Here is a 144179-nt window from a genome sequence, read left to right as displayed (position 1 = left end):
TACAAATATAATATATTACAAGAGAGGGGCTAGTTATATTTACTTTTTAAAAATGTAATAACTCGTTTCTATATTTTATTATTCACTCGAATGCCATATAGCTATGGGACACGTGAATTGAACAACTTCTAATTAAAAAAAAATTTCCTTTTGTTTTTATTTGATCCACAAGACCACAATGAGCCATATAATGTTGTTGTATTAATTACGTTCATAATTCCATTTACGTTGTTATTTAGTAATGAATAACATAAAAGTTATCTTCGTCGCAATTCGTAAAAATTAATTATGAAAGATCGCGATGCCTGTAATATGTATATAACAGATAACTACATAGGCGTAGACTGCTAATTGAGTTTAAAAATATATTTAACGGAAAATATATAACAACATTATAACTATATGTTTAAGTGTTGTGAGTGTCAAACACTCAAACGAATAAATCGGGAGTGAACAAAACATTAACATTTTCGATCGAAATCCTTTAAGTTGTAAGTACATGCCTAAGTAGTATCTTCATTATATTACGATTTTTCATCCATATATTACACTAGTGCCATATTTTGTTTTCATAATTGTATTCTACACTATTATAGTATTATTATAATAAACACTATATTGTACCTATGAAAAATGAATATTCATTTAAATGAATACCTACACGAATACCCACAAAGTACATGATGGTATTTTAATTTATTTCGTATTCATCCACCGTGTTAATAGATATGTCTTATTATAAACTAAAATATATAGGTCTATACGGTCTGTGCAAATTGTTTTTCGGCCACTTCTCCGGGTTTACTTTGAAAAATGTTTACAGAAAAATGGTGCGTAATAGGGAACGGTATACACACATACATAAGACGCCACAACAAAACCATACATGAAGGAATACGAGTTCAACAAGAGAATAAACTCATACTCCCAATACAATTCTCCCGAGTCAAACATATACGGTTCTACCCCAGTATACCGGTGAAATATGACGACGGAGAAACGCGTGTGCACAGTGCGCGACATACGGCAGTCTAAGCCACTTTCGGACGGCCAACCAATACCGACCACCAAATGGAGTAGTGAGTATAAAATATATGAGCGCACCTACACCTAGTACAGGTGCTCACTTCTTCTCGCCTTCAATCAATACACTTCAAAATAATGACCAAAGAGAGAGAATTACAGAAGTCTACCAGAGCCGAGCAATAATACCGATGTAATTATAGGTGAGCGCCTAGTATAGGTGCTGACTTCTTCTCACCTCCAATCAATACACTTCAAAATAATGACCAAAGAGAGAGAGAATTACAGAAGTCTACCAGAGCCGAGCAATAATACCGATGTAATTATAGGTGCTGACGATCACCATCGTTCCCTAGCACTTGCCGTAGTATCACGCGACTATTGCCAATGAGACATGACGAACACTCATAGTTCTCCAACGACCATAATCCGCCGGTTTGTGTCCAGTTCGCTGACAACGATAATATTATGGGCTAAGTGATTCAATTGGCATAACATTACAACTGTTATACTATGGAAATCTGTGAAGCTATTTAACTGTATACTATCGTGAGGTACTAACCACGAGGTGATTTACATAATCAATCAACATTATAAATGATATACATATACCAAGTTAAGTTTATTATATAATATCATATCAATAAATAACCGAAAAGTCTATTGTGGTTTTCAAAAAAAAAATTATGAATACAAAATATAAATAATTAAAAATTACAGCGTGTACTTGAACACTGTCTATAGGTACTGTAACGAACATAATATAGTTGTCGTCATCCAATATTGAAAAATGTAAACGTATGTCCAAACCACGCACAATCATATTATTAAATTAGATTATACTAATTATTATTGTTATTACGTCAGATAGTTTCTATGAATATAAACAATTTATTTTCTTGTTTTATTTAAACTACACAAATACTGATGGTCGGGAAATTATGTAATGGTGAACTGGGATTCAGTGATCTGGGAATTCACCAAGCCGTCGTCCACCAACGACAACAACCGTACGCGATAAGTAGATTGCCACCGCTTTTTGGGGGTAACATAAACTCACGTAAACCATATTATTATAACCTAACGCGGTGCTACACCTGTCGGTTCACCTAGGGGCTTACACAGTTCCTCCGACAACGGATTGGCCTACCTGCCACCGGAAAGACGGTAACGGAACACACCACCGCAGCGGACGTCACCGACACCCATTTTCGGACTAACTACGCCACCGAGGTTACAAGTCTAACCGCCAGCGCACCCAGACGCGAAGACGAAGAACCTATAACTGCTATCATGTACGTTTTCCGTCCCCTCCCCCACACAGCCACTTATTCGGTGGCCGATGTCGTACCATAAACGCCACTTACCTGAGCGGGCCTGTGGACGACAGATCTCCATCCCAATTATATATTGTTGATAAGTGAAATACATTTCCCTGTAACTCTCATAGGAATCGATCACGCGACCAGGCATGCTCGTGCTGGCCGTCTGCTTAGGCCTAGCCAGCCGGATCCGATCCGCGTTCCCTCTATCGACTACCTACCGTTCCTGTAAATAATCAAGTTACTTCAAATAGAAATGAAACGCAATTAATAATTGAACAAGAAATCCAACCACTTCTATCAATTACTATAGGTGGCTACGCACTCACTGAGTGTGCAACGTCTTACCACTCGGTCACAAAATGTCCCGACTTGACTACCGTTTGTTTCGATTGAATAGTGACCAAAGTTGTTTGTATTGAAAAGTCAAATAACAATTATCTTACACCTATATATGCACTTTGAGGTACAGCGTATAGTAATTTCAAACGATAAAATATTAACGCATTTATTCTGAGTGATAAATAATAAGGAAGCTATTTATTTGAAAACAATTGACTGACATTATGGAGGTATAGTACCTACTATATAGTAAGATGGAATACAAATTGTTGACAAAATTGAACGTCTGTCCGTCCATTATGATACGTATAAACTCTAGTTATTGCCATGATAAAATAATCTCTAATTATGGTCATTATTAATTTATTATTATCTAAATGTCCACGTAAACAAACGATACAAGATATTTATGAAATGTTGACCGTTTACACTCTTGCATTGCATGCAATTATTATATAACTATACCTACTCGAATTCTGCTGGCGACCACCGATTAATTGTGAAATTGACAACCGTATAGCAAATAGTAATAATAACGATTAAATTAGTGCCCAACTATTATTTTAACCTCGTTAACCATGTAGGAAATAAAAATAATATGTAAAAACACGGTCGATATTTATTCGGGTATACCTAGGTATAAACATAAAAATTTATTCAGGTCGTTTCATCAAAATTTTCCTCGGCATCAATTACGTAATTTTCTCATTATTTTTTTTTTTAAACATTTACTCAGAAGATTATACATTTATAATACGTATCAACATTCGACAGGTTACACAGAAATACACAACTGTTATAGGCAATAAATTGCTTGCTAAATGTTCAGTGGAACGCGCAGTGGCGTAGCCCGAATTATCGGGGTGTTAAGTATAAGTTAAACTAAATATTTTAAAGTTTTCCTATATAAATAATACATTTATTAGGGGGGGAAGGTTATTTTTGTGTATGTGTGTGTGTGTGTGTGTGTGGGGGGGGGGGGGGTAAACACTCAAAACCTCCCCATTATTACGCCACTGAAGCCGTGCAAGGTAATTATTACCACCATTAATTTTAAGCTATGTTTTAATATTATTTTGGGTGGTGTAAGAGTGATGAGATTTTATCTATAGCTTATTAAAACAATTATACGTTTTGAAATAATGAGTGTTCAATGATAAAATAACCCATCCAGTATATATTAAGTACCAAAATAAGAATCCAACCATAACTTTTAAACAAAACGATTACACATTTAAAATGTATAAATATTTGCAGCTTCTTTGATTCAATGCTTTTTGTAGTATTGTATTTTAGGTATTAGAAGCAGTAATGAGTATATCGCGTGTTTCAATGAAATTCAATTTTGTTTGAAAAAAATTGTAAGCTTTTGGAACTAATTAATACCACGAAATTAACCACAGATACCCGACCTATTAAAATAGTCACCTTTGTACACCTTTTTAACAGATAACCAAAGGCCGTGACTGAATAAATCTAAAGGTACCTGTTTCTGCAGCAGTACGATAGACAATATATTTTCTAAATACCTTATTATAACTGTCCTAATAGACGCAAAATATATCGTACAAAAGTAAAATACGTGCTTTTCCCGTATACTCTTACCCGGCACGCGAAAATAACTTTAACGTGTCACTTTTCGGTTTTTATTTCACAAACTCGAAACATTTGGGTATTAAGGAGTGTCACAGATAATAATTTAGATATGACATCGTATAATATTATCGCATGTACACCTATCGTTATTCGATTGTACCATCATTCAGTGGTGTTGTTAACTTCAGTGCGTTTTGCGCTTGTATTAGATATATATATATATAATAATACATTAAATAATAGTCTTCAAACTAACCCCTAATGCGGTTAAAACGAGCGGTGTTCGCAGCAGCTGTTATAATATTATTATCGTCGGTTTAATAACATGCCGATATTTAGATTTGTTTCCTTGGCTTCTAAAATATTCTAAACACGCCGCTGCCGGCAGGAGGTCTGCTGCAGCTCTTCGAAACTATGTATTTTGTATTATTTATTTTAATATCATATCATACTATGCAGTTTCTAATACGATTAAAATGCATAATTCATGATTTCTCTGAGATGCTAATTCAGCGTTTAAATATATATATAAAGGCGAAGCCAATATTGTCCAAATACGTTTAACATACTATTATGCGTATGACATTATAATACCATTACATTGTTGACTGTTGTTAAAAAATCGTCTACTCCAATCAATTCGAAGGAAATACTACGTAGGTAGGTGTATTATCTCAATAATTACAATATATTTATGACTGATAATTTCCGTTGTCTGATTCTTTAGTTTTTAGAGCCTATCTTAAAATAATTGTATGGATCATTTTCTGAAATCCAAATAGATACTTAAAGTCTTAGACCAGCTTACATCCCTTGCAGTAATTGGCTCTTGCTAGTTGTCTTCACCTGTTCAGATAACAATGATCTCTGTAGTTCACACACTGACTCCCAGACATCCCAAATATATAATATTATGTACAGGGTTATTCGCTAAGCATGCTCACTCCCATTTTCTCCTTTAATAAATAATTGAGCAACAACCTTTAGTAAAATAAACAACACAAATCGCTATTCGTAATCAAAAGGTAAACGGGGTTGACTCTATTATGGTAACATTAACACTGTTTAAACTTTGAAGTTACTTGTCTGAAAGACAGCTTAAAAAACCCACACATATAATAGACTTTGGATATTTAAGCAAACAAAATTATATATCATTTATGAATATTTTACCAGTGGGGAGACATTGTAAAAAGCGGCTCGTTGAAGCTCTTATCGATTATAGACGATTGGTCTACCACGAAATCCACAACAATATTATTTTACACGATGTAAGTATGTCCGTCCGTCCTGCACCCGGAAAAATTAATTAGATATTGTAAAGTCTGGCCATCGAATACTAAATACTGAAATATCATAAACAATATCAACTTATTTTATTGTTACGTTTAATAAGCGTTTGTCATTTCGATTTAATTATATATTTTAGAAGGCTACAGAATCAAAAATAGAATAGTGTTTTATAATGTAATGTTAATCTACGGTATGTATACAAAAATAAACTGTAGAAGTCTTAAAACCACAAAATCATACTGAATAAGACTGGTAAAATGTTATAATCTTATACATTATGTACAAATCACTTTTATAGTAATTATAAACATTAATTGATAATAATATTGTATGATATTCTGCTTTTCACGCGTAATTTTGAAAATTCCCAAAAAGACATTCTGTGTACTTTTTTTTCTCGAATAAAGACAATTTAATTATATTAAATTCTATAAAGTTTTATTCAACATTTTTTCAACGCAATAACGAATGGTATAATATTATTTGGTATAATATTATTATTAACTAAAAATTATAATATATTTTGTATAGGCAACCATTATTTTTTTACTGTACGTTATATATCCAATAATACTATAGTAGGGGCAAGTAGACAGCTGATTGATTTTACATGGCGTAATTAACTATGCACCATTTATCATTGTTCGTCAATAAATGAAGACTTATAAAAAACCTACTGCATACATAGGAATAATTAAAATTTGCACGAATATTCAAACTAAAAAAAAAAATGTATACATTTTTTTAAACGTAATTTTATCTTTTAGTTATTAATCTACTTAAAAATGGTAATATTACGCAAAGTAAATGTTTTTTGAATAAAACTGTTTGTTAAAAATCGTTTTAATATTATATTCTGAAAGTTTTACGTAGCAAAATATGTATGAAAATATGAAGACTGTATAGTTGTACCCACTCCGGTTTATTAATACTATAATAATTAATCAAAACATTGTGATAATGAATTACATTTTTCTTTTAATAATATGCTGGGTCTTTTGAGTTAAGTATCTATAATTAATAATATAATTAATATAATTATTGATATTAGGATCAACAAAAATTATATTACCGAATTATAATTACTTAGTACCAGTTTACCAGCTATCGAAATGAAAAACTGTATTAAATATTTTTTACTTTCAAGTATTTAAATAATATTTTAAACCCCTCAAAAAACTTTGGTCGGAATTGACTTTTATGAATTTTACGCCGTATCCGCCCTACCTGCAAAGATGATTGGCACCTAGACACTTATACAGTCTGTTTTACTTGTATTTGGCTTAACAGTTTGAACTTTACACTTTTTTGAAAAACAAAAAACACCCGACGGGGCAACTTTCCGATTCGCTGCAGGTTGATTGCACATCCAGGTCCGATTTACATCAGAGACAACCATCAGTGAGCTTTTAAACTTCTCATACAACTTTTCTACATTAAACACACACCATACATGCATACCATACTGGCACCAAATAATTTGGTACCAACGTTAAAAATCCTACTTGAGACACTATAGACACTCACAATATTAGGTATCTAGATGTATTCTCGACCAAGGTGTCTATTCTCGACGAAACATGGTTCACTTACACCAAGGTACAGCAGCAGCGAGTTGTATTAATAGACATGTTATAATGCGCGTTAGTGTGTGCGTGTGTATAACATTGCGAAGTACAGACGCAGTGGTTATTTAGAAATTCTTACCGATATATGTACCCACATATAAACAGAACCTTTAATCCTGTGCGGTGGGTTGTACCGGCAGACCTGGCCGTCCAAAAATGATCGCGTGCTCTAAACCCACACACGCGCGTACCTTTATGGCGGATTAACAACTAAATACTATAGTAATGCTTTCGATCGATAATACGTATATATAATATATAAATGTTAACGTCGTTTTCAAGTACTATTGCCGCCGTTCGCTTTACACGCGTTTATCCATTGTGTGTGGCTTACCCACCGTATTATAATATACTTACGGACGATGTTCGCATCGCTCGTTTTCGAATATAACGAAACAATGATGCAAAAATTGATTTCGCTCTTCATCTCTGTCTCTGTATCTCTGTATCTACCTCTCTCTCTCTCTCTCTCTCTCTGTCCCTCAAAAATCTGTTGTTATTTTATTATAAAATTATAGTGATATTCACGAGTCGAATTAAATTTGACGCTGCAGTATTATTATATTATATCGTGTCACTCCGTTTCCAAGATTTGTATCACGGTCGAAAAAGAGTAGAAGACAAACACAAATACACGATTTAGTCTGTAAAACGATGTTGTTTCAGCGAAAGAATAAAGGTCGTTTGGCAACAAAACATTCTATTACAATGATTTTTTTCAAAAAAAAAAAAAAAATGGGTTTTGTTAGAAAAATATCTTAGTTTTTGCAAGGAACCGTATTGTTTGCTTTCAATTTCGACGTTGAATTGACATTAAACGGAAGTGCTTGTATACATAGCAATCCGTTGCGCAAGTCCAATACCGAGTTGACTTTCGATTATTATTATTATTTCGTACATTATAATGAAAATAATAATAATAACTAAAAACTGAAAAATATGTTATTATTGCTGCAGACTGCAAAACACATATTATCATGGAAACATCACTAAAAAATATGATTTTACATATTTACACTGTCGTTGAAGCTGATGACAACTATAACGTTTCTGATCAAAGAATTTCAGACCTTTAATCTTCGTAGATAAAATAATGTGAACAATATTATGAAATCAAATAAAAATGTATAGGTACCTAGGTATAAATACTATACTAATTACTATATATTATAATATTACTTAATAAGTAACTGATTAATATACAAATGTATAAGGTATAACGTACATAATAATATTTTATATATATATAATAATATGCTTGTAATTATATTTCTTAGGAGAATGTCAGAAATGCAATGTGAGAATGCAATATTTGTTTTCTCAATCTGAAACACATTTGTGATCAGCAGAAGTCAGAACCAACATTACGTTGTTATAGCTTCAGTATTAAATTGAATTGATCTATTATCAAAATTAAATTTGAGAACATTACCTTTTGTTTCGTAGTATCGACGATTCTGCCGAAAAAGCGCCGCCATCGTTTATTAAAGTAGATTAATATATACAAAGTTTACAAAGTTTACAAAGTTTACTGTATTCTCAGCTAGCTGGAACGCTAGTGTGTATGCGTAGCCTCTGGACCACCTGATAGGCTGAGAATGTACAATTATTATTGATTAACAACAACAACTTTGTGTTAGGTATGGTGTACCCTACCTTATCCCCTCACAATTTTTTCCAGTTGGTTAGATCGTTGATGGTGAGTGACGACCGGAGTCCGCCGCCCTGGACTTCACGTTCTGATTTGCCACTTCGTGAGCTAGCCTCAGCCCACCGCTCTCCTGTCCCATACGTTACGATTCCTCTGCCTACCTCGCCCTCGCCTCCTCTTTTTTGAAGGGCAGGATCTCCTCCACCATCTAGTAAAAGATCCTGAACGTCTCCTCTGCATCTTCGAGTACCTTGACTCTCACTGGATGATCCGGTGGTAAGTCTTCGAAGGCTGAAGGGCGGAGGGCGTCCCAGGCACGCGTCGAGATCACTCCAATGCTGCAAGCACTTGAACAGAGTGTAGTTGACGGTGTCGTCGTCGCTGTTGTAGAGATGGAAGTTCGCACTGACAGCCCTGCCCATCCGGACGCAAGTAACGCTGAAAGCAACCGTGGCCAGTCAGTGCTTAGCTCATATAATACGACAGTAGCACCTTCAGGACCGTTCTCCCAAACCACCTTCTAATGTCCGGAATCGCTTGCCGTGTCCACGACGTCTTAGTCGTGCGGAAGTCCATCTCGTTTGCGACTGTCGTCATTTTCTCTTCCCTCTTCATGGCGTTCTCGGAAGGGAAGGGTGAGTCTCTTCTAGGAAGCTCCCCGGGGTGCGACCGAGCCCTTATTATTAGCCTCACCTGGCCGTGGAAGTCAGCTGGAGGCATAGTGGCCAGCCACAGCGAAGCGTCGTCTGATACCGTCCATTTACAAATTAAAACTCATAATACGTGTCTATAGTTTTTAAACATCGTGATTTAAATATAATATTGTAATACAAACATTATTTCCAGCTATTTTAATAAAAATTGTCATACTAAGTAGTCACATTGGTGCAAGTTTTTAAATATAAATAATTTATTGCACATTTATTACAAAAGTAACTTAAATCATAACGGACCGTGTTTAAATATTTAGTTATGACTTACAAACAAATAAAAAAAAAAATATTATTGTAATTAACTAATAACTATTTTAGTTCTCTATTTACGAGTATATAGTAATGTCCTGGTTTTTATACGCAGCACATATAAATATAAAATTAAGTTTATTTAAAAAAAATCAAAACTTAGAATTAGTTACGCTATAAAAAAAGTCCGAACACGAGCTACTTATTAATTATAATTAAAACAACGGATATTCAAAGTTAAAACCAATCACAGTTATACACAAATAAACTATTAAAACTAAACATTATAAGTAGGTAATAAGGTATAGATTACAATATTCAATATCTGGCGAATATATAATTAATATTTTATAATATTAAATATATTTATTGTATATACATTAAATTGGATTTCAAAATTCAAAACCATAATCGTTAATTTGCATAAAATAAATAGTAATCAACCTTCAGCACAGCTCAAAAACGTAAGACCCGCAAATATATAATGTTTGAACATGACATGATTTTTTTACATGAAAGAAATTTGTGTACGTTACCTATGTTCTTAATTACTCCTTATACACATTATTCTAGTTGTTCCGGCCAGTGGAATAATAAGGAATTAGTTCTGGGAGGGGGAGTATTAGTTTTTTAATACTTTAACATTATAAATATTTCAAAACCTATATTATAATATATATTCGTATTATACTTCTTCTTTATCCATAAATGATGTGTCTTAATTTCGATTTAATAATATTTTGGAAAATTAAATACATAATAAGTTCTGTATCAGGGTCATTGAAGTATTATATTGCTAAATAGATATTTAATATGCACAATGCAATCCATATAGTCATATTGCTTACATAACATTATACGGTTATACCTATTTTGAGTATACAAAATATTATAGAATAATATCCGAACAATAGGATAATAAATCTATTATAATTTATAGCGTAATAACTATGGAATCCATTGAATTTAAAATTATGTGTGTTTTTTTTTTAACATAAATACGTTTTTGGACTGGAAATACGTTTTATGTTTCTTACGGATTTTTCGTTAGGAAAAATTGGAATTCTTACGCAAAACCAATTTTTGACAAAATCGATTTTATTTTTTTCTATAGTGTACCTAACTCAAAAAATATTAACTGTGGACACTTAAATAAATTATATATAATTTATATAATCATTTTTCATACATGGTACAATTTTTCAAATATTTCGACATCTTTTAAGATATTTATAGCTATGAGAATTTTTTCGGATTTTGTAAATTTTTTAAAATATTTTGGTCAATCAAAACTTTTTCACTTGTAAAAAAGCTTGACAATTGAATGCAAGGTTTCCCATACATTTTTTGATTAGCAGTTCAAAAATAGATACAAGTGCACAATTATTTTTATGTGCATTTAAAGTTCAAAATTTGCAGAATTCATCAAAATCCCGAACATTTGAAAATTATTTTTCAGTTAGAAATTCATAAAACTTTAAATTTTTTTAGTGAACATTAGAAATTTTAATTTATAATTCCCAACAAGGTTTTATAAAAAAAAATGTACTGGTAAGTAATATTAATTTTTTATGAGCAATTAAATTTATAATTTTTACGATTTGATTATTTACACAAGTATGTTATGATAACATATGGCGTCTCCGTTCAGAATAGTTTTTCTTATACACGTTGATTACATCGAATTCAAATCTAACATATCCATTACAATATACTCGACAACTACTGTACAGCAGAGCGATACCCACTTGTCGTTCTTTACAATTTTAATTTTTTTTTTATCGACTTAGGAGTATGTCCTGTTATTTAAATTTATTGCAATACTTTCATATACTCATAAGTCATAACACACTTAAAAAATTAAATATCGTAGAAAACCAACATACACAGATTATGTTTTTACCTTTAGTATAAGTTCTTACCAATTCACTCAAGACCGATAAAACACATGCGGATAATGTCCTGTTAATGGCATTATTATTATTTACTAGGTAGAATGACGGCCATTGTTAAGTTATTATTTAATTGTAGAGTACATTTTAATAGGTAGATTATATACATCCTACCAACCTAGGTATACAATAATATAATATAATTAATATAACAAATATTAGGTAGGTACTATAAAATGAAATAATAACATATCGATGAAAATCTAATACTCTGGGCCAACTGCGAGTAACGCTGAATAATAATATATTATTTTATAAAATTAACAACGGTGTTTGGTACGCGTTGGTTACCATAGCAGCGAAAGCCGTGACAGACGGACACGTCCTCGGGCATACAAGCAAGGTATACGATGTATACGCGTGGTATGTATTAATATAATTGAAGCCTAAAACATGTATATTTAATGAGGAAACGAACGTTTACACCGTACGATAAAAGGTTTGATTGCAAAAAAGAAAAAAAAATAACAATAATCGTCTGAAAAAAAAGGGTAGTCACGGTTGAGTAGCAGTATAGCGATTACGGTTTAAAACGATCGCGGTAAAAAAAAAAAAAAAATCGCATCTTTAAAACGATTTTTCCCAACGTACACATACTTCATTTTATATCTGCCCCTTTCTATTTTTTTTTTTTTTTCGTAGCTTTTCCATTACAACAATACATTCTATACCTCCTCGCGCTACCGATAAAAACGTGTTAGGTTGTAGGTTATAATTTAATATAGCGATTCAAAACGATTTTCTTTCAATATCTACTGATGCCACAGTACGAGTATAATAGGTGGGTACCTTTAACGCAGCCCAAAACTAAAAATTAGAAATCGGTTGATATACTCATGAATATGAATTAAATATTAATGGAAATTAGAACGGAATAATATTTAAATTTTAAATTCGTGTTTTAAGTTTAAATTTATAATTTTCCAACGCGAGCGAAATAATTTTTAATCTGTTATCATAATCTTATATATTTTCCAGCTTTTAGTTTTAATATTTTAGTTTTTATCGATCAATTCGAAATTCTTTATACGGAAAATAGCCATATCGCAATTACACACATGCCTAAATCACACTATAATATTAAAATATATTCGAACGTAACGCCTTGGATCTACTCCGGGAGGTACAGAGAGAATCGATTGAAAACTGTCCAATAAAAACGTGTACCCATGATGATATTAAAAATAAGTTTCGGCCTAACTTCTTTTGATTTATTGTTGGTTGTTCTGAAATTTGTTGTAATACGATAATAAATAATAATACGGCAGTCGACGACTGCATACATTAATGGTAAATAAAATACAATTCCATCATTATTTATAATTTGATGAAAAATCGCGATAAAAATATCATTTTTCTTAGCGTTGTAATCTCAGTTACTAGCTGTATTCTTTTTAGAAAAAAAAAATATTGGATTACGTGATTTTTATAATATTGACAAAGGGGTCATCGATATTGAAACAAGAGATAAAAGATTTTTTTTAAATATATAACGTTTTCTACTGCGGAAAAATAATAAGAATACAATAAACAAGACCGTGGAAATATTTAAAAAAATATTCCGATCACTCAGATTTCATTTTTTTTTTTTACAAATATATTGTAAACAATAATTGTTATTTCCAAAGGTCCTATTCAGTATTTTTCTTAAACAATTGTGATCTTTTGCTAAAAAAAAACGTACCTATACAAATTAAACTGAATGCATAACAAACACAGTATAGTATAGGTACCTAGTATAACATTACCAATCCGTGTTGAAACATGCTTATAATTATTTCAACAACCCTCTATTATGAACAGATGGTAGATTAGCCTCATAACAAATGAGTATTGTAAAGTATACAATATATTATTAAGCAGCACTTGCATGTAAATAAAAACATATACGACTGTTTAGTACTTAGAAAACCGATATTAGTTACTAGTTACTAATAAATAATAATTATTTTAAAATTGTGTTGGTTCCAAAAGTAAATACAATTTGTTTTCACAAAAAAAAAAAATCATACATACATTTGTTCTACATTTACAAGTTAGTTTCTGTTCGAGAAAAATTTAAAATGAATATAGTTAGATGTAATTTATTAGTAAATGAAGGGTACAGGGAAAAAACCAGAAAAGTCACCTTTTTTTTTATTATTTAATACTTACTGATGTTGGATCAGAAAAAAAAAGATGTTGACTGTACCTATTATTATTATAGTGTGTTAGTATGTAACTTGGTTCGTTATCGATCTTATGAAAAAAAAAAACTATAAAGGTGATACACATGATATTATTTGGGAAGTTAATCGGGACTCTGAACAACAAGAATCGGCCGAAGATTTAAAAATCCATGGCGAGCGCTCATTGTTTTAACCTTAAGAATCGGGAAAAACAGTATAAATATCAAGTCATCGTCTGACCAATAAGTAATGATTCGAAAACGTTGCGATGGACTCGGGAAATCCGTACACAACGCTTTGAACATTTGTACCACAAAAATGGTTGTACAGCAATACGAATATTATTTCATCAACTCGTGAGGTATAGGCAATCACTTAAGCACTCAAGTGCATTGGCCAGCCCTGGGCAAACACCGTTCGGCGAACAAACAAAAGCGGCGGCCGGTGGTTCTGAAGAAGAGGTCCGACGCACTTGAAGTGACCGAGGAAAGAAGATCAGTGGACGTGTCTATACATTATTAGAGACGATATTATACGTATATATATATATATTATTGTCGCTGTTGTTGTTGCTGTTATCCGAGCCGTGATGGCGTTATATCATGAGTGTATGCGAGCGTGTGTCGGATTGCGGAAAAATACGTTTTGTGCCTGTCAAATTCACGCACAACGTTTTCACACGTCTTGTCGAGTGCCCTTCGGCGTGCTCTAGGTTCTCATTCTCGGGAAAACACACACGCATATACGAAAATATGTGCATCGGGAAACATTGAGAGAAAAACATAGAAAACCAAGTTTCCGCTATGGGTCCGACGGACGAGAACAGCTAATACTATTGCAATACTTGTGCAGCGCGGCAGTCCAGTAAACGACATTTGGGCCGAAAAAAAATGTTTACAAACCCCCTTTCGCTGCCCCAACGATATAATTTTCAGCAAATTATACATAGATGCTGTCTCTAGAATGGTCGTTTCTGGAAAATAATGATTTTTACGCGAATACAATCAATATCAAAAAAAAACCTGCTTGTTTGTATTAAAGTTTGAAATGTTGTACGAAATTTGGTTTTTAATCACACACAGCTAAAATTGATGAAAACATTAAACTGTACCGATATCAGTTGTTCCCGAACTTTGCATTCGAGGTGTTCATTTCATGGGTAAAATACGGTACACACGGAAATAAAAAAATGTATTATTTACAATAGTATTGTAATTAGTTTTTGTTAATTTCATTTTGGACTTAATACAAAAATAATTGTTGTCTATTGATTATTGAAATATTAATAATAATAATTGTGTAAAACTGACCATTTATTTAATTATAAAAAATAATGTTTGGACTTTTTGTCCAAATGTATTGATTTTATAATAATATGTTTTTTTTTTTGTCCGCCATCACATTTTGGAACAGTAAAAATGCTTCAATTTTCATCAACATCATTTTATCTGATAGGAAAGTGAATTTATAGTTTGTACTTTAAGGGATCATTATCAAAATATCGAACATTTTCAAATTTATTGTTGTTAAAAAACTATAAAAATATGTTCAATTTTTATATTTAAGAATTGAAAATTTAAAACAAAGATTCTCGTAAATAATTCATTTTTTCAAAAAATCTAAAAATTATAAAAACACAGTTATTGTTTACAGACATTTCAAGTTAAAATTTGGACGAAATTACATATTAAACCAATGAATTACGATTTAAGTTATTTTGATGTAATTTAAAAATATTATCTGTGGGCAAATGAAACTTTTAGAGTATATTATTATATTTTATATACACAATGTACACAATGACATTTTCAAATGTAATTTTTTTAGCAAAAATGAATTTTACCTTCTATGTAGCACTGTAGCCTTTATAGGTACTAATGCCTATACTAGTAAAATTAATTATTTAAATCACAATAATATCATCAAATCGTATACAACGATTTTATATCATTGAATTCAAATTTAACACCATCTATTACTGTGATCCACTTGTAATCTACTGTACATCAGATCGACACCCACTTCCCCGCTTTTTTATTCTACGTTTCCTTGGTATTTACAGCCAAAACCATGGATAAATATGTACCAAAGAAAAGTACCACTGGCTAAAAAGTTTGGATACTGATACGTATACTACATACTACAATATAGTTAGATTTTTAAAAGTCGTACTAAGTGATGTTGATGATAACCTCCTTCATATTTTGATTTAAAAATGGATAAATAATTCGAATTTTAACAGACTAGCAAACATTTGAAAAACTTTAAAATCATATCAATTGTGATTGAAAATATAAAATATGAATGTACCTATACATTTATGGTACTTATATACATGTACTGCACTACTACCATTGTATAAAAATTGTTTCTGTGCAAATGTTTTACATAACCATTTAATTTGGTGGAAAAGTATTGCCTGTCACTTACAAAAGCTACATGTCTACATCAGTCGTAATCATGCTATGTCGAATAAACAGAGGAATTCAAAAATTAATCTCTAGTCATTTATTCACATTAAAATAAAAGATAATAAATATATTTTGTCTAAATAAAAAAGATATATTTTTTTTAAATATAATATTGCAATAAAATAAATAATATAATTTGGTAATAAAAATACAACCTATAATATAACTATGGGCTCAAAAATCAATTATTTTATATAATTTTAGAGAAACCTGCAAATGAATATAGTTGCCACTACACAGGTCCCTCTATGATTGTACCTACTGGCTACCACCTATATGCTATAGCGTTTATGTATTATATACTTTTGTCTACTATACATTACACAGTTTATTATTTTAATGGACTCCGATTTCTATGTAGTGAATATTATGGGTTCTGCGTCATTAAACGAAAAAAATAATTCTCATTTATATGATTTATAAAAAAAAAACGCCCGCGTGTATTAAAATGGTTTCGTATATTATATTCGAGCTTTAAACTTAAATCCGTCCTCGCGAATCGTTCCAGTTAATCCGTTTTAGTATGCTATGGATTTTTTATTTTATTTTTTTTTTATCAGACTAGCTTATAAAAAAAATAGTAGTAATAATGAACAGTCAATTTTAATATTAATTTATTCACTATAATAATAAAAAAATAAAATACTTTCCTTTGGTCGTTGGTTTTAAGGCTTTAAATTAATATTATTATTTTCTAACAAACAAATGAAATATGTGAAAATCTCTAAGATGATACTTGGGCTAAGGCTAACCAATGTCATCGTACTGACCGTTTTATTATATTCGATCACTATACTGTGTACACGGTACTAAGGTAATCGGAGCTTAAAGTGAACATTATAACATCCAGCAGTATACTGCACACCATTTAACTATCTTTTTAAATGTCTAGAATTTTTTATGTCTCTACGGGGTGGATACTGTAATGTCAAAATAATTTTTGAAAGTTGCCCGTACTCTTATGAGTAGGTCAGGACTGAAAGGGGGATATCGCAAGTTAAAAATAACATAGGCATCAGCACGTACCTATATAATATGATGTACATATATATAGCTATATAGGTATACGATACGTCAGCCGGACAGGTGGGAGGGTGATAATATAATATTGTATAGGTACATTATGCATGTATATGATTGATGGACGGTTTCCGTTGGTCTGCGCAATAATTAATTTGTAATTTTTCGGATGTGCATAAAAACGGAATAATTTTTAGTAATAAAAAGATAATATAATATTATAATATACGAGCTATATATACGCCTCTACCCTTCTCCGCGTGCCGTTTATCTCGGCCGACGAGGGGCGGGCGGTGGCGGTCTGACGCACAAAGGGAGCTTTATTGTATTTCTCCCCCAACCAACGGGTTGCACCACATGGGCGCCCCGGTGGGCATATCCGCCGCGTGTTGCGTAACGTGGAACCTCTGACCATAGATAACTAACATTATAATATGTACACTGCAATATACGCATTTCGCTGTTCCTGCGTGTGTGTTACGGGGAACCTATATATACAGCATACACGTGCGTTTCCAGTCCATGTGTTCTGGGGACTTTGTGCGATAACTGAAAATCGCTTATCCGCGTGAAACGCGAGTACCTACCTATATATATAGGTACGACCGTTGTTTACCCGCAGTACACAACGGACGTCGCACAAAAAAGTCACGCACATGCAGAATGATAATTATTTCCATTTTTTTTTTTTTTTTTTTATTATTTCCATTTGGGAGGGCCGGCAAAAATAAATGATAGCCAAACCGCAAAACGATTGATTTAAATAGACACGTAAACTGTCGATACCAACGATCATAATATGACAATATTATAACAATTATTAAAATATAAAACAAAACCATGGAACATACTGATCGATTTTTTACTTTTCATGTTTAAAAAATCGTGTCGTAAAATGCCATAAGAATTGTTTTCATTTATATTTGTTCGTATTGCTTAACGAATACATTTTTTTACTGGTTATCATAACCGTATAAACTTTACTGATAATTTTTTTTATAAATGTCCAAATGTGTTATTTTTGCAATGATAGTGTTTTTCAAAAAAAAAATTCAGACCATTTTTCTGGTTGTGTAATGAATTATCTGACCATCTCGTGCTTACCCGCCGTTATCGGTTGAAATCTGAATGAATGCTGTTAAAATTGAAGCTTGAGTAGATTTAGCATTTATCTAGGTACCTATTTATTATAGTTGATAACACAATTTTATAAGTATGATAGTACATTTATGATTTATATAATAACTATTATATAATATATAAAATATAATAACATAATAATATCTAATGTATGCATGTAATTATAACCCCCCTCCCCCCCCCCCCGATATTATGAAAATCAAAGTATCATAAAACGGCAATGGCATACTAATAGTATAGTAGTAGTACTAACGTTCAAATGGCTTGATAATCAGACAATGTATTTGAACTAAAATAATACTATTTGGATTACTTCGACAGGTATTTATAGTTTATATTATATATTAAATTGTATATGTCATCGAAATTAATAATACATCCATTTTTCAATTAAAATAATTAAATACTTTATCGCCATTTTTTTAAGGGGCCCCAATATTTTCTTTTGCCACGGAGCCCCCAGAATCCAGCACTGCATACAACTGCGGACTGTATCAGGGACAGAATGCACAGTTTAAGTATAGTAAGGCCTTTTATGAGCGAGTATCTTTACGTAGAATGTAGAGCCCTACTTATGTACCATAATTTAAGTCATAAACGCATACCTACAACAATTTAACAATTGTAAGTAGATATTGAAAATAATGGCCTATAATATTATACATGGGGTGTTAGAAGTGAAATACTATATTGATATGTGCACACGTGATTGTAATATTTGAATACTAATATTAATTGGTTATTTTGACAGTTGTATTGTGGTTTATAAAGCCATATTTTATTTTTTTTTATTTTTTTTTTAATTGATGAGTTATGACAAAAAGTCACTGATAGCCTCTCCCATTTATGACACACCAGTTTTGGATCAAATTCATTTTGATTTTTTTTGTTATAATTTAAAAATTATTAATGCTAGCCACTAGAGACTTGCGACTCTCGCCAATTTTTGATAATTAGTAACCACAGGCCGTAGCCATAAGGTATTAAAATAGGATTACATTTTGAAAATAATTTGAGTATTTTTAGGGATTTTATTTGTTTAATTATTCTTTCATAACATATTGCATTTTCAATGAATTTTTATTTGTTTACATTGATTGTTGAAAACTGCCCAATTATTGTATTTTATTTTTTTGGATTGATATATCATGTATATAATATATATATTTAATACATCACCATTAACTTTATGATAATTTAACAAAATCTACAAGTAGGTATACAAATATATAAATAAAGTAAAACTAGCTTTCAGACGTTCCTTCAAGGCACTAGCTCATATAATTAAACTATACTTATACTACCTACTTATAGTTGAAGAAAAGTATAAGTGGCGAAAATATAGATTTTATATTATATTAATCATTATTATTTTTATTATTGAACATATCTAAACAGGCGACTCGTATATTATTTCGTCATTTTTCTAAATATAACATAATAATAAACGTGATCTGATATCTCCGTATAGTTAGCTGCATGATAATATTATACCTATAATTTTCAAACACATCCCACAAATATATATTAGTTGGTGGGTATAGTTGGAAATTGTTGGACTGTACCCGAAGTTTGCAGGACACTGTTCTTATTCGACTAACGCAAACATTTTCGGTACCGTGCTGCCAACGTAATTTAATTACACCAAGAGCGCAACTTTTGGTTGTTCGAGATTTTTTGCGAGCTAACGCTGCAGGTATAGGCACTCCACTACACTTGTTGGACACTGTCGAACTTTTCCGGAAGTTTGCTGCACTCGAGTAAATGCGTAAGTAATACGTTTAAACGTGAAGACGGGTGGAATTTTTTTAAGTTGCGCAGGTATGACGTGATATAGTGAGTGGACCGCCTCGCGGCCTAACCATCGTATTATTATTATTATTATTATTATGTGCATCGCAATAATTTTCAAAACCCATTTCCGACCGGATGATTTCGCGCACGACACGACGTAGGCAATATACATATAGCTCATGTACGTATATTATACTATATACGCGTATATTGCGTGTACGTCATACGCTCTATGTATAACGTGTGTGTGTGTGTGTGTGTGTGTGTGTGTGTGTGTGTGCACCTACGTGTAATCCGTTCTCGATGCACTTCCACCGGCGCACATAACATAACATAATATTATATATTTAGATATAAATATAATATAATAAAGCAGCGTTTCGTGATGTTTTTGTGCTCGTCACGTCCATTATTTCAGCGCGCACAGGAAATCGTCATCGTGTGTGCGCGCGATCGTGTTAGTGCGGTGTACATCAGATTACACCCTCGGTGCACCGCCGAAGCGCAGTGTCGTATTGTCGTGCATCGTCCCCGCTGTTGTATGGCCCCCATCGGATGTGTGGGGTGTAGGTACACCGTATAGCGTTTATGTGTGTGTGCGCATCCTATTTTCTGTTTCATTTTTTTTTTTTTTTTTCGGCTGGGCGGCGTACAGATTTCACGAGTACACACGTCGAAAAAACTAGATAGTGAAAAACATACAACATTGTAGTCTGTCCGTCTTTGCGCCTCACACATATCGTATTATGTACCCGGTATACAAAGCGGTTATGGTATCATAATAATGGTGGATTATTAAATAGGTGCCTATAGCGTCTATAGAGTGTATAGAGTATAGTAGTGCTCGTACTGTTTTCACAGATCATATCGGCCGTGGTGGCGACGCACAAGTCGATGCGGACGTATCCTTATTAACAAAGACGGAGGCGTATTATCATGATACAGGATAAGACTTTTAAAATAAATCACACTTTTTCTTGAATTTTGGAAAAAAAAATGTCTTAAAATGATTTGAAACGATTGTAAAACAATTTATATTTTTAATTTTTAATTTTTTTCCCCTTTTATTTTTAAGTTTTTAAAATTTTGAACCGCAGCATACATTTTTAAATAATCCAAAACGAAATATTTTTCTAAGAATTTCAATATGTAAAAATCGGATTTCCAACAAGCATTTATAATTAGTGTATAACTGGTTATAACTGGTAATTGTCATAATAGTATTTAAGATTTAGATAAGTGGAGTGGAGTGGAATGGCATTAGAATAGAGCTACCCCGAAAAATGTTGTGTAGCTAATCATATCATCTTAACTTTAAACTTAACTTATAACTAACTAATGACTCGATAAAAATTCAATTTTTATGTATTGAAATACTGGGAAAATATTTTGTAATGGATTATGATATTAAAAATGAATACTTTATTTCAAAAAATTCAAAAAAACATATAAAATAGTAAAACAAATAATACTTATTATTAATATTAATACTTTTAAAAATAATAATGGATTCTTACAAATAAAAGAATCGTCTTGCATACGTTGATATTGTAAAAAGTGATTCGCCGAGCATTATCACCCGCATTAGTCATTTTATCATATAATTAGCGATTTATTCAAATTTTGTTTTTATGATTTTTTGTGACTATAATTGACACCATGTCATAATATTTTCAAATAATTATATTTTTATGCTATTCAAGGACTTGAACATACAAGCAACAAGTTTCTATTTTTCAAATGAGAGTTTCTCCTGTCACACTCCTTTAACTACACAGAAAAATCAAAATATTTTTAGACATACGGTATTACAGTTGACTTAAAAAATTCTAAAAATCAGAATAAGTGCATACTTGTTAAAGGATAAAATGGAGGCGGACGTGCTTGGCGAATCAGTCCGTACAGTACCTGCCGCAGCTATATATAGCATTATATTGTACGCGGTACCGTTTGCTCGTCTCGTCCAAAGTATACTCAACATTCATATATTACAATATACTTACAACTTACTATATTATAATATCGGTATAATAATAATATGTGCAATGTGCTGCATAATATATAATATTATTCTATGTTATCCGGCGTGTACCTATAGACGACTATATATGCGCTTGATGTGTCGACGCACACGCATATATTATTACAACTGATTATACGAACGTCTTTCTTTTCACGGATTCCTTTGAGCTCTTATAGGACGACATACGTACATATATATATATAGCAAGGCAGGTATATGTATACAATGGCACCTGAGACGACAATGTTCGTTTGTCGTTTAAACAATCTCAAAATACGAGGACGGAGAAGAAAATAGAAACCGCGTTCGTCATTCGTTCGAAAACCTGGCAGCTGTGTATAGTTTTATTTTTAATTGCTTCGAATGTTTGCCCATGAAATTTGATGATTTTTTTCTTACTCTTACCTATTGTATTGTACCTATACGCCAGCGAGACTGATTTAAATTTAATCAAATACGTTTAAGTGTTTTCGTACATTATGTGTTTAATCAATAGGTAGTACGAGTGGTGTTTATATTTTATGTTTTATTAATTAACAATTTATTTGTCGAATATTTATATAATTTGCTTAAAACGTGGATCGGAAAACACGAGTACAGTACAACAGTTTAAACTCTTACGTCTACGGTATTTGACTATAATAAATTGGATCCTGAAGTAAACCTTGCCTGACCCAGTAGACCATATCACTTTTGAACTTAACGATTAGTTGAAATAAGATTTTTCAGACCTCAACGTCAAATCTAAGGAAGGGAAGTGTTTCAAAATCTGTTTAGCTGTAATATCGAAAAGTTTCAACTATTACGACCATTCAAGTGGAAGTTATTGATCCGTAATATTATGATGCGTAATGACTGATGACGTACTTTAAATTCAAATGTCAAGAGACGATAGTTGATTTTTATAAATAACTTCCTGATACCGCACATAATAATAATCAAATTTTAAAGACCTTATACTTTACAGCTCTATAGACTATTACACGTCATAATATATTCTAAAACTTATTTAAAATATAAACCTTACCAAAAAAGAATTATAAATCAGCCATTTTAGACAATCTTTTAGAATCAATTTTCAATATTCAACCTTATAGTAACTTAGTATCATAAGCACTATGTATCAAAAGATCAAACTTTTCATACTTCTCAGTTCTTAATAATAAATTATAAGTCAGTTTAACATATTATTTAATAATAATCAATTATTTTAATGCAATTCGTTTATTACATATTTCGTTTTTAGATTTATTAATAATTATTCTAAAATGTACATACCTATTATACATTTACCTGTGTTTTTGCATACAATTTTAGAAATGGCTTAATGATATATTTTATACTAGCTTTTATATTTATATACTAGCCCTCGAGTAAAACAATTTGAAAAAACCCTTACAGTTGTGTGATACGTATTATTGATCAAAACTTAAGTATTGTAATGTCAAACAAAAATACAAAATTACAAACCCTGCAACAATCATAGTTTTTAATATTTTTTTAATTTTAAGCATTAAATACTTTATATTCTCCGTTTAATCATAAAATTGTTTGCATCGCATTCACATACAAGTAGTGAAAATTCTATATGTTTACTTATTACGCTATTATGTTGTGTACACCATTAGCCAATACATACCGTTTCCGGAAATATTTGCCGGATATTGGAATCAAACGTTATTTGTTAACGGGTTGTAGTCGTATAAAACGGTAAACTTGTTTTTTTATCCGGAAATTCCATCACGGAGCGTCATTTACCCTATAAAACATCCATCATAATAATATTATCCCATACAACACAATATGCATATTGCATAAGTGCCGTTGCTAAGTTTAAATAATAATAATGACTAAATCATGAAATATTGTTAGTTTTAAAAGTGTTACTTTCGGTTGAAATCGATTGGGTTGCTCAAACAGGGGTTTTTTTGATTTTCGATGGAAATTTTTGTTTATAAATGGTTGCTATTGGTTGATCAGGCGGACAATGTACAAGCTTGCATCAAATCGAATTTTCCATCATTGCCTGCCAAGGTGGCTGAGTTGCACTTACTGCACGTAGACGGATTGCTTACCGGAGTGGATAAGTTGCACTTACTGCAGCGAGTTACAACCAAAAGGAGTTGAACAGCCATCATTTTTTTAAGAGTTTCCATTTTTTTACTGGCAACGAATTGCACGGTATCAGCTAGTATAGAACTCATTGCATAGGTTATACGCCTATTTATATATGAATCGCAGTCATAATATTATTATTTATTAAGTTACAATGATTTAGAACTCGTGTAAATTTATCACATTGTGTTGGTAAAAAAATCAGTTTTTCGCTATTTTATCCTTAGTAAATATTTGTATCCGTTTTTACAATAAATATGAATATTTCTTTCACACACCATTTCGATGATACCAAAAGAATAAAGATATCCTCAGTACAAAACATTTTCGAACATCTCGATATCATTTTAAAATATTATAATTATTTGCGATATCTACTATTTTCCCTTTTTAATTCAAGTGATGAAATAAAATTGTACCGCGTAAGTAGATAAACAAAAATATTGTCAAGAATCTATAGCCGACTGCAGCGGATATGTCTTTCGGTGGAAACGAGTCCGACCACCTGCATACCTCCATTCCGTCATCCGGCACGATTACGCGAGCAGCCAGACGATAATATCATAATATTATACATATTATACATCGGGGCGGGTAGGTTATTCATCGGAAATAATCGTGAAATCAGCCATCGGCGGCAATAATAACACAACACCATCATATTATACCGCGTGTGAATTATTTGTCTTGCGAACCAATCCGTTATTCTGCATAATATTATTGATCGGAGCGAATCTGATGGCGTGTTTTGACGAGGTCGTATACGCATCCATCCTAATAACACCGAGGGCCGAGGCATCCATCAACGGACATGCTAGCTGTGTGAAACTCATTTTTACGCCAGAGATGTATATTGACGTCGATCGATTGTAAAAAGTTTTTTGGGACGTGTCACCCGTACATAAATATTATATAATATATAGTTGCGTACGTGAAATATCGAATATCGGGCAATGCAAATAGCGAATAAAATCATTTCCCCCCCCCCCCCCCCATTAATACAGTTCAATTATTTATTTCTATTCATATATAGACTATAAAGAGTATAAGTACAATGATTATATAGCCGCGGGCATCCAATCAAAGGCTTGATTATATATTACAAGTATAATCTGTATAGAAAAATCGAATATGATTGTTTCAACGGTTAACGTAATTCATCGGTTAATATGATTACAAATGTAATTAATTTCATTGGATTTCGTCGTATTTTATGTGTTGCATATTGATCGAGTGAATCAGAAAGATAAATGTATTGATTTATCCAATCAATGGTATATAATGGAAAACGAGAAATAAATATTAAAATTCACTAGTATTTATTCTACACAACTCTTATATTTTAATTACATTTAAACATTTTTATAAGTAACTTATTTATGATTAAAATATTATTTTCTATCTTATGTACCTATCTACGCTTTTTTCCAGAGTGTGTTTTTATGTTCATATCCAGTAAATATTATTACAGATAAATTAGACTATTATTTACTAGCCCCGTCATTGTCGTCACAGCCGGTTTCTATTACATAAGTATATAATTAGGCATTCGTGAACAGTAGAACATGCTAATACCACAACCTGGTTGTAAAGGCTACCTGGTCACAGATTATACAATTTAATGGCCGTAGCCATTTTCAGCCAATATGGCACTAAGAGTATAATAAAATAAGCTGTTTTAAGTCATATTATTTTAATTTAAAAAAAGTAATTTACCTTTTAATTATTAACAATTATATCTTTATAGTTTTATCGTAATTTTGTCAAATTATGTTTAATACAATTAAAATAAATAGCTACGAAGGCTAAATAAGCTAAATAATATTGGCCAAATAATTTAATATTTTCAGGAAAAAAAACATAATTTTAGTCCAAAAAGATGTTTGGTGAAAATACCAAGAAACTAACGGTTTTTTTTTTGTGAAGGAAATGTCTCATTCAATATATTATATACTAAACAGATATAAGGATACCGATATTTTCTTGGATTTTACGGAATAAATATCTATAAGAGTGGCGTGGGCGTCCAGATTGAATATTCCGTTATTGCGCGACGACTTAAAATTGACTTTGTCGCTGATGAACGTACAGTACAGATTACTCGCCACATATTAAAAACGTACCTGTGCGGCTGCGCTTATGACTGAAATGTATAATATAGTAAACCAATATTGTGCAGTGGACCTATTTCGGTTTTACGTCCGTGCTGCTAATGCTGGAGTTCTACCACCACGAGGCAATAATTAATTCATTGAAGCCATTAGTGTACAATATAATAAGTGCGCAACGTCATGTTTGGACTCGAAGCATAATATTTTGGATATTGGTAAATAGGAATTGGTATATCTGGTTTATACCTGCAACGTTTTGTAATGGTTAATAACCGCCTGTAGAGACTGTAATAACTAATAATATAATATTATATTATGTATCACGAGTGTACCTATATCTCGCGTACGTTTATAAATTCGTATAATATAATATCCATCCTCTGCATGGTAGGTGTATGTAATGAATTTTAAAACTGTCGGAACCTTAAAATATTTCTATATAAATAAGCAGTCAAACGTTTGAAACGCACAGTATATGCGTCTGATTTATGCGAGTATCTAGGTATGACTATTCTTCAAACAATATTATAAAATACTGTTGCTTTCGCTTGAGTGACTATATACTACTTTGAGTTCAGAATTCTACAATGATGCGTGTTATAGTAGCAATTTAAATGTATTTTGTACATTGGATGGGAGGGGGGGGAGGGTCGTTGTTTGTATGAAATAATTTATTTCACTAATATAAAATGAAATACTTTCGTTAAAGCTAGCGAGTGAACGTGTACTTGGAAGTTTACTATATGTAACGAAAGTAAAGAGTTTCCCGGAATTTTTTTTTTTTTAATTTTTGAATGTTATAGTTACGAATAATGTTTAGATCTCAAAAAATTCTTTGTAAATTACATACACACACTTTCCTGTTTGCATAATATTTCACTTGCCCGTCTAATTTAGTACATTTTATATGAATTATTTGTGCTATACATGCAACTTATGGAGGGAGCAAAAGTCGCAAAATCGCTTATCGTAAATTCCAATTACCTACAGCAATATTATATATCTTATTGGGTATTTAGTTATTATAGCCCGTTACCATGTTCTGTGGCGGACACGGTATCGGTGATGGGACTTATTACTTATTAGCTAATAGATAATTTCCATGTGTGATATTTGGAAAACCTGTGTACAGGAATCCATACCGAATCTTGTCTATAAATATAAATTGCGCTGAGAAAATCGACGTTTTTTTTGGAGTTTTTCATGGCCAATGAAATACTATATGTTATGTCTAATAGTAAGTATGATCAATATTGTTAATAACACCACACTTAATATATTGATATATGCTTGAAAAATATTACGGTCGTTTACATTATACCATAGTATTGCAACTTTTTTTTCTTCTTCGCACGCTTGCGGCGAAGATAGAGTTGCAGAATCACGGAATTGTGAGAACTAAAACAAAATTAATGCAATATATATTTAAATTTAAAAAAATAAATGGAATGGTTTTTATGAGTTGATAGTATGGATATTGTTCTTTTAAAGAAAACCTCTAATTATATAGAAAAATATACAATATTATTGTAGTGCAACAATATTAAAAGGGGGTACCTACCCAATGATTAGTTTTTTTTTTTTTAAATTATCGGCAGAATGAATAAAGAGACAGCTGCTGTGTGTTGGCCACTCGTTAATCGCAGCCAGCGTTCTACATGGAGGGGTGATAAAGAGACCATAACCACCCCTCTCAAAAAAAAAATAAATTAATAAAAAAAATACCTCTCGAAATGGCTTTATAAGTATTTAATAAAAATCATAATATGGGGTGTTTTAGTGTTTAAATTATTTGTTAAGGGGAACATTATATTTTTAATATAAATATTACTACCCCTGCTCACATCTATCATATAGAAGAATTCGACATGAACAAAATTATTGATAATTTTACCAATAGAAAATCAAAAAAATATCCTGATAAAAATTTGTTTCTTGTAAAATATGTTATTATAATTATATTAGTATTTAAATATTAGAAAAATAAATACATTAAAATGTATATTGACAACCGACAGCTGCACTAATAATAATGAAAACAATTATGATAATAGAAAAGTAGTGCATCGACGTATCGTTTTGGTCCTATTACGAAATAATATATTAATTTATTAACTGCATTTTGGCGTTGTAAAAGTTTATTTTGAACGTCTATTTACAATGGGTACACGCATTTCATAATTATTATTATCATAATATATTGGCATTTCAAATCATCACAGTATCACACCTGCATACACTGCATTAAATTTTACCGTTGCACTAAAGTTGTATCACACGCGCTCCTGCTGCAGTGATCCAATAAAGAAGAAACGTACAATATTATTATTTATTATCAATGTGATATGTGTTTTTTTTTTTAAATTTAATATGGCATATATTATACGGTTTATATATATATATGGTATAATAAATTGCGTTCGGGAAAAAACAATATAACATTATATTATGTAATATGTGGATTTCGAAATGCGAAGCTTGGAGTAGAGATTATTTCAACACGTATATGAAAAATGTATGAACTGAAAAAATATTTTTCGAAGCTTTATTGCGTTTAGTTTATTCATCTTAAAGCCTAAGGTATAAAACGTTGTGGCTCAGCATTTTATACGCGCATACCTACAGTTTGTTTAGCTGTTTAAAGGAATTGTTTATTCTCGTTAACAGTTTAAACCGGCACTATACCTGGATTCATATTAAAGCAAAAATTGGAAGTTCAGACACGCAAACGCATTACATAAATAAATAAATATTTATTTAATGTAGGTGTACATGCATAGCAGATGAAATTGTATTACGAAGAAAATATAGGAGCTATTTAAATACTGTAGAGAATTACAACATTGCTGATTTATATTTTATAATAATATATGCATGATATGCCATTAAAATGATAATGTTGTGTGGACACAATATTGATTATTGCTAGGAAATACGAATATTACATAATAATGTAATATAATATAATATATAGGTATGAATTCGATATGGTCGATGATAAATACCGTAATAATAGTACCGAGTATGCATACCTACAAAAATGATCAAAGGGAGTATCTGATTTAATATGTCGGATTCAGACGAATCGGACGTTTATTATTATTGATTTGGTATTTTAGGGTGAGCTAATATTATAATATTATCGACAACATTATTACGTGGCGATGCGCTCAGCTATGCTCGAACGTACGGTAGGTAGAGCGGGAAATTATTACGATCTTGACCCTTATTCGGCCCGCCGAACATAATCCGCGAATAACAGGAATTGTTCGGTATCACGGTGTATACGCAAAGGACTTTAGGTTAACGTCCATTATGGGTGGGCACGCCGCGAACTCTGCTGCAAATTCGCGTGGTGCGGTGTCATAACTAAAAGGCCGAGCGCACATTTCCGTGCAAACTCTCACAGGAGGACACTGGTCGGGTAGGTATAGTGTCAATATTATAATATTATCGTGTGTCTGTATTCGATTGTGTTTTATAATTCGAACGCTTCCGTCTAATTTACCGCAACATGAACGTTATTCGTGCGTTTGTTAATTATTTAGTCACTCGTGTGTTCAAACTTCAAACGCCTATATATTATCAGTGAATGATTTGTCTTTTATTATTATTGTTGAGTTGCTGATTCGTGAAAGAAGAACAAACCATCACGATGTAGTCTGTGCGGTTACTGAACACTGAAAAATATTGTTGCTGTCCGCGCATTAGAAAATTCGTTAAAAATATTATGAACATGCAATTATTTGACTATTTTCGTGAACTTCTTTCATTCAAGTTCATAAATAAACTAAACGAAGTATAAACTTGCGCGTTCTTTTGTTAATCCATAGAATTTACTATATATTCTTCAATGTATAATTACTACCTACTGGCTACTGTATAATATACATTACTGGTTAAATGATTTTATTTGAAAAGAATACTTGTGCAATAAGGAAATTAAATGCGAGCGTTAACATTTCAACTTATTTTGGTAAATATTAAAAATATAAATTTAAAGTGTTTGGTTTTTATTATAGTTAAACTTTACAGTCCACATAATTTTCATATTAACCTTAATATTATGAATACATTTTTTTTTTAAAAAAAAGGATATCCAAATATTAGTCATTTCAATTTATAATTTCACTAAACTAATTAATTAAATTTCACTTTTAGTTGTGGAGGAAAAGTACCTTTAATTATATCAACATGCAATTACATCAAATAAACTTAATATATAGAAATGAAACCAAATTATTAAAGATTTTTTTATAGTTATTCTATATTAAAAACAAATTGTTAGTAGGTACCGCACGGTCGAAGTATGCAGGTTATTGCATATTGACTCGGATTGTTATCATCAGAAACAAAATGGCTGCGTAAAGGGATAGCACAAATATACATTTTTCTTATCATCAAAAACACGCTGACAAAAGCTAACAAATTCAAAATTCGCTGCCACTTTTATCATCGAATATAAATTGATCTAGAAGGGGTATAAATTCAATAACCTTGTGTATTTCAACCATGGTATCGGTTGGTACCGATTTGATATTTGTTCCGATAAACCTATACGTTCATATTCGAGCGTATGACGTTTGCAGCAAAATTAACTTACACAAAACGCGGATTTAATTATAATATTGTCGATCGCACGATTTGAACGAACCGGCGAGTCGCACATAGCACAATATTATGTAGGCAAAAATATATTATAGCCGTCATTACACTATGATATCATTACGAACATAATAGTTTGTGTACAGATAAATGAGACGCAGATCATAATATTATTTCAATAATATTATGTATATTATTACAACACTCTATCTATTGTCGCCGATCCGTGCGGGCTGTGTGCTTGTGCAATATTCGTATTGTTATAATATTATATTGCTTGAAATAATAATACACCTATAATACCAGTAAAATATCGCGCCACAATAACGCGACCGATAGAGTCGCGACCATCTAACAAGTCACTGGAGGTCTATGGCATATTATTATGACGTGTACACTGCACATCGAACCACATATGTATATTTTAGTCGTCTGAAACCCACACGCATATTATAATAATAATATAATACTCCCGCGAAATGCACGTGTTCGAAATTACTGCGATGCCGACTACCACCAGCACAGGCCCCGGTGTTCGCTCGCAGCAATAACGAATGCGACAAATTTTAATAACATTTTTTTTTTCTTTTTAAAATATTAATAAAAAAAATTCAAAGTCACGTAAGACAAAAAAAAAAAACCAGTGTTGTCTATATATATACAGACTTTATAACTCGCAGTGTTTCTCTTAATACTAATTCATTCAGTTGTCACGCACTATTAAATATAGGTACTTACATTAGTTTTTGGCAGTATATATTATTATATGTGAATGGCGTGTTAATTTATCTTGTGCACAACAAAATTGTTTTCAAAAAACAAAAGCTTTGTAAACATTATTACATTTCACTACTTCAGACCCGTTTATTTTTAAAATCATTCCTAAAAAACTGATATATATTTAAGGTTTTTATACGCTGCTAAGACGCATTCAATGTCATCTATACATATAGTTTCCCAATCAACAACGTCCGTTGCGCCAGTTATTTGTTGACGGGATTAAATTCGTTCTTTAATTTTTAAAAAAAAACAATACGATTTTTCTACAACTGTTTACGGCTGCGCATTTGTTGGTTGAAAATTAGAATAAATTATATACAGTTTTTGTTTTATGCATCTTAATTCAATGCGACAAAACTGTTGTTCAAACGAAAATGTTCAATATTATTTTACCGTCAATGCAAGCAGCCAAGCTTATAATATTTTCAAAGTAAAAAATATGCATTAATATGTACAGTTTTATTTAAATTTCACCATAAAAGAAAATACCTATATATAAAGCTATCGATGTAAAATAATCGAAAAACACTTCAACAAAAGTAGTTTCTTTTTTTTATTATAATATCAAAAGTTCTATTATTCAGGAAAATAAAATAAAAATTGTATTAAAAAATAGGAAAACTTCAGTTGTGTATCATTCATTATTAAACTAAATGCCTGTTGAGTTTTTGAATAAATCAAGCGTTTATTTATTTGTTTTTCAAATTAAATCGTGTCAGACCAGAAACTTACCTATACTTTTCTATGCACAATTGTAATAAACACGGGCACCTATAAAACAGGTATCACATAAAATTTTATTTTGCGTGAATAGTTTTACGTATCTCTTAAAGAATAATACATAAAATAGGTACTTATATTATTCGTGCGCACGTAATACGCGTGTAATATAGCTAAATATTCAAAGTTATGACAAACTTAGTATGCTTCATATTAGCAGTGTAATGACAAAATGAGTAAATACCAACCAATTTATATTAAAAAAGCACCTAACTTCAAGCCTACTTCGGCTGGATGAGCTTAAATTAAATCATGGTATTCATAGACCTCTATAACTTTAAAATCATTATAATAAAATCAATGGTTTATAAAGAAAGATTACTGACTACGGGTCTAACTTTTTAAGAGATCATTATAATAAATACTTATGCTATAATATATCAGCCAATATAAGAAATTTAATATAACTTCCAATTCGTACTTTCCTTACTATATTTGGTCTCAATTCTAATTATACGCACAACATATTATTAAATCAAAAAATATATACTAAACTAATAAGGAGTTCAACACACAACTTTATATGTTTGTGTATTCATTTATGATTTTTTCAAATAAAATCTTATATCGAACTTATCATGATTCACTATATTATTCATCCATCAATATATATATACACACCAAGAAGATTTTCGTGTGAACGTGTAAACTGATTGTTTACAGCCCTTATAATAGGAGGTTACAATGTCGCAGCAGGGTACAATATTTTTGTTATCTACTTAAAAATATTATTTGATTCAATCATCGGCTCAGACCCATCTTAAGCATCTTCATGTCCACCGAAACAGCGTTGAAAATAATTCATTTTCGATACAATTCAGCGGTGACGTCCTTGGTTATTTTTTAATAAAGTGAAATATATTATTTGGATTGACGTGGTAATCATATAAAATATTCTAAATTTATATTTCACAATTTATACACATTAAAATATTATGTCATATTATTATATTATGCACTAAAAATGATCACACTGCACGCTATATACTTCTACGGTTAATTTACTTAGGTTTGGATAAGCGTATTTTTACACACACGAGATATTATTACAAAAAATAATAAATACTAATAAGAAACAAAATTATCTAACGATAAACTCTATCTATCGTCGTTCTTTGAATAACAATAAAGTATACATATGTAGAAAGTAATAATAAAAAAAATAAAACTGTATGATATACCTAACCAATAAAATGTATCCATCAATATATTTTATGCTGGCAAGTGGCAACCGTTGCGACGAACTAGAAGGCGGACTATAAACTACTAGAATAACGAATACACTTTAATATATAAAATCATATACGGCTGATATACTATATCGTATAGTTTTGACTTCAATATACATCGTATATTATACTATATAGAAACTAAAAAACAAGATATTAGAGATACAGTTATAATAATAACCCATACATTACCACGTATTTACGTCGTGCATATTATTAATCTCACACAGTCGCACATATTATAAATAGACATATTATATTATAGGCATATAAAACTTTGACTGAACTAGGTGTGCTGGGGGTAGAGTTTTGTTCAACGATTGTCGTGCAAACGTCGATGCATAAAAATTGAAATAAAAAAAAAATATCGGCTTGAGAACCATCACTCGTCCCATTATATTGATTTGAATAATTATTAATACAGCGATCGACAAACGGCTGCACTACGACATTAATTATCGCCGAGGTAAAATATAATGTTTTAACCCCTCGACGTATACGACAGCGGAAAGTGTTTATACAGAATTTAGCCGTTAAAATGCGTAATATGTACCGTACCTACCTGTACCTCTATAACAGCATACATACATAATATTATTATAATCCGTAATTGAATGCATAATATTATTATACGGCGGCGGCGGCGGCGCCCGTCGTCGTTTTGTCCCGTACCTGTTTAGCATGCACCGAACAGCACACACCGTAATACCTAATATACAGCGCGGATTGTTTTAATATTATCAACCCATGTGGCATGTGTATATAGTGTATTATTTGTTTGATAATATTCAGGGCGTGTGTTGTGTCATTATTATTATTATTATTATTATAATTAATAATTATACACCCCGGGTGAAAGACCACGACGATATTGGTAGTATAACGTCGACCGTCGACTGCAGTTATAGGTTATAATAACACTTATAAGTATACCTACCTATTTACATACCGAAGACAAAAATCGGCGGGTGGTAGATTACCTTCTCTTTCTACTCAAAAATCATAAAATAATGAGTAAGCACTCTAAAAAATTCAAGCGGTGATTAAAACCAAAAATTACTAGCACGAATTCCGACAAAAGTATATGGTTAAACATGATGGTTTTTCTTTTTTTTCTTTCAGATAAGTGAATATTTATCTTCTAATGAATGCATTTTATTGATTTGTTTAAGGGCGATTCACCAATCATGCTCAATGCTCACCCCCATTTTGTTCCTTTGATAATGAATTTATTATGCATCCGAATTTATAAATACCCCTATAAAGCTATTATTTTCAGATTCTTTAGATATTTTATACTACCTATATACTTAAGGAGTGTCCTGTGGATATTCAAACTTCTGTTTTTCAATTGAGAACACCCTCTTCTACAGTAAATTATTTAGTGTATAACTTTTCTGAAAATGTTGACGTGTCAAAATCAAAAAAAGTCCACGATAATGTTAGAGGGGACTTAGTCGATTTGAACATTTTAGTGATTACTATTAATCATCAACATAAATAATTTACAAAATTTATCCAATTACCAGATCCCATATATTACATAATATATTTTATATTTTTGTAAGCCATTTTTATAGGACTGTCTTATCCATATTATAAACATTTTAATAACTGAGAAACTACCTACAAGTTCAAATTTTAAATTATATTCATCAAAATGTTCAAAATAATTACCCACTAAATAATTTACAGTAAAAAAGGGGGTTCTCGTTAGAAAAACAGAAGTTTGTATCGCCACAGGACACTACTTAAGTACTTAAAAAAATACAAGTATTTGAAAAAATAGTCTTTGTGTATAATTAAAAAATCCAAAAATCAGAATATAAATTAATTAATTATTAAAGGAAAAAAATGGGTAAGTGGGTAATGTTCTGCTGTACATTAGGTGTCTAGAGAGTCATTTTGTAATAGTGTAACGAATGAGTTAAATTTGAATTCGATAATATAAAATCATTGTTCCTTCAAAAAACGACTGTCGAAGCAAGATGGTCTGTCAGCCTATAATATTAATAAGTATATTTTATGATATTATTGTGAATAAAGTAATCTATATTACTAATAGATATTAGTACTACAGTAGGTTAAACTCAATTTTTCCAAAAAAATGCATATAATTGCAGCATAATAATATACTTTAAAAGTTTCATTTACCTTAATTACAACAAAATAACTAAAACCGTTGTTCTTGGTTTTATTATGTAATTTCGTCCAAAGTTTTACTTAAAATATCTGTAAAAAAGAACTATATTACTATATTTTTAGATCTGTCGGTCACAGTATTAAATATTTATGAAAATCCTTGTTTTTAATTTTCAGTTTTTAGCTATAAAAATTGAACATTTTATAATTTTTTTTTCTAAAAAATAATTTAAACATTTTGAGATTTTGATAAATGTTGTCAAAATCTGAACTTAAAATACTTATAACATTTCATGCCTACGGATCTTTAATATTTCTCAACTTATATTATTACTATTTATGGTGAACTTTGTATTACATTTTCAGATATTTCGAACAAATTAAAAAAATTATTTATAAAAAAAAAACTAAAAAAATTGGAAATTTAAAATGTCTTTTTAACATTTTATAATATTGTATAAAAAATCATAATAGACAACAACAACTTATAAAGAACCTTATATTCAATGTTCTAGTTTCTTCAATCAAAGAAAAATTTTTCATCTTTAATCATTAAAAAAATCTAATAAAAATCGAAATTTTCTTATGCCTATAAATAGTTCAAAAAGAGTCGTAATATTTTTCAAATTGTTTGTGCATAGGAAATGCCAATACCTACAGTTTTTCCTTAATTTTTTTTTTTGTTTATTACGCTATTGGAAACTATTGAAATTTTTTTACTTTACCTCTAAAGTACCAACTAGATAAATTTTCCTTCTAGAGAAGATGTTGAAGTAGAAAATTGGAACATTTTTACTGCCCCAGAACGCGATGACAGACACAAAGAAAAATAAACACACACACACACACACACATCTTTGTAAAATCAATACATTCAATCGGAGTCTCAGAATCTAAAATGGGGGTAGGCAAGCTCAGTGAATCACCCTGTATAGAGGTTTAATCTTTGATTGCTTACAAAAACACTGCGCCACTCAACACGCACATTTTTTTTCAGTATTTTTTTTCACGTCTGCTAATTAATAAGCACATAATATAATAATAATAATAATAATAATAATATCAAATGGTAAGATATAATATTAGTATAAATATATTTCAGATGACACCGTAATAGCTAGCTGTAATATTTTAAAATGATTTTAATTTATATTATTCGTAATAACTATACGAGGATTTGTATATTTAAATCAATTACGTAATGTTATAAAATAAACTGCTAGAGTTTCAAATTTAATCGTATTGGTTTTACTCCAATTACAGTGACGTAAGTTTATACGTTTATTACCGTGCTGCTATATAACAATATATAATATAGCAGTTAATTAAGAGCGTTTTGAAACTGTATATCATATACTATCGTAACATTTTATAATTTGATTTATGCGTTTGGTTAGTACAAATAATTCGTATAAGCCAAATATATTTTAATGGTATTTTTAACTTTCTTGTTATACATATACATATATATATATATTATATTTGTATACAACAAACTGTGTGCCCCTTTATATTTGTACTTTTTTTCTATACGATGAACCAACGAAGTTTCCATAGCTTCCCCACGTAAAAAACTCCAAACACCGTGAATATAATTTTTTCAACACATTAGTGTTATGCACATCGTTAAATATTCAAGTCTGCAGCGACGCACGTCAAGCGTTCGATTTATTATTACAATAACGTTTTAATGTTTTTAAAGAAAACACAAAATATAAATTAATTTTCATATACGCTGCATGATGATGTACATCAATACAAGCATAGTATACCCATCCACCAAGAAAACAAGATGCATACCTATGCATTTAGTTATATTTTCAGACTTGTAAAGTATTTGAATTTTGAATATAAGTTCTTTGTTCACTCTTGTATATGAATATACGTTCAATATGAAGTATTCAAATACGTACCTATGGCTATTCTGAACATGTTTTTGACTTTTGTATTCGTGTCAAAAATACTTATATATTACCATGGATAATAATTTTATTAATAACACAATGTTCTAAAAATAATACGTCCCTCAAAATTTTGTTTTTTATATTCATGGGTTAAAAAAACTTGATAAGAAATTAAAACGTTATTATTAAAACTACCTTAAATTAATAATTAAACATAAAAAGATTTGATTTTTACAAGCATTTAAAGTTCAAATTTTTATAAAATTTAAAAATTATTTTGTAGTTAAATTTTTAAAATGTTCAACTTTTATAGCTAAGCATGGTAAATTTAAAACAAGGTTCCACGTAAATACGATATATAATATATATAAATAATAAATTACTTAATTCACAATAATATCATCAATTAATATACTTAGTAATATCATAGGCTGACTGACCGCCTTCGCTCAGAATCGTTATACAATGATAATTATATCATTTAATTCAAATTTAACACCATCGATTACAGTGAACCAATTGTAACCTACTGTACAGCAGAGCTACATTCACTTGCCCGCCTTTTTTAACATAATATTTTTGATATTCAACAAATTATAAGATACACGAAGCCATAGACAATTACAATTATATTGATCATAATATTTAAAAAATAATATTAATTTCCTTTTAACTTTTAAGTGTTCTTTATTTGAATAAATATTCTGAATATGAAACAATACGTTTTCTTTACAAGACTGATGTTTGACTTCCCCTCTTACAGAAAAATAGGTTACCTATGACAAAATTATCAAAATAAGCGAAATGCATCACCAGTAATCACTATTAAAGTAACTACCTAATTTACAATATACTTAATTTTATACCTAGTACCTAAACAATTTATTATTTTAATAATATTTTATTTTATTTACACAATTTTATATCGTTATAAAAGATGAAAGTTTAGTGTTGTTTCCCACCGTAGATCTTTTAATTTTAATTTTCTTCCATTTAAATAGTTTAGACGGTATAAATATTTAAATAATGAATAATTTAACTACTTGGGACAAATACAAGTGTTGTGTCCTTTGAAGGGTTTAGCGTTCAAGCAGTTCAAACATAAATTAGTATAAAACTAAAACATCTGTAATAAAAGTCAAAGAAAACAATATTTTCGGTAATAAATCATACCGTGGCCTGTGGGTGTATTGGTTTTATTTTTTTTATATTAATTACTAAAAATATTATTAGTATATTATTATAAAGTTACTGATAAATATATTAATCTTAAATTAATTTACAATTTAAGCTGAAAGTTGCTAACTTTAATACTTAACCTAAATAAACAAAAAAAAAAAACCTTCATGAATTACAACCTAAAAATATTATTTTATTTAATTCTCAATCATTTATGACCTATATCAGCGTCAACTGGTTTTTTCAGGGTGCAGTTTTGCAATACATGTGCGATGTGTGAAAGACAAAATTAATACAATTCAACTGTCTTTGTGTTGCGTACTTAAACGAATAATATATCGTAAACGACGAAATAACTATTTATTGTATACATAATTAATCTTCTACGTAGAACGGCATATTCTTACTCGTATTAAGACATTTTGTGTGTAATTAATTTGTCAATAAATCGTCGCCACAAGTTTGCGCGAAACGCTTTTTGAACGTATATTTTATTATTTATTTAATACCTACCTATACTTATTTGGTATATCTGCGCAGAGCTTTATCTGATTCGTTTTATTTATTTATTTATTTATTTTTTTTGAAGATATCACGTGCGAAAAAAAACAGAATAAATGACTATACCTAACTATTATTAATGCCCAAGATTTATATAAACTTCTCGCGTCGCAATATATATACACAGAGTGATAATAAATGTTTGTGTTTTTCTTTAAGTATACTTATGAGTTATAAGTTATAAGCACCTACTACTTCAACTAATTTAAAAACATTTTTTATTCTCAAAAACACAAAAATAAACTAAAAAAACTAATTTCTTCCATTAAAAGAACGATCACTTCGTCGTATAGTCTCTATAGAGATATTATGTCGCACAAACAACGGACCTTGTAACTTTACCTATGTGTGATCGTTTGAATTCTACCCGTATGTACCTAACCTATAAATATATTTGCAAATTAATACCACACTATGTTTGTCCCCGACAAAACTATTTTCCTAGAATATATTTTTGAAACTTGATTTCGCAAAATCATAATCATTCAAAGTATTTTTATGTTTGACTAGTTTCAAAATTAAAAAAAAAATAAATGGATTGTTTTTGGGTTTTTTAAAATTTGAGATTGGTAATCGGTATAGGTACCTAATGTGTTTTCATACACAGAGTAAATCGCATATTATTTCAATTGCGTGTTCTGTAAAATAATAATATAGTCGTCCACATACATGATGATATAAATCCTGTGTATACAGCTAATAATACCTGCGTAATAGTAAATGCGTAATAATAATACCTGCACAAAACCCTATGATGACTCGACGATTAGCGTTTATTATCTATAAATCAAAGTATTATACAACTAATAAAATATAAAATTAAAAAATGTATGTCCATAATATTTAAAATTGATTAACTTCAATAAAATATATACGTTCATTGAATTTGTCAATTCCTTCACGGGTCAGTATAAATAATATAATAATAATTTGAAATGTATTTTATAGTTGATATAACAAATATAGCTGAATAAAATGAATTATGGACGACGATTGCATTTTTAATTATGAATGATAAATTTCACCAACAAGTATTTTTTTTTTTTGCAGTTAAATTGTATTTATTTTTACATCAGTAATGGGTACATCATAGTACCTATTCACAAATTCAACGAGTGTGCATATTTTATTAAAATATATCAATATTATATAGATGCAATTTTTAAACATCGGTTAATCGTAGAGGTTTTTTTGCCCGATACACTATACCGATTCGTACAATATTATTTATTAAGTATATATGGTATTGTGTAGAGTGCATAATATACGGACGCTTGTACACCATACATGATATATATATATATTATACCAATATTACCAGATATACCTACAGTAATATTATTTATGAAAGAACGTCGTTCATAATATTATATGCGAGTGCATTGCACGCGTGTTATAATAAACGATTGTTTCGTCTTTTGGATCTGGTCCGAACCCGCCACAAGCAGTAGGTATTCCCCGCAATAGCACTATCATTACACACGGATCCGAGAGACTTTCTGTATAATATAATGTACACGTCTCGAGCATAGATGATATAAGAATGGATAGGACATGCCTATACCAGTTCCATATGGGGCCGTGTGCTTTTGTGGGGGAGAGAGAACGTAAAGAGAGAAAGACGATATGGGGCTTTTTAAGGTTATGTGCAAAACTATTTTATTAAATAATAATGAATAACATGATAGTCAGTTATATTTAGATATTTGTCAGTTTGTATTTTGATTGTTGTGCCACTTGTGCCTGGAAAATTACTCTAAACTTTGTTAAATATTTAAAATATTTAAAATATTAATTATTATTTATCCATTATCATATCAATATTTGCCCCATATAACCTTAAAAATAGTATCACTAAAGTTGCATGTGATATGTTCTTATGTCCTATCCATTCTTATATTATCTATGGTCTCGAGGCCTTTGCGACGTATTGCGAACGCCGAACATCATACAATTGTTATTACGATAAATTCGACGCGAAACGCTGTTGCCGTGTGGAAGTGGTGGAATACACGAACGGCCCGCGCGAATACCTCTGTACGAACCTCTGTCGGGCACATCAAGTCCCTTTGAGTATAATACGTATTGTTTGGCGGGCCAATTATTTCGGCAGCCGACCATAACTCGGGTGCACGCCGCGGATATCGATTCGACAGTGGCATACCATCATACAATATAGCATTCGACATTCGAATCGTACACGCATAGGTACCTACATACAATATCGTGTGCTGTGCGCAGGGGCGGTCAGCGAAGTATCGTAGCGAGTCGGCGAGATAACACGCGGTATTACAGGCATTATATATCAGGGATGGGCAACTCAAAGTAACTAGCGGGCCACTTTCAAGTACTTTAAAATCTAGCGGGCCGCAGTGCATAGGAGAATGCAAAAAAGTCCTTCAAGTTTACTAACATTTATTTTTTATCTTTATTTATTTACATTTACAATTATTATTTAATGTGACACTCGAGGATGAAGTTTTTCAATAGACGGTTTAATAAAATCCACTTCCATTTCTGTAGTTGAAACTCATCTTAGTAAATGTCCCGAGGTTTCATCTGTTAAACGATTTCTTTCCTTCGATTTAATATGTTTTATGTTCGAAAATGTACATTTGCATATGTATGATATAATATATAAACGCAGTTCGTGATGGGCCACACCGCTGCTTATTTGCGCGGGGCGTGTTATATATATAAAAAACTATGTCAAACCTTAAATATTAACATTAGCCATTTTGATAATTTGAAATCGTTCAAAAAATATGTTAAAAATCTTGATCTGTCTATTATATAATTAATATGTTGTTATAATTAATTTTGTTCTTCATACTCTTATCTTTTACTCTGTTTAAAATATTGTATATATATATATACTTTGCTACTTATTAATGCCAACTATCACTAATTTATTATTTATGTATTTATTTTAAGTAATATAATATAAGAACCGCTCCCCCAGCACAAGCTTAGCTTTTAGGGGGTGCTGCGAATAATTATTTTACGTACTTATACAATGTGTCACTTGTTGTTTTTTGCAAAATATTATTATTATTATTATATATAACTTGTGAGGCGTGCACGATTATGACGTTTGCAGTGTACGTCATATAGAGTATAATATGTAGTTTGGAAAAAAGTTCAGAACCGACCGCGAACGCGCGCAGATCGTACTATTATAATATTATACAGGTGATAAACAAAAATGAAAACGGCGAGATTTTCGTAGACGTATTTTCGCAAAACGAAAACCCCGAACCCGTATAATATACGACGGGCGTAAACTGCACGAGGTTTTTTTTTGTTTTCGTTTAGGTTTATGCGTCTAAAAAAACAACACAAAGCTATCCGCCACGGCGCAACAAAAGGGCATGTTTACGACTGTAGATAGGTACCTATACCGTACGCCGTAGGTAACGTTTTATAACCGAAACGCACACGAGGAAACGTTTCGTAACGCATAGCGAACGGCGCCGAGTGGTGTGTACCTGTATCGTAATATCCGCGAGCGAATAACGTATAATACCTACGCATATATTATTATTATGATGTGAGCCCGCGCCGCATTATATATTTTTTTAAATTTCATTTGGTCTTGTAGACGAAATACCTCAATTATTGTTTACGTGTCCGAAATCAAGACCATCGAGTGCACAAAAAAAAAAAAAAAAACCCAAGTGCATATAAATCGAAATGATGGTTTTACTTGTGCATTTTAATTCTTATTTGTTTTTTGCTCATTTCGATCGAGAGCCGGTACGGTTTTTATATCATCGCTCTATCCATCGCTGAATCCAGAGCGGGGACAAAACAACTCGAAAATGGCCATTAATCACCGTGTACTATGAAAGCCTGTTTGGATAATTTTTAAAAGAGCTGACATCCGTGTACACCGGTGCGTATCCGGTAGGTATGAAATTTAATGTGATGCAAAAATTGTCAAATACTAGGTACACCCTAGATAATATATTGCAACATATTATATATATACGTTTGTGTGTGTGTGTGTTTACTCTAGACTATGCTACACAAGTAAAGTCGTTTGTTGTAATCATCGCATATAGATATAAATGTTATAAAAAAAAAAAAAAAAGGAAAAACAAAATTAATTTATAATTTGAATCAAATATTTTCTCCGTCGTTGCGCCCTCATTTAAATATTTAGCAGGCATTTAGGTACACGAATCCCGGCAGGGGGTTAGAATCGAAATAGTTGCGTCGTATAAACGAGAGTGCGATAAATTCAGTAATACAAAATCCTATGTATTATTTTGATTTTAAAATATTGTTATACCATAATGCCGAAAACCCCACGAATAATAACCCGTACAGGTAATGGGATAAATAGTATAAATATGGCATAGCTGTAATAATATACGCCTATCCTGCAAATCTCAACGAATTAGATAATAATATTGTCATTGATCGTTTCGAGACGTTGCGCAAAGTAATCGAATGAAAAACGTCGTTTTGTGTCGTCGTCCTGCGAAGAACGATACATTACAATAAAACAACACCGCGAGCAACGCGTAATTACGGTGATTAATCTAAGCAACAATAATGGTTGTATACATATTATATGAAACCAGTGAAATAATATCGTATATATTATTATCATGAAGTAATTGAATATTTAAAAGCACCACATATTATAATATATTAAAATGTGCCCGCGCGAAAAAAGTAAATAATTTATTTACTTTATGTGTGTGTGTGTGTGTGTGTGTGTAGTGTTAAATGTAAATATATGTATATTATATAATATGTAATATATTTTGCGAAAATGTTGGCCGTGTGATTTGTGTACCTACGGCTGGAGCTCGCTCGTGTGGTTGGGAATTTAATGGACACGGAACGTAAATACACTGACATTAATTGTGGAATTGAATTTATTTCGCGGGAGAAACGAAAAAATAAACCGAACCATATAGCATATTGTAAACATTGATTTTTACGACATCGTCAGTACGCCGATATATGCGCAGTATATGTATATACGTACATTCTATTCCACGTCATTTACCTTTTCAAAATATTCATTCCAAACCGAAGTATACTTAGGGACCCGACCATAGTACCTATACGGTGGCGTGGGACACGGGATTACAATGCGATAAAATTCGGTGAAAATGCCAGTCGATTTTTTTTATAAATATTATATTATAATATACATAATCGGCAGTGCGTACTATTTGCGTCCGAAATTATAATCAGTAAGTGTAAGTAGCTTCCGAATAAAAAAGGTTCAGAGAAAAAGGTACTTATATCATTCTCCTCCCGGACCACTGTGATCCTTTTTTTTTTAAACGTAGTTGCGTCCCTAACCATCGATATAATAATTTAACAAACTAGAATAATACTATAACCATATTTTATATTTCCTATATTTTCTTCTATAATTTCCCAAAAACTCAAAAAGCAAACAAAAATAGTCATGATACACGGCCTACTAGCTATACCTACTAAAATTGGCATTAAAAATATGTTTGGAAAATTGTCATGTAAATGTTGAGTACATACAAAATAATCACATACAAATTTAGTTGCTTATACAGGTTATAGCTAATCATAATCATAATTTAAATAAATAATAATCATAAAAATTGTAATTAAATTATCATAAAAATATGCTATATTGCTGGTTGAAAAAAATAATTATTGTAAGATTATCGACTTTTGATGAGTGTTGGCTATTGAATTTATTACCTGTTTAATTAACCTTTTTTAGGGATGCAAGTAGTATGCAGCTATAATCGAAAGGACATACTGTGCTAATTCGTCACGTATATCTTGGTGAAAACATACTATAATGGAATCCTATACATTATACTTAAATTTAAACTTCAAACACTCATAAAAATGGAAGGTGGATTTTCGCTACCTAATCTTAATTATTTTAATTACAGAAAAAACACATACGAGGAATCTTGAATTAAATTGCATTAAATCAAACCTTAGGTATTTAAATTAAAAATTTCATGCATTTTTAACAACATATTTACACATTTTTAACTTTAAACACGTTTATAAAAACAAAATATTACTTATATCAATGTATATTTTTGATATTTTTTTTTGCTATAAGAACAACTTGTAAGGTACATTGCATTACATTTGCATGACCTCTTACTTACAAATCATATTAATTACGTACATAAATCAAAAAAACATCAAACAATTAAAATATCTATAAATAGCATAACAATTCCAAAGTATATTTTGGAAAAATTATATTAAGTCTAAAAAATGCTGATTTAATATATATTTTGTAAATATTTCTAATCTATACGGTTAAATACATTTTGTCGAACACTGGCTTAGCATAAATATTCCTGTGTTTCCGTAATTTTTAACCACCGCCTCTCTCCATCTCATCGCTAATACAAACTAGATCAATACAAGATAACGAGCAAAACAATTTTAAAATATATTTTTTTCAAAAAATGTTTTAAAAGCATATATCACAGCGCATTATAATATTATTGTTAACGTATATTTTCGTTTGTATATCTATAATATTATCAATATAGCGTATTACATCTGTCTATGCAACACCTACATTGAGGTTATAATTAATATGAGGTGTAATATTGGCAATATTGCCTATCGTACATTGTATGTATTTATTATAATTAAATATCGACTACCAATTTATTACTGTAAGTTATTAAATGAAAAAATACCTTAGTATTTTTAAGCAGCGTGTTTTCTAAACTTGCAGGTAGCGCGCGCTCATGATGACGAGTCGAAAACATGTATTCAGGCAAAATTTTTCTCACCGAACGCTCCTACCAATATTGCAATTTGTAGTTGCATGGTCAAGAATGCGTCTTACTTATTGAGTGTACTTATGAAGCACAAAGAACATAATATTAATAATTATCATACAAAATACGCCATATATACATTTGTATTACGCATAATAACAGCTGATATACGGTTGATTATATGATACGAACGTTTTATTTTTTGCTCATTATTATTCTGTGACGCACGTAATATAAATAATATAATATAGGAATATTATATTTTTATATGTATACAATATAATATAGTATAACAATTTTTACATTCCAAAAAAAAATAAATACATTTTATCATATTTTATCACCACCGGACGCATTCGTCACAGGACATGCGCCATTATTATAATATTATTTGTCTCTTTTTTGCGTACCCACATACGTTACACGCCCATATTATTATTATAATACCTATGTCCTATATGTTTATATATCGGCACCTATATATATTTTGCTATACACATTTAACAAATCATTACGCATAAATTATTTTCTGGTTTGATATCATGGCGGGAGCGAATAATATATAGTGCAATAAATTATATTATTTTGATCGAATGTTTAACACGCGTCGATCCAATTGAAATATTAAACATAAAAACATATTACCTAAATATTAACCGTAGATAGATAAATGATGACGATAGACACACTCAAACTCAAAACACGACCATCTTTATAACAATATATTATTTTATTTTGTCTAAGGCATCAACTGCATAGTTATTAGTCTGTTTTTACTGTAGGGGTACAGTTGCTTAGCTTAGGTCACTGTATTATTTGTCACTAAAACCCGGGTGGTCACCCATCCGGGAACTAGCGGCAACGGCTGAGTTGCGACCGAGGCCAACCACGCATCACACCAGGCCACAATCTACTATTATACTTATATTTTCAATATATTTTACATGCAGGACAAATAACATATTTGTATGCTTAAAAGTTAAAATTATTTTTTAATTGTCATATTAGATACTTTACATCTCTTAAGTTATGTAATTAAAACCAGACTTATTTGAAAGATTTTTTTTACAGTCTACATATTTACTACTGTAGGTTGTAGGTATATTAATATTTCACTTTTTTATTGTAAATCATAAATACTTACATATTTTACCAATTATTTTTAGAATTGTAGTTTTACATTTGGTTTGACTTTAATAATTATTCTTAATTGTTGTTAATATGAATATTCAAAAACCGTTAACGATTATATTTTGTAGTTATATGGTCCAGAGGACTTAGTTCTGCCCCGAAAAATGTTGTGTATTAACTCATATCAATTAATCGATCCTCGAGTGCAGTTAAATAATATTATACAAACCCTATCGGGATTTAATTAAATTGTCCGTATGACCTGCAGTCACTAAACAAAAAATGCCCGTTTCGGAATTTGTTGAATAATATGTTTTGTAACGGTATTCTCAATAAGACTGTTCGTGACACAATAAACACTAACAATTAGTTTTTACCCGATGCTCGAGTCGTTTCTTCTCCGTGGAGGAATCGCAAATAATTTAATACTGTACGCTTTATGATATTATAACATAATATTATATCGTCGTATATGGTAATAAATGATCATAATAATATGTATTCCACGCTGTAATTATTACACGCGCACAATATTATAATAGCATATACATTGCAATATCACACGTTATACGTACCGCGAGTGACATATACTGTTTGTCTTATAATATTTGCTTTAATTGCGCCGAGGACTCCCTTATCTGAGTGTGTATGCCGTTCTTAATTGAGATAGAATAAAAAAATATATTATATTTATTAGTGACAATGTGTACTTTATCACAATTTATGATTGTCTTCCCCTTTTGTACCGAAATGTGCACATGACAAAGCGTACGATATGAGTATAACACACACAATATACTTTCAGTGTATATACATACCTACCTACGCAATGTGTATGGTACCTATATAGTATGTTGTGTGGTGCAAGTGCGGTGTAACCTACACCACAGATGGATTATATTTAAAATATATTATATATATTTTGTCGTTACAACATTATGATATTGACATGATATCACATTCTGTAAAATGTGATGTTCGTTTAGCTATTCCTATACCGTACACACGTTTTCGTCGTTTTTTTTTTTATAAATTCTAGAAAGTTGATCAAGTTGCGCCGTGTACCTGTAGTCGTAGTTTGTAATTATTTGCGGTTTCGTTAAATATCGGTTGACTGTGGTTAAGTTCTGAGAAATCCAATTTGATTTCTCGGTAAAATGATTGCTCGCCATTTACTCGTATTACGCCTTTGACGACCAAAACCTACAACAAGACCTCATCGCAGCAGATCATAATATTATTACATATTATTCCGATATTGTTCTCTATATTATTATATTATATCATTAGTAGGTACATGAACCTATAAGCACAGCCACGCGCATAATATAGTGTCTATACACAAGTTAAATCTGAAATCCCCAATGGTATTGAGTATTATAATATTATTCCCGAATAACATAGCATTTTCAGCTGTGTAGGTATACATATCATAAATTGACATTATTATGACGACGACGACGACTTAAATAGGTACTATTAATCATGTTAACTACCTATACCCGCGTTATTGGATTTGTATAATTTGTTCCGATGATAGTTGAAAGTACAAGACAGCCAGTATAACGTTCCCTATACAAACGTTTAGATTCAAGATAATTCGCTTAAATATTGTTGCGTCTATATTCCAAAAAGAACTGTACAGAAACACCCGACTGAATGATAATGATGTCAAGTATATAATTTAATATCATGTTATTATGTACGTCGATCGTCGAAAAGCTAACCCATTTAATATCCGAAATATTATACTTCGATCCTGAAATAGTTTGTACGTCGCCATGTATTATGTACCTATAATATCTACCTAACAATAATTTTCCCTTTTTTTCGAAACACACGCATAATGCACATTATGCGTGTTTCGATCTAATCTATTCATACAATATATAGACAGCAAAACAAACAATGAGTGTCATAGGGGGATTCGTATGTATACAAAACAAGTTTTTCGGTTTTTCAAACATCGCCGTTTCGTCGGGTCAATCAACCCCACACAATACAATATATGATTTAGAACCAGTTTCCTGAATATTATTATTTATGGTTCATATTTTTAAACATAATATATAACATTCAATTTTGTCATAAAATCTAATGGCCAGAAATATTCATTAGTTGTAACCGTTTTAGACCCTTGAAATTGTGACAACTATATAGCGTTATTTTTTCAAAGTAGATCGAACATCAGACATTATATATTATACTAAACTGTAACCGGTAAATCAATATTATATGCTTGTTTAGGATGTGCTATAGCTAGCGGACCTAATTATAAATCCAATTTAATAAATTTAAAAATATAAATTAAATAGAGGTATTTGGGTACCTACTCACAATTTTGATAAAAAAAAAAAAAAAAAGAATATTTCAATTATTACGCTACAAACCATATTATATATAAATAACATATATTTCGATTCAATTGATTTTAGTTAAACGTTAAAACCTTCGTAGACATTTGAACGTGCTGTATTATGGATTTTTCGGTGTACATTAGTAATAATATAGTAAGTACGCTGTTAATATTATTTTTCAAATACTGTACCTACCTATTCGAAATGACCTCAATCGCCTATGCGTTGTATAGTAATAAAATAATTTCAAATAGGTACATGAACGCTAATGTATATCGTCTACACTAACTTGGTCAATGCACGCAATATGTGACCTTTGTGTGCCCACTGTAGATCATAAGCTATTGTCTACCATTCAAATTACACGTGTTACGACGATGTATCGTCATATTATATTCATTAAACCATTCAAAATGTTTTACGTGCGCGGTATTTCATCACTTGTAAAAAAATATTAAAATCCGTTTGAATTTGAAACAAAATATTTCGTTCCGATAATGGTCGATATTTTTTTTTTTTTTTACATTTCACGATGCAATATTCATTTTTTTCTGTGAAACTTTGTTGGATAATATACATTAATTTATTATTATTTTTTATTTTAACATAATATATATATATATATATATGTGTGTGTGTGTGTGTGTATTTTTTATATACGTACATGTTGAACGAGTACAAATCGTAATAATTACAATATAATTATAGGTTAAAGCTGTTTTCAACCAGCTGGTGTGTGTGTGTGTGTGTGTGTGTAGGTATTATCGTCATTTCAAAGGACGGTAAAAAATCCAATGCCAAATCCCATAGGTTATCTATATTAGGTGTACCTACAACAAATGTATCACATGTCAAAATCATTTCGGAAATATTTTTTGTGAGAATAGTATACAAATGACAAACAAAAAAAACAGTAACCATCCGTGATCTGTAGTTATATCGATTCGAAGGGAGATAATAATAATTAAATAATGTTATAAAAATGTACATTCGTTAATTTTTATACCGTCAAAATACGATTATTATAGCTCCATTTCACTGACATAATAACGAACAGGTCAATATTTTGTTGTATTATTGAGTCAATTCGATGATTATAAAAAAATAAATAAACGTTAATTCATGTCTTCATAACATACCAAGGAGCTGTGTAGATGGAAATTATTTTAAAGGTAAACACTAACTCCCTTAATTAACTAATTCATAACAAAATACAATTTGTAAAAAAAAAAAATCATTTTCAAGTTTTTACTTTTTTGAACAATAATTAAATAGTTTAATTTCTTATATTTCTGAAGCAGATTTTTTTTAAAAAAAATTTAAGTATTTAAAAATTAAATTTCATGCGAGTAATTTATTAATAATTAATTATAGTACAAAGTACTTACCTATTTTACCCAATTTTATGAACTGTGAGGAGTGATACCCAGCAACATGTTAGTTCACTATACCTACTCACTCATATTCATTATTCATACTTAAAATAGGTACCTATGAGTTATAACTTATTAGTAATACTCAGTCGAAATTCGATTTTTATACATGAATGATGAAAACTAATGCACGGAATTCTCACAAAAAATTTTTTGTTTCAAAATTTGAAAAAAAAAAACAGTTATTCAAAAAAAGTAAAAAATGATGTTTAATAATGCATTTAATTGATCTAAAAAAATTAATTATCTGAACATTTATAACTTTCAAAGAGTTGTATGCCTTTAAAAGAATCGCATTATATATTATTTATTACCTCGGAATTACAGTTATTCGGAATGTACGTTTTCTTTCGTCAGAATACAGCCTAAAATGTGATGAAAATTACGTTTCATTTTTAATTTGTGTATGGCAATAAAATAGACTATATAAATAATGCAATCCATTTATTTATATCAAGAGAAATGTCGACGGGTTTTGTAAACATTTGCGTTTAAGTAGTTGCAAAGAAAATATTGGGGTGGTCAAATCAAGAAAACCGAGTAGCGCTTTTAGGAAACATTCTCCGCGAAATGACCGTAATTTATTTATCTTAGAATGTGTACACAAACGGGTGTTGCTCGATCTCTTCGCAATTTTAAATGTTTACCCATAGAACGTATTTTATAATAAATACGAGAGGGCTGCTCAATCGTTTCGCTCGGCCACGCATATACTTTTATTACTATCGTACGTCTATCACAACTGCATGGTAATACTGCAATTTATTCATCACTTTAGTAATTTGTTTTTATAAACAAATTCAAAGCGTACAATACTACAATATTAACGAACTATTCATCTTTCGTCCAATCGGTATTAAGAAGTATATAATATATCTGAATACCTCCTTTGAACAATAATTCAACAATTTTTATGGTGTTTGCATTTATTCAACTATGAGTTTTTCCTGTATAAATGTAGTTACGTTTTTTTTTAAATACATGTACAGTTTTGTATTAATTAAATAAACTAAAAAAAAAATTTATTTGGTTTTGTAGTGGATTTTAAATTATTTGAATGATTCAACCAATCAGAAAACAGCAATAGACGTTAACGCGGTACATCATTACATCATATAAGTATATTTATTTAAGTACAAAGTACCTACCTAGATATACGGCTGATCGAAATAATTAACTATAGCTACTATACTATATAGGATTATAACATATTATAATATTATTATATATAATGTATATCTACACTATAATATTACCTCCCCTGCATATTGACTGGAATTAATTAATCAAAGTTCGTTAGAGGTCTCTATAGAGATTGTAAAGCTTTCAATCGTCCTATTTTATAGCTATTAAATACTTAGTTACAAAAGTAAACACAGGCAATTTAAACCGAAGGGTAAGTTCTAGGCCGCCTTGTCCACGTGAAACCGGGACTACAGGTTTTTGGTTTCAAAAGCAGTTCATGTACCTAAAAATCCTGCAATAGAGCATACATTTAACTTTATTATATATATAAAGTTGTTCATTTCACATAAGTAATGATGTACTATACATCTGTAAACTGTGAAGACCATTGTGCACAATGCATGTATTAGTGTGTAATGTGTATACGATTTGTGTTTTTTTTAATACCGCGCTTTATGCATAAAAGTGTTATCGTTGCCAAATTTCGAATACTGCACTTGGACTGAATTAAAATATATATGAAATAAACCGCATACACCAATAAAATGTAAATATTTTTTAAACGTGTCATGACTTTTTAATACTTAAATAACGTATGTAATTGTATATTTAAACAAATTTTTTTCGTTTGTTTAGTAAAAAATTCTTACAAAAACTGCTCTATGAGTTATAACATCGTGAAATTGTTTAAGGCACCAAATTAATGTGAGTTAGTTAATATATTACTTGAATTTAACAACACAACCATTTATAGTACATACAGCGTGATTCACCAAGTGTGCTAAACCTTTTTTTTCTTTAATAATTCAGTTATTCGAAATCTGATTTTGGAACTTTCAAATATATAGCATATAGGTGCTTAAGTACCATATTTTCAAATTTTGAGATTTTTTTACTACTTAAGGAGTTTCATGTGATAATGCAAATTTCAGTTTTTAAAATAAGTATCTCCCTTATTATTTCTACTGTAAATTTTGAACATGTCAGAATCAAAACTAGAACGAGTAGTTTTCGAGTTTTTTTAACTTCGTATACTAGGCAGTAGGCATAATAGTTCCATGATAATGGGTTCGGAAAGATATGGGGGTGATGAAATTGAAAAATTAATATTAGTCAGTAATCTATCAACATTCATGATTTGTAAGAATGGTTCAAGTATAATAAATGCTAAATCCAATATTGCATCTATTTCGCATATTTTTGCTAAACTATTTTTAAAGATTATTATCGTTAGTATAAAAGTGTTAATACATTTTAAACTACTATTAAACTTAGTAATTTAATAAATGTTAAATTTGGAATTATAAATAGGTTGGTTAAGTAGGTACATCAACATTTTCAAAATAATATCCAACAAATAATTTACAGTAAAAAAACTGGGTTCCTAATTTAATAAAACAGAAGTTTGTAACACCACAGAACACTATCCTTAAGTAATACAAAAAAATTCAAGAATTTGAAAATGCGGTCTTTGAGTATATAATTTGAAAATTCCATAAATCCGAATTTGAATAAATTCATTATTAATAGAAAAATAGGGTGAGTATGCTTGGCGGAATCACTCTGAATATATTTTGTATATACCTAAAAAACTTAACAAGGGAACAAAAGGGCGGCTTATGTGAAAACGATTGAATTTTAACGGGGTAACGCTTATTTCTGCGAAAATCTACTTTCGAACGTTTGTAATATAACGTCGGTATGCGAGTACTATTCTGAGTACGGACACAAAGTCAAACAGGACCGGAAACGCAGTCGAAAAATTTACATTTTAATCCTCACAAATACCCCGGGCTGAATTTAAGAACATTTTATGTAAGCACCAAGTAAATGAACAAGGCGTACTACATTTTTTACTCATAAAAGAGTAAAATTTATTATAAATATAATTTAAATCTAAAAAACAAACAAAATTAGTATTATCATATTATGTATATAATATTTACAAAAAATATTTTTATTTTTAATACTTCCTATATTATATAAGGATTTATTGCTGTATATATTATTTATACGCAATCGTATTATCTATTAACTTGTATTAAAAGCTATAATGTAAAGTAATAGTCAAATTTAACTTGAACTCTTTTAGTTTTAATTTTTAAACAATTTTGTTTGTTGACTCGAACCTATGAGCTACGCTAAATCTTAAAATAATATTATATACTACCATATAGTATTAGGTACTATATTATTTATATTATGCATAACTCGGAATATGTACACCTAAACAATACAAAAATGTTATAGGTATATCACGAGTAGTAATAGCATGGTTGAAATGTAAATTGGAGTTTATTCATTTGGAAAAAAAAAAAGTATTTTTTTTGTATAAAACAGTTTAACTGTGTTCAAAACTTTATGTTATCGACGAAATAAACTATTTAGGTCTGCAGCAGCTATCGTGCTTTTCATAAACAACGTTATACATTTTATTTTTGATTAAAAGTATTTCACTATTGGATACGATTTAAAACAGAATTACATAATATTATTATAGTAGTTAATTTCCAAGTCATGTTCAAAAGCGTAGAATGAAACAAAAAAAAAACAAATAAGCAACAACTGGAATTTTCAACGAAATTTGTTTTGATATTTTGGTGTAACTCAAAAACAAATAATCGTATAGATACATTAAATTTTTACCAAATTTTATATGACCATTTCCAATGATAAAGTTATCAAAATATTTTGACTCTCTTTGAGCTAAGTATTGCCTATTTATTTAGGTAGGTATGAGAAACTTTAAACTTTTTAGTTATTTTTCAATTATTGTCGATATACAATTTTTTTACTCTGTCAAAAAACTTGGAAATTGAGTACAAGGTGCCTTATGAGCTTAAACATTTTTACTACATCGATATTCACCCGTAAATTAACGATTTTCTTATTTCCTTATTGTAATTCAAAAACGAATAACCGTAGATTCTTGATATTTTCACTAAATATTTATTCGTTCATGTTCTGAACACAATGACATTTTAAAAATATTTTCACTCTTTTTAAATTATTTATAGACATTTGATATTTTCCATTTATTTTAGTGCTTTGTTTCTATAAATATCGATAAAAAAAATTGTTCATTTGGTCAAAAAGTTTGAAAATGTATTTCGAGGTTTCTAATAAGTTGCTATTGTAGCGGTCAAAAAATAACAATGATATACATGTTATAAGCATGATGTGTACATTTTATAAGCATTTAAAGTTTTAATTTTCCACAGCAATTTTAGAAATTATATATTATTCATGCATGTAACCTACGTATGCCCTAAAATATTTTACTGATAGTGACTTATTTATACGTGTGCCATTCCGTTTGAGCTTATGTGCTTAATTTTCGTTATGAGTTAAGACAAAAAAGTATTGCAAGACAGTATATTGCAACGTGTTAGCACGGTGTTATAGTGTCTCACGAAAACCGTAAAATTTTTTTAAATGTCATAAATAATTACCAATTATTATTATGATACCTACTCAAACGGTTCTATAATATTGCTAAGTAAAAACAAAATTGTTCGGTCGGTCTTAGAATAATTCAAACGAAACGTTGAATACAAACTCTGTAGACATACAGTGTGTTGAACCAAGTTGTTTAAAATATTGCGTCTAAGACACGACAACCCTGTTGAGATGTATTAATCAAATTCGTGATGACAAACGCTCGGGAAACCCAATTGTTTCGTTGGCTGCTCGTATACAAGCGCGCGTGATGAAATAATAATTGTCACCGTTGCCGGTCGGTGAGCTATTGTACATAATATATTATAGAAACGTAATAACAATAATGATAACAACAACAACGACAACAACTATACAACAATAATAGTAATAATTGGAGCCGTCAAGCCGTGTCGCGGGACGGTGCCATGGCGGCGATGTGGTGAGGTGGATGCACAGTCGGAAAATCCGCGGAAAACGTTTTGTTGACGTTCGTACAGAATAACAAAAACGGCGGTGACACATACGACGGCGCGTTATTGCTATATAGAATATTATGATAATATTATGATATATAGGTATTATACACGGGAATAATACGCGATAATAATAGAAAAAAAAAATGGATAATAATTGTAACATTAATATTTTCACGATAGGTTTAGGTACATACGTCGAGCAAATATCATAAATTATTATTTATTATCTGTATTCCGCGAGACCACAATATTATATAATATTATTATTAATTTAATAAGGTGTACGGCTGCAGGGTACGGAGTTTTAACGTTTAACGTAATCTACCTATGTATATTTTATTTTTCAACTTTGAATTCTCCAGAGCAATACCTTACAAGGATATGCTTAAAGGTCCCTTGGTTTATGAGGTACAGAAGATTTCCCCTCTTACACCGAGACCGTCGTGCGGCTCAAAATTTGCATTAATAGAAACCGTAAGCTTCCACGGGAGCCCGGTATTATAACCTAGGAATTAAAACGAGAAATAGATGAACTCGGCTGCTATAATAGGACGTCCTTAGGGGTTGTTAATATTATATTGTTAATACTATAATATAGTAATATATAGGTACCAATAGTATCTTAATTTATCTTACTTTACCTACAATTTTTATTGTAATACTGTTACTGGTACATAGGTAGTGTTCCGTTCCACACACTGATAATGTATCATCTGCGGTGATTCAAATTGTGAATCATTCAATCACACATCGGTAGGGGCCGATACGTCAATTTTCAAATAATTTTCGGTATATTATATCGTAGAACCGTCGAGATTGTATAAATAAAATCATATAAATCAATACATATTTATCGCAGTCCGACCACGCCGATCGCGAGTCGCATACGACATTATCGGCGGTCAGTTGGAGAGGAGATTAGTCGGTCGGCAACAATGTCGGGCACGCGTGCAAATTATAATATTATAACAATAGATTATTATATGCGTCATATTGTTGTGTAGTATATGTGCATGTGCGTGCGTTTACCACCCGCTCACGCGATGACCACGACCATGGTCGGAAGGGGTTACACGCGCAACATTAATCTAAACCTTTGCGCGCGCGGAAACGGACGCCATGCGTCGGGGTCTCGGGTTTTACGGGATGATGTCTGTCGGCGGCGGTGTATACGGCGCGCTTTGTCGTCGTCGAGGGTTGCGCGCGCGCGCGCCCGCGCCTAAAACGCACAACGTCGTCGGGTGGGCACGCGCGCGCGGCCGCTCTCCCGGTCGGGTTAACGGTGACGGTTGGTGGTTCGGGTGTGCCGGGCGGGGTGGAGTGGACTCCCGTTTTCGCCCGGCCACCACCGTCACCGCCGCTGCCGGCAAGCGGGGGCCGCAAGCAGCCGGAGCAGAGCGTTCCCAGTGGCGGCGGCGGCCGTAACAATAACAATATAAGTGTATAGTATACGTGTACGGCGTGGGCGGCTGTATCGGTTAGGCGACGGGTGGGTGGCGGGGTGTCGGGTGAGGGGCGGTGGTTGGCTCAGTGGGAGGGAAGTGGCGGCGGTGGGCCAGGAGGAGCCCCGTCGCCGCCGGAACAGCTGCACACGCCTGAGGGGAACCGAACGAGGCCTCGTACGCGTACTAAATTTAGACGGCCCCGCCGGAGTAGTTGGACGTGTAACGACGACTACGGCGACGACGACGACGGCGACGACGACGACGACGACGACGGTAACGGCAACGGCGACAGCGACAGCGCGCGCAGTCAGTGACGTTACGGGGATCCCTTCTGGTGCACACACGGTCCGCGGTCCGCTCATTCGCTCCGTCTCGTCGAAATAATAATAATAGTAATAATAAAACACAACGCACCGCGCGCGCCGCTGCACGGTCGGTCACTCTAGCCATATATTATTATTATTTTCGTCACTCACTCGAGCACACGCGCGCCACTGCACCACACGTTGTCACGCGAACATGTCGTCCGGGTGCTAGTCATCATCGCTGTTTGCTCGTTTGTTTGTTTGTTTGTTTGGTTTGTTTTTTTTTTGGAAAAATAAATTCTTCTGTTTTAATTTTTATTTCAAAAGTTTTATCTCGTTACGCAAATTTTTTTTTCATCCCCGATCATTTTTCGCTCGTTTCGTTCGTCCCGATAATTATTACCTAATACGCACTGACGAGCGTCTTTTCACATTACATTATTTCTTCCTCGTGGATAATTATTGTGATTCATAATCAGCGTCAGCTCCTCATAATACCATATACGTACAATAACTTTTGTCGCTGATCGTCATGTTGATGTCTGGTGCAATGACCAATCCGGACACTAGCCTGTTGGGTACGGCCGAGGGTCTGGTCGGTAGTCTGGCCAGCCTGACCGCGGTACCCGGCACCGGCGGCGGCGGTGGCGGTGGCCAGCAAAAGGACACCACGTGGACCAAGCTGTTTGTAGGCGGACTCCCGTACCACACCACCGACAAGTCGCTAAGGGATCACTTCGCGGTGTACGGCGACATCGAAGAGGCCGTCGTCATCACGGACAGACAGTCCGGCAAGAGCAGGGGCTACGGATTCGTGAGTATACAACTGCACGACCACTACGTTTTAATTACGCAATAAAATATCACAAACAGCAATCGAGTAGAGTAACGTCGTTTAAATTTTTCAATTCCACATTATTAGCAGGCTAGCAACTAGTATTGGTACAGGTTTGATTTTTGGCATGGTGGGAGGGTACAGACTCGTATGTGGGGCCAAGCTACACTTCTAAACGGGAAAGTCCTCACTCGTTCGATAACACTTGGGGTGTGCCCCAATGCATTTCGATTTGTTTTTTTTTTTTGTTTTTCTAGTCGAAAATCGAAATTAATCCTTTGGGTATACCTTCCTAATAGACAGATGCGCAATAATATAGACGACAATAACATAATAATGTATACGTAACACGCGTTGTTTTTGTATATCATGTAGGTATACATAATAATAATATAATAGCGTTAAATATTGTAATTTTTCGTGCTCGGCAGCTATAGTGCGTCAGCGCGTGTGGCTGTGTTTGTGTTTGTCCGACAGATGTTTAGGGTGTGTGTGTGTGTGCACGTGTGTGTGTGTCTACGCACTGTATATATATGTTTATATGTGCGTGTAGAATATGTCATGTGTGGCCAGTGCGCGTACGTATACGTGTACTTGTATTTTGTGTGTGTGTGTGTGTGTGCGTGTGTGTGTGTGTGTGATGTTATCAAAAAGTCACTGGCAAAAAAACGGCGACGGTTTTCGAGCGATTGACGATGAAAAAAGAAACGAAACACCAAGCGCGCGCCGGACTCATTGTCGCACCGTCCCACTTTTAATAATTAACTCGCTTATTGTTCGACTTGTGTTCCCCGGACGATTTCGTGAGCTTCCGCAACGCCTTGTATTCCTAGAATCACGAAAATCGATGCGCAAATCGGTGCCGATTCGTTGATAGAAATAATGAGGACGGCGAGAACAATTTCAAAACCGGCAGCTGTCGCGCCGCCGCCGGTGTCCGTCGTAGTAAAAAGACGTCCCCTCAGACGATGGCGATATCATAATGATATCGTCATAATATTCGTATAATCATCAGGTCGTAAAACATTGTTTTATAACAAACGCATTACGTGATGAGCGCGCGCGCATGCGTGTGTCGTCAGATCCACGAAAACTTTCGGCGGATAGTTTGGGCCGCGGTAAACTGTTTTACTATACCGCATACCTGCTACCTACCATAAGTTTGTTCGGTTATACGCGTATTAACAATATATTATTACCGCCGTCGCACAATATCGTAATCCCTGTCGAAAGATTTGCGTTCTGTCGACGTGCAGAGCGTTCGACCGCCGCCTAGATGAACGGGCGACCTGCTAACCTTTGCCGGTTTTACGCTGTACCTAAATACGCCTATCACAAACGGTCAGCCCGAGTACACGCGCTCGTGATAGAATTATTATTATTATTATTATTATTATAATGCCGGCTGGTCCGATGGAACACGCGGCCGTTTCCGCGGGTTCCCCGTCCTGCAGACTTCACCTCGTTTCAAAAGTCTGATCACGTCCCCGTGTCTGATGATGTCCGTCAGTCGCTGTACTCACTATAATATGTATATTTTATATTTGCGTGCGTGTGTTTTATGCATAACCTATACCTGTATATTATAACGTATTGTTACGACTGTGTCAAGGAAACCGATCGAGGTACATGCGAGCTATGTAGGTGCGTATATACCGTAGACGGCCATAACACTGGTAGACCGACGCCTTCGTGTGATGATCGTACGAGTAGGCCCGCCGTGGTTTTCCGAAGTGAAACACCCTGTATAATAATATATACTGCAGCAGAGTCAATAATAAGATGATAAAGGAAATATAGTCGGATTATAGTGCATTTTTACTATACACGATATTACGATAATATGAAAGCGAGGCCCTGTGATTTAAATTGCCGCTAGATGAGACGGATTATCAATCTAACCACTACTATATAGGTACGAACACTTTAAAAAAAAAACCCGACGGATCGGCCGGTCCCCAATAACTTGATTAAGATTTTATTTCATCGTTGTACCTATATGACGCGTCATCATTACATGTACAACTTATCATTCATTAATATATTATTAACGAATGACACAATGCGAGTTTATTAAGTTCGCGTGTTCGCGTACTGACAACAAGTCTCGTGTTCGTACTTTAGTAGAATAGGCGCCGCACTATAGAGTCGTAGGTATACGTATATTATACATTTATACGTGTATAAAGCGTATAATGTATACGTACTATATATACACACACACACACAAACACATAAGTGTACAATAATAATATACAGCCATAATGCGAGCGAGACGTTTGAAACCACTTGCGCACATTACGAAAAGTTTCACACAAACAAATAATGGCGATAGAGAGAGAGAGGGAGGGAGGGGGAGAAAGAGAGAGAGAGAGAGAGAGAGAAAAAAAATGAAAAGCAGAGACGCGGTAAAGGGTGAATATTGCTAACGTTTTCGCTTTTCATTCCGCAACGAAGTGTTGGAACGTATACACAACACTCGATGCGGGAGACAAAAGATTTGGTTTGTTCTCATTAAAATCGAATAAAAAATTAAAACAAAAATAATTAATAATAAATCCCATTATTATTCACTTAAGTGTTTTATATACATATATAATTCGCATAGTATATGAGGTATACCTAACTGTATAGTAAACTGTATAATAATATCAGTTCAATGCAACTATTATTCGATATTTTTTTTTTCCAAACGCCTTTTAACCCTGTTGGGTTTTGTCGATATCTTCGCGCTCACGACTGCGGTTCGTTATTTTTCTAATATTGTATTGTTACATTTCCAACGTGCCTATCGCCCGATTTCGTTCGGCATGTGCCGCGAATGTAATAATCGACGGTGAAACGAAAAACAAATCGCGCGTCGAGTTTTCGGTACGGGCACGTGATGCGACCAATGCCGACGACTGGCACACGGCACGTTTATATTTATAAATACATACAGGGTGGTGCTGGTGATGGCCAACCGCGTCGATTAAAATACGCCACAAGAGGTCCATTAATATACATTTACGTGTCTATATTGTACGTATAATATGTGCGTATATAATAAACGTAATAGTCGCGCGCCCGTGCACAAATCGCTTTTCCGGCGCGCGACGGCATAATTGCGTCGCCCAGTCCGCTGGGAGACGACCTCGGGACGACATTTATTTCCATTACTTCCTTTCTCGCGCGCCGGTCGCAGTTACTTCCGCTACGCCCGCCCCCCCCCCCCCCGACGCCGTCACGTGCTATAGAGGTGTCGAAAGGATATTCGCGTCCCGTCCCCGAGGAGTGCCTAAAAAGACGACTCTATACGCGTACAACCAGTCCAATATGTATGTACGAATATAGTCGTGTAGGCACATATTATTATATACGTGCGACACACATCGCTGTGTTATATGCACACAACTATTAATAGCGTACGTCGGGCTGACTATGGTGTACAGAGCGAACAAAATACGAATAACCACTGACGGCCGCCCCTCACTGCAGCAGCAGCACGCACCGCGTATTAATACGGTGTGCGAGTTTCGGGGTTTTTCGATACGAATAATGAAAAACAAAAAAAAAATCGGAAGCGCGTGACTACGTCATATTAACAATCGCGCGCGTCACAACCTCGCCGTAGTATCTTGTGCATGTGACGTTACAAAAGTCCCACCCTCTCGTCGTGCACACACAAGTGCTCTTTTACCGTGGTTATACATAATACATATATGTACATGATATTATACTTTTGTCTCGCGCCGGGCACGCTGCACGCAGCACAACCACCCTCGGATTCCGTCGTACTGTACATATAGGTATACGCACTACGCACACCACATATATATTATTATTATATTCTTGCAGCTCTTGCCTTCGCTCTCGACACGTAATTCAATTTTACCCTTCGAACTTTATATCCTCGCCCTCCCGCCGCTCCGTGTCCAGCTATACACAACCCTCGACGGCATCCCCTGCAGCTCACCCACCGCCTACATATATATAATATTTTGCATGAGTTGGATATAAGTGTGCAGGCTCCCAGAAAATCACCCTTTTCCCCGGGAATTCACCTCGGGCTCGCAGAATAATATAACAACGATAATAATGATACGACGACGATATTCGGTTTACTCCGCAGGTGATTATGGGCGACAGACCGGCGGCCGAGAGGGCGTGCAAAGAACCGAACCCAATCATCGACGGGCGGAAGGCCAACGTGAACTTGGCCATACTTGGAGCAAAACCTCGAGGAAATTTACAGCCAGGTAAGACAGTAATATAATATTGTCATTGTACGTTTATAATATAATATAATACGAGTATGTGTTTAAAAAAATTAATAGTGCGATCGTGGTTAAGTTAATCGCAGTCGGGTACTGACCGTTTTGACCCGTAACAAAAATTTATCATTATTACAATCGTTATCGTTATCGTTATCTCATACAACGCACAAAAATGTATACTCACTCTTTGCTCGGTCAGGTAAAACGATACTGTTTAAATATTATATTATATATTATAGGTTATACGCGTATAATATGATAGCATCGCGTGTGGCGTTGTGTAACGTTCCAAAAACGTTTTCCGTTTCGAACGGCTTTTATTTGAATTTCATAATATTCCCTCGGCTTTCAATTAATAATTGAAATTTATACCAACATATCAATAACCACGAACGTCGTTCGTGATGATCGGATACATCATTTCCAGTGACATACATGTGTGCATAATATAGAATATAATATAGCAAATATAGCGTAAATCGCGTGGTGGCACACCGCACACGCATTAGAAATACGTAATGAGATGATTATCAGAGTACAGATAACAATATAATATGTACGTTATACACACAGGGTGTTACAACAACGAACGTCGCATTAGGATAATTATTCTTGGTGACGGGGTCCATAATCGATGGGTGAAAAATTGGGGGAAAAATCATGTGAAATATGTTTATACGTGATATGGATCTGGCGAGGAATACGATAGAATATTTATTTTTAAATTTAAATCGTAATTTTGAGTGTGGAAATTTAAAGCACAAATGTTTTTGAGAATGAACAAAAATGCTTGATATGTTTTTCGTTTTGTATAGTTAAACATAGTAATATAGTGGCATTCGTTGTAGAACTTTAAGAGTACTCTGCATGCGTATATATACAGATTACGTGAATACGGAATAACATAATGTAGGTACGCAGGCTCCCACTCGACGAAATAATTACTCTTCGCAAAAAGTTACGACAATCGTAGTTCTTTCTCGTTTACTCTATGCGATATTACACTGCAGGGACGTAAATGGGATGTAATCGCTTTTAAAATATGAAAATATGAAAAACCTAAATAAATAACCATTGGCAGATAGGTATGTGTACACATATAATATATTATATATACGTGCCTGTCATCGCATGTATACGTTGTTTTTGCGTGGATATCGAGTTTCCCAAAATCTGCACATTAATATTATATTATAATAATATTATGATGTATTGCCGTTGCTGATCGAGGAGATGTACGTGACAACGCGTCATTCATGTTCTATTGTGCTTGTCTGGAGCGCATCGTGTTCATCTATATATTATTGATGAACTTTTTACCGACATTATACTGTATAGTACCTATCCAAAGCTGCATAAAAAATAGGCTCTACAAACAAAAAGTTCTGAAATATAAAAACGGGTTTCGACCGCAAAGTATCACGTAACTTTGCGCCGGTCGCAATAGTCGATATCAGACGTGATTGCACAGCGGTTTTGCAGATCTGAAAAGTATAAATATTTTATGCACAACGTAAAAAAAATAAAACTTCTTCTGATTCAGCTAACGAATGCAATTTTTTTGTCTAGTCGTTCCCACTCGTTGGTTTATTGAGCGATATCAATCGTCACCGTTCGTGACACTAACTGCTTCATTACGATTGTTAATATAATAATAAAATATACGCGTAATACTATACACATACAATTTACGTATCGATCGATTTTTGTCTCTTCGTGTACGGACCACGTACGTGCACCATATGCAATAAGTCATGTTATATGTATACCTTTATACAAATATCACGAATTTACGATGATCGAAACGATCACGGGACTCACGTCATATATCATTTTCGACAAGATATCATATCATATAGGTGCAACTGTATATAAGAAGACTCGATGATCAAGCATCCCCAAAAATGTAATTTTCGATTAGATTATAATATTGCGATTTTTAAATGTTGTCCTGCTGCAATCGGTCGTCCCGTTCAAATCGGTTGTTATAGTAATTTACAATATTACATCGTAAGCTTTTAATTTTTAAACAAATACCTATGACTTAGCTATATTATATAGTGTCTTGGTATAATATGATGATAAAGTCATATACTCACGTTTAGCGTTAGCACCCCCGGGCCACGACGTTTTATGTCTTGAGTCTCGCGCCAGTATATACATGCGGATACGAATCACCGCACAGCTGTAATATATTAGTATACCATGTCCTACCATATATACCTACTCGCGCATTTATAATAATATACTGCATAATATCGTACAGTTTTATAACAACTTTGCATATAGTTTCCCTGGACCGCCACGAGTGCCTAGACCGCGGTATAATATAGACGTACCTATTACGCTCGCTGCAGCGTGTGCATTCTTTGTACCGTATAATATGTACAATATAATATAATATGATATAATATGGTATGGTATACATAATACAATATACACGCCATCATATTATACGACGTGGTGTACATATTTTTCACCTTTTAAAAACATAAAAACCTACGGCCATATAACGGCGGCCGGCTGGAGGGACCTATCCGTAAATAACATATGGTTATCCTGTTGGTCTCGTGTGTGTGTGTGTGTGTGTGCAATGTGTGTGTGTGCAGCGGCGTACCGGGTGGGGAGGGGCGATGCCCAACCATACAATATATAATATCGGTGAACGCTCGGCGGGTCATTGACACGAAACCAACTGCCCCTGCTGCTCACGGGCCGTGCCAAATTAGAACGAAGGGAACGCTAACCCCGAGTTTTATTTTTGTATACGTAATAATCATTCACAGTTGCACGTTTCGTTTATATTTTATATATATATATACACACCGATGTTGCTGTTGCAGCGTATACAGGGTGCGGTATATCGCCGGGCCGTTGACTACAGAGTGTTGTACGCGTCGATAACTCTGATTTTCTCCGATACAACTAATGCAATATTATCGTCAAAACGGGATTTCAGAAAATTATCGGAAACCAGATTACCATAGAATATTATATAGGTAATAGCCGAGGCAACTATTGATATTGTTCGGTATATTCTCGCGAACTATAAAACCGAAATGGTTATCGCGTTTTATTAGAAAATCGGCACGGGGTTGATGGGGAAGCCGCGTTGGAACATAATATTATTCCAATAATCATGCCGGGCGTTTCGATTTTCCCATCGACGACAATGTTATATTGAAATTTCAAACGGTCGCGGTGCGCAGCGGAGATCTATGGTTTTTGTAGACAAGAACTAGGCCGCGGGCAGAATATTATATTATTATATTGCACGAGGGTGGTCGCGTGAACGAGGACCACGCTGTATACATGCGATACGATGACGTTTGGTGCGTTTTTTCGTATTATATTATTATATTTTGTATGCGCGCGTGCATTACACACTTTCCTCCTTCGCCGTTTCACCCCAAACCGGATTAGCCGTACAGTTTTTTTTTTTTTTTTATATACATAATATACGATCTGATCCGTCGCCGTCGTCCATATTAATATTATCTCTTCTATTCATTCGTATCATGCGTATATTTTATCATATCGTATATTATATTATATTATATTATTATATAACTGTATGAGTGTTAAGTAAATCTAAAACTTCGCCCCGTCCTCGCGCACACATGTGTAACGACTATACGTCTGCCGGGGCATTGAACGCTAATATACACACTATTTTTTTATAGGAACGTTAACGTGTAATACGGGTGTCTCGCATTGTATTATTAATTATTATCATGTAACTAGGTACCTACTACTATATGGTTTAGTCGTACGCGGATAACATTATTATTATTATTATTATCGATTATTGGATTATTAGTGTTGCACGACAATATTATGATCGATAGCAGAGACAATTTTCGGCCATTTTCCATATTGATGTCGAATTCATATACCGCGATAATATCGTAACAGTGGCAAGGTGATCGCGTTTTTTTTATAGAAAATATTTTTAATATTATAATAGTACCAGAGTACCACTATAATTGGGATTTGGTATTATTTGATGATATGAACCTATGGTAGGCATATAATACTAAAATCGCAGATACAAACCGGAATGTAATGAATTAAGAGCTTAAACTTTAAAAGATAACTGTTTGTTGAATACCTAAACGGCCAGACATTTTTATTTTTAAAATATAGTATATTCACAGTCTATTTAATATAAGTAAAATTAGGTATATGTGTTGTTAGAGGTTTACATTAGGTCTACATTAGAGCATGATTAACTTGAAGAATAAGATCCAGACGTTATTTTTCAAACTATACACAACCAACAGTATAATAAGATTGTTTCTCGATTAGTTTTTAAATAATAAATCCAGTCGCAAAATAAGTTTGGTTGTGGTACCTAAACGTAGTTTTCAATCACATTCCGATTCCGTATTCTTTTTGATAAGTACCTATAATCTCATAATGTATTTTGTTACTATGTATAAATCAATAGACATTCAATAGTGTAAGCTATGGATTTCCAAAGTTAAAACTACTAATAAGATAAATGTATATATGGAGTACATTGGCCACTGAGTATAGCTTAGGACGCGTAGGTACAATTCTTTTAAACAATTAAGAAAAAGAATTTTTTCTTTCGATCTCTCGTCAACGTTCGAACTTTATATTGGTTGCTTTCTATTTATATTGTTTACGTTGAAAACTACTCTCGGATAAGTCCCGTCAAAAACAACCAAACACAAACTTTTTTTTATGTGTTTTAACTTAATTGAATTACGGCCACCGTTTACTCTGACTTATCAAAACTTTAGACGCTCACTACGCTATAGCCACGTCCCACAGACGGTATATACCTATACTTACTATAATACTCAATAGTCAATTTTATGAACCCGTAAACGTTACTGTAAAAATTCTTATAAACTTTAATATTTATCTGAACTTCAATTAGCTACCTATATAATATAACGTAATAGTAAAATACTTTGTTTATAGTTTATAATACGAATATATCGATACATTTTCGAACATAATTTTCTGTACTGATAAGTCATACGCTTCCGCTCATCTATATGAGAATCAAATTATACATTATTAATGTAGGTATTAAAATAGTTACGGCCGCGTTTGATGGAATTAGAAAAACGGTCCAAGTACGATAAGTATACAGATAACTGTATCCGTATCTGGATAATAGTGTACGCGTCGTGCATGTTAAAATATGTTATCGTCGAACAATTCATTATAATATTGCCTTCTTTATTAAATGTACACATAATAATATTATAATGTTATCGATTATGGTTATAAAATGTTATCGTCCGTATGTATTATAATATATAATTACCTAAACCGTGAACGATAAATCTCAGTACCAAAGTTCATCGTACATCAATTAGTCAATGGACCTTGTTAAATAGTCGAATATTAATGTAGAGTGAAATACCCGTGTTAAACATATTTGTCCACGAATATCGTTAAATCAATCGCCGAAAACGCGCGTATTAAAGTATACAATAATAATGATAACAATACTATGACGAACCATAAATCATTTCAACGAGGAATATAGGTATAAATATAATGTACAGTGCATATAAATCAAAGTGCATGTCAAATAATACTTTTATCCAAACGTGAATTAATAACAAAGAATTCATATCGACAGTTGTTAGTTTCTGTACTAAAATATTTATTATCGGGTCAAATTAATAACAAAAAAAAATCAATAAAACAAAATGACGCATCGCTTATGAAAACGTAGATTTAAGTACCCACCCGATTATTACATAAAAATGTTCAGAGTGCCTCAATGTGTTTGCAATGCCTTCGTCTGCACTCGCCCGCTTAATAAAGGTAAACTTATCTAAAAATACTCTATTAAACTTGGATCTTACAGAACCCGTTGTAGTGGTTATAACGAAAATCTATGTAATTCAACTTTAAAAATGTTTAACTTCATAAATTATTATTAACCCAATGAATCAGCTGTATTTTTATAGGTATAAAAAAAAAATATACATTTAGCTTTTATGTTTTTGTTTTAAGTTTAGGCTGTAAACCGTAAATTATGCCAATTAAAATATTCATGGCTAGCAGATTCTGTGGTAACTTTCCAAAACCTTGTTTCGAAAATACAGATTAGAAAAAAAAATTTAGCTTATCTAAATAGGTTATTAGTATAAAAAAAAAAATACGTACCGACCTATAGCTACTTTTCGTTAAAATTATCCAAGAGGAGAAATATATCCATAAACTGGCGACAAAACAAGAATATAAGACCATATTATAAGATAATAAATATATATTCCACATACAACGGTCGTAATGTCATGTATATTATGCTCGTAATAAATATTAAGATATGTACGTATATGTAATATGAAGGATCGGGAAAAGCCGAGTATAATAGCCGGCGGTGTGGATTCAATTTCGTCTTTTTTCTTTGCCTTCCCCGTTCTCGTACGAGAACCATGGACGAAATTCTCTCTATATAATATTAATATAATATTGTTACACACCACAATGCCACACACGACACACTTTCACACATATTATACGTTATATATATATTATTATTACCTCACGCGTTACACTGTTGGCAAAAACTAAAAAGTCACTCATATAAGTATAATATTATATCGTAGTGGTATAGTTGTGTTTGCACGTGTCGCATCGTTTTGACGTCGAAACGTTTTTCCACTGGCCGAGACCGCCGGGTTCGACCCCATCCACCTCCTCCTCCTCCTCCGCGTTCGTCCCCTCCACCTCCTCAATCCCTTCCCCGCCACATTGTCACCCCCTTACCGTGACGGTGGGGGAGAGGTTTTCGTTTAATAATCGCCGGGGGGTTTTAAAAATGCAGTCTCGTTTCGACTGTAAACACCCGTGCGGCCAGACCGATAAAATGGACGGTTTTCCCTTCTGCCCGAATCGCCTACCCACACCGCCGACCACCCGACCTGAACGTATTCGTGGTCTCCGAAACTCGGCACCACCGCCGCTGCCACTACCGCAGTAACCACGGTAACGGCAAACATTCGGACACAAAACCCCGGGAAACGCCGAGCACGCCAAGCGTAATATATTTATATATAACAAGTTAAATAAATTTCCTTAATCCCTGTTTTTTTTTTTTTTTTCCTTCCAATAAAACGTCCATGTTGTATATTGACTGGACAGTTGATAGTGTTTTTTTCTTTCCTTCCACGCTGTGCCGATTATAATACCCCCACGAAGTAAATAAAAAAACCAAAATAGATTAAGCCACAGCAGGCGTATATATAATGTACGGCAATACGTGTTCTACATTCGAACGTGGAATACATACATTTATATAATAGTAGTTATAGTATTAGGTACAAACTTGAGCTATTATAAAAAGACGGTGGGTAAAAATTCTTTTGAAATCAATATTGGATTCTTCCATATTTCGTTATTAATGTATATTTTCCAAAACTTTTTATTCGTTCGGTTTGTATTAATTATGCAATGCAAAAAGGAGTTTGTATAAACTGGATATAATATGTATTGAAAAACGATTTAAAGAATGACCTGTTGGATAAAAATTTACTAGTAAATGCCATTTGTGATTTATTCCACCCAAACTGAATCCGTTTATAAAAACGGTTCGATCTTGTTGTGCTTTTGGAATACTAATAATTTATATTATTATATAACCTCCTCACAGTACTATTATATTGTTAAAAAATTGTTTATAAAATATTTTTTCATATATTCATACGTATATAATATAGTTGATGTACCATACAATATTTAGTTTCCGTTATTATATATGATCATAATATATAACGTTGATATTTACCACTAAATACGCCCAAATTTAAATTGTATAGTCAAGATGAAATTATTCTTTATATTACGTTTTAAAGAACCATCTGAATATACTGTATAAGTAGGTATTAAGTAGGTATCCACCTATATGTAATATTATGACTTTTAAAAGCTTATCAATGCCCATAATAGAGTATTATAAAAAACAATACAATATTTTTTTTGATTATTTTATAACTCTTATTATTGGACTAGGTCATACTCACTGTCTTACTATTTAATAGTTTTAGATCTTGAACGGTTAATTCTAAATAAATCTTTAAACTTATATAGTTAGATGTTATCGATCTGATGTCCATGAAACCATATTAATATATTTTATTTGCGATTTCAAGATTAAATCTATTACTTAAGATAAGTTCGGTAGGTACAGTGCAATTCCAATATAATACGTATTTCTAGTGATCCATCATCGCGGATAGTCGACGAGATGATGTATTTCAAACGTTTGATTTATTTTGATGTACACGATTCTATATATGTATATAATATATCATATTATACGGATGATCATTTCTGAATGTGAAATAAAAAACCACATCGGTATAAAAGTATTTCAATAATAATTCATTCCTGGTATTATTCAAATTGTAAACATAAAGAATAACTAATAATGTGGCACACTATATTTATTATATTATGTATTACGCGCTATAGTGATAATGTATTATTATATACGTCATTATTATACATTCGGTCCTGACGTACCTATTAAACACATAAATGAAGGATAGTTTCTCGCACGATAAATGATTAAAACATTTATGCGAGATGATAATATCATTACAATATCATCTCTTATTCCGTTTCACCTTAACCCGCATGCATTTTGAATGAGCTCGGCTCCTAACCGTTTTGTTTTCCTCTTGTCTTGTCGCAGTCACTCAACGTATCATACTTCATTCCCGGCTATATATTATTATTATTATGTAATGTACCTATACGTTCGCATCCACCACCCTTAAAGCTCATACAATACATAATATTATTCTTCATTTATATTCCTTGCGTTACATAATACTATATAATATTATATGCCGTACGACTTGACTACTCGAGGAACACGATTGTCACAGCGCAAAGTACTTGTACACCATCACCGTGGATTGTGGAACAAAGTCAACTGATATTAAACACCATTAAGTGTATATAGTGTATACTAACTAACATCCCCGCAGCCCATTTCGGTTAATATTGGTAAACGTTGCGCTGAATAATGAAAGTTGAAACATCCGTGCATATTCTTCAGTTTTCACTTGTTACGTTTAAAATCTTTTATTAATTATTATGAAATGACAATGATTGTATTGTATTATTATTTATGATAATTTAATGACGATAGAGTTGAAAGTACCTACTCTAAACTTATAAAGTTAATGGCCGTTATAAAACGTATCATAATATTATATTTATAAACGCACGATATCAAGAACTAGTGCGATTTACTGATAATTTATCTTAATATATTAATTTAAGCTAGGTAGTACAATTTAAAGTGTAGTAAATCATTAAAAACAGTTTAAAATTACAACATTCAATTTAAACCATTTTCATGCATATTTTATTTTAAGTAAATATTTGAAAATTTTTTAAACTCAATTTTTACAAAATACCTAGATACTCATGGTAGATTGGAATAGTTAGATTACCTTTTACTGGGACATGTCGTGTCTGTATTACATATTTACATGTCGTGTAATACAGATATTTATATTACTAATTAGACTAACTATAAATATATATACGACACTCGAATTTATTATAAAAACATAATATGTTACAATGTTATATAATGTCATGAAATCAAATGTAGTCAAAGGTCATTGGTCAATACCGAAGTAAAAAAAAAAAACTTGAAGAATTAAGTAACTATTCCTATCGGCTATCATTGACTAATAATATGGTTCGTATATTATGATAATTGACAATAATTGTGTATAATATAAGTGTTAAAACGTTACCCGTTATATACCTACCTCACAAAAATCTTATTGTGTTATTTTCTTGTATATTTATTGTAGTACGTAACTGATATAAGAAACTTTAAATTTTTTAAAAAGTATAGGTGCCTACTAAATTTACATTAAGTTATTGTTCCCACTGAAAAATGTTGTACTAATGAAATAATACCGGGGACTAAAATTGTGTGTAGTACGACACACTTTGTGTGGAATACGAAATTAAAAATTGTGTAACGGCTTGTCACAACTAGTAACTTTTTTAGTTTTTTCTTCATTAATTGAAAAGTTATTTCTTGTTACATTGGGAAATAAATAGATAGTAGTTTTAAATATTAATAATAATAATAATAATTAGGAGTCGTTTTTTACAAGTTTTACTTATAGATAGAATATTTAAAGGACTATAAAATAAAAATAAAAATATTTCGAATGATCGATAAGTCAAATAATACAAATAATTATCAAATACAAATAGTTAATGAATGTAGGTACCAATCTATTCTTTGAAAGAACCATTAACATAATATATTGTTTCAAATCATGATGTATAACAAAATAATATTATTGTTAATGTCTGAAAATTAATTTTGATAAGTATACCAAAACATAGTGTATATTTGTAATTAATTATTAATAATGTGGTAATTACACAAATTAGCTTTTGAAAAATATTTGATCAATCAATTTCATGTAATTGTGAGTAATATTGTAGTCAGTGGATCATTTTGCCTAGGGTCGAAGATTTTTATTCCGCAATTCACTGTCTGTATATTAGAGTGCAGTGCAAATATTGTAAGATTATGTATAATAATCTTACCAATACACCGACATATAAATCGTTTTATTGTGATGTATAGTCTGTACTCTGTATAGATAAAGAAAAATAGAAATTTACTACTCTATAATATGCTTATGTGTATATGGATCAAATATATTTTTGTGGAGGGTGTGGGGGGGGGGGGCTAAACGTTATTACTCTGTAAACGGTACACATATATACTATAACAAAACATTTCTACATATTATTAAAATTTTGCTAATCCAATGCGTCTGTCCAAACGACTGATTTCTTTAGTACGTGCGTGAAATGTGTCCTTCAGGACTTGTTTTCCTCTCGCAGTATACAATATATACATTCTTGTCCGCGGGTAAATGTATAATATGTTATTTACTATAAAACTAGACGCTTCGTCGTCCTATTAAATTTCCGGCGCTAGCGTCCGTCCATCCAATAGCTGATGTGACTTCTATAGAACGGTTCACCTGAGCCACTTGAGCCGAGTCCAATTTATTTAGGACCTAGTTTATTTCAAGAAACGTGCCGTATAAGAGACATTGGCCTCCACCATGTGACAACTGACACCTACCTTATAATGAACTTCCAAGCAGTTAAAAAATATGTCTATATTTAAACCGAGCGTCCGTCTGTGTAGCCAACGCGTATACGTACTGTACGGAACGTTTGAAGATTTCTCGTGTTCTCGCAGTAATAATGATATTGCACAATATTCCCATCATATTATATGAAAATATCATATATATTTACTATTATACGAGTACAAAAGGTTATTAGCGAAATAAAAATGAAATCTGCGATGTTTGAACAGGCGAATTTACCTACCCGGGACGCGTATCCGTGATAAAATTATAATAATATTATATTGTGAGAAAATAATGTTTTTCTCCTGTCTCTCTTGAATGTAATAAAATATCACGCGACTACGAATCCCGAATAAATGGGCCAGTGTGCTCGTATTGTTATATATACATGCTTTAATTTTTTATTTTCCGAGCTTTTCCATGATTTGAATTCCCGACCTTTAATCAACAATAATCTTATTATTTACGCAATGGGCCTGCAATTTTTTCGGGGAATCGCGTCGGTTCAACCGGCCGTACCTGCAGCATCATTATGAGTAGTCGATGCGTGTAATACATAGTTAATAGGCATATTTCTGTACGCGACGCTGGATATTATGCATTTTTATCGACCAAGAGTGTTTAGCACATGTATGTCTGGCGTGCGCGCACGACGTCCGTCTCCTTGGCCTTCGCTATTAATAAATTAAAAAGTTAAAACAAAATGGAATCGGATGCCACCGCAGCAAATTACAATGATATTACACTATACGCGCCGTTGCCGTCCATCGTCTTACGCGCTCGCATGGTATATAAATATGTATAATATTATGTATTATGTGTATATATGTGCACGTACTTGCTGCAGCAGACGTACGCAGTGTATATGTATATACGCGTACGCCGTTAAACTAAAAACCTATCGATTGTCTCGTCCTGCTTATTATAATATTTAAAAACGAAATTTCTACTATAATATTATAATACTCGTATTCGGCAGTACGCGCGGTACGTAATCCATTTATAGACGATAGTAATAATAATAATAATACACAGCTTTTCAACGGCGTGGCGGCGCACACAATGTGTGTGCGCGTACATATTTATAAACTTCGACGGCCCCGAGGTTACGTATACAGTTCGCGGGGGGGGGGGGGGGGGCAAACTTTACGAGCGAAATATCGCGCATTTCACTGCTATTATCGTATTGTTATTAAAAATTATAACAAACGCGTGCAACGCTCGGAATGTTTTCTCGCCACTGTATTTTTTACCGTGTCGAAAATTATTCGTCTCCGACCGCGATTTTCGTGTCCCTAGAAATAACATCGCGCGTCATTCCAGAGTCCCCGAACGGCGTTTGGCAACGGTATTCGGCTATTTTTACAGTCGGCAGTTTTATTTTATTTTATTTTTTTTTTTTTTTTTGTCAACAGCGCTTTATGGTATTTATGCCCAGCGAGCGACCGCCGTTAAATTATTATTACGCCGTTGCGACACGCGGTCGGCGGCGGCCATGCTCGCGGTATATAGCTATATAGAGGTATTTACCGACTTTCCGACAGGTCACCACCGTACACCGGCGCTGTCGCTGCCAAAAACGCAACTTACACGTGCTTCGGTCCCGTTTTTCTCCGTTTATACACGTCCTTAAAATTCTACGGCATGCGCGGTTATGAATCTATATGAGTTGAAATAATACAGTGTATATGGCATTTCATTATTTTTGGTCCGCGGAGTTACTCCGACTTAATAATTTTATTTTTCAACCAACCGCAAATAATTGTTATTTTGTCGTTTTATTTAAATGCAAAATTGCTTACTTAGTATTCAGAAAAAACAATATATTGTATTATTTTATACGTACCTATACTAGCTAGTCTGAGTAGTCTGACCAATTATAAGTACTAGCAATTTGACGCACGCATGAGAAATAGAGAACGCTGCGTTAATTAGGAGTACCTGGCCAATAAAATGTAGAACCAATAATTCGACAAAATATTAAAAATGTAAATCGTTTTATTGTCATAACTCAAATGATTCATTAATTATAGAAATACGATTTTATATATATATTATATATAATATTATAGTGTATGCACGCAACATTATAAAATGAAACGATTTTTAAACCCTAGCTTAGCAAAATCACGGCCGAAGCCATTCATGATTCATAGACCATGGTATAGGTATATAGACGTTAGCCCTGCAGCATACATAGGTATTCTCCATATTCTATTAGCAATAAACGTGGATCTATGAACGATTACGTAATTTGAGGAAACGAAAATAGTCCATATTATGTACCTATGCCAACTATCAATTTCAGAAAACTTATTTTTATTTAATACCTGACCAAGAATTGCCTATATAGTTTTAATTATATTTTTCCATTTACGTTAGGTATGTCATCATTTTTTCTAATAGTACTTTTATTATGTACCTATATCTCAACTCGGTTTAACTTTCGATCATGAGCTGACAAAAATTACGAATCAAAGACCAACATAAGGAGTGTCTAACTTTCAATTTTAAAATATTATTGAACAAATATACATTTTTCAAAATTAACCGATGGATTTTTTTTACAATTCCTTAAAATATTAGAGGTATGCAATCTCTGAGGTCACTGTGCCAATAGAACAGAATATGTATATTATTGATATAAACTATAAAGACTTCCGACTCAAATGAAGATAACGAGTATAGGCCATTACTACATTAGCGATATAATTAAGAGGATGTCGGCGTAACATCTGTTAAATCTGTCTGACACATACAAAGTATAACAAAACCGCTCTTAACATTTCTCATTTTGTAGCAAAAACGTTCGAATTTTAGGCAAAATTACCTATTCCAAAATTAAATAAGGAGGTGTTAATTTAGCTTTAGCTTAAAATATTATGATGTTAACACGATAGCACTAATTATTTGTACCTACCTACAATAATGGTTCGACATTTTTTTTAAAACTGTTTTCTTTGTAAAAAGGCTTAGGTATTAATACCTATACACTTTTTAAAGTATTAAATATATGTGTTGTATATACTATTGTATTATTCATGCATAATTTATCATTAGGTAGGGTGTATTTATTATAGGAGAAGAAAAACATTTGAATAGCATTTTTAATGATACATAATATATAGTACTGCGGCTGCAGCAGTCTTCTTGTAATTTTATTTTTTTATGAGTATCAAATTGAAAGTTTATGAAAAATATGCTTTATGCCACTCATTATCATATAATTTGATAAGCCTCTTCATCCTTTTATGTGTAACCAATCTCTATATGTATATGTAATAATGTAGGTACCTACGTGTTTAATAAATAAGGTTTCCTTTTCTGGCGTTAGAGGCGTATAATTTATTAGAGTTTCTTCGCTGTTATACATATATTAACTATATATACACATAAAAAGCTGGTTAACACTTAGGGTAGGTGGGTACTACCGAGCTGGGGGGGGGGGGGTGCAATGCTTCACACAGGGTACTTATGTAATGATAATGGTGATAAATGATAATGTTTAACATATTTGAGCAATTAAATAATATAGCAAGTATGTTTGTTTTTTTCAGCGTTTGCTTTTCCGAGTATAAGAGCTGGATACTCTGCTGTGATACCTAGCCAATTTGGGTAAGTCAATTTCATTTTTTACATATGCTCTTGCACAATTATTTATTTATTTTATGTTTTTGCTAATATAAAAATATAAAAAAAATATATACTTATATAACATTCATAAAGGGTTCGGGAGATGTTAAATACATAACAGAGGAATGTTGGTCTACGAAAATAAGAATATAATATAACATAACAGTTATAGCACAAAAAGTAGTGAAGATTTATTATAATACTTTTCAAAATTATCAGTTTTCTTAATAACTGTGTTATTTAGCTGGGGTTGGCCTGATCCCAAACAAAGTTACTTTCATAATTAGTTAAAGAAATAGTATTTGGCCCAAATTCAAATTTATATGCAATGATGATGTTTACGGGCAAGCAATGTTATATGTTTTTATAATCGTTTAACGATAAATATTATACTTGATACCTAGATATAAAATTATATATTATAAAAAATAGCATTGTTCTAGCAGGCACTTTTACTATATTAATATAGGCTTTATTTAACACCATTTAAAAAATACGATTGGTCAGAAGTTATTATTTACAGGCTTCGTTATGGGTTTGTGGAACCTGATTAGGAGTAGCTGATGTTCTCTGCGGATGAAACGAAATGAGAAACCAGTATATACAATATATATTCAAGTAAATCATATTAAAAAAAAAAGTTTCTGAGTTTGGAGGTTTTTAGTGAGGCTTGAGTGGTTTGCAATTCTAAAAAAAAAAAAAAATAATAATAATAATAAAACCAAACGTTTCAAATATTGAGTAATTTTTGTTTTATTTTTTATTTAATTTTTTTTTTTAATTTTTGGACATTTTGAACGTGTGTTTGATGTGTGATCTTTTGTTTTGAAACTAATTTATACGATAATTTGTGGATTGCGTAGTTAGCACATCATTTTGTCGGTATAATAAATATAGTGAGATTCGTTCTGCAGCGATATATTGGTCATAATTCATATTATATGGGCAGGTACGTGAAAAAAGAAAGAGCTGTACGCGCAACACATTTTGTCAAAACACAAACGAGCAAACTTATTTAGTTTCCAAAACGTCGTTTTTCTCTCTCGATGCAAATTTATTTATTCGCGCGGCCAATTGAAAGTTTCGGTGAAAAGGCGCCTATAGTTTTCAAAGATATAATAATATATATATATACGTCGAGACGACTCGCAACACTGCAATTTTCGCTTTATAAGCTACATTGCCTCCTTCAGCCCGCGTCTCAAGTATATTTTAACTAGGTAGCCAAAAACTTCCGACCCTTCTGCGTATAACCATTTACGCACGATTTGGATTTTGTACCTGTAATTTTAAACACCGTTTGCGCACACATTAGAAATCAAATATCATGGCACGTTTGCATACATTTTAAAAATCTTTCCCATAACAAAATTCATAGACCGTTTGTTAGAGCTCCGGACAAATATCGATAAATGTAAAAAAAAAACCGTTGTAGCGCAATTAAAACAATATCGGTAAACATTGGTATTAATTTACAACCATAATTTTTAATTATAATTATTATTAATGAGTAATGACGATAAAACGCGGTTATTATTTTATACCTTATCCGTTGTGTTAATTTCATTCTAACCGTAATTTCGTTTCATTTATTATTCAAATCATTATTACATTATATTGTAGGACTTAAAATAGTCTGAATAATATTGTAATGTTGTATGTAACTAATGATGGACTGCAGAAAATGTTTCCAAAAGATTCATATTCTATATAATTGCACGCGTGTGTGTAGGACTTTGTAAAATGTATCGATATTATCCATTAAATAATTAGTACGATTTGTTAGTATTACAAACATGATGTATTTATAATTTACGTAGGTATCTACAAAATGTCATTCTTCGTGTGCGCCGACGGTCCATCAAATGTCAGTTGATCTGTCCACAATGTGCGCAAACGGTTGTCACCCCGCACACCACACAATATATTATTATCATGTTTCATTTATATAATATTATAATAATATTATGTATATTGTATGTAGGCATAGTACCTATATAAAATTTAATAGTGTTATAATATTATGTCGTCACGTTATTAGCGATAGGGATACGCGCGGAACCCATATAATTATATTTTAATTTTCCTTTTTTTTTTTTTTTAATATTCGTATGCTCGCGTATATTATATTTTATGCTTTTGGCGTTTCACATACGACTACGAGGGGATCCAAAACGCGACCGGGTCGGGCACGAAAAAAAGAAAACAATGAAACACGCACTATTGAGGTTTACACGAATCACCACTGCAGTCCACCCTTACTGCAGCGAGTACCTATATATATATAATATTTATATATTATACCATCGAAACTTTTTTCGGTACTCCCCTTCGCACTGCACGAGCGCGCCGACAATGACATCGCGCGCTGCTGCAGCTATACCATAATAATAATATGCCACTATATACTCCGCGTGCGCGTATATTATACAGGGTAGCCTTACTGCAGGGCGTTTGGCCGTCGGATTTTTCTAATTCAATATTTTTTAAATGCATTTTTTTTTTTTGTTGTTGTTAGGGAACAGATTTAAAAAAATATATATATATATCAAAATATGCATTTAAAAATATTACTCTTGATATCATGCATGTATTTTCAAACGTTCACGCGAACTTTACATAAGCATGTAAAAATAAATTTAAAAAGTTACAAATGTTCAGCCAATAATAATCGAAGTACATTTGAACAACAAAATGTACTATAATATCTCTGAAACAATAATTTATAGCGACCAATTGAATAAATGTATATAATATTATACACACGTCCATATAGTAAGCGGTCTTACATGCAGTCACCCTGTGTATAAATTTACCATCGCGCACAATTCATATTGGTACCTGTATTGTATAATATTGACTGGGAATTAATACCACGCTTAAATTTAACGATTTAGTCGCGCGAACGACAACGTACCTAAGTAAGGTAATTTAAATGAATATTCATAGGTACCTAGTTATATAGTAACTCGTACAGGTATATATAATACATCTAGCTGTTCAAGTCTCGACGAATGCACGTGTCGTCGCAATAAATCGTTTAATGTTTTGCCTGCGGTTGCGGTCCCACCGGGCGGCGAAATTGGAGAAAAATTAATTTAACAAAATTAAGTGTATAATCCCAAAAACCCGCAGGTGCTAGATTACCGCTGCTTTTGGCGCGTACCCAATTCGGGCAGAGGCTGGACGTGCAGTTATAGTATTTTCCTCTACTCTCTCGAAAAACTAAGATGACGAAAAATACGAAACCGTGTATGCTTCTAAAATTTTATAATTTACACGTAAAATCGTCAAAGTCCGTAGTATAGCGATCTGAAAAAAAAGAAAAGTATATTATAAATCTTTTTAAACGGACAATGACATATATATATATATATATATTATATTATTTACACGTTTGATACTATAGCGTTTTTCCGCATTCATTTTCCGCATAACTACATAATTTAAATCCAGTTCGACGTGGAAAGCTTTGAAATAATAATTATTTGATTGCCTACTCCATATTGATAACGTAAAGTAACAAAACGGTTTGATGTGTGTTCGCCTAGATAAAAAAAAGGTTTTTACATTTCAGATTATTCCAAAAGTATTAATGATTTTTCCACGCCATCACAAACACGCAACTTGTATTTTCTCTTTCGAGTTTTCGATACACCCAAGGCATGTGCTGTCGTTCTCTTTTTCATACACGTCTATTATTGCATAACGTCCTACAGGGAAAAAATAATATCTTATGCGTTATGAACATACGAATATGCGATATTGTTTCGATTAACTATTATTACCTACTGTGTACAAATAAGAGTTCATTTTAATCGTGTTGAAACATATTATTATTAATAATTTTAATTTTGCTCAATTACCGCCGACGTGTTTATAGTTTGTTCTATACTCCTATATAATTAATTATAATTACAATTAATAACAACGTTAATAATAATGTTCAATAAAATACCGTTTCAGAAAATTCGTAATGCATAGTTGTATATCTATAAAATAATATTAATACCGTAGGTACCTATTTCATATAAAATTTCAATGAGAATATATTATATGGCTTTAGTAATTAAATAACCATTTTATATGTTTTCCGTCAGTATAAACAAGTTTGAAAAAATATACATTATTCTAGTATTTTACACTTACAAATAAATTCGTTGTATTTGGTAACACTGCTTCAAACAATGGTTATTGAGCTGTAAAAAATATAACTTTGAACTGTAAATAGCACTATTAATTTGTAACGCCAAATTTTAAACTAAAATGTGACACATGAAACACACAAAAACCATATTTTTACTGAACAAATGAAAAAATGTAGAGCGCGCAATAACGCATTGTAACGACTATAACAATGTGTAATAATTATGTGTTTGCAAAAAAAATATGTAAATAATTGATAAAATTACGGCAATAGTGATCATTAATATTTAATATTATTTAAATTATAACCCGTAGTAATAAATGTGTTAAAATGTTATCTTTTATATTCTATAATATAATCTATAGTACCTTCTACTTATATTATGTAATACTGTAGTTTTGTTTTGACATTTTGCGTTTTAACACTTTTAAATGCATACACTTCTATAATTTCTATAAACAAAAATAGTTATAGTACATTATAATTATATTTCACGTCATAACTATGATAATTAATAAAACGATAGACTAGATGCGATTGCTCGTAAAAATTGTCCAAAAATAAATTTATATTGTCCAATTATTCTAGTTCTTGGAAAATGTCAACTAAATAACTACTGTGTAGGTATCGAATACTGATCCATTATTTTCATTAGTCTATTCGTTGTAATCTAATTAAATAAATTATATTTACATTCACCAACAATTGATAAAACGTTTGCTATTGGACATAGACTGTAGTACAGATTTTAAATCCATTTCAAAATGAAAAACATACAATATAATAATTATAATTTTAAAAATCAGGTCTATAACTATCGGTTATCAGGTACTCATTGTTATTACACATCTTTTACGCGGTAGGCAAATTCGCTTTTTTGCGTTTCAAACATCTCGTGAAAATGTATAATTTTAATTATTTATAGAATTATTATCTCGTTTTTTGTATGGAATTCGGCCCAAAGTCAGCGTCGCGTATCGTATAAAATAGGTATGTATTCAAACGCCTATGATCTGGTAGAGATATACCTAAAGGTACCACCGTATTATTAAGCCCTCGCGTGATTTCCTCTCGGCTATTTCTCGTTTGCGCGCAAAATATTATATTTCTGTTATATAATGACATTTTAAACTCCGCGGCTGCCGGGTGCCAACTCTAGAGCAGTAAACGTACCTGTATTATACGCTGTATAGAAATATTAGTCACTCTCCGTCGAGCGCGAAACACGACGTTATTAATCGGAGGCGATGGCGAGGGAAGAATACGCTCGATGTCCCGTTCGCGTAACGATAAGATTGAACCGGAGCTTACACGGTTACGAGTTTTATTTTTTACTTTCCCGCTGCATTCGGTGTTTTGCGATTTTGCGCACGCCGGCCGTTTCCCGTCGGCGGCGGCGGCGACGCGTGCAACAAATTGCCGCCGAACAGCCACCGCCGCCGCTTGCCCCGAGTGGAAACGTGTTTAAAATTTCGTGGTTTTGGTTTTAAAAACTAGAATAAAAAAAAAATACCTCAAAATATAAACAAGTCTATGCCTACCCGGGATCAAGGTTTAAATTACATCATAATTGTTTACAATAAAAATGAAAAATATTATAGTTATAGTTAATTTTTTGAAAATAAATCGTATGCTTCTAAACAAAAATATCAATCAATACGGAAGTTCATTTATTTTATCTCGTAAAAGTTCAACGTATAGATAAACATTTTTCCTACGATGCATTCATAAATATTGTAATTAACTAGGTATCAACCAGTTCTCGATATAAACTTGTGTTTTAATTTATTTTTAGCTTACAGATTTTGTGTCTTAAAAGCGTTACGATCTTTCAATCTGCATTATGTAATGCGTCAATCAATCATATTATTAAAAGTATAGAAAATATTACACCTGTTTCATGTACCTATACTACAAAGTAATATAAAATTACACAATATAATATCGTTATTATTATTACTATTATAATCACGCCGTGGAGAACCCTCGTTTGCGATAAACTCATATTATATAATATAGAAAAATGGCTCTAAGTCCGCTCGCGCGTTTTTGCGCGAGGACATCCCCCTTCTTTTAAAGTGCTTAAAAAAAGAGTGGTAGGAAGAAAAGAAAAAAGGAACACGCGTATCTCTCTCTCTCTCTCTTACACATATATGTGTGCGCCTCGTGCGGTGGGACGGTATTATAAACGGCGGCGGGGTTGAGGGGGTCGTGCGCGCGATGAGTCATCCGACCGTGTTTTGAGTCATCCTTACCCTCCTCCCGCTTTAGCCCTTCTACCCCGTCCGACACGAGCTCCAGCCCCCGTCGCTCACCCTCGCGCACTCCCGCCGGTCACCATCGATCAGTGTGTGTATGTGTGTGCGCGCGTGTGCGCTCGGTGCAACCCCATTTTCCATTTCAACCTCTTCGCCCCGCCGCCGGCACTGTTACGCCCCAACCTACCCCGTGTCGTAAACACTTTCGCTCGAATCCCTGGGCCCTTTTGCCCGGGACGCGCACGTTCGCCGCTGCAAAGTCCCCCACCCCCGCCACACTTTGCCATCGCGCACACGATCCCTCTGTCCCTCTCTCCGAGGCTCATTCACCACCGCTTCTTCTTCTTCTTTTTCTCCTCCTCCTATATCTGCCGTCTCTCATTTTCTCTCACTTTCTCTCTCTTGCTCTCTCGCTCTCTGTCTCTCTGTCTGTCTCTCTCTCTCTCTCTCTCTCTGCCTCTCGGTTCGACAACCCTACCCACCACCGCACCCCGTCGTCATTATCCCCGGGCTTTTGTGAGGATCCGCCGCCACCGCTCACTGAACCCTCCCCACCAAAGCCACCCCACCCGTTGCACTGTGTGCACACCTCTTTACTACGGAGTGCGGCGCGTATATATATATAGTAATTATATATACACACGTAGTAATACGCGACCGGTTACTATACGCGCGTAAAACTACTATGGTGTAGTGGTGACGGGAGGGTAAAATTTAAATTAAACCCTCCACCCTGCGTCCGCCGTGCTCTTCCACTCACATCCGCACCGATCCACCGTCCCGTCCGTCCGTCACAACTCGCGTGCCGGCATCGCACCCGACTGGCGCTCAGCTCCCGCGTGAGTGAACTACTGCTGCAGGTGTTTGTTTGCGTGTGTACTTAAATTAAATACGACCGTTATTCGCACGTCGATATCGGACTACCGTGAGATACTCAGATCAAATAATAACGATTTGTAATTGGTATTTTAGGCACCAATATACCGTCACATCGATCCCGCCGGGGTTGCGACGATCATCGTTTTGTAATATTTTCGTCTTTACTGCGTTAGATTTGTATGGATTTATCATTCGTAAATTTACCATGCGCAAGTGATTATCGACGGACGATCGCTGCGACAAACGTTTAGAATTTTTTAAAAAAAACTTTCTCGAAAGCGTATATACATGGTATTTTCCGTTCATAAGCAATACCCTGTGTACACTCTGCAGTGGTAGCGCGGAAGCGGTGTATATCAGCAGTGCGGGCGGCGGAGGCGGTGGTGGTGTTGGCGATGACGAGACTCCAGCAAACGGGGTGTACGAAGAAGGGTTGTTGCGCGCCGGAAATCCCGCTAAGGGTCCCCGTGCGTGCGTGCGAACAAAGGGATCTGTGCGAGTAATTTGAAAAATTTACGAGCGGTGTGTTTGACAGCGTTGTTTCAACTTCCCGCACGCGGTCTATACGTTTTTTCTGCGACGGGATGACTACATCCTGCACCACTGCGCCATCGGATCAGCTGTTTTTAAATGTACACAATTCGAAAACTTGTTAGGTACGATACATACGAACGCTCATCGACATTACATAGTGAAGTTTTAAAATCATAAAATACGACGTATTTCAAGTTCAATATTGCCCCAGTGAGGAAATAATCGACTGGACGCCACGACGCGAGCTTGTCTGCCCCATAAAGTACACAGGCTGTTATGCCTATGGCTATCATTCCCGTAAAAATCAGTTTATAAAAAAAAAGGTAACTTCGATTTAAATGGAAATCTCTTTACAAACAGACAAAATTGCTTTTTGGCACTGTGAAAGCTATGAATTTTTATACCTAGTTCCCCAAACTTGACACGATCTAACCGTAATTTCGTCTAAATATATATATAAGGACACGTGGTTTAGTCTCTTACATTATTCCGCAGGAGCCAGTCTGGTTTTAACTTATAATAATAATATACACGATCGACGAACTCAAAACAATGATTCGTCCCATACCGCACTGATAAGTTTACATTAATTGTATTAATAGCGAAACTATTTATTTTTTTTAAGCTGCGAAACCTTTAGAATTTGTATGCTCGCTTACGTTTTCGTTTATACTATTAGCGTTTCTTTTAAACAAAAAAACTTATTTAAAAAACTCGTGTTTGATAATGGTTCAGTAAATATCAATGACTACAATTATTTACCAGTGTAATAATAATTATATAACTGCAGTAGCGATAATAGCGATGTAACATCGGCTAAATGATTACTCGAATAGTCGAATGTCAATACTTATTATACTTATTGTACATAAATATATAATATTATATTGATTATAGTAATTTAAAATGTATTGATAAACATACATAATAATACGTTATAATGCATACAACAAAATATTGGCCACTTTTACGACAAACATTTGGCACAAAAGTCGTTTGGTTTAAAAATACCTATATTAATTCAACCTATATAATCTTGGTTTGTCAAATTTATTATACACCTCTAATGACAGTTGATTGCAAATAAGTTTTGTGATAATTTTAACGACAGACGTATTTCATTATTATCTAATAAAAAAAAATAAAAAAAATAGTATAACTATCATTGCACCGTCATAATATTATATAATATTATGTGTTTAAAATTATGAATAACTTGCTGAATATCCCAGCTTTGCGTGTACAGTTTTTTTTGGCATCTTTAAAATCATATTTTTATCAAACTCAATTGAGTAGTTTTTGAGTATATAAATATCCCGCTCCTGGTGGGGCCCAGACTCATTTGTGATGGATGCTCAATCAATACAAAATATCTCGGTTTTGGTGTATTTTATAGCTCTTGGTATATTTCGGAACGTGGATCAAATTACTATTCAAACATTCCCGATGGCTCTAAAAACAATCTCTGCAATTTTCGTCAAAAACGTTAGAGTAGTTTTTGAGTCCATAGGCAACAAACAATGAAGAATCATTTTATAATTAATACACTTTCATATTAATAATCGTTTTAAGCTATAATTTGTTTATTCGACGTCACGAGCGCGACAGTTTGATTCATGCTTGTACCTCATCTGCCCGAGTGACCTGATGGCAACTATTTACGAACAACAAAATAATTTCCGATTTCCATCGTGAATCTCAAGATCCCTGTTTGATCACCTCTTTAAAATGCGATTTATTGGAAAATCCTTTCTGATTGCACATCTAGAACATTGGAGGAACCACTATTCCAAACTTCAAGTTGGTACGTTTTGTAGTTTTAGAGATGTATCGACGAACTATAACTATAATAATATCTGCATACGGATAAACTTGTTGGACGGAATTCGTGAATTATAACTCCTGGTGCGCGTGGATCACAGCAATATGTATAGGTACTAGGACACGTCATATTATATAGGCGCACGTGTTGTTAGTAAAACACAATATTTTTTAGCGAACAAAATTGACATAAATTCGGTAATGTGTATGTATAGCTGTTGTTGATATCGTTTGCACGGATACACTTGTTGCAAAAACACTAAATATCCCGCCACTTCCACGGTTTTCTCGGTGTCGTCGGTACGGCAATTAATTTTACACGGCGCACACGAGTCTCTTTGTTTGGAAAATCCCACTTTCGGTTCACATATTTTTATTTTTCCTTATAAACTCAATTCTCGAGTTACGAGCGAGTGTAGCTATAAAAGTGACAACGAGATGATACAGTTGTACAATTTTCTTTACAATATAAAAATATTAGTACCTATACCTAATATAATATATTATGTATTCCTACGACGTAAATTATTGTAAAATTCTAGTTTAAAATAATGGTATTTCTCATTTTATCATTGTGGCCCGTTGTTTACAAAGTATATAATATATTATTTTCCGTTTTCAGTCGGAAAATATAATGCTTAATCGAGAGTGTTACACCGAGATTTATGTCAGTGAATAAGAAAAATCAAGAGGAATCAAATTTTAAAAGAAATCACTCGTTGTTAAATTTAATCTTTTTTCTGTTTGTGTTATTTTACCTATTTTATTTCGCATTAACAAAAAATTTAAATTTGCAGCACCTTAAAGAACGCACATATACTTTGTTGATTCCAAATTGAAAATCGTCTAGAATATTTATTGTTTATTCTAAAGTTACGATATCTCGATAAATGTGATTAGCGACATGAAGCTGTAGGGAGTTGGGGAAAGGGGGTGGGCAAAGACGAGGCAAAGTTTTTTAATTACGGCCACTACATTATAAGTAATTTTTTATGTCCAATGGCTATAAACTTGTCGAGTTGGTCGATGGTCGATCGCGTTATAGTCGCGCACTTGCTACACATGTTACGTTTTACGATGTACTGGCGCTTACAGGCCCGGCTCAATGGGTAGGCGACATAGGCCCACGCCTAGGGCGGCAATTGAGCAGCACTTTAGAGGTCGGCATTTTCAAAATACTGATAATATTATATCGTCGGGGGCGGCAAAATTCGATTTCGCCTAGTTCGCTGTTTTTGCTCGAGCCGGTCCTGGGCGCATTATACTTGCACGTAGGCAAAACCAGGTACACCTACGTACAACGAAATAAATAAAAATTATAAACGATACAATATATTATTACGGTATTATGATATTATGATATTATGTGTGTGCGTGTGCCCTTTTTATTCACGTTCCTAATCTGTTGCTCGTCGGATTTTCAGATATTCACATCGGACAGTGTATGTGTTACCGAGTGTGTAGAATGAGGGCGCCAAAAAAAAAAAAAAAAAAACCATTAAACGTTTTGCGCGAGTATAGAACCGACCGGTATACAAGATTATTGATGCCACGTTGCTATATATCGCGGCCGTCACGGCGCAGAGATCGACCCGGCAAAAACGTATATATATATAAATTATTATGACACTAAATAAATATTAAATACAATTATTTTTTATACATCGCGCACATATTTTTTTATACGTGTTCGACACACATATATATATGAACTATGTGCGTATAGTCTCGTGTGGTTTTATTTGATAATTTTTATTATTATTATTATTATTATTATTATTATTTTCTTTGTTTGCCATGTTTTGTTTTTGCCACCAAGTGTTGATGACAGTTGCACGTGTGGAAATATATATTTTATATACGTTTTCTGAATCCCGGACAGTTTTCAGTTGTTCGTTTTGGGATTTGGTTTTGTTGTTTTGTTTCTTTACACATATATTTAGAGTATATTATTATTATTGTTTTATAGGTAACTACCTTACATCATATCCATCATCATCCATTAATCATCATCATATATTATTTTACTCTGTACCTACTACATATCGGACGTTCTATATTGCGTATTTGTGTATAATCTGCAATAGTTTCATTTTCGTTTTGAAAACATTTCGTGTCGTTTTAACGCACAAACTGTTTTTTTCATTAATTTAATTCATCATAATTCCATTGATTTATTACGATCACACGCGTTGTTCTACTCTTACATTGCCAACTCATTATTTTCATCATCATCATCATCATCATCATCATATTATTTGTTATATTTTTTTCTTATTATTATATATAATTATAAAAAGGTGTTTTTTCGTTTAAAATTCATTTTGGTGTTGATCCTTTTTATTTATATATATACTATATAATAATATGCGTGCTGTTGTGGTGAGAGCTTTTCGTAGGCTTAGGTGAAATAAATATAATTATTTTGATGATATATACAAACAAAACGTACGAATAAATATAATTTACATATGCAATATTTTTGACATTTAAACCATATATTGTTTGAATCATACATATTATATATATATATATATTATTTACCTTGTTTACACATATAATTATATGATATATGTAATAGTTGTTTAATTTATTTCCTGTTTGGTGTGCAGGGTTTTTGGTTTGCAGTGTTTTACATTTTGTTTTTTTTTAATTTTAATTTTTTTTAGAAATGAAGCATCGATTGATTACTGTGCTTTTACATACCTATATTATATTATTATAAAACACGAATTATTACGTACATATAGAATTGTTTTAATCACGGGGAGGTTTTTTTACGCCACAATTGTTAATTGCCTGTGCCTTTTGTGAGTCACAGTTTATAATATTTCTGCAATTACATACAGTATCGGATACGAAAACGCTTTAGGTTGATTTTATTCTGTTGCCGTTTATACCTATTTACATTTTTATATTATATTTTAAAATTTTGTGATATATAATAATTATATTGTATTGAATTAACACAGTAAACGTTTTCATTAGCAGTGCAGTATAGCGTAGTTTCTGTATACCATGTATAATAATTAATGATTAGCACGATTATATATCATTAAATTATTATAATAATATTGTTATTACTTTCGTCGACGTGACGCCGTCGTTTAACCGCGGCAACATTCGATAATAAACATCAGTATAATATTATAATATAATGATGACAAAATAGAAACGCATGACGATTTCGGCCGACTGCGGCAATCGAAATGGAAACGTTCACGCGGAGTAAAACGCGATATGATTATTATTATTTGAACGTGTTATTTAATTTTCTAGAGTAGGTACTATATGTAATATGTATACATATTACATATTGTATATAGTAGGGAAAAATGGCATGGCACTAAATAACGATCCGAGTACACTGTTCACACACATATTACACTTTTAGGCCACACACTACGATTAATAACGGAACTCGCTGCACTACTGTAGTGCGTGCGAAGGATACGCGAGGGGGTCGTTGAGCTTCATCAAGCATTACAAACCCTTCTGTACCCTAACCCCCTCGTACACGCCGCTCAGCCCCGCAGAAGAAACATTAAACGTTCCGTGACGTATCTATTTAGAAGACGAGTGTAGTTTTTCTTTTTAACAAATTAAATACTCGCGATTATTAACGAACAACGCTATTATAGCGCATACTTCAACGACTGACGAAACAAGCACTATACCTACCTGTTTGTTATAAATTGTTGAAACGCGGGGGAAGATATCATTTTCTTTATAAACGCTCGTCGACGTCGAATATACACGTGTGTGGATGTTCATTATACGTCGAAAACTATTTGGAATACAGACGCCGACTCATAACGCGATATTGTTGATAGTCAATATACCATTGACTATGAGATAATGACTAACGGATTTCCTCTAGATTTTCCGCAGATTCCGGTACGAAATAATACCTATACGCCGTGTAATTAATACGCGTCGACCCAAATATCTTGTCCTGTGGACAATATTAACTTCATATTTTTATAAACGTAAAATTATAATAGTCCTAAAGCCAGACTAACAGAGTAGTAAAAATGCCCTCATAGATGACACAAAACTATAACTATATATGTTTAGTTATATCGAGTGAAATCAATAAAATGCCATTCAAAAAATAAAACTCTTATCAAACATGCGTCGCATATATGGCGGCCGTTTTTTTATGCGTTTCGCAAAACCTATTACGTACACCTTCGAAAGCGTGTCTGCGCGTATATGGGTATAAAATTAAAATCGATAGTACTTACTAAAGCCGCTGAAACTCAATTTGCTATGTTTGTAATTTGTATTCGTTAAGTCCCGTAATACCTTTTCAGACGAGCGTTGATTCTACAAAGTGTTTCGCAGTAACATTCTAAAGAACTTAAAGTCTCTACGAACGCAGTGTAGGTCGCATAACAAAGCAACCTGTGGAATCAAATTTAAATCGCGTTTTAATTTAAAGAAGGGCAATTATAATTTTAATTGATTTAATTAAATGCCGCAGAAAAGTAATTGTTTAAATTCTTTTCTAGTTTAATCGGACGCACGTGCAGGTGGGTAATTATTAATATGTCTCTACTTCGTTAGTAGAGTACGTACTATAAATTATTTTTTAAAAAAGTAAACTACTTGAAAAGTTTATTGTGTAATATAATATATAGTTTTCTGCTCTTAAACAATAATGACGTGAATACGTATACCGCACGTACTCATCTCAAAATGATACAAAACCTCTTGTATATAAAATGTATAATAACAAATATTCATAACATATATATTACATAAAATATGATATTATATTCTCTGTCAAATGTTTCTCATTGTGTTAACCCGCACGACCAAAGTAATATAATTTCTATCAAAAACTATCGACCCTAGCCGTACAACGATTTTCGTGTACGGAATCGAAAGACATGCAGCACCCGCCCACTCGTAAAATACCTTATATAATATTACAATAAATTGATAAGCGCAAAAAAAAATTATTAAATCCTCAACCCTGTGCATTGGAAACGATATATTAACATAATCACATAATATTATAATGTAGAACCGTAAACCAACACATTATTCGACTATAAGCAAATATTTAAATATTTTTTTTTTTACAAAACAGCGTGCATAATAAATATTTATAAACGACCGAGCATTACAACTTATAAGTTATAACAATATAATTGAACGTGTATAGCTTATAATAAGAGTCGATAAAACACTTTAATATATGCGTTCACATGCGCATTTTCGTATCTAGTTTCGTGGTGTGATATAGGTAGTATAGGTACGTATGTCGTTCATGTGTAATAATATTAAGTCTGTGTAAAAATTTAGTGACAAAAGTCAACACATTGCGCACAAACATTCACTAATGAAAACGACTAATGCTTCCCCTCTTTTGAATACACAGCCGTTTACAGGTTAGGTTAGGCACCTACCTCATTGTGCCGCGTCAGATTAATTATAAATAATAACACGCGCATAAAGTTATAATATTATGTACGTTTTCAAACTACACACGCAGGTGACTAGGTCAAATAAGTAAATAACTTTTAAAACGCTGTGTTAATATTATTCGTTGCAATCCTTCGGGAATACAATTCAAAACTATTCAGCTATACATCGTTATTATATAGGTACTTCGTAGTATATTAGGTTATTGATACGCGATTGAAAAACGGCCAAAGTGAATAATATCATAATAATGGTTAGATTTACGATTAAATATTTGTTTACATTCGATACGATTTCTGATTTTTTTACGCTCGAGAAAATTGTACCGGGACTAAAATCTACCGACAAAATACCTATTGAGTAAATAGCCTTTGCATAATAAATAGATGCGGTACTTATAAATCTTATAAAACTCGTAGATTGCTCATTTGTTCGACGTTTTAAAAACGCCTTCTGCAACTTCTGTCGACTCACCCTCTACCAAAAATTAAATTGTCTCAAAAATGTATTTTTTTTTATCCCTCATGTCGAAATGTATACGTCTCTCGTCTTTGCTTAGAATCTGAACGGATTATATAACATTCTATATTATGTACCATTGAATACACATCTGCACATAACCGCATTGCCTTTATCTCAGTCGCGTGTAACAGATGAGATAATCCACGGGATCACACTGAAACTCGAGGCGACGCGTTATGAATACTGAAAAGGCCACACTACACCAGCTTTTTAAGGGGTTCGGTATAGACAGTTTCAATATAATTGCATATTATGCAAAAATATTAATTCAAAGTAACTTACTTAAGGTCCCTTTTTAGAACCGTTTTGGGTTGATTACGATATTATACTGAAAAACAGTTTAGCTTGGATAAGACCTGCAAGAAGACCGCAAGAAGGGACAAAAATATGTTTACAACAAAAAGCGGAGCTTTGATTTGACTGCATCATGTCAGTTTTGTTTTTTTGGCATCACTTTTGCGGAAAACAGTTGTTTGAGTTTGAGAAACGCAAACAGATTTTAAGACGATAATATGACATTTTTGAAATAGTGATATCGATTTGGAAAGCCAATATTCTGGGTGTTCAACGTATACGATATTAAGTATATTATTGACAAATCTAATATTTTTTATTTCTTTAATTGAAACTTGGGGGGACTCGAGCGTTGCTTAGGACATGCCAATTTTCCCTAAGACGTTTTACGTGCGTAATAACTTACATATTATACTTTTCACGTTAAACGAAACACACACACACACACACATAATAAACACACATAGACTGCGTAATACAGGTGTTAAATTGTTTTTGCGTAAAAAATAAATTATAAACACATAATGTTATCAATTGAAATAAATGATTTTATTGATAAAATCACAATCGCAGTAGTACGTTTTGCGTGTAGAGCAGTCTGATACGTCTTATCATATAACGTAATATTACGCGTAGTCCGATAGACTTGTCGAGTGCGACGTTTCTAATCAACCCCGACCGTGTTTCAGGGTGCAGCCAAGCTACCTATACCAAGCCGGTCAAGCGGCCAGCGCGGCGTACTTAGGTGGCGGTGGCGTTATGCCACTTGCCCCGACGCACGCCGCGGCAATGGCCGCGGCCACGTCGCAGTTCTACGAGTACCAGAACGCCGCCGCGGCCGCAGCAGCCGCAGCGGCCCTGTCGTCATATCCATCGCAGTACGCGGCCGCGGCCGCGGCGGCTGCATCGTTTGACCCGTACACATCAGCAGCCGCAGGTAATTATTAATTGTCTTACAACAGCGTTGTCCCGGGGGGGTAGTGTAATTTCCCCGTGTTGGGGTGAATCAAAAATTGGAATAAATGTGTCATGTCTTTTCAACTTGTTTTCCACCTAACCGCCGTCCTTCTCCATACATTGTTCGTGACGCATCACGAGTTCTTGGCGCCCATCTGGTGTGTGTTGTTTCTACGGAATCGGTCGGTAAACTCAATGGTGAGTTCGGTTTCACGTCTAAACGACTTTCCTCACGGAAAAACTCTTAATGCCGGAAAATTAAAATCCTTTATTCAGACATAGGAGAAGTTGCTTTGAGGTTATCCCCCGCCGTGTATACGGAGCGATTCTCGCATTGTATTACTCCCCAGACGTTCCGTATCTTGGCCGACTGTCATCCCCAAACCAACCTTACTTTGCTAGTTCACTTCAACTTCTCGCCTCTAGGTTGAGTTACGTTTAAAATTTCGAGTATTCATACCATATGAACTCCAATGCACAATACCTATACAATACACCTTATCTGTGTATATTGTTTAATTTCACCGATGTAATTTCCTACCATCTATACATTACATACAATGTATAGTATATAATATTACACTCATAATAATAAAAAATGTAGTTCTCCTCAATTACATCAACAGATCTAATAGGTTATAGGTAGGTACAATGGTGAATAGTTACATACCTTTTACAAAACAAATACCTATATACTACAGTATTATAGTTGTTTTATGTTTAATTGTGTATATACGGGTAAACGAGCCGAGACCAAAAAGGTGATCGTTTAATTTAATTTTAAAATAATTTGATTTGGGTGAAAAAAAAATAGAAATCTCCATGCGCATGCAATGCCAGACTTTAGGTTTATGACGTGAATAGCATAATACGTTCATCAATATTATTCTGCCGTCAAATGTTTATAACGATATCGTCTGTGATGGATGGGCCAACATATATTATACGATTTACCTGTAATACATGAATTAAATCATTAATACTCGATTGCATCTATTTGGAAATCATTCAAAACCCAAGATTTCGGGACCACTGGGCCGGGTATAATACGAATTTAGGAAAATATATCAAATAGAATAAAAAGAGACTTTTCGACAAATTATAACAACGTCATATTGTCATAACAAAATAAAATATATTATCGTTCGACGAGTTACATTTTATTCCATACGATTTTCTCTTGCTTTTTCGTCATATCACTACATTTTGTTTATATTATTGCGTTTAGTGTTTTATTACCCCGCCGATCAAAAAACGATCGAGACCGTATTTTTGGCATATTGATGGGCGTATATTGCAATATCGCGTGACGTGCGTGTCCCGAGTCGCATCCATCGCATAACATAATACGCTATGCCGGTGTACAGCAGAGGTACATTATAGAACAACAATGAAACGTTACAATAACATTATTATCGTGTGCGATTGTTGTCGGTCCGTAGCCGCGATACGGCGATTGTGTCTAATGACGATGAATTTTCCTTTTGTCCGGCAGGGGTCGCCAACTACGGGACGCCGTACTCCTACGCGGCGCTGCCCAGCAGCACTGCCGGTCTGCCAACGGCGGCGAGCTCGGCCAGCGCTTTCACCGGCCTGTCACCGTACACCGCAGCCGCGGCCCAACAAGCGGCGTCGCTGCAAGAAGCGCGGTTACAGTAGCATTGTCAATTCAAAGCAGCCCGTGCCCTCCGTCCTAGATTACGAATTTTTCAGAGTCAGGGACATCATCGGTAGTGTGTCGTCGTCGTCGTTGACGTCGACGGGCGCAGCAAACGAAAACAAAAAAAAAAAAAAAAAATTTTATTAAATAAAACTTAGGAGTACGTTCGATTATTAAATAACATAATATAACACTAATATTAATTGTAAAATAATATAATATGTATCGTATATCGTATATATAGAAAAAAAAAAAAAGAAAAAAAAAATTATATCGTTGTCAAAAACGAAATTGTCCGCAGCTTACCAAAAAAATTTTTATTATTGTTCGATAATAATAATAAAAAAAAAAAACCTTAGACTATAAGTATATTATATTATATTATAGATAATAATCATTGTAATGATATGAATAATTGTCATGTTGTAGCATTTAGGTAGTGGCCGTCGTCGTGGTTAATGCCCGCGGCGTAATATGTGAATTAAAAATTAACTGAAACGCGCGCACTTAAGCTTCTCGTCCATATTGATTGGTTTGTGGACGATGGTGTCGTCGATCACTTGTCTTACTATTGTATATGACAATATACTGCGTACTACATAAAAGTGATGAATATGATAATCGGCCACGTATAATTAATGTACCATGTTTGTGTTTTTCGATCGATCGATCTTCGCCCTTAGCGGGAAAAAATCGAAACATACGGGGACGCGGCCGTTTGGAATTGCATTTTACACATCGATACCGACCGTTACCAATTTACTATCGTAACCGACGCAAAATATTTGTAACAATAATACTTACCTGACTTACCTATACGAATATTATACGAGCCTGTATATGATATTATAATTATTATTTCAATTATTATTATTCTTATACAATGATATTATATACAGGTTACGACCGTGCAATCGCATCTCGAGCGCATAAATTATGTATTATTATTTTGTTTAGTTCAATTTTATTTTATTCAATTTTATTATATATTTTTTTTTCGATTATTTATTTTATTTGTGTATACAAATTATTGTTTGTTTAATATTTTAGATTTTAATTTATTTTATAGCGATCGGAAATCGTAGTAGCTATCATCACGTTGATTCTAGACAATTATTTTTGGGCAATTAAATGTCGAAACATTAAAAAAGGATTTTACCTAGTTATTATTTTAATGACTATAAATGGGTTCAGTAATATACATTTTGTGCCAAACATTGAAAATATTGGGCAGTTTAAATGTGATATATTTGATAAACTAACTAGCAACTATCCCAAAGCAAAAGTGCAAATAATTAAATTATGTGCAAGAAACCCCGTGGGTAAAATTGTTTAAATTTGTAGAAAACCTACTGATTGGTGGGTAATACCTATAACATATTATACGCGGAAAAGAATGAAGTATCTTAACTTTAACTTATATTATAAGATAAATATCATAATAATACATATTATATATTAAAATAGCCATCTAATTATTAAAATATTAAGTGGTTATTGTTTTATTAAATATATTAAATAAAAAAAAAATTGAAACAACTAAATAACTTTTTAAACGTATAAAATACGATTATGTACTATTATATGATATTATAATTAATATGTTTTTATTTTTATCCATATAATTATTATCGTATATATATTTATTTAAAGAATTATCGATAACGAATATAATATTTATATATATTATATATACCTAGTCTATAATGTAATTTTATTTTTTGTTTTACATATTTTTAGGTTAGTATATTATATTATTATAAAGAATTTATATCATAATTTTAATAACAGCCACGCATCTCTAGTCATGTGTACAATAAGTTTATTAATCAATTTTAATTTTAAGAGAAAATATTATTATATATTATGTTTAATTAGTTAACCTAATATTATTGTCAGGTATCTATACATTTGTATAATGTATAAACGTATTTTTATGTCATATAATACATAAATATATTATTATAAATAGGTTTATTTTATACATGTTTAATATTTCTAAGGTGATAATTAACGTCAAATCTATTAACCAAGCACAAGGTAAAGTAATCAATTTTTATAAAGACAATTATTTACGAACATTTTTCTCGATTTATATAATAAAATAGCCAGAGGCAGACATTTTCCAGATTATATATTATACGAACAGAACCACTCCTTTCCGGGTAGCCTCGTTAAAACTCATCAGTAAATTGTTTTATAAATATACGAGCTTACGTTTAAAAAAGAAATTACAGGAATTTTATTTTCTATTTTGAGCATTTATAGATTAGAAATAATAATTTAAACTGGTGCCACCATCTCATCATATTGTATAATATTTCTTATTTTCTTCCCGTATATTATATGATATTATGTAAAACAATCAAGCTTGTAGTTCATTTTTTACTTTATGTAACACACACTTACAGTGGATAAAACTCTAATTTATATATATATATGTAAAAAAAGACTGAAGATTGTTTTTTTACACTTAGAGCCAGTTAAATAAGATTATGAGTGTTTATTTCTAGCGTTTACGTAGAGCGATGTCGACCAGATGAAAATTGTAATTCCATTTTTAAATGTAGTAGTATTGTATAGTATTTTTCTAAATGCGGGGTAAATAAATCGAATTTGTTTTTTCGTAGAACAAAATTAACAATTTTTTACCATGGTTTATACTAGTCTTGTGTGAACCGTGGGCGCAATGTCCATATTATGTCAATAAATAATAATAATAATAATATAATAAGTGTGTGAAATGTCCCCTTACGTAAGCGATAATATAATATATTATTGAGTAGTAGGTATTTATAATCGATTTAAAAAAAAAAAAAAGGGTGATTGAACCCCGCCACCTCCACTCCGGCCCAATCAACTATACAAAATACCTGTACCATATAATAATATTAAAATAATATACTTCCATGATAAAAACAAAGCTAAATGTACAAAATAAAAATAAATGTATTATTATATTATGTTCAATCTGGTGTGCCTTGTAAATTACATAAAAGTGAATAAAAAATAAAAATAAGAATAATAGATGTATATTTTGATATATAAAAAATTAAGCAAAAAAAAAGCAAAAAAATCGATAGCATTGACGTTCATCCATGTTTAATTCTATTGTTATATTGATGTGTTACCTACGATAACGATAATAATAATAAACAATAATAATTATACTCGGTAATCTGACAGATTTCATATTATTTTTCGACTATAATATTGTAAATAATATAACGATAACAAAGCAGGATGAATAAAATATGACGTGTTTTGTGTACTTAATGATTTTTAAAACAGAACTACGATGTATGAACATATCGAAGTTGATTTTTTTTAAAGAAAATTTAATTAAATTAAATATAATTTCACACGGCTATTATTAATGTTAAAATTAATACGATTTGTAAAAACCAAAAAAAAATGTAGTACCTATAGTTATTGTTGGCGAAAACATAATATTATACATAACCAACGGTGAAGCTAGTCATATGGGAAATATTCCGGTGCACCATATTTTTAAATTTTACGTACCTATTTAACGTTGTATAATATAAGAACATTATTATTATATATTTAAATATTATTTAAAAATGATTAGACACGTAAGCTTATATTATAATGTGGTGATCAATTGTATCACATTAGTATAATATATTATATATATATAAAAAAAAATTCGATGGAATTTAGTCAATATTAATGGTTAATTTTAAGGCATAGTTGTATAAATAAATTAAATACATGTTTAAAAATTGATTTTGTTCTATTTTTTTTTTTTTTTTATCATCATTATTAATAAATAATAGATACATACCTATATTGTATCATGTCATATACAAACATGTTTCCTATTACATGCACATTAAGTATATATTATATTATTATGGTATAGTAATATTAGATCCTTGAATCCTTCACTTTCGTGTTCACCTGAGCATTATTTATAATCCTAAACGCAAAGTGGAAACCTATTTAAGAATAAAATCTCAATATACAGGTATAGGTATAGTTTATGTATACGTATAAAATATTTGTAAATAACATCAATACGTGCAGTCCTTAAACCAACAGAATTGGCTGGTATAGAAAATACCAAAAATTCAGTTCACTAAACAGATCAGTGTTAGGAAATAATATTATACAGTAGCCTCTCAGATCTCCGTTCTTGTTTATAATTTACGAACGACGCGCAAACGTTGCACTCACTTCATATTATAAAATAGAACTCAAAGGTAAACGACATAATACGTGCTTGAGACGATTTTAAGGTCGTTTAAAATTTAAAATCGTTTTTGATTTTTAGCGGAGTGATTAGTGATATATGCACATTGTTTCTAGTTTGCGCTTTGGGGAGTATTTCTATTACTTTTCAATACAATACAGCTTCATATTTCCGCTTTATCACTATCATTTCATTATAAAATCAAATGCCAGCCGAAACCGGTACCCAAACAAGAATATAATAGATGCATAAGGTCTAGTCCGGTAGTAATGTTCGAATTGCGCTCAATCTGATCAATGACTTTATTACACATTTACACGACATAAACGTAATACGTGTTATATATAACGACAAACGTAAAAACAATGATTTTAGATTAGTTTCGAGAAGCACAAATTATTTTTTAGAATTCGACTGTATATATTCGTCAACGGTCAATGAATATAGGTTTTATGTAACCGTAGGTAATAATAATAATCCGGACGAATGAAATTCGAACATTACCTTTTTTTTTTAAACTAAGTGCAATTCGGACATTATACCTTTTTCTGGTGTTATATTACAAATGTTTTAATACTCGATTATATAGTATGAGGATCATTAATTTAAAACAGTAGAAATTATAATTTTTTCACTACGACTGAGTTTGCATATCCAGAAATGTTTAGTTCCGGACACAAACTTTATATTAATTATGAGTCATGACACATAATAGTATTGATATCAATCCCAGAATTTATTCTGCAAAAATATGGAAAAAGTTACCATTTTACCACGATATTCGTGTACGATAAGTGTCTTGAAAGTCAAAAAGTACATCTTATTTGATAATCAATCGTTTATAAACCACCTTAAACAGGACAAAACGTATCTTTACAAATACATACTTTAAATATAAAGTAATGTTTTGTAGACCTTCGTGGTAATTATTATTTGTGGTTCTCATTTAAAGAGGTCGGGCATGAATATGAATCAATAAGTTAAATTACAGTCAATTTTAACCAATTTAAATTTATATCTTCTTTTTTTTTGATATGGTCAATTAATTTTTAACTTAATTATTATTTATTTGTACATTTATATCATTACAATATATAAAGAGCTATTTGGAAATAAAGCACAGATAAGTAAATTTAATACAAACAAATAAATGTCATCTCCTCAATTAATTAAAATATATACAATAATAATTATATACTATACATATACGCAGTTATTTGATTATCCGTATTGTTGATACTCTGGCTGCGATAATAACAATCCAAAATTTAAATATACTTAGGTATTGAAATATAAGAAATTCTGGATCGAACTGATGAAAGTATATTAATTGAATAATATCAACAACACAATCATCCGTGTTATTTCTAAAAATACATGAAATGTTGAGTTTATAGTCTATACTAATAATCCAGTCGGTCCTGCGGTATATGAAATGTCAATTTAACCTAACCTCTCCACTTGAATAGAGTTAAAATAGGTCTCAAAGTATGTTACCAAAACTGAACTCTGAAGTAATAGCATGAATAATTTTACTCGCAAAAAAAATGATCATGGTTATATTGTATTCATACATAATAACTCTTAATGTACGGTGTACACATACATTTAGAAATATTACATAAGTTTCTAATAAAATATGCTCATGTTATTACATCAATATATTATACACATTCTATTTCTATACTTCTATGTCAGCAGGGTAAGTATAATGGTGTCTTGTAGACTTTTACACCAATACAATTTCAAAACATTTCAAAAGTGGAACTGTATAGTGGTGTGTGCATAAAATATGTATTTGTGTAGATTGAAGCTGGCCAATCAAATGCAACCAGGCGATACACGAAAGGTATCCAAGGATAGCACTCGTCAGTGTATTTTTAACATGGATAATGTTAAATTACACTTAATTTTGTTGATTAGCACACTGTATAAAAAAAGGTAATGTTTGAATTTCTCTTGTTTCGATCATTACTTAAAACCAAAACATTAAGAAAATATTATATTGAAATATTAGTCGATGTTCGAAAGAATAATTTTTTATACTTTTAATGTCTAAACTTCATTATTTTTATTATAATACCTAATTACATTTAGGTAGCCTCAATTTCAAAATAATAATATACAAAAATGTATCTATGTTTATTTCTAACCAAGTTACGTTGTGTAATAACGTCGTATATAATTCATTTTTATACTAATCCAATCAGTTCTACGGAATGATCAAGTGCAATAATTCGAACATTACCTGTTTTTAACCTGAGTGCTTTGATGGTTAAACAAAATTCGAACATTTTGATTTAGGTTAGAAGTGCACGAGTGCAGGACTTACGACAATGTACTTATGACGAATGCGACGTATGATGATAATTAGTAAAATAGATAATATAATGGTTTGTTACATTGGTTTACACCTGCGAAAACAGTCGACAGTTAGATCATGTTTGTTAATAATAAATTCTACAAAACAACATAACAAATACGAAATTCTTCAAAAAGACCGTGAAATAGTATATTGTAGTATTATAATACTAATGTACTACCCATTATGTTGAATTCCGTATACGTTGATTGTTAAAAATTGGATTAAAAACAGTTTCTATATTCAATGTAACGCAAAAACAAACAAAATTTTGTATATTACACATAAATTTTCTCATTTAAAAAAAAAAAAAACATAATTTAATATTTTTTATATTCGTATAGAAACTTACACATGCGTGTATTTTTTGTGCAGAAACTTACGTATCGGTGATTACAACCTACTACCTATGTCTTGTCTTACGTTACATTCATTCATTCATAATTTAGGTTAATTTATCTAAATTATTAGATTTATTAAATTAAATTATTATATTTAATTTGATTTAATTCTCGACGTTTTAAATAATTTTATCAAGAACAATTTAGTGTTATTGTTCAATTGTAATATTATTGGGTGATCTTTCATCTGAACCATTGTTGATATTCCAGTTATCAATAAGACGATCATCTGTAAACAAACATAATAATTTAAAAATTAATTAAATAAATAGATACTTTGAACGAAACAAAAAATCCAAAAATGTAGTATAAATACAAAATATAAATTCCTGAAATAACTAGTTTATTAAAATATTATATTATAAAATTCACATTGCACAACGATATACTAAACGAAAAAGATATTATATACAATCATTTGAATATAATTAATTAATTAAGTCTATACCAGTACTTACTGATGTAACAAGCTTTAAATTGATATCAAAAAATCCAAACGCCGAAATTCGGTCAAATTCATAAGCTGGTATTTGATTCATAAACATTTTGATCTGAGTGATTAAAATATATTAATAACAACCAAACAAAAAAAATATATCGTTAAATTGTTCATAGTTAAACGCTTTAACATACAAACTATTTATATAAATACATTTTACTTGACGTTTTATGTCCAAGTGTAAGTTAGAAATTTGGTATAATCGTAGATATGATATCATCTCTATTCGCTGTAAAATAAATTGAAAATACTTTTTTTTAATTGCGGTTACCCGTAATGTTTATTTTTTGTATGAAACATTGAACATTACTATTGAATTGCCATTATTATAAGGAGTCTGAGAGTTAACTTAACTCGATCCATAGGTAGGTATGTATAGATTTGTAACTGTGCATTTATTCAAATTATGTTTGGAAATTTTATGTATACTAGAAGAAAATTTTTTAAATACTTAGATTTTGTGTACCATTTTTAAGAATTGACTATATAGGCTATACAAAAAATTCATTTTTCAAATGAGTACAATCCATTTTTACTGTAAAATATTTAGTTATTTTTAAAATATTATCTATATTTAAATTTGAAAGAGTATTTTTTATGTAATCTAAATTAATATACTACGAGTTAAAAATAAAAGTACTTAATACTTTAGAGGATTAGAAGCTGTGATTTTCTGTCTTTGTCTAACACACGTGGAACGTAGGAATTTAGACGTGTTTTAATTCCAATGCACCGATCGATCTAGTGAAGCGATAAGAATTTTAAAAGCAGATTTGAATTTGTCGTCAAGTCTCCATAATATCAACTTTCCTAAGATTAAAATGTTTTGATTTTAACTTCTCAAAAATGTTAATATCACATTTCCATTTTAGTACGATTTTGTTTTAGGATTTAATGGGATGAAATCAAAATGATGGGAAAGTCGATCTCAAGTAGACTTGACGAAAATTAAAATTTTTTTTTAGAATTATTATGGTTTCACTAGATTAATAGGTACATTGGAATGAAAACACTACTAAATTCCTACGTTTCACGCGTGTTAGACGATGCCAGAAATCATCGCTACCGATCCCCTTAATGGTTTTACATAAAATATAAAAAAGATGTATTTTTAGACAATATATTTAGTTTAATATTTATTGCTAAAATGTCTAATTCATTAAAGACTCCATGCCTATTATAATCAGATAACCTTAACCTTTTATTGTGTATCTAATTCTAATATAATATTTAGTTTATAACTCAAAAGCTACTTGTCCATAATATATTGATTAATATTGATTAATAGGCTAGAGTATATAAAAAAATAGTTTGCTAAATAATTTACAATAAAAATGAGTAGTTCTCATATTTCGTATTAAATTATTATTATATTATGCTTCATGTATATACCTTATATACTCATTAAATTTCATAAGAAATCTAACATCTTTCAAATTGTCTCTTTGAGACTAAATTTATACGTCTTATCTAATGGAAATATGGTACATAAAAATGTACTTAAAAATTAAAAATCAGAATATGAATAGTTGAATAGTTAAAATATATATGTCATATTATGTAGGTACGAGACTGCTTAATTATCCACATTGCATAATGTAGTTTATGTACGCACCTTTTCGTTTATGAATGAAACAAAAACGATAATAGACACCAGAAACGAGAACATTTGTACGTGAATTACCAATGGAATTACTACTCGGAACTTTTCAGCTGTATTTGCACTGGATAATGGGTCATTGTTGACGATAAAATAAACACTGACAAGCATACTAATGTAGCTGAATGTGTAGAAACCCAGAAGCAATGGGCCGTAACCTTGGGTAAATGTTTTTAACAATTCACAGAGCTCGGAGTGCAGCAGCCGAGTGTTTTCCATCAAAACCACTATTTCGGTGTGTGTCCATTGGCCGGGAACAGCAGCTAATTCAGTAGGAAGACATTTCCAAAAATCGATTATTGTCTGGAATCTAACGTACAAGTTTTGAAGAAAGAAACACGAAGTGATAGTCACTGTGGCATCCATAACATACGGCGGAGAGAATACTAAACTCTGTATCAGTGAAGTAATGTTCACCTTCTTCATAGGATATAAATACACTTGTACGGATTTAAATCCAATTAGGTATACGATGAATGAAATTAAAATCCTGTCCCACTGTTTTTCTTTTAATGAATGCTGTGTGATCAACAAATTTGTAGAAATTGGTATAATTTTTCGATCGAATTCGATAATGCCATTAATAAATCTGAAAACAGAAATTGATCAATTTAATACAAAATTGGATATGAATCAAACATTTTGGAATCATAATAATTGAAATAATATTTTTTCAGTTGAATAATATTTTAGCAGACTTTTTGTGTAGTATAATAATATAGACTTATTAATATCATAGATTTTTAAAAGTTGTCAATTTTTGAAGACGAAAAGATCTTCAAGTATTTATGGAAAATATAGCAATTTTTATTTTTTTATTAAATGGTTTTAATTATTTAATATTTTGTTGCAATAATTACAACAAAATTATTTCAAAAATATTATTTGTAGAAACATTCCACTATTACTTATACTATCATCTTCTATAGAAATTGTACAAATTTTAATTTTTGTCATTACAAGTGTACAAATCCTTATTTTTCAAATATCATATTATACATATGTTGACATATTATTATTAAGATTTTAGGGATATTGATAAGACAGTAGAAATCGGAATTTTTGTCACTGAAAATTTATATATACGAAGTGGTTACCCTAAAATTACTTTACTTTAAGTCATATAATGACATATTCTAAGTTCAATAATAATCCCAGCAGAAGAAAAAATAACACAAAAATTATAATTTCACGAAAATATTCGTAAGAACATCATTTCTAAGTTGAACGTTGGTCATATTTGAATATTCGTCGTTTAAGGATCACCTTAATCAGGTGAAGTCGTATACTTCACCGTAGTAGTATTGTTTCAGTAATCTCTATCAAACACTAACCCATATAATATATTTTACGAGTGTAAAAAAATACTTTTGTTTCAATCTATAAAATATTCTGATGAAAAATTGCTTGGCATAATTATGTATCAATTGTTTGAATCCCTAAGAGTATTCATTGATATTATATTATTCTTGTCAACTTAACATTTAGTTCTTTAATATTTGTCAATTGGTATAAGACAATAAATAATGGACTTTCGTAAAGTAAATCACAGATAAGTTATTTTAAAACAGACAAATAAATGCAAACTCCTAAATTAATTGAAGTAGGTATATAAAACATAATATTATATACTATACACTCTTACTTGATTATCCATATTGTTGATACTCTGGCTCCGATAATAACAATCCAAAATTTAAATACACTTATGTATTGAAATATATGAAAATCTGGATCGAACTGATGAAAGTATAAGTAGGTGCATATCACCAACGCAATCATCCGTGCTATTTCTAGAAATACGTAGAACGTTGAGTTTATATCCCGAACAAATAATCCAGCCGGTCCCAAGGTATATGAAATATCAATTAAACCCATACATTTGGATATAATTAAAATAGATCTTAAGGTAATGTGAAAAATTGTTGTCATTTCGATAATGTTCGTTACCAAAACTGAAGTAATACTATAAATAATTTTACTCGCAAAAAATGATTTATTTACGCATTTATTCATTCATCGACATCATAACTCTAAGTATACAGTGCACACATTGTCGCATACATATAGAAATATTACATACATAGTTTTCTCATAAAATATGCTCATGTTATTACATCGAAAATTCAATACTTCAATGTCAGTAGGGTGATAATAGTGTCGTGTAGACTTTTCCACCTACATAATATTACTATACAATAGTAGAATAATAATATTATAATATAATATTCACAACATTTCAAATGCGCAATTTCTCGGAATACAACCTTTTGAAATTATAAATTTATTATGAAGTGAACAAATTAACGAATTGTATTGGTATGTATATGTAATATATAATATTTCTGTGCTTAGATTAGCTAACCTATCAAATACAACTACGGAAGACACGAACTGTAGCAAAGACTTTTTGACATATTATGTTACGTATGGGGAAGGTTGACAATAGCCAATAATAATTAAATCGGTTTAACTGTTCCAAGTAAACTATTGTATTCAATTTAAATAAGTCTTAAGATAATGTAAAAAACAGTTATTTCGATAATGGCTGTCAACAAAACTCAAAAAAATACATGCAATTCCATTACATGGTATGATTTTAAAAAAATGTTTACTATTAATGAGCTAATTATAAAAAATTTAAATTATGAAATTTTTTAGTATTACTCTGTAAATATCAATAAAAATGTTTAACCAATGTCAAACAACTTGAAAGTGCTGTCTCGACACCTGTTAAAGGCTTTTTAATATATATTTTACTATGCTTGAATTTTAGGGTGGAATGATTTCCGGGCGAACTTCCAAACTAAATCAGATACAGTTATTACAGCATCGTTGACTAACAATTTTGCAATAACAAAATTTCGAAAATTTTAGTTTTAACTAGGTAGGAAAAGGATTGAAAATAGTTCTTAAAACAAAGTTTATGTTACATAGATTTTTAAGTAGAAAGAGTATATTTTGATGACTCAACCTGGGCTTTGCAATTGATTTAAATAAGATCTATACGTTGATGAAAAAAAAAATAAATAGTTGGAAAATGTTACTATTTTTCGAACTTATATGTGCTGTTGACATCGAGTTCCGACTAGCTTGTTGAAAGCTTTTTAATAAATATTTTACTTTGTTTGACTTTTACGGTGGAGTGATTTCTGGGTGAACTTCAAACTAAGCTAGATATCTTACGGCATCGTAGAGTAGGTATCAATTTTCCAATAAAAAATTTTCGAAAATATTAGTTTTAACTATAAGAAAAGGATTGAAAATAGTTTTCTGACAATGTTTATTTTACTTAGAATTTTAAGTAGAAGGATTAGATTTTAACGCCTCAACCTAGGTCTTACAATTAAGTGAAATGGCGGTCTATACGTGGATAAAAAAAAAATTGGAATATTTTACTTTATTCGAACTTTGAGGTGCTTGTGACACCTGTTAAAGGTTTTTTTAATACATATTTTACTTTGTTTGAATTTTACGGTGGAATGATTTCTGAGTGAACTTCAAAACTAAGTTGGATAGTTTACGGCATGGTTGAGTAACAATTTTGCAATAAAAGAATTTTAAAAATGATAGTTTTAACTTTGAAAGGTATTGGTAAAAAGTTTTTACGACGACATTTATTTCACATAGATTTTTAAGAAGGAGTGTATTCTGACGCACCAAATCTGGAGTTGCAATTTGTTTAAATGACGAATTATTCGTTGATAAAAAAAAAACTCTTATATAGTGGTATAAATAAATTGTTTTTTTTTTGTTGAGTTAGTCACCCAGTGAGAAATAACATGCTCAATTAGTTGCCTATACAATACCCCTTCCTTGACTCGACCATCTCGACCATCGCTCCGATACCATGAAATAAACAATTTTTTTTTTTTTTTTGAATCGTTAGAATTATACATTACACTTAATTTTATTTATTATAATAATAGTGTATAAGAGCTTTCGTATAAGCATAACTGTGAATAGGTAAAGTTTTTTATTCATTCAGTTTTTATTGTAATATTATAATTATAATATTATTATAGCTTTTACATTTTTGTACTTCAGCATAATAACATATAATATAATATCATATTAATAATTCAAATTAAATATTGTTTTATGCGTTAAAACTTGAATATTAACGTCGTGCATTTTTGATGTTTGGAATGGTTGGGGAATAATTTTGCACGAATTGCTTTAATTATCAGTATAAAAGTACTATAATTTATGTGGTAAAATACAATACACAAACATGACAATTTATATTACATTAAAAATGTAACACTTCAGAACTATTACAATTATTTTACATTAAAAAGTTTATCTCTCAGAAAAATCAACTTCCATCCATAATTCGAAATTTGTTTCAAAAATCAATGCATAATATATAGTAGGCAATTATGTACAGTATAAAATATTAAATTTTATAATATTATAAGATATTGTTTGTAATAAAATAAACACAATTCATAGATACCTGAATATTGTTGGTGTCTGCAGTTTCAGTCTTTTTGACAAATACATTTTTCAAATTATGCCGTAATTTTTTTCGCGGTGCGGATATTACGGTTTTTTTTTTACCTGAACGTCCCTTACACCAATCATTTATTTTAGCTAGTAGTAGGTAATTGAACAAAACGAACACTAGACACTAACAATAACAAGTGACTACTAGATAAAACATCTAATATAGTAATAAATATCAACCAGTGCAACATATGAAAATAAAACAAAAATTAGATAATCAGTTGTTTATTTATTTATTTCTACTTACACGAGAGCGAATAATGCCAAAAGCGAAAGAAAAATTAACATACTTCTAGAAGTCCGATTTCAATTTTGAAAACTAATTTGAATTCCATAACTTCTTTTCTATGTTTTGTGGGAAATATATTTTCGATATTTTGTAAAAGTTTTTGTAGTACAGTTGCAAATTAATTTACTTAATTTCTCAAAATGAACTTGTACTTACGAGTTAAAAAAAATGAAAAAGTTTTTCCTGCAAAACATAGAAAATAAGTTATTGAATTCAAATTAGATTTCAAAATTGAAATCGGACTTCTGGAAGTTTGTTTATTTTTCTTTTGCATATTGGTCTAAATGCATGCATTCGTCCTGACGCGAGTTTAACATTTTTTTACCCATCACAAAAAAAGTGCACAACGCCGCTAAAGAAGTTTTCACTTCAATAACTTGATTAAATATTAAATACATATTATAGCAATAGCCATTTTGGTATACCTATATTATATTATAATATATAGGTGTATCGTATATATAAAGATTAAAGATATACCATACTGTGACATACGGGAATATTGTAATAATAATAATTAATAAATACTAATAAAGTAATAACTAATAAGTAATATGATATTATCTTATTATATTGATATAGATACAAATCACAAATGTACAATTCTCAAGAACATAATATTATAAAATATTTTCGCCATAGGTAAATAAGTTATTTATTTATTTATAAATCAAAATATTGTATTTATTTCGGCATTTTCAATCTTGCATGCTTTTGGTACCTATTACATATAATTCTATTAATTCAGTACCCAATAATTTTATTCCTGTGTTCAATAATATTTATTATTTTTATTAATTCAAACCATATTACTGGGTATTTATAAAGATATTAAAAAAAAAATAAATAATTATAACTTAACTTAACTTAAGTTAATTGAAAATGTTCATATAACTTTTAACTTAACTGAGTTAAAAAAAAATTAGGTTAACTGTTAACTTTAAACTTTTTAAAAATTTTTCCATCAACTTAGCTTAACTCGGTAAAAATATGGGACCTTATACGGTACAACTGACTCCTGACAATTAGACCGTGTTCAGAGACGATTTTTATCTTGCACAGCTTTTATACTAAAAAATAAAGCATCCTCCCCGTGACTATTAAATAGGTATGCAGGAACTCAGTCTCATCTCACTGGCAGACAGGCGAATTAACACTAAGCTAAGGTTTTTGAAAAAAACTAGTGGATGGTCGTGTTGATGCTTCCTCACTTTTTTCGTTGGTAAATTTCAAAGTTCCTTCTCGCACTACTAGACACCGTGTTCCTTTCATAGTTCCTGCGCACAATAACAAATATGGCGGAAATAATCGTAGCACACTTTTAACTCAGCGTGGCGTGGCTGGAATAATAGTAGGTATACAAAATATATACATTATACAATATGCATAATAACAAAATCATTTCAGTGCACTTTTTCGACTTTTTTTTAGTGACAATTTATTTCTGTTGATTCCCTTAGCTTAAAAATAATGTGCAACGTATGAAAAATGTACGGCAAGCCGGGTTTTGAATGAGTACCTATCTATTATGATTAATTTATTTTTATGCATGTAATAAAAAATAATAATCCTACTTCATATTTTTGACAATTATTTATTTCGATAATAACCAATAATAAACAATCATCACTTTGATTTTTTTTTTTTGTGGAAACTAATGGATTTTTTAATTTTACCTTTTATTTCAGTTGTATGATTGAAGTTAGCAGTTGTTTTATATTGCAATTGTTTAGGAATATTATTTCCTTTGTCCCCCGTACAAACTTTTTATAATCATATAAACTATAAAGCCTTGGATATTGTTCTTCTGTATGGGAGTGGTTAGACTGTAGCGCTTAGCCATAGCACGGAGAATGGCTTCGATACACTGTGATATCCAACAATCAATAACCCTCTTTCTATTACAATTTACAACCTTCATGAATTTTCGCAGACCACCGTTAGACGACCCTGCAAATATATTATGAATAAAGTGTCACGAGATAAGAGAACTGATATTATAATATCCACATTATAATTAATTGACCGTATATAATATAAGAAAGTACATAAAATACATAGTAGCTGCTGTACCCAAGTGATAATAATATGCATTAATACAATAATATCACAATTATTATTATTTTAATACAGCATAAGTAGGTACATGTATAATTATTTATGTATGTAGTATTTAGATAACTTAATACCTAATCCAACTTAACGAGGATGGAAAAATTATAACAAAGATTATTACTCCGACCTTGACTCATAAAAGAGACGAGATATGTGAAACAATTTCATATTTTATTTAAGTAAATACCTATTTATTCTAACGATTAATTGCATGCAAATATCTATAGTTATTCCATCATGCACTACAGTCAACACTGTCTAGTGTTGTAAAAATGTTTTTTTTTTTTTTTAAATTTATATTATAAATATTTTTGTTTATTTATTATTATTTTAATTACTGAATACAGATGTTTGTTTATGTATATTAAATATTGATAACTACACGTCTACATGTTTAGTTATTATCATGAATTAGGATAATATGGATGCACGACATGCTAAAATAAAAAGACGACTGACCTGACTTAGCTCTTATAAATTATAATGCACTGGGTAGACTTTTACTAATGCAGCAGCGCTTCTATAATGGATTAATCTCTTAATACTTAATAGTGTCGTGAAATTAGCTACATAATTTTGACAATGATAAAATGCTATAAGATGTACCTAACCTATGAATCTAAGATTATATAAATTAGCACTTGGACTGCTTGTCCAGTGTTTACAGTATTGACACACGTCAGCTGTTTCTGAGAGTTGAAACAACGGTCACGGAAAGGAAAGATTTATCACAACTCATTTGGCATCCATACTACCTATCTTAATTCGTGGTTACTATTTACTATAATTATTTTTGAACTGTTATAAATTTTCATTTGCAATTGTATATAATACTATCTGTTGAGAAAAATTTAACAACAATTTCACTGGACCACGTCTCTACCTTAATCTACGTATCCAAAGTACTATTATAATATCTAGGTGGCTTATTTCTTATTACTTATTAGGTATCATGTTTAAAAGAACTGTTAAGTTTTAGCAACTCCGAATGTCAGTAAAAGAAAATTATTGTGCTTTTATTTTTTTTAGATTTGTAGGTTTAAGTGACAGCTATAGATACTTATGAGGAACCTTGTATTTAATTTTAGAGATTTAGCTATACAAATTTAATATTTTATACATTTTAACTACCAGATAATATGCACATTTTCGTAATTTTTATGAATTTTGTTAAAATTTTGTGTTTAAACGCGTATAGAAGAAATCATGCCTACATATTTTTAATTTTTTTTAATTACTAAAATAAATAATAATGTGAGATATTTGATTAAATTTTCAATCTTTTGAGATTATAAGATTTTTTAAGAATACTAACAAAATTCGATACTTTGAATAAAAATGTCATTCCCAAACTTAATAGGTACTTAATTTTAATAAAAAAAAAAATAGATTTTCATTTTTTTATTCAAATCGGTAATAACTTAATAAGAGTTGTATGCATATTAAGTGGTATGTAAGTATAGTGTATATCTATAATTATTGTAACAATAATTTAAAATAAACGTTTTATTATCGTTAAAAATTATGACAATTTCCTAAATACAAAAATGTATAACCCATCAGCCACCGTTTAAGTCTCTCGTTTAATATTAAAAATTAAATACATTAGTTATGTTGATTTCAAATACTAAAAAAAAAGGTGGACAAGTTAGAATTTCATATAAGATTTTCCTTTTATAGCTAACATTAGAAACGTAAAAATGAAATGTAGATAAAAGACTCCCCACAAATATTCCTATCTCCAAAAAAAAAAAGTTTACTGGAAGGAACGTTAATATAACTTTCTTGATTTTTAATCAAGTAAGTATGGTAATTAAAATAAAAAAAGCCTGAATTTTGAAAACTTCAAGAATTTTTGTTAAATAGGAAAATAATAATAATGTAATTCAGTAATGATAAGTAGGTGGGTAATTTAGAGCTTTAATATAAAATATTAATGAGAGAACTTTAATATCACACCCAAGCGGTATAACCACTTGAATCCATAAAAACGTCGGCGTGAACAGTCCCAAAATTTCTATTTTTTAACTTTTCTCCTAAACTATGATAGCTAGAAAGTTGGTTGATAACTCATTAAAAAGGGATTATTAAGTAAATGCTAAATGTGGAATTCAAATTTTTTTTTTAATTATTTAATTTTTCACAGATAAAAAAAAAAAAGAGTTATTTTTCGCTAGATTTTCATTTAGCGAAGTAGATTTCCGAAACCGGACAACGGATTTCGTTGTTTGGGGTTTTGTTAGATTCACATTGGCTAGGAGAAGTGCAATGAAGATTTTCAGAACTTTATCTCCATTCGTTAGTTCAATACAAAGCCGTAAAGCTGAAAAACATCAAAAAACGCCCAATAAAATTTGTTTTAATTTTTTTTTAATGTTCTGTAGTGAATTAACTATTAAAGATAAAGTTCTAAAAATCTTCACTGCACTTTCTAACCTAACCAATGTGAATCTAACAATAAGACCCCAAACAATGAAATCCGCTCTCCTGTTTCGGAGATCTATCTCACAAAATGAAAATGATTTTTTGTGGGGCTGTTCACACCGACAATTTCCTGGACTCAAATTGTTATACCACTTGGGTGTGATTATCAGATAATAAATTTCTAAAAATTAAAAATCAAGAAAGTTTACATGCCGATCCCTGACTTGGCAAGCGTTTTTTTATGAGCGTTTGAATTCAACATTTTTTATGATATTGGATTTTCATTGGTAAAATAACGAATTTTCATCCACCAGTTTTTGATATTTTGTTGTAATTCGACTATTTTTGAGCTATTTATAGCCATGATAAGTTTTACAAATTTTGAAAACTATTTTCCATGTAGAAATGTATAAAAACTTTTTCTTTTCATAGATAACATTAGAAATGTAAATAGAAGGTTCCCAACAAGTTTTTCTACCACTATCAAAAATAAAAATTCACCGGAAAGTCACGCTATTTATATAGCCATGAGATATTTTCGATTTTTATTAATACATTTTTTAACTATTAAATTTGATTATTTATATAAGTATGCTATGCTGACACAACTTCTCCGCTCAGAATCGTTTTTCGTATATAATAATTTATCACTGAATTTAAATATATCACAATATCACATCCATTACAACGACGTGCTCGACCACGATACTGTACAGTAGAGCGGTACCCACCTGACCACCTTTTTCTTTTTAAAATAATGCTGAATTTTATATTTGTATCTGATTTTATTATCACATAGTGTATACTTATTACTTAACTAGTCAAGGTTTCGTATTATAGGTTTACCTGAAAAATTAAGCATTAATATGTACATCGGCGATAATAGGTAGTGTTAATTAACATCAAATCTGTGGACTGCGGTTACGCCTAATTAATATTCATAAATCAAAAGAATTAAGTTAGATTTCAATGTAAATGTATTTACATATAAACAGTTTGTACCTGTATATAATGGGCATAATAATAATATGCGTATCTCTAAAGCGCGTTATATAGGTAATTTTTTAAGACGACAAGAATTATTTCAAATATCTAACAATTTAATTTTGATTAGAAAATAAACTTTAAAGTTTAGACTAATTATTGAGCTGACATTGCATTGTTTTTGTCTTTCATACTGCGCATTTATAAAAGTGTAATTAATTTTGATATTTCATTATTTCAATTCTGATCATAATAATAAAACAAACGGTTTGAAACTTTAATCATTTAACGTGCACGTGTGACGTGTCAATTATTCATTATTCACCATTAATTAAATGAAAAAACTTATTTTGTATCATTACTGCACAATGCACATAATATTATAATCATTATTATCACGGGATAATTATTTCATTTTTAAAACACTGTGCAGGTTAAACATTTTAATGGGCACTTAACACATTGTTATTTGATTATTTGACACAAAATATCACAAGGTTTACACGTTAAAATCAAAACGCGTTAAACAATTTCAACATTATCTACTCTTTAATCTTTTAATCAGTTGAAAAATATAATACTGCCCAAGGCACACGCTACACGCGTATTATACTTAATATACATGCCTGCGCACTATACTTGAAACACGTAGTAGGTAAGCTGAAGACACTATAATATGTATATTATCGTACATAAATAACGTAATCGTTTGTCCGTTTTTCATACATTAATAATGTATCAATATCTATAACATTCAACGAACGCACCGAAATTAAAATCTAAGCACGATTAAATTTAAATGAGCGTATGGGTACATACAGTAATAATTAATATTCATATAATATATTATATTGAAATTAATATACTTCGTACATTAAAAGTATATAAAATATAATATTTAATATTCATACAAAAACCAACCTGTCAGTATATATTATATTAATCGCACGTCAACATAACATACATCTATAATAGGCGACGTTACCATTTGTATTTACTTTTTTAAAACCACCCTTTATAGGTAGCTCGCATAAAACACCTGTATACGCTTGTGTGCATATCTATACCACATGACAAGTACAAAACTTAGTGTTTTATGAGTTCCTCGTGAACGTTTAACAATACCACACCCAGCTATTTGTTTTGTTACACCATATACGTGAACTAAACGCACTTCCTATTAAAAACTTTCGATTTAGCTACTGGCATATTCACTAATAAATTGCGTCAGTTTCAAGGTTTTCGACCTGTGGTATGGCACTACGACGCACCAACACTTCCTTAAAAATATACAAATTCACCTTGCTCTGATTATTCACCCGTATCCGCTTACGCACCGAACGATATAATATGTTATTATAAACTTCAAAATATACGCGTACACATGTTTCACCCATTCCAATAAAATACATCATAATCAAAATATGTAAATGTAATTTTACTAAAAATATAAATGACGCACCCTTCTAAATTTAGATTTCTAACAACAAACATGATGAGTTTTTCGGGATAGAAGTTCAAAATCAATTTAGTTATGACATATTGATATCTCTTAAGAGAAGTCATCGCACTTTTTGTTTTCTCGCTCTCGCCCACGCGCAACATAGCAAATTTACGTTTAGCAAAATCAACCCTGTGTTGTTACTCTTAATATTAGACTGAATTCGCCAGTTATCAAACTTTAAGTTAAGGCCTGTGTTCCTATAACGTTTTATGATATTTTAATTGTTATTTAAGATGTAAGCGTGTAAATTATTACGGTTTAAAAATAGGTACCTATAAATTGTATAAAAAATAAAATATCGTAAGAAAGCCAACGTGGGGGGGGGACCTGGGACACACGTAATTTTCTTAGCTTAAATGTTGATACTAGTGGAATTCACTATAATATTTAAAGTGGCAGCACATAGTTGGTTCGGCTAAACATAAATGTGCGTGGGCCAGAGAGAGAAAACAAATGGCGCGCTGACCAGCTCTTGAGAATTATAGCAAAGTCCCACTACATGATTTTCCTTGTCAAAATTAATCCCGTAAGTACAACTGCTACGGTTTGCACTGTCTACTTGAATAATGTATACCTACTGCTAGAATTTTATCTTTTTAAAACCAAAAACTATACTGATGTCTGATTTATATACTTGATTAACAATATTCTGGTCGAAGGTGTTGTGTTCGTATGTGTTACGGCATTTTAATATAATCTTTTCAACTAGGTTTTCGAAGCATGTAGCCAATTGTTATAGATAACAGATTCTGTACGGACCCGTAGAGCTATAAAAAAAAGAGATTATAGATTTATTTACAACCGGAATCACGAAAACATAAGCAGTAAGTTATAATATAATATACTTAGTACTATTTATATATAAAAACGATTGTGCGTTTGTTAGTACATAGCAATCTCAGAAACTACAACCAATAATTGGCACCAAATTTTACAGCACACATATTCTTTGAGACTCTGGGAGTGTTAGGTGCTATTTTGCTAGTGCCTCACGCCTTCACCCCCTATAAGGTTACTAATGGGAGTCTTACACTTGAGTATCGTCACTTTCGCTCACGAAAATCGAATAATTTTTTTTATATGTTTAGGGTTTCCATTTGTTTCATAAATAAAAGAGACTTTTATATATTCAATATAAATAAAAATAGATTTATGTTTGTAGCTTATATACTCAAAAACTACTCAATAAAATTTGACTACCATGTCAGAGATTATTCTTAGATATATAAGAAGAGTGTAAAAAGTAGTTTTAACCACGTTCAAAAATAAAGGATTAGGTATATCTAATATTGGATTGCCCATCTCATTTGGCGGATTTAAGGGGTGGCAGAGCCCCCTCTCCCTTAGCCTAGCCCCTAGCACGTAGGTTTGTGCAGCACGTACATTGGACTGTTTTTAAATATTTGTGTCGTAAAACTTGGAAAAAGACGATGCCCCCCCCCCAAAAAAAAAATTCTCCACTGCCCATCTTGGTAGAATTTGTTAACAAAACGAGGTACACTAAGATCGAAAATCACCTAAATAGGTAGCACCGACGCACCGAATTTTATATTTGTTCATTTTTTCCAGGCAAAGTTGGTCCAACAGCTATAGTTTTACTATAATATGCGAACGTTAAAATTGTTTTTTTCCGATACCCGTTGATATGGAACACATCTAATCGCAAATCAAGGCACGACTGGTCAAGACGGCCGTGTTGACAGTTTCCGTCAAAATAATATCGACTGTTTCCGCGTCGACTGCTTTCCACCAAAAACAAAAAAGGTACAATACCCGTTTTCACCCAAAATAGTTTAGAAATCAATGATTTAAATTTTTAAGCAAGTTGTATGATATATACACTTATGTTATAGGTCATAGGTGATATCCCGCCCTTGCCACACAGTATAATATTTTAGGACATTCTAAAATATCTAAATATAATGGAAATGCGATAAGCAATATTTAGCAATACTCTAATAATATAATGATTAGAACATTTTCTTATTTTAGTTTACACACGTGATTTTTACATTTGTAAAAAAAAAAATTTGTAATTTTTTTAATTCCTCCTAGACAATATCGAACGTCTATTCACAAAAATTCATTTCGGCGGAACCGAGAATCGTATCTTTTTCGTTTTTGGTGGAAAGGACTATGCGTAAATCAGAGAACCGGTTTCTGGCAAAAAAAGGCCCGTAGAGACTAAGCATATAGGTATGCAAGCAGTGTCCTTCGGGGACACGCCATAAAGCAAAACCATTACAATCATATTATGCGTAGTGTATTATAATATTTTTATTATTATTATTATTATTATTATTATAAAATTGGTATTATATTATTTCTTCACTCCACGCGCGGAATAGATAAAATCAGCTAAAATGTCCCTCGCACAAAAAAATATTAGGAGGTATACACACGACGCCCTTGTTATTTTTGGCGAACGTACATGCAGGCGGGCTGTCTACAATAGTATGAGTAATATAATATATTATAATATACAAGGTGTAATAGAGAGACCTAACAAATGAAAATGAAAAATTGATACGAGTTATATAGGAGTTATACACGTTGGGAAAATTATAAAAACAACATGGATAATAAATTATGTAAGATTTCTGATATACTTACGTCTGAGAATTCCCAAAAAACAATAGTAAGAAATAAGTTATTAGGTAAGATTCAAATTAATTCACACAAAAAAATGTTGATATTTTTAAAAATTGAAAAAATAAACATCTTGACTTAAATAAACGTTTTTAACGTAAATATATTTTTTTAAATTAAGTTTACAAATTGGCTATATTGAATTTTATGTAATAAAGTGTATATTTTTTTTATTTTCAGAAGTAAAAATGAAATAAAAAAATTGTATACCACACTTGTTGCGCGAATGTCTCGTAAATTATAAACGAAAAAATTAATTTTAACAAAAGTTATTCCATTTGTCAGGTCTTTCTGTTACACCTTGAATATGACGTATATGTATATTTTGATGACAGTGATTTTAATTATAAAAACTCGCACGTATTATACTTGAATTTTGAACTGTACGCCGTCCGGACTCCGGAATGATCAATATTCGGTCAGGCTCGCAATCGTTCATTGGGTTTATCCCGAAAATGTGCACAGACAAATGACATTATATTACATACACATACAAATAGTATATAATACACGGTATATACCTGATGTGAAACATGGTAACTGTTTGTGGTTGCGTTCGTCTCAAATATAAAATCGTGATAAATTATATATTATTATATTCTACAGTAAGTATATGAATAAATTATACGTTATCTTGATTTATGAACCAGATTTTAGTTCGAAATTGTATACCGATAAACTATGAATATGTCTAATCTTTCAATTCGTCGTTTCGAGTCATAACCGATGTATTATACAATGTTCAATATTATAATTCCAGTAGATTATATTGGCTATTGCAGAGTTATCGATATAATGTGATATTATAGTACACAATATATTACAGTTGGCTGATGTAATTATTATAGTACCTACGCATTATGTATTACTAATTTATCATACCGATGAATCCGGTATCAATAAAAATGCATTATTTGCAGAGATACCTATATATAATCTATATACTCGATAACCACTGTACCTATATACATATATACATATATATGTCTAATGTCTATGTTGTGATCTATTATAAGAATGTTATGAGATCGTGACTGAACTTGGACGTGGCCACGTGCGGGCACGGGCGAGCAATCGACGTGAAATTAAAAACGGATTTAAAACAATCGAGAACAACGAAAAAAAAAAAAAAGTTTAAAAAATGGTCACACTGTCCTTCTGCATACTCCTACCCATAGTTCATGCTCCTACCTTAGATCACACTACAACCTATACAATTAATGTATGCAGACTCCTATCCGCATAAGACGGCGGCGGCGGCGGCACGCACGCCAAGTCCAGCCGCCTATTGCATAATTCCGCCATGGCGTGGTCGCCGCCAAGAGAACGAGCCGTCGCACGCGACAGGTGGTGGCGCGTCGCCGTCGCGCATTTCATCGATTCATTCGCTCGGCGTGTCCAGACGTGCGCGGTGCTCTGTCCACAGACGGGCCACTCTCGTCCGAATAAGACATAGTACGTGTTGGTATTTTACCGTCGTCGTCGTCGTCGTCGTCGTCGAGTAGTCGTATTTTTTTTTTCAATATTGACGATCCCGAAACGGCTGCCGTCTGTTATTGTCGCGTTTTATAATTTTCGCCGTCCACCATGCGAAATCCGCCACCGCCGATAGTATTATAATATTATTGTTGTTCGCATACCGCGGTTACCGCACGCCCGCGATATCAAACGGCGGCAACCGCGTGAGACGACCGGAAAAAAAATGATCAGTTCGTACCAGAACTTCAGCGGCGCCGCCGCCGCCACCGCCGCGTACAACCCGATGGCATACAGCCACCACGCCGGCCACGGACAACACATTCAGTCCATGTACGGCAGCGCCGTGGCCGCGGCCGCGCACCAGGCCGCCTACAACGCTGGCCAGCAGCCGGTGGCCTACAACGCCGGCCAGAAGCCTGTGGCCTACAACGCCGGCCAGCAACCGGTGGCCTACCACCCAGCGGATTACGGGTCGCCGGTGCCGCCGCCACAGCAGTCCAGGTACTACGAATCGCCCAACAGGCCGCCGATGACCACGCCGGAACCGCCGAACCGCAAGAAACCAGTTCCGCAACAGCCGCCCGTCCAGTTCACCAGAGTCCAAGGCGGAGTGCCCGGAGGTACCTATATAAATCGATAAGACTTTATGGTTGTTGTTGTTGTTGTTGTTGTTGTTGTATATATAATATCACGTCGCTGATTAGGGTGGTTAAGTAAAGTGGGTACGTTTTGGGCCATGGCGGTCTGGTTACTAGAGAGTGATATGCGTTGGTACTTATACGAAAACGCGTATGCGACTACTCCCTAATATTGACTAAAGTTATACAATGTGTGAGTGGGTGGGTAAAAAAAAATGAATCGTGTGAAAATATAATACTTTTACCGTATAACTATACTGCGATAACTTGTAGATCGGAATCGAAAACAATATTCGAAATGCTACAATTATGACTAGCATTATTAATAGGTATATATATCTTATTCGTGGTAAATAACAAATACCAAATAGCAGTACACCTGTAGACCAAGTGTATTCAAATTGAAGTCTCCTGATTATATTGACGATGCATACACAGACGTGAGCAGTTATTGCGGCCAGGCGTCTCGCCGCGTGTGTGGCCAATATTTATATGGACAAGTAATTGTTGTGTAAATATTTAACGAGTTGAATCACCGATTTCCATCAAGTATTTAAATAGTTAGGTAAGTTTTAAGTTTAGATAGAATAGGTGGGTAGAGGTACCATTATAATATGTATAAGACATTAAATACGTATAATATAGTAAGCGAGCGTATATTACTCTCTCTTTAATACTCAGTTTTACAAAATGTCGTAGGTATATAAAAAAAGGTAATAATATAGTAGCATAATATAATAGTATTGTGCACCAGGAATACGACCAAAATAAAATAAATATAACTGCGTGAAAATATTTTATATAATACAATAGGTATGAAAGATTTAGTACTTAAATTTGTTATCGGAAAGTTTTTTTTTAAGATTATGTCTGAGTTAAGCAACATAAAATAATTTAAAAAGTAAATTCGATCGGGCATTTTAGTTATTCGAGAATTTAGTAAGAAAAATATAATGGAGCATTATAAAAAGCTTTGAATTTATTTATCAGGGTTTCCATACACCATATATTATTATAATTGCGTTAAGTGGATGAATCATTACGGTTATCGTATACGAGTATATTATGTACTGTTTGCAGATGAGAAAGATCATCCACATCCCCTAACTCCATCAATCGACGGGTAACAGGACCTAACCCTCCCCCCTTAATGCCATGAATAATATAATGAAAAGATATTGTGTTAGAAGCAATATTGGAAAAAGTAAACTGTTTTTGACTGTTGTCTGTTTATGAACACTGTAAAAAAATTTTAATTTATTTTTAACTCGCGACTTCAAAGGTACCTAAAATGTAAAAACCTTCAAAATGTACGTAGATTACATGGTATGTGAAATGTGTACGGACGAATTCCTCAAGGTTTTTTATAACTCGAGGTATACTTTTTAAAAAAGTTTTAAAATTACATTTCGCTTTAAACTTTTCACGATAAACAGTTTCATATTACAAATAAATAACACGCAATGCTAATTAGATTATATTAATCGCAGCGTATCAATTTTTTCTGAAAATAAATTTGTACTAGTGCATTTGGCACTATTGTAAGGTATTATCGAGATCGAGTTGGTTATTATTATGTGATATCTGCAATAATTACAACACGTATTCAAATAGTGTAGCTTCTATAGGTTATATAAACTTTAAAATCGTACCTATTAGTAATCCGGCACAACTTGTTTTGATTCGGTCATCTTAACTAATAATAATAATAATATTATTATTATATGAACACAGAAATTGTTTGTCAAAAGACACCTAGCACAAAAACAAGATTGATTAAACGGCATCATTGTATAACCAATTTCCGTGAAATATTACAAAAACAATATTTACATTTTAATTGAGTGTGAGAAAATGTATTTTTTCTCAGATTATTATCGCTTTCAAGTGTAAACCATACGCGTTATAATGAGGTACAGATGATTACAGTCATTATGATTTGATGGTTTTTATATTAATTAGTGTATTGTACTTGAACGGATCGCCAACTCGCGGCTAGTAATCCCATTTCCTGATATGATTATTACCACAGAGTGTGGATAGAAAAACATGCATTCCATTCTTTCGGAATGTATGGACAATAAGATTAATACGGGTTACGAAATCGAGGAACTACCCGAAAACCACCTGCGATATTACCCGATCAGTGGATTAAGTGGGTAGTCGGATCGCGTGTACCGCCTAGTGATATTTGTGCGGCTTTGCTGCGGGGTTCACGATACGGTTACCGTAATATAAGACAATACTCGTAAATAATAATAATAATTATGATAACATGACGTGTGCACGTGTTTTAGGCAAGACTTCGCTGCACGCGGTGCTGGACTACGACGCCGACGACGACGACGAAGAGGATTCGGTTGATTACTACGACGAAGCGTACGGTCACGGCGGCGGAGTGACGCCCATCCAGGGTCCAATATTTTTGAGGAATGGTTCTGTGCCGGTCGTGCCGTTGTACGGTTACCAGAAAGTGAGCAACGGATCTCTGCTGCAGATACCGGTGAGTGCGGTGTCGGTTTTATCCGTCACCTTCAGCTGTGCACCTGACCCGTAGGTAGGCGTAGGACACAATATTACGCCCGTATAGGCATATTATGGAAATAATATGTGGACTTAAAGAGAGATATTTATTTTATAAGCCTCCGACGTATTGTGCACACGGGTAATCGAATTGGACAGAGCCCGACGAGCTTATAATACAACAGTACCTACAAAATACTAACACGGATGATATTATTGTGTGGGGGGGTGGCGCATTAAACCATTATTAACTATATAATCTATTATTTTCGAAAAGATAATACATCGGAGGTGCACAAAGACTTGAACTATATCATCGAAATAATATAACGAATTACGTCGGTAAAAATATATTATATCGTAATGCATTACTACACTCGTCGTACGCATGAAAATTGCTTTTTTAGTTGGTCAAAATTATTGTTTAATCTTTGGTTCCCATACGATTGTACTCGAAATTCTGAAATAATACCGTAGAGCGAAATATATTATTAATTTTTTTTTTATATATATCGTAAAACGTATAGTTTTGCTTACATAAACGTTAAAATATTTTTAATTGTTATTTCATCCCGTTGAATCAATTAATAAAATAAACAATAGCAGCCATTACGCGTAGGCATGTATAAAGTAGGTACGCGTGCTATAATTAATCGATGTTGTACACCAATTTTAGACCCCTCCAGGGTTATTGGAATGTTAATTGATAAACAGAACATATTTTATTGTTCTAATGAGCTGGTTTTTTTATTGTTAAACCTGTGTTTTTTATTTTAAAGACATTTCGACAACCGTGATATAGACGATAACGGTTATAGATTTAATAAAATATAATAAATGCTCAATACCATTATACATTCAACTGGCGTAGTGGCGTTTGGCGGTTATGTATTATACTGTATTCCGTATTCAAATTTGTCATTACTCATGTAGTCATAATATTGTTATTAAATACGATGCACTACACTTTTGATAGTAATTATTATAAGTCCTATGGTAATCGTGACCTAGTTCAACACTAATAATTGTGCTACTGGATATTGAGAAAACATAAACATCGTAAATACCTACCAATACACCAGAGTGACAGTTACATGAAATGTTCATGACAAAATTGCATAATGATCGCGCAAGGACGTCCGCGACGGGGCAGGGGTAACGTGTTTTTAAAATGATGTTTTGGGCAGTTTTGGAAATACAGCCGCGTGGACTGTGGCTATCTTTCTTATAACAACACATAAAATACAGTGAAAGTAGTCCAGACACAATTATAATGTATTCACCAGGTAGAGTTCCACGCGCCATTTATCTAATTTAAACATTGCACTAAACGTATTATTATAATTGTACTTATAAATTATTATAATTCCGACTCATGTGTGTCATGTATGTAGGTACCTACGCGGTACACCTGTGTGTATGCATAAATTCCGTTTCACGACACTGGATAACTTCCAAAACTATAAGGCGTATTCAAATTTTTGAATGAAAAAATACAATAAATTTGATTTGACCTAACTAAAACAAAAACAAAGCGTAACCTATCTTCGAGTTGCACTGAAAGAAAACATACAAAGATTAATAAAAAATTCACCAAATATATTAAATGGTTATTATAGTAATTAATAAATAAATATCAATTAGGTAGTATCTATTTAGTAAAATTATCCGAATTAAAGTGCCCTAAAATCACGCATAGAGTCTTCGCGATATTGTAAAATTAATTATTTTCGTTGTACATAGTAATAAATTAATAGTAATACTCCACTTAGTAATGAGTCATTAGTAATGACTAATGACATTTTTATTGATTGCTAAGATGTCTACATTGCATTATGAAAATGGATAATGGATGACGATAGAAAAGTTTTGATTTTTGTAGTTTTATTTGTCTATTAACTCGAAAACAATACTATAATATTATGCATTTAATTTTTCTTTCAAACTTTGATAACCTATGCCTTCATAAAATTCTCAACTAAAACAATTTCCAATTTCCTATCGATTTTATTTTTAATAATAAATTATATAGTAAAATAATATAATTAAGAAAAGGAATCAAATTTTGTTATTAGTGAATCCAAAGTATAATCATTAATTTTTACTTATTTTATTCCTATAACATAATATTATACATAAATGGCGTGCCTAATCTGATATTAGACTGAAACAATTAATTATGAAACTAATAAATAATATAAGAATATTACTGATTATTAAAACTATTTTTTAATTTATTTGATTTTTGCATTAATACCTATTATAAATAAAACGTTCAAACTATTCTAAAATTCCATTTTGCTTTCAGGTTTGAAATAATGTAACCAGGTTTAATAGCAAGTAACCATGTTTAAAAATTTCATAAACAAATTTATGAGTTATATCCATTGAGTATTTAAGTTTTCAAATATTTTTTTTTTTATTGGTCTTACAATTTCTACAATTTCTGCTTCCACAACTTGGTCATTAGCATTACACTATAAACATAAATACATAATATTAATATTAATATAATGGGGAACAGATCAAAGAAAAGAAAAAAAAATAGTTACAAGAAAAACAGTTTTGAATTAGTTAACTTGGTATTTTGTACGTTGTAAATGTTGGCCAAAGTAGTTTGAGTAAATTGGTTGTTCTGAAGAATTCAATGGTGTTGGTCTCGTTGTCGGGATTTTTTCAAATATTTTACCTGTTTGTCATCAATGAATTTTTGAAATAATTTTAATTTTCACTTGTCATTGTTGTTAGGTACGCGACAGAAAAAATAAGTGACGATATGATTTGCGAAACTCCTTAATATTTATTTCCACTGAATTCTACCCCCTACAATTTCAATATAACCTATCGAATAATAAATGTTTTTACATGCCTAATCATTTAGTCATAATTCGTGTATACGTGTACACATTGTAATTTCTAAACAATATGTACAGTATACAATATTGTGCTTATCTCATTTACATGGTGATTGTTTTTTTTTTTTTTTTTAAATAAGTACTATAAATAATAATTATGATCTCGTGAAAAAGTTTAAAAACAATTAGGTATAGTTTATAATACACTAATGGCTAGAGAAAAACATTTTAATCTAAGACTGAAAGAATTTAAAGTTATACTTAAAAAATATATTTATTATTTGTAGTCGTTAAATGTCTGAAATCAAAAACCTTTTTCAATACATATGTATTAGAAAAGAAAGGGAGAAAATAATATTAAGTTACGTCATTTCTGACAACCGAACCTACATAAAATAGGTACGTATGTGCAAATGTTTATAATTAATACCTACACATATAGTGCACATAGTAATAAGTAAATCAATTAACTTACATCAATTGCATGTTACTGAAAGTTACATAATAATTATTTAACGGTAAAACCTGACTACCAGAGAAAAAAATGTTACAATTTTTATTAGGAATTTACGGTATTTTTACATATGTACCGGTATCTAAAATGTACCTACATTGTGTAATATTATTTAAAGATCTCTGTTCTCTAGAAAAATTTTAAAATGCTATATTTCGGCATATGTTATATTTATGTATATAATATAATAATTAAGTAAATGTATCAACAATACAGATTATAATATAAATCGCATACCTACGTAGTATGTACCTGATGTTGTGTCAAATGACATAGAACCTAATGACCAGGTATAAATAATATGTAGGTTTATAATGATATATGACTATGATCTAACAGAGACGATCGTTGAAACGAGAGAAATAAATGAATGTCCGAACAGTGAAAATTCTACAAACCACTCTCTGTAAATAATGTGGCCCCGCTAACACACAGATGCTCTACAAAGGGTTCTTTTTTTGAATTTATTATGAAAACAAAAATTGTAAAAAACAAGTAAAAATTCTGCAATTTACGGTTTTGTGAACAAATCGTATTTTGGTCATTCTTGTTTCGGTTTCCATTCATAAAATAATAATACCAGGGCTTCTTCTAAAGCGAATTTGTGTACTATACTTTTGAGAAAGCTAGATGCGGCTGGAAAAATATTTTTCGCATGGTTGATATTTTTGTTATTAGTTGACTGTTTTACAGATAACGAACCAAAGTAGTATTCTAAAGAATTCTTATTGTTATGTCCTATGCCTACGCGTAAACATAAATTCCACGGGTCGTTAGATGTTATTCCACAGCCAAAACCAAATGGTCCAGGACTAGTGATATTGGTGAGTTATAACTTAAGACACCATAAAATTCCAACAAACAAACACAAATTATGATTCTTACTTTTTACCATTGAGTTTGATCATAGGTAAATATTCACTTCGATATTAAATCCAACCTCACTAATGACTGGATTTGGTCTACCTTCTCCCGACGCAAATCAAAATCATAACAGTGTAATGTTTACACAAAAACACAACCTCACATAATTTATTTTCTGAACGTGCTCCAAACAGCAGATACTTTAATGTTTAAATATTTCTAGTTAGCTATGTAAATTTAATTTAATTCACGTACCTACATTATCAATATTCAATGTTATAAAGCAGTTTATATATTCTTATTGTTATAATTATTTGACGAGGCATTAATAGCCAATGGGTACGCTGGTTGCTGTGCTAAATGCCTACGACCAATATTATTAACTTATTATTCGTGATAATTCATCCAGGATTGTTTTATTAAGGAAATTTGATACCGACCATTTGTTTTTTTGTACATGTCTTTATGGTTATATATTATTGTTTATCGTACTAAGAAAACTATTAATGTGATAACAAATCTGACAATATATTTTAATTTGTTGTGAAGTTTAACTGAAATTGATCGTCCCGCTTAATCAAATGTCGACTCTATTCTAATCTACCCCATAAATTTGATTTTAAAATGTACAAATTGAAAAAATGTTTAAACAGCGATTAATGATATAGATAATCATATACAATGGACAAACACTAATTAATTACTTTTTAGTCAATACAGATCGGTGTCATGTGCGGTAGGTCTCTGCTATCTCTTTTACATTATACATTCAATTGATCTCACTAATCACTAAAAGCGCATTTAAGAAAAATCCTTAATACTATAAGCCCTGATTATTTTAATCGGTACGAAACGAAGCAATACAAAAGTTAAGTTCAAATAATGATTTATATTCCTCTTACATTTCTGGATTATTATTATTTATAATATGGTGCTATGATTGGCGTCACTGTTTCCCTAAAAAAATTACCTTTTCATTTTTAACAAAATATACCCTTTTCCACTAAATTAGAAAAAATGGCATTCCTTTTTTTGCCACTTATAAATGACAGATGTGTATATCTATTTTGTGAATTAATTTACGTTACTATTTAACATTATAGTGTAATAACTAATAACCTATACCTATTGTATACTTACAATTTTTTTCTTTAAAAAATTATGACAACATTTTACATATGTATTGTAATGAAAAATAATTTTGTCATAATGAAGAGTTAATTTCAAAATATCAGAAGTATGAAATCGGTGTAGATACGGATATGAAAACTTCCGATATCATACAATTGTGATAAATAACGTTTATATAGACAATTTAAATAATTATGTATTGCTATAAAAACTAACAGTACACCTTTATCATAATATTTGTAATTTATTTAAATTACTATTCTTCGGTTTTTTCAATGTGAACCTATAGGAATATATTCCGAATGGCATATACTGCAAAATATTAGTATTTTATAAATATAGACAATTAGACAAAACGCATTACGAGAAAATTGGCAAGCCGAGTGGCCGGCTAAGTATATTATATAATTTCAAGCCTAAACTTTTAACAGTCTGAATAACTGTGTAAATTGATTTCCGTATAGTGTAAGAACTTATTTTTTATCACCACGTTTGACAATCGTCAACACGCTGATTTATAATACACAATACACGTCTAAGATAAGTGTATAGGATTAAAAGTTATTTGAAAACAAAGTATCAATTCGAAGTTTTCATTGTTTGATCTATATAATATTTTCCATGATCAAAACAGTTGTCACAGTGACGGAAAAAGGATTGTCGTTTTTATAATTTGACGGATAAGTAGAGTAGTGGCGGAAAACGATTACAGGCGAGTTTTGAAAAAACCAGTGACGACGTGATGTGATAATAAAACTATTAACCTACACAACTTACTATGGCAGTATAGGCACTAATGGATTTCACCTATAACTATATAATGGCCATACAATTTTTTTTCGGGTACTTATTGATATTTAATAGGTATTTATTTAACCTCGATAAAGCGGCACGGCATTACCACACTGTGTTTTATGTGAACATTCCAATATTTTCGACTCGAATTATATTTACATTTTTATCTAATGTACATAATAATGACCTCGTTAAAATATACTAATACAAATTTTGTCTGGTAAGTGGTAACGAATATATAGTACCTATATTTGTTTATTTGTTTATGATTGATTAGATAGAACAAACATAAGAACGCAATGTACGTTCTGTTGTTCATGGAAACATTGAAAAAACCTACGGAGCCCCAAAAAATAGAAATGTCGAATTTAAACCAAAAAAATAAATAAACAAAACACAATGATCATTACAAAACAACGTTTAACATTGAATTTGATTATGATTTTGAATGTTCCGTGGAACCCCGGGGGCCCGAGAAACTCGAAGAATATAGTTTGAGTACCACCTATGTACATAATATGAACGATTATTATTTAAATAAATTAAATTCTGATTTCCTTTCATTTTATTTAGAGTTATTTTCTTCTAGGTTACTATTCTTCCAGTTTATGAGCTAATGCCAAAATTAATTTAGCACATGTAATAGGCACACGTATTATATATTTATATAATAATATATAATATTGTATTTGAAATACAGTAATTTACTAGAGTAATTTTATAAAACTCAAAATTATGTTATGTGTTTGGTAAAATTGTCTGTATAGGTAGGTACGACTTTAATAATACGTAGGAACCTTGCATAACATATATTTTTTTTATATAATATTAACATAGACACGTTTTTGGTCTGCGTACAACAAATTTTTTTCTGACCGATTTCGTGTCGTAAATTTCACGTTACAGTACCTAGGTTGTCCCTTATACAATTACGTTACCCTAGCAACCTCGATTGTAAAATTATTTATTTTTAATTATATGTTTATATGTTTTATAACCATATGATTACATTTTACTTTTTACTTGTTCGAATTTATTAGTTACAACAGAACACTTTATAAATTAAATTTTTAAAATTTGTAATTATGACTTCGAATTCTGAAAGCCAGAAAGCCTATCGCGAACCCACAAAAACATATCAATGATTCATTGTTTTTCCGTGCAGCGGTAACAATATCAAATAGCACTCTACCTATGTTTACTTTTATTTTTTAACATAAATATTTTTTTGGGTTGGGTACGAGATTTTTTGTTTACGACCGATTTTTCATAGGTTTTCGTTGTCATGGTAACTAATTAACATAAACATATTTATGGTTCATACATTTTCCTCGTAGAAAAAAAATATCGAGTAGCGTGCTATGGTCTTCTTAATATTAAATCCACCAATATACATTGATGTGTCTTCTACAAATTACCTTATTTTTGTATATCTTCTTTTCAAAACAATTTATTATGGTAAATGTAGACATCTAAGACATCTTGCTGTGATAGCCAAGACGTGCTTTCGAAAGTTGATACTGAGTCTTTGGCTTTTTTGTTATTATTTTTGACGTATAATATAGTATACAATTATTTTAAGTGTAATATAGTATTTATATGTTAAATATTCACTTGTCGGCAAATTGTCTAACAATATTATAATTTCAAATTATATTCACTGTGTGTCTGCGTATTGTGCATAGTTCTATAGATATACTATAGTCCCTATATTGACTTTATACTACAACCTATAATATTATATGATTACCCTAACTGGTTATATTTAAAAAACACAATTTTAAAAAGAGAGGTAAGTAGGTAACCATTCAATTGTACAGTAGGAGTGTACTTCGCCATCGAGCAGGTAGACACTGTCATGGATGTGCTAAATTTGAATTGAATGATAAATCGTTGAATACAATAAAAAAAGATTCTTAGTGAAGATGATCTAAATTTTCGGTAATCAAAGTTCCCAAAAATTATTTTAATAGTAAATTCTAGTATTAAAATTTTAGAAAATGTTCGTATTTTTTTTTACGTTTTTCATGGTTTAAAAACTACTGAGAGTTTTCGATTTTTACCTTCTAATAGTACCAACTAGATCCATGTTGATACTGTCTACCAGAAGCAGCTCTAACGTAGTTTAGCATTTTTTCTACTGCGAAAAAGGCTTTAGTCACAATAATTAAAAATTAAAAGAGCACACATTGCAAAATCAACACATTCCAGTCAGAAGCTAAAACGAATTTATCAATCTATCCTTAATTTATAGATAATCAACATTCAAATGCACCTTTTATTTCGATAAATATTGAAAATAATTATAAATTCATAAGTAAATGTTTGATTGAATATTTATCGTTTTATCAAAAAATGATTTACAATTTTGAAATAAATACGTTCATGGTTATTCAGTCAATTAAAATAAGCAAAATAAATGCAATCCGCATCAATTAAGTATAATAATTGTATAGGTAGTATACTTTTTAGTAAAACGGTTATAATTTGTACATAGTTAATGATTATAATATTTTACGTTTTTATAAATCACTATTATGATTTTTAATAATGATCTTATTGGCAGGCAACAACAAATGTAATAAATTGTTGTGAATCAATTTTAACATGACATACGTCAAACAAATACAATTAATTTATATAAAACATATTATATAGGTACCTACAATCTTTATGTTAGAAATACTTCATACATTTTAGTATTTTACTGTTACCGATTGTCAGATAATGTGAACAATAAAAATTAAAACATTTAAATCTGTGTAGCCTGATTATTATAGAATAGTGTAAATACCTATGTATACAGTACAAACAGTAATTTGAGCAATTTTATTAGTCATATATTAAGTATAATGAAGGTATGTAATCCAAAGAAATTCTAAAAGGAAGGAGAAATATGTATAATCATCATCGTCACGCGAACCTATACCTATGTCTAATTATTAACACAGAATATGGTCACATCATAGGTGCATCACAATTTAGGATACAACTATTTTCCCGCCAGATAATCCTACAAGTGATATTAAAATCGACCGTAAAAATTAATACCATGTACATATAAATGGCATGTAAACGCCATGTGATACACGTTTATTATATAGATTCTTCTATACACTACTTTTATTTGCAAAATATTGGCATGGGTTTGCAGTGGATCGGGCAAAGTCAGCGGGGGGGGGGGGGGGGGGGGGCTAACTTCGCAAGACGTCTAATTATAATTTTTTTTTTATTATTATTTTGAATGCGCGTTTGTATAGTATACTCTAATACTCTATAATATTATCTGTCATTGTATCGTTTGGATAAAAAATAGCAAATAATAATCGTACGATGAAAATTATCTAATCAGAGATTTCGTACATTTACTTATACAGGTATTTTGGACCGCTCTTTCGTTTGCCTTAGGATATGAAATTGGAGGAGATGTGATCCGTGGAACTCCGTGTATTAAAAGAAATCACCAATTGTTTTGTCCGACAGCAGGAAAAAGTTACCCAGTGTAAGTAAGTAGTAACTAAACTACCCTCGTGATTTTTATACGTAATATATTATTATTGTATCCGTGATCGGATAAAAAAAAATATAATATGTTTTCAAGGATACTTTATAATAATAGACATATTTCTAAACAAGTGAATTATTAGATAATTTTTATCGCAAGCACACGGATATTACAATTAATGATTGTCTTTTGTTTTTTCTCTCCTCTGCAATAAATCAATACTGTCCGGGATGCTTGAAATAACACATCATCATCGCTATTCGACATGGTAGTATGTATAGCTGAACGCGAAAGATAAACACATAATTTTACTATGTTCGCGAGTCACGGACTATGACATCAGTGTCCGTGGTTCAAGTCTACTTATAATGCAGAGATTAGAACTCGGAGCAAAAAAACGGTCTAAATTTGTTATTCGACAGATAAATTTGTTCACATTTAATAACGTTTGATTTCAAAAGTGCCCAAGCAGGTGTATTATAGTCGTAAAACGTTTGTACTATTTTTGTTTCTTTGTCAAACTCAGAGACCGAATCGACAGATTTATCGATGAAAATAAAGCGCTCATGAAACGAATGTACGGCGATTTCGAAATGATGGAGAACGGGCCGTTCCCCAAGGCAAAGAGATCGACAGCCCGGAAAAGAAGACAGGACTCTAGTTTTTCGGACGATCAATCGAAACCCAATAAGCTTCCGACCAGAGGCCAGCCCGCAGATTCCGGAAGGTACTATATGGTTATAATACACCTGTATAATACATTAATAACTAATATGATTATACACACGCGCCATTGCAATAGGTACGCATTTTTTTTTTGTTCCAACACCAATACTGAAATTGTACTATATTAGGTATATATAGATGGGTATTGAAAATATCATGTACTTGACTTCGGCCGATGAGTCATCAAGTGATAGACAGGTATTACCGACGTGTTCAACCCAACACTAGTGTTATTATTAGCACCGCCCACCTCATTTCTATAATATATACGTCGGATATTAAATTCATTGGGCCACTGCAGTGCCTGCGCATACATGATAAGACATAAGTTTACACCCGACAACCCTTGACGTAAACAGAAACCGGGAGTGTCGCGAAGGCCCATATTATGGTAATATAGTATAATATACACCGGAAGTCTGTGGTTATTAATTAATGTACCTACCTAAATACCTAACGGGGAATACCGAATTCTCTATAAGTTTTGTTTGGTGTACTTAAAACTGCAGTAGATAGGTACCTACCCTCAGTGGCGTCATTTCAGTTTTTATTAGACTAGGGCAACTTTTCACGGCTTTTCCGACTCAAAATTTTTTTCACTCAGATTCTCATAGCATAGTGCCATAGTGGTTAAGGGTGGGGGAGGTGTAGTAAATGTGCCAACTTAAGGTTGATGTAAATACTAGACTGGGGCACATGCCCAAGTTTCCTCACCCCAAATGACGCCACTGCCTACCCTAAAATAAATAATAATATTCTCGACCTGGTCGTCTGACCTACACCAACTTCAACAACTCGACATAATATTATAATATTACATCATACTGCAGTATTAATTGTTTTCGTGGTCCATAAAAATATGATTAGGAACGTTTCTACAATATGGGTAGCCACAAATAACATGTTTTTGTTTACTGTTTACTCGTTCTTTTGGCTAGTTTCAAGGTGTACAACGTTCAGTAGGTAAATGGTTTCTTGCCATCGAAACTAGTGGTAGCCCTAGGCCCTAGGGCAAGTCAACTATAGGACATATTTCAATCCTAAGCTACACTTTTAAGGTACCCGCCGCCATTAAATTAAAAAAAAAATCAGAGTAGGTACCTACCAGATAAAAGTATTGATATTTGCTTAAAACTGTCAAAACTAAATATAAAATATCTTAATGATAAATTATCAGAGTAAAACTAATATTATTTAATAAAATAATTAACGTTAGAATTTCAAACAAAATAATAACTAATTCATTAATATCTTGTAAAAACTAAAAAGGTGCCTATATAGACATGTCTATTTTTATTTTTTACTGACTAGTACCTCGACACCTCGTACCAATAATATAATAAAAACCACATTTATTATGAAACAATAATATTGTGTTAATGAAATTCAATGGGGTAACATAATTGAGTATAATTCCTGCATATCTACTTATTCTACCCACTAAATATACAAAAGTACAAAACCATTTTAGAATGTATACTAACAATTTTGTACACCAACACTACCTATAATCTATATATAATATAACATAAAATAATAATTTCATTACGCAATGTTTTATCTAATACATATCCTAAAACGTCAAAGTGGTCAAACCATATAAATGCTTTGAGATAAGTCTACCTACCAAATTAGAATCATTTAACAATTTACTTCATTATTTTGGTCAGTTGCGAACATAAAATGTATTTGTTTCCAAGAAAAGTGAAACCGTTCTTAAAGCATTATTTAGACGTAATATTATAGTTTATGACTTTTTCAATTGTATAAGTAGAGGAAATATCGTGTTTGTATAATATAATGACGTCATTGTCTTGTCGAAAAACATTTGAATTGTTGAAGAAGTTAAGGCTCCTCGCGCAGATGTGTTCATTGCCGTTCGGATATCTGATTAACGTCAGAAGCTAATAATAAAGTCCATCGTATCACTTTCAAAACGTAGGGACAAATGGACATTATAACTTCTACTTTTTATATACAATTGATTTCATGTAAGTACGTATTACTAATATTGGAGTTTCATTTTACAGGGTAGACTCTTGCGAATCTAAAGTAGAAGTGGTCACTCCGTATTGGGCTTCGAACAGCGTGGGTAAGACCAGAGCGATCGTTAACACCGAACACTTCGAACAAGCTATTCATCAAGAAGTCTGCACGTGAGTCGATAAAAATAAGCAAAAAACAAAATAACTAATTTATGTAAACCAAACAGACTACAAATATTCTGACTTACATCTTATTATTCGCTCCTTGAATTGTTGTATTTTTTACAACAATGTTTGCCGTGTTGCTGTTTAATGTTTACCACCTATTGCTTTAAATGATACTAATATCTAAAGTCCTAACTTTTAACAAATTTAATATTCAATCGGTTTGCTTCGTAATGTGAAATTTAAAATACTAATAAATCACTATTGATTTGAAAAGAACAAAATTGTGTTATAACCATTAGTTAAAATTTAAAAACATTTTGAGTATTTTTGACTGAAAAAATAAACATCTTGCAATCAAATAATCTACCTATTTCTTTTCTCATCACAATATCTATATATAATAAGTTGGTATACAGAATGGCCACCGTGTTTTTAAATTTTCCTGTTAAAAAAAATATTTTGAAAGCCCGATGGATCCATCCTGTATTGTAAACAAGGTGATTCTTTTAAAAAGATAAATACCCATTTTTTTATAAAGTACCTAGGTACTAACATTATTCAAAATATTTTTGTACATAATTTAAAATTCTGAAGTCACGAGTCATTTCAAAACAACATTTTTGAAAAATCATTAATTTTAACTCCAAAGCTGATGATTTTCTGATAATTTCAGAATATAAAATTCAAATTTCACGGGGTGTCACCATTGGGTGACTTCCCCTTCCCGCTAATCAACCGACATCCCATTTACTTATTGTAGGTACTACATGTAAATACAAATTGTAAATATACATTTTTGTTCAATAAAAAAAAAAAATTCAAATTTTTACGAGTAGGTAGTTAATTAGTAAAGTATAAGTATGGATGAGTGGAATAGTGGACCAACATTTTTCGGATTAGACATACCTTTGCTAATCTAAGCTTTGTAGTATACAATATATTACATACAGTTAGGTATAATTTATAACTAATTAAACACTCGTTTAGTCGTTTATAATTCAATTTGTATGTATTCGTATTGAATATTTTAGTTTACTCTGCTTTTGAATATGAAATTAAAAATGTAGGCTGACATTCGATAAAGTAACAACTTAAATAAAATATCATTCTTTCTTCAAAATCTGGGTTTGTTATGTTTATGACTTGAGAATATAAAAAAAAATATTCCCAAAAACGTGACTGCTTTGCGAGAATAATATTAGTGTTTACCTTTAATTTTTAAAATAATCTCCTAGGCCCTAGTATAATAATACATATTATACACCCGCCTAAATATAATATTAATATGTGCGTTTTCCTATTCACGATCGACAACCATTAACCATCATAGCCCATGGGTAGGTTACGGTACCTATTTAATAAATTTCCTAAACATAGCATGAGCAAAAATTACAAAAATTAATTTTTATATTCACAGTAAGACGCTGACGGGACGCTGTTCGGGGGACTGTGGATGCGAACAAAAGTATAAATGGCACAGGCTGTTGGCGTACGATCCCGACAATGACTGCAAAGGGATATTCATGGATTGGTTTTTATTCCCGTCTTGCTGTGTGTGTCGATGCGATTCGGCAACCCCGAACAATGTTTAGCGAAGATCATCATCGTTCGTGCACGTCAACTTTGTGCTTATTATATTATATTATATAAATATATTACATATAGATATATATTTATTATCCTTTAGTATAACTGTTTATATAGGAATAATAGTTAATACCTATGCTTATATTATAATATTTCGTATACATATATTTATATATTCAGTGCCTATTTAAGATAATATGCCTATCCACGTACGTCTGTGTAATATTGTCACTCACGCGTGTTTAAGATATTTATTGTGTTTGGTCTTGGAAATAATCCTCTTATGAATAATAAATTATAAACATTTAAATTCATAATATTTTATTAGTATTTTATAATATATTTAAACATGTCGGTTACTCATGTAATATCAATTTCACTATAGAAACTATATTTTTATTTCTTAATGACGGTTGTATAAACATAAATTATATTAGGTATTATAAATGATTACTTTATACATGCTAGCTGGTTAACCTACTTTTATATCTCTTTATAGCTTAATATACTAGCTGATCCCGTGCACTTTGTTGCCCGTAAAAATGGCAACTCTTAAAAAAAATATGATTGTTTCATTTATCATTATTTTGGGTGTAACACGCTGCAGTAAGTGCAACACAGTAATCACATTTTCTGTAACATTAAAATTATTACAAATAGATAAATAAACATCAAAATTACCATTAATATTTCCAGTTACTGGGAATGTATCTACACCAAATTTAGCTTAAAGATTATTAGTATTATACAAATAAATATTATACAAATTATTTCAAATAAAAATGGGAAAATATTGCCAGATGCAACCAATTCGCAATAACCGCCGTGGACAGTAGGATTGACCATTTCACGTATACATAATCATCAGCAGTGGAGAAGTTGTCACTATTTGAATTGTAAATTGTAATACATAGTAATAAAGTTATTCCAATTTCAGATCATTTTATTTCGGATCTCCTAGCATCTTTCTTGAAGTGTTAAACAAATGAAATTATATTAAATGCAGGCACCATCGCCGATAGTTGGTACAACTATTTGAGGTGCCTTCATTCCATTGACAAAAATCTCTTCAATCGATGACATTTTTTTACAAAATATCTTAACAATTTTATTGAATATATACATTTTTAAATAATTAGTCAATAAAACGAATAATAAACGTTATAATTCAGTTAAAATGAAACAAAATTGTAATAATCATAGTATAAGGAATGAGAAGTATGCTCAATGATAAGACTGCGCATATTTTTTTAAACGGCAATGTATAATTTATATAGGCAACCAACAAATAAACCCAAGGCGTCAAGGCGACGTCACGAGTAGGTATACATTTAATCTTATGTAATGCAGCTTGCACAAAAACACAAGGCGATGCACGTGCGCGAACTAGGACAAAAACACGGTTTGAGTTGATCATACTTCTTATTTCTTATACTATGGTACCTCGTACCTAATATTAATATACCGACTATGTTTAATAATGTTAATAAATAATAATATTGTTAATCGTGGAAATAATAATAATAATACTAACAATAATAAAGTTCGTTGTATATAGGTATACAATTTACACGTACAATTTTGTTTTTTGCCGATTTTAACCCATTCAAATCTAAATTTTGCAAAATTCTTTCTTGGCGCACGGTGAAATTATAATATTAATCTACCCTCAAAATTTAAAATCAATAGGTTCGGCTATGCGTTGTTATGAATCAGTCGCTCAGGACTGCAGTCTCGTTTATATACATATACATCTTATTATCTTAACTCGGTTAATTTTGATATTGATTATGGAGCAGTTGTTAGACGACCAGTAACAGGTTATCCGTGTCAAATTATGGAGGATAACCGTTCAAGATACAATTTGAAAATAAAAAAGACAGTGATGAAGAGGCGATACCATAGGCGCAAATAGCGTTTGAGATTTGGGGGGGGGGCTAAAGCCTTACTTTGATAATATTGAATAAGCTTAAAACAAAATGTAGGAAATGTTTGGGGGACCTATTGACATTTTTTTTTGGGGGGGGGGGGGGGTCTTTAGGAGCCCCCCCCCCCCTATTTGCGTTTATTAAGCTACATCAAGGTTATAATTACTAATCAAATATAAATGTAATATTACATTTTGAAAATGTTACGTTTTCTTGTCAACAAACTTGTAGTATACATATTACATATTATTGGCAATTACTATTGAAAACCCTTCGTAGGATTATTGCATACGAATAGAGAATCATATTTTGTAAACAGATATTATTTAATCAATATAAATAATCAAATTATTATTAATAAACTGTGAACATTTTGAATAAAATTACTAAAATAGTATAATCCTAAGCCAGTTGTTTCTTTTATGATAAATATAACTGTCATAATGGTCTGTATCATGATCATTTTTTAATTGCCATTGTCAACAAGGCGTTTGTTTTCCAAAACATTGTTTAAACCTTTCATCAGTACCAACTCAGTTGTTTCAAGTCAGAAATATTAAAATCGAAGCAAGTAAAAATTTGTGTGACTCCACCTTCTAGTTTTCTGGCGTGCACGTTGAAAAGTTCAAAACATCGGCAGTAGACAGATAGTTTCTGCCTTGCCGTTACGACTCATAAACGCATCGACCGAAAAAACAAATCACAACTAAGCACGAAGAGAAAAGCACTGAAGCGTCTGAACTCTGAAGTATAGCCCTATGAACATCTTTATAAGTCTATACAGTGCTCGACTTAGGTGATGGATGCAGGGGAATAACGGAGTACTCCAACTAATTTTTCAGACATTTTAGCGGCGTATACTACTATTATGGATTTTATAGTAATTTTTTGATTTAAATTATTATTATTATTTTTTTCAAACTTTTTTTGTCATAATTAGTTATTCAATGATATTATATTTACAATCTAATTATCTAAAAAGTATAAATATAAGTATAATATATATTTATCAATACATATAAATCTATACCTACAATTTGTTATACTCCTCGCTCTACTAAGCTTGTTTATTTGTAATTGGCTTACTTACCAATAATAAATATATATTTATATACAATTATAATTAATCAACAAATTTAAATTTAATGTTAATACAAATTTTCTGTATTTTAAATTATATTATGATATATATATATTTAAATTATTTATCACATTATGATTCACCAAACATACCTACTCACCCACATTTTTCACTGAATAATGAAATAATACAAATTCTTATTTTTGAAAGTATTAAATATACTCAAAGACCATTTCGTAAGTGTATGAATCTTTTTTCCTTCTTAAGGAGTGTCCTGTGGCATATAAGCGCTATATAGTGGATAGGGGGGAGGGGGGCTCCCTCACAACAAATAGTCAATATTTAGATGTACCCATGGTTGAAATATACAAGGTTATTGCATGTATACCCCTTCTCAATCAAGTAGAGTAAAAATAATAACATTTATTACTCACATATAATAAAATTATTATACAGATTCAACCCATAGTGTAACCAAATAGTAATGTTTTTTTTTGGATTAAACTAAGGCTAGACGATTACATGGAAATTCCAATTTGAAATATATTAAATAATTGGGCTCAAAAAATTAATAACGTTCATCTATACAAACTAAGTGTAAAGAAAAAAAATTAAGAAACCATTAATTAAATATTATTTTTTTTTTTTCAAAAACATACACTGTTTTGTTTAATTATAGGGTTGTGAATGGTTACAATTCACAGTTAATTATAATAATAATTTTGGCATAAGCAAGACCAAGCAGGATAGCTATAATTTATATATTTAGGTACTTAATTAACTAAGCCAATAAAGCTAGTTCTATAAAAAATAAAAATTGTGTACAGTATGTCCCAGAAGTCCAGTATCACCTTAATATCTGTGGAAAATCAATATATATAAATGCAGTTTTTTTACAGTAATAAGTATGGAAATTCTGATTGAATACCATAATATTCGATTTTTTTTTCGAAAATTCAAAAATTATCAAAAAAATTTTTTAGGCAAATAAGTTTTTTAAATTTAGAAGATAGCCATTTTGTTGATCGTATTTTTTAAAACAGTTCAAAAAAAAAATATTAAATTGAAACGAAAATTGCCCAAGTTAGAGCTAATTATTATTTTGAATTTCTAAGAATAATAGTTATGTTGCCTATGCATACGGCATTAGCAAAATACGATTCGCATGTTAATTATAAAGAGATATAAAAGTAGGTTAACCAGGTAGCGTGTATAAATAGTAATCATTTATAATAATTAGCACTAACTTGGGCAATTTTCCTTAAATTTTTTTTTTTTTTTTTGAACTGTTTTGAAAAATACGATAAACAAAATGGCTATCTTGTGAATTTAAAAAACTTATTTGCCTAAAAAATTTTTTTAATAATTTTTGAATTTTCGAAAAAAAATCGAATATTATGCTATTCAATTAGAATTTCTATACTTATGACTGTAAAAATAACTGCATTTAAATATATTGATTTTCCACAGAGATACTAAAGGTGATACAGGACTTCTGGAGCATACTGTATATTAAATAATAAATAATATTATGTTAAACGCTGTAACATTTATTACACACCAGTAAAGTAGGTATTGTAAAATCAAAAACACACTCTTAACTAATTAAATTACCTGTAAAACTGCTTGTAAATTTCATTTCTTATTTTTTTTATAATTTCCGGTTTCTATAGCTAATTTTATTGTTAAGAGGTATGTTTCATTTTTAAATGCCATTTCTTACTAAATAAATAAGTAATGCTAGGTATGAAACACAGTGGCGTGGTGAACGGTAATTTCAGAGGCTATTGCCTCTGAGATTTTTCTTAAATAGAGGGGTGGGTGGTAGCCGGTGGGTCCCCTAGTAAATGTAATATGATACACTCAATAAGTAGTCAATAACGATCTGAAATATAATTAGTTATATTATATTAATACATTATTATGCATTAGGACTTGGGATATTTGTATCAAGCCTCTGGAAAATTCTTAGTTCGCCACGCCACTGATGAAACATATGTTAGAGCATTTAACATATTATTATTTATTTAGGACCATCTGTTGACATCGTTAATAAAATCCTAAATTATATAATT

At 31.6% G+C, this 144179-nt stretch overlaps 3 protein-coding genes across 3 annotated transcripts; 2 read left to right on the top strand and 1 right to left on the bottom strand.

Annotated features, from left to right (window-relative positions):
• The first annotated feature begins 58239 nt into the window (after positions 1-58239).
• On the top strand, positions 58240-100471 carry LOC132943677 (RNA-binding protein 24-like). The gene is made up of 5 exons (XM_061012719.1): positions 58240-59145; positions 63278-63404; positions 78133-78190; positions 94786-95033; positions 96549-100471. Exons 1-5 carry the CDS (start codon positions 58864-58866, stop codon positions 96710-96712), a joined length of 879 nt encoding a protein of 292 aa, XP_060868702.1. The 5' UTR covers positions 58240-58863; the 3' UTR covers positions 96713-100471.
• Positions 100472-103642: 3171 nt separating this feature from the next.
• Positions 103643-107783, bottom strand: LOC132943317 (uncharacterized). Its single transcript, XM_061012260.1, has 5 exons — positions 107497-107783; positions 105807-106440; positions 104352-104420; positions 104151-104243; positions 103643-103921 (listed from the first exon to the last, which is right to left on the bottom strand). Exons 1-5 carry the CDS (start codon positions 107781-107783, stop codon positions 103787-103789), a joined length of 1218 nt encoding a protein of 405 aa, XP_060868243.1. The 3' UTR covers positions 103643-103786.
• A 13803-nt stretch (positions 107784-121586) lies between these two features.
• Positions 121587-139414, top strand: LOC132943238 (protein spaetzle 3). Its single transcript, XM_061012127.1, has 6 exons — positions 121587-122424; positions 124740-124945; positions 134502-134626; positions 135156-135356; positions 137386-137511; positions 138926-139414. Exons 1-6 carry the CDS (start codon positions 122028-122030, stop codon positions 139098-139100), a joined length of 1230 nt encoding a protein of 409 aa, XP_060868110.1. The 5' UTR covers positions 121587-122027; the 3' UTR covers positions 139101-139414.
• Positions 139415-144179: the final 4765 nt, after the last annotated feature.

The sequence above is a fragment of the Metopolophium dirhodum genome, chromosome 4 (assembly GCF_019925205.1).
Source record: "Metopolophium dirhodum isolate CAU chromosome 4, ASM1992520v1, whole genome shotgun sequence".
In the NCBI taxonomy this organism is placed as follows: Eukaryota; Metazoa; Arthropoda; class Insecta; order Hemiptera; family Aphididae; genus Metopolophium; species Metopolophium dirhodum.
The sequence above is the reverse complement of the archived record's forward strand: the minus strand, read 5'-3'. Positions and strand labels throughout refer to the sequence as shown.

Coding starts and splice junctions, on each gene's coding strand:
- LOC132943238 (XM_061012127.1), top strand. CDS start 122,028: ATGATCAGTTCGTACCAGAACTTCAGCGGCGCCGCCGCCGCCACCGCC. Junction 124,946..134,501: donor GATCTCTGCTGCAGATACCG/GTGAGTGCGGTG, acceptor TTACTTATACAG/GTATTTTGGACCGCTCTTTC. Junction 137,512..138,925: donor ATTCATCAAGAAGTCTGCAC/GTGAGTCGATAA, acceptor TTATATTCACAG/TAAGACGCTGACGGGACGCT.
- LOC132943317 (XM_061012260.1), bottom strand. CDS start 107,783: ATGACAACAATTTTTCACATTACCTTAAGATCTATTTTAATTATATCC. Junction 106,441..107,496: donor TCAACAATATGGATAATCAA/GTAAGAGTGTAT, acceptor TTCTGTTTTCAG/ATTTATTAATGGCATTATCG. Junction 104,421..105,806: donor TTTCATTCATAAACGAAAAG/GTGCGTACATAA, acceptor TTTATTTTACAG/CGAATAGAGATGATATCATA.
- LOC132943677 (XM_061012719.1), top strand. CDS start 58,864: ATGTTGATGTCTGGTGCAATGACCAATCCGGACACTAGCCTGTTGGGT. Junction 63,405..78,132: donor TCGAGGAAATTTACAGCCAG/GTAAGACAGTAA, acceptor TGTTTTTTTCAG/CGTTTGCTTTTCCGAGTATA. Junction 78,191..94,785: donor GTGATACCTAGCCAATTTGG/GTAAGTCAATTT, acceptor ACCGTGTTTCAG/GGTGCAGCCAAGCTACCTAT.